This window comes from Falco rusticolus, chromosome 12 (genome assembly GCF_015220075.1).
Source record: "Falco rusticolus isolate bFalRus1 chromosome 12, bFalRus1.pri, whole genome shotgun sequence".
Lineage (NCBI taxonomy): Eukaryota > Metazoa > Chordata > Aves > Falconiformes > Falconidae > Falco > Falco rusticolus.
In genome coordinates, this window is record NC_051198.1 from 12,745,320 (window position 1) to 12,889,498 (window position 144,179).

General features: G+C 47.9%; 1 long non-coding RNA gene across 3 annotated transcripts; it reads right to left on the reverse strand.

Moving 5' to 3' along the window:
- Positions 1–13,922: 13,922 nt before the first annotated feature.
- On the reverse strand, positions 13,923–79,046 carry LOC119156201. Of its 3 annotated transcripts, XR_005107019.1 has the most exons (4): positions 78,992–79,046; positions 35,033–35,364; positions 30,197–30,350; positions 13,923–24,020 (listed from the first exon to the last, which is right to left on the reverse strand). It is a non-coding gene; the product is annotated as an uncharacterized LOC119156201 (long non-coding RNA). The 3 variants fall into 3 exon arrangements; XR_005107020.1 differs by lacking the exon at positions 35,033–35,364 and having other exon boundaries at positions 78,992–79,041; XR_005107018.1 differs by lacking the exon at positions 35,033–35,364 and having other exon boundaries at positions 78,933–79,035.
- Between the last annotated feature and the right edge of the window lie 65,133 nt (positions 79,047–144,179).

The following is a 144,179-nucleotide window of genomic DNA, read 5'->3' on the forward strand; positions in this document are numbered from 1 at the left end:
CAAGAATGGAGTTGAGGACATAAATACACCACTATGAGTAAGTGAAGACAATGGAGGAGAAGTGCTTATCTTACTAAGCAGAATTTAATCTATTTCCTTCAAACTAGGAAGACATACAGCTCTTTCAAGTCCTTAAGCTGGAAGGGGATGTAGCATGCCATGCCAGCAGGAATGCTCACTTCATCTACATGCAAGAGTTTTTCCTAACCTTGGTGACCACACAGCCCAGACCCAAAGTTCTCAGCAATAACACAAACGGAGGGAATTGTCAGTCATGGAAATGCTTCAACACATTCTGCGTTGCCCAGAAATGTAAAACACCATCTGGAATTAGTGTTGAATATTTTTGCTAATGACCTCATGATAGAATATTGAGAATGTTTATTAAATTTACAGATGACACCAGGCAGGGATTACTTGTGAGTCTGATAGAGGACAGGATTAGAATTCAAAATTATCTTGCCAAACTGGATGAACGCTCTGAAAAAGAAATAGAGTACAATTCAGTGGGGACACACACACACACAATGCACACATTTAGGCAGGAATAACCACCAGCATAAGCCCATAATGAGGAAAGAAAGCTTGCAGAAAAAGACAGTGAAAAACTCTGGTGGATCACAGAAGGAATTGTCAACTGTGTCATTCTTCTGTGAAAATGTTAACTATTATCCTGGGATACATGAGTGGGAATAAATCTTGGATGATACCTTCTACTCAACACTGGGAGGTCCTCAGGGGGAATACATGATTCAGTTTTGGGCACTGCACTTCTGAAAAGATATGGGGTGTTTGGAGGAAGGCAGGACAGAACAACATAATAGTGCAGAGGACTGGAAAAATGGGAATTGCAAAAGTTCACATGGAGGCTGTTTAACAGTGGAAGAGGCATGAAATGAAGTTCAGGGAAATAAAGCTTCCCACAGAGAAGAAGGAAATGACCTGTTCTCCCAGCCTGAGAGCTAAAAGACACAAATGCATCAGGAAACATGCAGATCAGGCATTACTAGCAAAACTTTCCTGATGGTCAGAAGAGTGACACACTGGAAAGAGCTTTCTGAGAAAGAGGTCTTCACCCTGGAAAGCCTTTAGACATGCACCTTTGTTTAAGGTGAATTGCAGGTACAGACAGCTTTGGGCAGCCCCTCCAAAAGGTCTGGCTAGCTGAATGTGAAATTCTGGCCTATGAACCACAGAGGTTAAGCCCCTATGTAAAACAAAGAAGCTTAAGGGAGTTATCCACTTGCATCCTGTCTTGAATCTAAGCAACCTTTGGGCATGCCCCTTCTTCAACAATCCTCGACATTGTTCCTACATGCTCAAAATGGGTATTCCCACTGCACTAGGAGCCTGTTCTCTGCCATCTGGGGATGTTTGACAATGTCTTGCTTGACAGCTCCTGAATGCTTGAGGTGTGCCTGGGTGGGAGATACCCCCTGGACTGCAGTTGACAAGGGCAGACCACAGCTTTCCTCTCTCTCCTTGAAATGCTGGTGTGAGCAGGGAGCAGGACAAGTGTGAGACACAGGGCAGCATCTCAGCACCTGCTTCCACCCATGCATACAGATACAGGCCCCTCATTTCACCCTCCTGACGCCTTCCTGTCTCCAGATGGATGGAACAAGCAGGGAGTCAGCACAGGATGTAGAGAAGCTTGTCCCCTGGTGCTAAGGGACCATCTTTTCCTGTGCCTCACCCAGCATGGAAGGCAATGAGGATCAGTAACGCTACCCTACCAGCCAGGCACACCACAGAAAAGGTCATGGTCTTCTGTGTTCTTGGGAGTCAAGGGAGCAAGCAGTAGCCTGATCACTTCTAATTGGATAAGACCTGGATTTACACCAGCCGTTAGAGCACTGGTGATGCAGAGATGGTGCCTCCCAAAGGGAGTTTAAATTTGCCTTTCTTCCATTTATTAGAAGTTATCACCTTTGCATCGGTTATGTTTGGCTTTCAATGATGTTCCAAGTAAGTAATTTTAAACTCCTGTGATTCACATGATCCCTGACTAATGGTGCCCACAATGGAAAATTCTAGGGGTTTCGTGATTAAAACCATATTTAGTGTTAGTAGTATCCATATATAGTAGGGACTGACAGGAATAAAGCAAGGAAAAGCAATACACTGGTAAAGATAGGAAATGAAGCCTCCAGAGTGAGACTTTTTCATATGACATTTAAAGGACATGCTAGAAATATTTTGGTGGGGAATCAAATACCAGTCTTCTCCACATTTAGGTTTGATGTTTGATCTTTCTTCTTGGTCAGGTTCTAGAGAGAAAAACCACACACACACTCCCAAAACATTTTCTGTTCACCTCCTGGTTTTGTACTTGGGGCTCCTCCGCCCCCTCCAGCGCCAGCCCCTCCCAGGTTCCACATCACCACGGGGTTATTAATCGGTTGTGATATCCACATGACCTCCAGTTTCAGCCCTCTTTGGTCCCTCTACTCCACTAGCTGAACTATTTCTAATTGGCTAATCAGCTTATCCGGTTTGGCCCTTGATACAAACCAGGTCTAGACATGATCTATTCCTGGGAGGCCCCTGGGTTCAAGGGGCCAATCTCACACCCTGTCCATCACTATTGTCAGCATGGTACCCTATCTCAAAGACATGCCAATGAACATTAGTGAGAGATTAAAATGACAGCCTTGGTTTTCTTACATGCCTTTTAATCATCGTAACATGCAGCCTAATGTTTCACTCTGTCTTCCTTTCCCTGCAAGAGCATGTTCTCAAGGAAAAAACCAGGAGGGATGAGAGCAGGTCAAAGACCACAGCAGGGTGAAAGCGGTGGAAAGGAATTAAAATGGAGGGTGGGGGAGGAGGAGGAGGCAAGAGACAAAACCCAAGTCAGAATCTGGCAGCCAGACGCAGAGCGACAAGGCTAGAATTTCAATTCCTTCATGTGGCTCCCACGGGCTGCCATAGGTACCGCTCACCGCTACACCAGCGTGCCACCAACACGTGCCAATGCCGCTGCCTACAGCGGGCTGCCCAGCATCCACAGCCACACACCGTGCTTTTCACAAATACCGCACATCTCAGCTTGCCTTGGGAAGAGCCTGGAGGCTTGGCTATTCTGAAAACCAAGCTGTCTCTCTTGAAGTGCCTGCATATGGATTTAGTAGCTGACTCTTAGACCTTTGGGTTTCTGAAAAAGTCTTAACCTGGTCACTTAGCTGTGACTTCATGCAATTATTGGCCATTTAGGCAAATGACAATCAGAGGGCTCCATGCAATAAGATCATGTCTGAATTCCTTCTTGGTCTCTCCGGCAGTGAATAGTTGGTGGCTCTTCATAAACAAAGCCCCATTCTCTGCAAAGATGTCTCAGTGTAAAAGGCAGATGCTCCTGTATGAATATCTGCTGCACAGGCAGGCATAAAGAAGGTCTCCCCATGCCCCAGTTGGGGAGCTGTGCGGCTGTGTTAACAGCATGCACAACCAAAGTTAATGACCTCACTTGTCCAAGACTTCCTTGTGCTTGGCCAGCTCTGAATGCAGACAGAGCAAGTTCACACCTGCCTGCAAAATGCCATATGGACATCATCTGTAGCAAACTTGTTCAGATGGTTCATTTCTAAGGGGCATTCAAACTTTTCCTAGATGTATGTGTATTTTTTCCTCTCACAGTCATGCTTTTACTGAAAATTTTAGCTAATGTCATATCAACTCCTTAGCTTTTCAACTCCTTGGTCCAAAACTATTTGGCTGGTGGGATGTGTGAATTCCTTTAGCCAACCAGTGGAGCATGTAATTGGCTCTACATGCACGAATGAATTACGCATATGTTTTGCTATGTGGCTTCAGCTGGTAACTAAAGATGAGAAGTTTCTAGCTAGAAAAGGAAACCAGTGAGAAAGTTAGGAAAGGCTGTAAAGCGGGCAGTGCACAGGATGTCTCTGGTTTTCCTTGCTCCTTTTCTGCTACATACCTGATTCTGCTTGCATCCTCATTTTTGTCCTGTGCTTTCTATGGGATACACGTTCCTCAGCAGATGCTGGGAGCATCCTGCAGGACTGTTTGCAGTGCCTCACACTCTGCTTTTACACAGCGTCAGGTTTGGGTGACAATTCCTGATCTGGTGAGGATTGTTTGTCCAGTTGCAGAGGTTAGCATGAGCCCTGCTCACTCATGCCACCCTGCCTCAGCAGGAGATGGAAGCAGAGCCTTGCAATCACACCAGGCCAGTTTATGGCGTTAGGAGGTATACAGCTCTGTGAGTGTGCTGTTGAGGCCATTACAATACACAGCCAAATGTGTTTGCTTGAGCACTTCACAGTTCAACTGCATCATGTACTTGCAGACAGAGTTTACTGCGAAGGCAGCTGGCTTAATGAACAGTTGTACCGCTTTGGTCCTTTTTGTCATCTGTTTAGCATTTCTTTAAGGATGCAAGCCTTAAAGCAGGTCAGAGTTGAGGAGAGTTTTATATTTGGCAGTCTTTTCTCAGTCTTCCTAAAAGTGCAGAAATCAGCTCATGTTGAGTTGGCCTTCTCTGAACAAGGGGAATGTAACCCTGCTGGTAGTGCCATAATATTATTTATATAGCAAGTTAAAGTACAGAGTTCAGAACTTTTTTTTTTTTGTTTTTACGTTTCTGGGTGGAAAAAAATGATTAGATTGTTTTGCATAAGCAGAATTTACCCTGTCCATTTCAATACTCGATTTTTGTAATGCACCCTGGCATGTCAGAGCTATTATTTCTTAATATAAATAATAACCTAGTACACAGACTCTCCCTCTGTTGAAATCCATCCTGCTCTTTAAAACAACACCATGCCCAGATGGAGTAGGATGGATAGAAAGTAATATCTTCAAAGAGAGGATCTTTTAGCAGACTATCAGATCTCACCCAGTTTCATGGTGAAAGTAAACCAGAAGTGGAGTGAATGCAAATGCTGTTGTCTTTTGCCAGCGGTTTGTACCAAACTGCTGCATCCAAGACCCAAACCAATGCTACCTGAAAGCAGAAGTCTTTGTGCCACCTCTCCGGTTGTTAGGCATCCAAACGAAAGCTATCCAGCCAGGCAGCATGGTCATCATCATCTCTCCCTCTGATATTGCAGACAAGGCCACACATTTTGCAGTCAGGGAAAGGCTGAACAGCAAGCATTTCAGCCTCTTACAGATGTGGTTAAATTATCTTAATGTATTTAAACAAAGTGCAATGTCAAAGTAGCATAAATACCATATTTCAGCAAAATGGCTGCTTCTCCAGTGTTCTGCTTGCTGATGCCAAATGAAATAATTCTCACTGTTTATTCACAAAATTCTCTCTTGCCCACTGAATTTTCATATCGCTGGGCTGGGCCAAATAATCAGTTTCCTTTTAAAATAGAAAAACCATTAGTGCATTCCAATAGGCTTTTCATGTTACACTAGAAATCCTTGGCAGTACAATGTGATTAGCCTATTTTGTGTTTAATTATTGCTGATTGGAGCCTACCTGTGGGGAAACTCTGAAAGGAATACAAACAGCCAGCCGTGCACACCAAGACATTTACAAAGCAGCTAAAGGAGGAAGCCTGGAAGGTATGGTAGCCATTTGGTTATATTAGTGCCATTTCTAGCTGTTTTAAACAAGATATCCTTTGTGTTAAGAAACACACCGGCACCACTTCAGAGATTAGTGGGCAGTTTCTTGTCAGTACTTGTGGACAATTCAATTGTCCGTTAGGGTGACATAAGACTAAAAGAGATATTTAGGGTTTTTTAATATCACCTTTAATTGAATGGTAATCTCTCCTCCTTAAAGTAACCTAGGTTTCTTGGGAAACTTAAAAGCTTCCTCGAATGTCAGGACATGGAGCAAAGAAATGACAGAGGCCCCCAAAAGTATAAATCTTCCTCCACTAGTCAAGTCTCTTCTGTAAATGAGTTAACTTTAAAAAAATCATATTACTAAGTATTTTATCAAAACAAACATTTAATCAAAGTGAAAGGAAGAGATACTAGTCCCCTTCTGGAATGGAATGGAGACTGCCAAGATGTGTTTTAATTTCTTAAGAAAACAAACTATGTCAAACACTGGGTTTTAAGCAAGCAGATGCTCATTTATCATTCGTTTTGTCTGTGCATGCACTTGGGATCCTGCCGAACACAAGTTTTGTGAAATGGAAATGACCATATGGCCAATACCTGAAAAATTAATTCAACATGCCCCACCTCCCGTGTGCATTTTCTTTTAATGGTGCTTTTCTCCTTCCTTTTTTTTTACAGCATTGGCCAGCTGAAACAGAACAACTGCCTTTGTGGGAGTCCGGTCCATAGCAGAGGCAATCCATGACCACTGGTGTATGCTACCAGCAGAGTGGGGATACATTGCAAAGGCTGTGCTTTCACAGCCCAACTTCTTTTAGAGGTTATCTCACCAAAAAAAGCTTCGCTACTGTTTTAACATTGGTCTTACTGTAGATTTCCGATTGGGCCTGTAGACCCTGCGAGAGGGCCCACAAGAAGTGGCCTGCAACCACCCCAGAGCCATGCAGGAGTGCTCTGGGCTGAGACCTGGGTGTGCAGCATGCCAGAGATGTCCAGGGGTGGCAGTGGTTCACCCACTGGTCCCCGAACACCTTGGGGTGGGAGGCTGGGAGGGTCTTGAAGAGCCACCAGCAGGATTAGGTTCAGCTGTGCTGACCAGTGAAAGAGTCTCTGCCCTGTAAATCTGCTGCCTAGGGAAGAGCGTGCTGGATTTGCTTTGGTAAATCTGCACATTTTCTATCTCAAGTGAAAATGAAAGGGTTGTGTCTCGTACCCCTTTCTCTGCTCAGTATTGCTTCCATTGAGCATGGACAATTGATCACCAGGTGTTGTGGGTACTCCTCATACATCACAAAACAGGTAAAGCTTGATGAATAAGGAAAATGCGAGCAAGCAAAATCGAGTAGCTTTATGAGCCCACATTCTCCTAATCTGCAGGTATGATTGCCACAGTTTCTGGAGACTTGCATAGTAAAGGCCGCTTCAATTTCAGGCTGGTTGGCTGAAAGCAAAATTAGTGCAAGTGCAATTATGACTTGGGTCCTGATGCAGAAAAAATACACATCCAGTTGAACCTACCAATAGCCACACAGTCACTGGAGACTGTAGCTTTCGCCTTCTTCATGAAGACCCAAGTTGCCATCGAGAACCTGAAACATCGCTCAGTAGCATCATTTATAGGTACCCACCTTGTCTTAGCCAGGACTGCTCTGCTTTATAGGGGTGTTTTCCAGGTCAGCAGAGTGTAAGCTTGTCCATCCCTGACCTGCCTCCCCTGCTGCATTGTTCCTCTGCCTCCTCTCTGCTAGTGGTCACAACTCACCAGAAAAGAGCTACTCTAAAGCTCTACAGGCAAGAAGTGATGCTGGCAGGCATTAGGGCTGAACATCATCAGTATGGTGCACTCTATACCACCACAGTGACTGGCACTTTTGACACCTCTTAAAGCCATACTTGAAACCATAGCATCCCAGAATGAACCTTTGCTGACCTGTGCTGATGCAGGCACGTTAAGTCTGCATACACAGCTAGCATTTTTGATGCTCTATATTATTAGATGCCACAACAGTAGTTAACAATAAATACCATGCACCCTGCATGTGACACAGCTGCTCACCTGGGCTTGAGCTCTGGGTTAAAAGCAGCAGGGATGACTGCAAGGAGAAAAGAACAGTGGCTGTGTTTCAGCTCTCCCCTTGCCTGCTTCCAGAGGAGGTGAGCTTCAGTTTCTGCACATCCAAGCGTCTGAAGCAATACCTGCTGTCTGGAATGTTACCAGTCTACCAGGGTAGTTACCAGACACTTGTCTTCTAAACAACATTGAAAACCCCCACTATGGCTGCCCATGAGGAAGTTGGTCATAAAACTAAGGAATAGAGGAATAGACTCTTTCAGTTGAAAGGAACCTACAACGATCATCTAGTCCAACTGCCTGACCAATTCAGGACTGACCTAGTTAAAGCATGTTATTAATGGCATTTTCCAAATGCTTCTTAAATGATATTGACCACCCCTCTAGGAAGCCTGTTCCAGTGTTTGACCACACTTTCAATAAAGAAATGCTTCCTAATGTCCAGTCTAAGCCTCCTTTGACATAACTTTGAACCATTCCCACACGTCCTATCACTGAATACCAGGAAGAAGAGGTCTGCATCTCCCTCTCCACTTCCCCTGTCAGGAAGCTATAGAGAGCAACAAGGTCACCCCCCAGCCTCTTTTTCTGCAAACTAGACCAGTCCTCACAGGACGTGCCTTCCAGCCCTTTCACCAGCTTTGTTGCCCTCCTCTGGATGTATTCAAGGACCTTCGCATCCTTCTGAAATCATCATGTCCAGAACTGCACACAGTATTCCAAGTGGGGCTGCACCAAAGCTGAATACAGTGGGATAACCACCCCTTTTGACCAGCTGGTGATGCTGTTTGATGCACCTCAGGATGCAGTTTGCCCTCTTGGCTGCCAGGGCACCCTGCTGACTCTGCTGACTGAGCCTGCTGTCGAGCAGATCCATTCTGCAGGGCTGCTCACCAACCACTCCTCTCCCAGTCTATGCTTGTGCCTGGCATTACTCCATCCTAGGGGCAGAATCCATCATTTTGACCTATTAAATTTCACCCTATTAATCATAGTCCAATGCTCCAATCTATTTAGATGCCTCTGCAAGCCCTCTTGTCCCTCAAGACAATCCCCACTTTGATATAATCAGCAAATTTGCTGATGGTGTGTATTGGTCCTAATAGTGTCCTCTGCAAATAAAGGCATACTTAGTTTCATTATGTTACTCTTTTTTTTTTTCTTTTTTCCTGTTTTTTTTTTTTTAGGTGTGAGTTTTACATTTGATCAACCATCGTAACTTTAGAAAGCAATTAATTTAGGTGTGGCCACATGTCACTTCTCAACAAATGCCTTTTGAACTGCTACCTTCTTTAAGGAAATTGGTCTTGTGCTGTGAATTATCTGCAAATCACATTCGTATATCCAATTTTTTTCTTTCTGGTGATACCATCTTAATATCAGCTCACTGATAGGGATGGGAAGTACAGCTTACCAACAGAAACTGTTTGGTGCCAATTGCTAGGAAACCTTTCCTAATACCTTCAGCTCAGTCTTGCCTTGCTTTCTGTGTTAGTTGGTTGTGTAACTGTCTACCCCACTCCTTAGAAAGGACTGGATTTTTCAGACCTGGGAAACAGGGGCTGGAGATGTCAAAACTGACAACCAAACCTCACCAACACTCATAGGAGGAAATCTAGATATACCCAAGGAAGAGCTCATTCACAGAAAAGCCAAGATGGATTTGTGAAGAAATATTTCAATAACATTAGCAAACATTGCTTGTTTCAAAAGTCAGTAGCAACTGCCTGGATAGATGGTAAATATTTATTTTAAATAAAAATTTATATTATAAATATTTCTATTAGTAAATAACTGCTCTCAGGCTCTATGTGGAAAAAAAATGGGGGCACCAAGCTTTGCACTATGATGCCACTGGTACAGGGAGGCTGTAAAGGTCAGAAGTGTCGCTTTGCCAGTGGACCAGCACACCTGTTCTGGGAACTTCAGTGTCCTTGTGCAGGACAGAACGTTCCTCAGGCGCAGTCAAGCACTTGACATCTGATGATCTCAAAGCACTTTGCAAAAGCAAGTGAGTTAATCTTTCACATCGCCTCAATATGGGGCTGGTCCATAGAGAAGTGCCCTGTTCAACAAAGCCATGAGCCAGCGACTGAGCTGAGAATAGGATCCAGGTTTTCTACTGGCTTCCTATCATCTTTTGTACGTGCCAGACCATACACTCTGCCGCAGCATCGTACCATTTCTCTCCAAAGGAAGAGGTGACTCCTATCTGCACTACTTTACATAAGCAAGTTACCAGACTTCGCTGCTGACGGGACATCTGTAGGATCATGTTACCTGCAGCCTCACGATCACACCCCAGCTCCAATCCTCTGATTGCCTGTATTGCTCGTAGCCTGGCTCACACCTAGGCTGAGACCATTGCAGGTCAGGGACATACAGGCACAAGAACACTACTGGCCAGGACTTGGATCCTGCCCCCATGGGCAACATGGGCCCTAGCAGGCTGAGCCATGCCAATGCATGAGTGCTCCAGCCCAGCAGTGTCACTGTAGCGCAGCAGTAAACCATAGGCTGAGATTCAACATGAGGATTCAGAGAAGGCCCAGGAGTGGAACCTGGCTCACCCGTTAATGTGTGCAGTTTGGCCATCTTCTGCTGTCATGCCTGGGAGTATTTCCTCAGGAAATTTTATTTTTCCTTATCTCATGATTTGGTGTTTGTTTGTTTAAGGTTCCTGAAACACAGTCCAAGCAGGTTGAACCTTGTGACTTGTGGCTGACTGAATACTGCTTTGCAAATAAATGTGCCATGACCACAAACCGAAAACAGTGGGCTTCAGTCCCAAGGAGATGTCCTTTTGCTCTCCCTGCAAGCCTAGTGGCTTGCCCAGTGGAGACCATGTCTGCACACATCCAAAGTCCTCTTCTGGAGAGACAAGCTGTCCTTGGATCTGACACCACAGCTGCCTGCTGGCCGCCAGCCTTTCACAGCTGCAACGTCATTGCCATGACACGAACGGTCCCCTGCCCTGCGGCTCAGCGAAAAGGAAAACATGAACTACAGGGAAGGATTTACTACTCTGTTTCAGTTGTCCTTTCTGGCAGCTGGTGGCATTCCCACCATGTCCCCTTGAAAGTCCTGATTGTTCTGGTCAGGCTCCCTTTGCGTTGATAATTCCATACACCAGCAGCACCTGTTATCCCGGTCTGCTTCTGCAGCGCTGGCTGCCTCGGGCTTGTACAGCGGGCACCTCCTGCCCCTGCCTGCCGTTGTGCCCCGCAGGGAGGGCACGTCGGATGTCTCAGCCGGTCGAGGAGCACATTCAGCATACCAGCTCGTGCTCTGTTCCCTGCACTGTTCCTGTGGCTGCATTTCAACTGCTTGATCAGAGGGCTGGAGCACCTCTCCTGTGAAGACAGGCTGAGAGAGGTGGGGTTGTTCAGCCTGGAGATGAGAAGGCTCTGAGGAGACCTTACTGCATCCTTCCAGTGCCTAAAGGGGGCTTATAAGAAATATGAGGACGGGCTTTTTAGCAGGGCCTGTAGTGACAGCACAAGGGATAATGGTTTTAAAGTAGAAGACATAGATTTAGATATTAGGGAGAATTTCTCTACGGTGAGGGTGGTGAGGCACTGGCACAGGTTGCCCAGAGAAGCTGTGGATGCCCCATCCCTGGCAGCGTTCAAGGCCAGGCTGGATGGGGCTTGCAGCAGCCTGGTCTAGTGGAAGCTGTCCCTGTCCATGGCAGGGGGAGTGGAACTGGATATCTTTAAGGTGCCTTCTAACCCAAACCAGTCTGTGATACCATGAACTCCGGGTACAGCCCATGACGTTTGCAATGCGTGGAGTCTCACTCTGCTGAAGGAGTGTCTCTTGTGATAAGCCAGGCAGATTAAGACAGCTGGCCACAGAGACCAGGACTGGTCTCCTTCAGAGACCTTCCCTTTGACACCTTCTGTGCAGCACTGCTCTTGTGCTGACCTCTGCCACCAGTGCCCCTGCACAGGAGGTCCACAGACCTTCCCGGCTGCATCGGCGTGATGTGAAGTCTCCCTCGGTGTTGCCATCACTGCTGCAGCCCAAGCCTCTCACTTCCTGGAGACAGGAAAGCGAGAGCGTAAGACAGGAAGATCAGGAGCCAGCAGTTTTAAACTGTCCCCTCCCTTGAATCTACCCAGCACTTTAGAGGAAATTTCTGTCTCAGGGTCTGTACTTATCTCATCTTCCCCTCCTAAATAACTCAGCAACAATTCCCAGCCTCTCAACAAGCGACAGAGGTGAGTGCAGATGTGTTTGCGCCTCCCAGGGTGCATGACCTGTCGATGCTGTGCTCGGGACCCTGTGTGCACCCTCCTGACTTGTGCTTCTCTTGGAGCAGCAGTGATGGTGAGGGACTGAGCTTGAGCTGACTGCTTCAGAGGTGTGTTTTACCCCCTGAGGATGTTAACACCCTGACAAATCAACAGTAGTAAAGATGCTCCATGCGCACTTCGGCTTCACAAGACTGTGGTCATGTTGCTGTTCTTGGAACAGATGATGAGACCCATTCTATATTTATTTATTTATTTATTTATTTTCAATAAACCATGACAGTGCATATATGTTCAATATAAGTGAATTATTATTATTCCTTTCCTAACACCTCATTCAGCCTATTTTTCAGAAGCCCTTTGGTATTTGTAAAGTTGGCTTCTCAGCCCCATTTGTCTGGTGCATGTTCTCTGTAGTGGGGGAATGCAAATCATCAGCACCAGAGAGGCCATAAACAAAATGCTTCAGGCAGCCCAGAAGTCCTTTGCTCTAACATCCACCCTGACAGCAAGTGTCATAGTCCTGTGAAAGGGTTATGCAGGGTTACCTTGCTGCAAGCTGATTCATTTTCTCACCTGGAGGCAAATATCTGGAGGATTTGTAGTTTCTGGCCTGAAAGGGAACTTGATGGTGTCTTGCGTCATGCAGTTTGATGGTTTGGAAAGTTTGTCTTTGTACAGACTACAGACCCTGATTAATGTGATGTTGTTGCTATGGTCATTGCCCTATCATGCGATGTTTTCTGTTTCTGCCTTTGCTGACAAGGCCCTTAGCACCAGTCTAAGGGCAACAAGTAATAACAGAGACGAACAGAGTCATAATGACCGTCCTCTGAGCAAACAATTGATATGCTAATGACGTCGGTGGGAACGCAGCTCATATCTACAAAGAGAGGGACTGGAGAATGGAAATAGGACAGGGCAAAGAACAGAGGGGATTAAAAAATCGATTTGAAGAAGACTCTTGTGGGATTTTGCCAAGGACCTAGAATAAGCTTTGTGGGGGAAAGGGAAGAATCCAGTGTGATTTTTGTACTGGGAGAAAGCCTGGTTTATCAGCTAAGCTAGCCGAGGAACTGACCCAAGCTCTATATTACCCCAGAATAGAGAGGACACTCAAGGAGAGGAATCTATGCAGAGCTCTTTTATTCGTATTTTATCTCCTGTGCACTGCTGGTACTGAGTAAAGAGATAAGTTGCTCCTGAATCCCATCTCAACCCCAAGGCACGTTACCTTTTCAAACTACCCACCACATGCTCTGAAGGCTTACAGAGGAGCACCAGATCTCCCAGGTACCTGTGGTCCTGAGGAGTGAGGTGCTTTGAAAGTAGTGGCTAGAACACAAAGCAGTTGTGTTTGAGACTCCACCTCTACACAGAACAGCAACCCAGAGCCAGTGTCCTACACATGTTTAGAGACAGATCATGGAGGAAAGGGAGCTGTGGTCTACCAATGTAGATAACGCAATGGGTTGGGGCCCTGGGGGAAGTTGTGTGAATGCCCAAAGAGGAGATCTGCTCTAGCCAAGTCACGGGCAGTAGCATTTCACACAATCATTCTTTTTTTATTTGTCCCCACAAATAATCTGTGACTGAACCAGCCATATTTTTTAGAAACAAAAATCTCCACTTCAAGCAAAGACTTAAAATAACAGAAAATGTGGAAGTCTCATGAGAATCTACTCCAGTGCTGACACCTTCACTATTAAAGGCTTATTTCTGCTCTTAATTTTTTGCACTTAAACTTCCACATTTCAGGGTAAAGAAGCTCTCTTTCTAGATACTCGCTTGTGCAGACACTTTTTAACTCTAATCAAGTTGTCTCTTAGCTGTCTCTTTGATCAGCTAAATAGATAGAGTTCCTTAAATCTCTCTCTGCAGGGTGCAATTTTCTCACCAAGAACCATTTTCATGCCATCTAGGATCTCAGCTGAACAAAGCTGAGGGAAGAACTTAGGCCAGACTGTGTTCTGAGAAAAGACTTAGGAGATGGATTTTGTTATCTGATTACATTTGGTGTTAATAAAAACTTGATTATACAACGATAAATTCTGCAGTCTTTATTGTTTTGCAATGACAAAAACTTGAGTCATCCATTGCACTTCTCTGTGAATTTCTTCCCTTTGAAATGATTATAACAAGCATGATTATATTACATCAATATAAATCTAACACCAATGTCCTGTCTTGGTTACAATATACTGATGCTTTATTCACAACATCATGAGTTTCTTTTTAGGCATTTTCAAAAGTATAAATCTCCCTTTCAGAGTTCTCAGTAGCAAAATTAGCATTTGCTTTTTGTCCCTGTGCTCACAATTTTTTCATGGTTGTCAGTCCAAGTATTTGGCCTTCAGAGCTTTCTGATGGGAAGCATAAATCAGGTATATAAAATCCAGTATATAAAAATGCAGATTCACTTATGTGCAAGAATTTTTTTCCTTTTTGCAGGTGTAGAAGGGGAACTGATTCTCTGTTTAAAAGTGTTGTCACTGCTCTTTCACTTCAGAAAACTTTGCAGCTTTACGTTACTACAGTGAGAAAATTGTTATTGGTCAGCTAAAGGCCAGTATATCATAACATGTTACTGTGTCTCCCATAGAAGAAATCATGATCTCATGTTGGAAAAGTTCTCTGGGGTATATTATTACTGGGACATGTCCTCTAAGAACAAGGGCAGAATCTCGTAATGGATATGGTGCCAGCACAATAGCACATGAGCTTACTCTGCTATCCCACATGCCTCTGCACCACTTCTCCTCCCACAGAAAGGTCAATGACAGAGAGGCGAGAGGATTTATGTACCCATCACCCTACCAAGAAACACTTTTAGCTAGGTTGGGCCTGAGCTGTAAACAGCCCCACTTATTTCAGCTAACCATTATCAAGGTCATAAAATGTCTCAAGACTTACGCAAACTTCATGCCAACTTGGCTGCAGCCCAGGTGCATCTGCTGTGAGAGCCTCCTGAGAACACTTGGGGAGCTGCGGGGGAACATGACGGCAAGCAGCATGCTGAGCTGAAGCCTGGAAGGGGTTTCTTTGGGAGGTTTTGTGTCCGGTTTCAGCAGTCCAGCTTTCTGTGGGATGAAAGCATGGCAAAAAGAAAGCACTGCGAGGAAGGTCTTACGGCCTCTTGAGTCCCTCTGTGCCTGTGAGTGGCATCTCCACGTCAATGGCTAGGGCATTCTGGTGTTTGGGATCACCTGAAAGTGCAGGTGTGTTGCTTTGGAAAACAGCAGAGGCTGTGGCGTTGTGCCAGTGGTCAGGATGGGGGAGTTTTGCAGTGCCACTGGTTTCCACATTCCCAACCAAGGTTTACCCAGTAATCCTCAAAAAATGGTTTATTGTGCAGGCTTTCTTTTGAGGGCAGTGGTCTTTCGTGCTTAGGAAGGTAACAGCTTGCTCCTTTCCCTTCACAAAGGCACAGACTGCAACGTTTAACAAGTAGTGGGGCTCGGCACTGCTTCCTTCCACCTTGCAGCACAGGGTGGGTGTGGGGGGAGGCTCAGCGGTGCAGCCTTGTGGGGACAAGGCAGGGATGGGCACAGGGTGGGCAGCCCCACTGCGAGGCACAGAGGCGATGCCAGCTGGGATGGAGCCGGAGGGGTGAGGAATGTTGGAGCCAGCAGTTCCAGGGTGCCTCTGCACAACCCCGGGGATGTCAGCTCTGACCAGGGTGCGCTGCAGCACGGGGGGACATGGGAAGCTCTCCCGGGGCCACAAAAGGGTTGTGCTCCAGCAACAGAAAAGCAATCAGGTTGCAGCAGCCTGGTGCTGTTGGTGACATGAAGAGATGCTTCCAGTTCCAGGGGACACCTTCTCGAAAGAGATTTTGTATGCTAATCCATCCTGCCCCCATCAACCAGGCCTGTGGCTGCTGAGCTGCCAAGTCCCCAGCAGCAGTAACCTCTGGTGCACTGACAAGAGGGAATAAAAGCCACCTTCCCCAGCCCCCCCTGGCTCTGGTGGGCTCTCCCCAGAGCCCCCTGCAGCCAGCCCCACAGCAAAAGCTGCTCCCCTCTCCGGGAGGGTGGTGCAGTCACTTGGTGAGGATGGTGGCCAGGTCCAGGCTCATTTGGAGCCCGGGCCACAGGTGGGTCACCCCAGCCTTTGGTGAGAAGGGACAGGGTTCCCTAGCCCATCACAGTGACTCTGGCAGCATGCTGTGCTGGCCAGCCTGTGAAGCGAAACTGGGCACACTGGTGACGGACAAGGCTCTTCTCCAAGGGATTACCGCTGCCTGAAATACAGGCGGCTCTCTGCTCCAAAGCTCAGTGAGCAGAAGAGGGTCTGTTCTCCCCCATGGTGATCTCTGAAGTCACCTTCACACTGCCTGTGACCCCTGGGGCTGGCACAAATATATTGCACTGGTTAAAGCAAACTCACGGTTTGCTCAGCAATGCCACAAAAGCCTCCTCTGCAAGCTGGGAAGAGCTGGAGTCTCTTCTCCAGTCTGGTCATGGACGTTTGTCCAACCTCTCTGCAAAGGGGATTATAAGAGCAGTAATACACAGGTCTTCTGTTGATAATCCTGCCCCATGGGGAATTTACCAGTAACCAAAGACTCAGGCGTATGAGCTCTGAAAGACAGACAAGTCAGGCCCCTGCTGCTTTGATTGGTTTTGCTGTCATATCTTAAGAGATAACTCCTTTAAATTACATGGCACCAACCAAGCAGTGTCCCGCCAAATAAAAAATAAATGTTGCAGCAAAATGTTCTTTGTCTAACTCTGCTAACAGGTTTGTCTCTCCCTAAGACAGCTGTTTTAAGAAAATGAATTTGGTTTTGCAGACAAATCATGTCTGTTCAGTAAATCTGTACCCTAATCAGGTGAGGTAAATGCCCAGAGACTAGTTATGGGGGCCGTATAAATACCTCCATAGATAGAGGCATCAGGAGATAAAATGCAAAGATATTTATTATTTTATGAGGCTCATTCCTTTCTCTAGGATCTAAGGAGACATGCTTCATTGAATGTCAGTAAAGTGCCTTTGATGTAGTGAAAAATCTACTAGTTTTGATAGGTTTGATCTTTCCCAAAATAACTCTATATTGAAGCATTGTCTGCGGTGCTGGTGACATTTAATGACATATTACCGAGTCTCAAGTGGCCATACATGGCTGTGAAACAGCGAGGGCTCTGTGTGGCTTACAGAGTCCCGTAACACTGGAGCTCTCCAGAAGTATTAAGTGTTCAGCACAAAGTCAAGGCACTGCGTAAATTCTACGCGTGTTTCATACCCAAGTGCTTTCTGCCATTTAGCTTTTTGGTGATCAAAGGATACTATTGCAGGTACCGGGCATATTTTCTGAACCACCTCTGCATATTTCAGAAGGTGTGCAGAACTCAGCATTTAAGCCCTCTGGGCTGCTGGGGCAGACAATGCTAACACACGGAGCAGGTGAGAACTGCCTTTGCCAGGGCTGGCCGTGGGAGCAGGCAGCCACCCAAGGTTTCACCGCCTCGGTGATGTCCTCAGAGCTGTAGGTGAGGGGGTAGCCCCGCTGCTTATTTTAGGCGGCACATAGACAGTTGCTTTCAGAGAAAGGCAGATTAGCTGCTGATCAGCAATCTGTCCTGCTTGTGCAGCAGTTTATGAATGGGAGGACAAAAGGACCATGCTGAAAGCACCCGTGAAGGGACATAGCTGGCAGGGGAGCTGGCTGGGGGGGTCTGCAATTCAGATAGGCAGAAATTGTCTCTCCAACAGACCTTTCTGCAAGAAGTGAGAAGAAGGTGACAAAACATCCAAAACCCTCAACAGTGCTTTCTGGTGAAAACATGCAGAGAAAGTTTGTTTCTTCTTAGACTTTTAATCGACCTTTATGAAAAGGTCTCAGAGGGAATAATATAAATTTTTAGTGTAGGAATGTTATAGTCCAATTATAATGTCTTGCTCTGGACCCTTTTGCCATGTCAGGGTCATTAGCTAACATTTAGTACTAGCCATTTCCCTAGGAATAGCAATGGTTAGTTTTCTGAAGTTCTTGCCTTTTGGTGGAGGGCATGTCAGAAGGCCAGCAACGACGGATGAGACATGGAGTGGTGGTGGTTTATTTCAGTCCTGCTCTTCACCCTCCCACCTATTCTTGGGTTAAAGAAAATGCTGATTATGGTTTTTTGGTTGTGTTTGTTTCAGTTGCCTGTCGCTGTTAATGACTGCAAAGCCCCACCCTGTCTATTAACGGGTCAGTGCCCAAACCATGCCCACTGTTAGAGCTGCATAGTTTAAACAGGTGCTCTTTCTAACACACGAGAAATACGAGCCGACTTTTTAAAGCCAAGCTGTCCCGCTCACAGCTTAGGAGCGGGTCTCGCTTTTGCGAGCTCTCTCAATGGCTGTGAATTTAAGTTATGCAAATCCTGAACAACTACTGTTTGGGAGGTGGTCCCTGGCTGACTCTGAAACAGCTGCTTCTGATGAAAGGTCCAGTAAATTCTCAGCTGATAAAGCTACCTGAATTTAAAGCAGCTAGCAGGCAGAGAAATGGCTATCTGCCATTGCACAGTGCAATATGTGAATGGATTTTTTTTTTCATTTCAACCCTTCACCCTAAGGCTGTATTTATAGGAGGAGAAGGGATGTCACACTCAGGTACACTGCCCAGTGTGGTATTGTGGTATTGTGGCAATAGCCTTCTGGTATTGTGGCAGGTGAGCGGCCATCCCGCATGCACTCCTACTGAAGGTTGGGGGTGAAATATGTTTAGAAAGCTCCAGCAATATGATGAGCAGTTGATCTTCACATCTGCTCGCTACCAAGGGAAGGAGGGAGGTGCAGCACTCAAGGGACTGGAGGAGCACTCAGGAGATGAGCCTTCCTTGGAGGGAGCCTGCTGGCCTTGCTTGGAAACAGCCCCGGTCCCTGGCTCCCAGGGATACTGCTTAGACCAATGGGAACAGTCCTGAGGAGATGACTCTGGGAGCTAAGGGCACAGAGCATGGGAATGAGACATGTGTCATCAGGTGGCACACACCTCATCCCTGGCCAGAGCAAAAATCCATCACTGCTCTCCGAGATAAAATGCATTTGCACTTGCTCTTTTTACTCGCATTGGTAGAGGAGAGGCCACAGGCAGTGGTTGCAAAACATCACCCTGAGAACCTCCCTGTGGTGGTACTGTTACTTAGAATCTGCCAAGGTGATGGGTGGAGGGACCGTGTGCCCTGGCATGCCCAGAAGCCCTTTAGATTTCTTATGCTTTCCTGACAAAGCACTACAAGACTCCCCCAAAGAAGGAAGACAAGCACTTTGCCCCTCCACAGCTGCCCCCAAATCAAGGCAGAAAGCTGTCTGCCCCAGCACCTGGGCAGCTCATCCAGAGGGATCAGGCATTTTGTGGGAGGCTAGGTGCTGACCCACGCAGATCCAAACTGAGTTACGGGGTGCTCTTCAGCTCAGGATAGCACAAGGTCCCCCCAGGACGGGGAGGAACAGAGGGCTGTGCTCTTTTGCAGCATCTTTTCTCCTTCACAGCCTGCAGACACCAGGATATAGGGCTGTAGGCAAGGCAAGGTAAGGAGAGGCTGGAGAAGAGAGCAGGGGACCGACCAGTGTACATGGGACACTGCTCCCCTGTGCTCCCAGGCACGCCTGCTGAAAACCGGCATGACCAAACCAGTCCTGCTGAGGAGCAAAATGGCATTGGGTACACAGATGTGCACAGCGCTGTGCAACGTGGCCAGTGACTCCAACACAGCCGGTTTCTACGCAGGTTTATGCCAGCTGGCAGAGCTGGCCTGGCTACGCCAGTGCAGGCAACTCAGGCAAGAGGTCTCAGGCGGGTGGGAGTTAAAGCAGGAGGTCTGTAGCTCAGCTGGCAGAGCCTTTTACCAATATTTGCCAGCTCACATCTGCCTGCAGGGCAGATGGGCAGGGAAACCAGGGTGACTTCTGAGCAGAAGGTGGGCAGCAGCATGACAGTGTCACACAGCAGCGGTCATGCAAGGTCTGTGCTTGGGATTAATGAGGGAGTGGGGCTTTTTCCAGAATTCATATTCAGCGTGCTGAGCTTAATCCACTGTTTTGCTCCGTTCTGTCTCAAGCACCACATCCCACCAGATGTGATGACTTTTCAAAGCCTTTTTCGGGGTGAGTTCTTTTTTTGTTTTGTGGGGGTTTTTTTCCAAAATACTGCTGAGGCAATGTAACACAGCCCAGCCTGCGTACGTGCTGCCCCATTCTGGAAAATGGAAAACAAAAGCTAAAAGAAGGTGGTTAACCTTTTCTAACTGTCGCAGCACAGGACTAGTTGCCAGGAGGAACTTGAGTGCTAATCCTACTTTACTCACCATGTGACCTTTGGGTAAGTTACCTAATTAACTTATCCTTCAGTCAGCGGAGCCTGTAAAGAGCAGGTGTTTCAGTGAAACTCAGGATTCCTGAGCCAACATGTGGCCTTAGGAAATAACCAAAGAATAAAACCTTCTGCACTTTTTTAAAGGTGGTGTTAATACAGAGAATTAAAACATTCTGCAGAAAGTTTAAACTGTCCCTCTAATTTTTTGGTGGGGCACATGATTGAGCCCAGGCGATTTAGTTGTAGAGATCATTCTGGATGGCATTTGTTATTTGTGGAGCAGTGATACAGTGTGATCTGGTCAAATTGTAACTGAATCCATTCTGTTCTGCTGGAATTAATTTCCTTCTGCTGGACATGTGTGGATCCTGATTTTCCCTGGCCACCTTGTGCTGTTTCTGCCAGCCGCACCCTCCAAATCCCACCATGGCTGCCCTCTGGAAGGAGGTGGGATTGCCCCTCTGTGTCCTTATGTCTGAAAGGAGTTTTCAGGCTGAATTAAAAACACTTGGTGCAAAGACGTATAGTTACACCCTGAAGCTTTTTCCCGTTCAGTTTCTCCTCCTTCCTGCATATGACTTTTTTATTGACTCACTTTAGCCATAGTCTAATCTCTTTTCTTCCTGAAATTATGCAGTATTAGGTACATAAACACTTCTTGGTTTTGCTGGAGTTTTCTGGTTGATGTGAAATTAGAAGATAGGAACCCATCCCCAGAGATCATCCTCTCTCTGGTGAAAGATCTTTCACCCTACATTGGAAAAGCACTTTACAGAACTATTCACTCCCTCTTTAGTATTTCATGTCAGAGAAAATGCCATTGTATCTCTGCTGTGGATTACAAACACATCATTTATTATTATCTGGCACTCAGGAGGCAAGCCTGCCTCCTGGGGTTGGTACCGCTTGTTTTCGTGGTTTGATCTCTCTCTCATTTAAAGAGGGAGGTTTTCAGGGAGAAGCTTTTGCAAAGCAGTCTTGCTACAATGGTCCAGTACAGTGTGTATTTAAATCTTCCCTTTTTATAATATGCTGTGGACTGGGCAGCTGAAATGCAGCCTTGGTTTGGATGAATGCATTCTGCAACCAGATTTCCAGAATCAGGTTTTGATCCCTTCTTATTCAAAAATGCCCATAACCATGAATGGTCTAATTGAAACCGGAGGCGCTTGCTGCAGACTAAGGAACAATTCAATGGGATTAAGGCAATGCCGAATCTGGGCTGTTGTGATTAAATTTTGCAAATATTAACTGAAAAATCTTGGCGCAGATCCTAACCAATATATATTTGAGCAGTTCCCCAGAAGAGAGTGAGCTGAGCCTTGCCTGAGGTGTAGCAGTGTGGCTGTTTTAACACGTCCTTCCATTGTCTTCACTTGACGGAAGCTAACGATTTTGGCTTATGAAGGGCAAGCTCTTGAGGGATGTTAAGGTTAGAGTTTGGAAAGAGCAATTTCCAAGGAAAAAAGTTTGCAACAGGACAATGAAACCAGACAGAAACCCTGCTGCCTTGAAAAATTGCTCTAGGAGTTAGAACCTTTCCCACAAACCCAGCGAGCTCCTTGGGGCACATCTGCACCATGCGATGAAGCACATTGCAAAGATCCCAGTGCTGGCCAGAGAGCTAGTGGGAGGACCAGGAGCAGAAGAGCTGTGTCATTGTGGTCCAGTGACCAAGCCTGTCTTCCCCGCTCAGAGGGCAATATGCCATGATCTCAAAAGGGAGCTCAGCTCCCTTCAGGCATTGTACTGTGCTGAATGTACAGACTAGTCTGGGGTTTGCTATGGGCTTATTGCAAATGCAGTATAGACGTACTAGCATATTCCCTCTCCCAAAGAATAAGCCTTGAGATGTAAAAGGGAAGAAGTTCCTTTTTTGAGACAACAGGAAAATGCCACTTGTCCCTGAATACCTTGCTAGCAGGGAGTTCACTATACCAGTCCTAGTGGTGTTTATTGGTGGTTTTTGTTGGGTTGGTTTTTTTTTTTTTTGGCTACAGCTGCCTATTACATTCCAGGATGAATCTGAGGTGCTGTTATTCATCTATAAAACTGCTGCTTCTCCGGGATATTGCCAGCCTAACCCAGGGCCAAATTTTACAGAGGTGCCACAGCTAGAGTGACTGGGTCATTCGTGCTGAGGATCTCCCAACTGTGAAACTACTCCCCTCTGTCCTTTGGCTTGGAGTAGCCTGTTGAATCGATCTGCACCCACTTGTGAGCATCAGGCTTCAAGAAGGACGTTGACCAACTGGAGAGAGTCCAGCAGGCAGGAATAAGAGTGATCAGAGGGCTAGAAAACATGAGCTATGAGGAAAGAGTGAAAGAGTTGGGTTTGTTTAGAGTAGGGAACTGAAGATGGGTACATGTGATAATACCCTTCAAGTATGTGAAAGACTACTGCAAGAAGGAAGGATAAGCTGTTCTTCATGTCTGCTGGGGACAGGAAAGGAACTAACGGGCTTAAAGTGCAATAAAGGGAATTCAGGTGAGATATTAAGAGGCATTCTCCAGTTGTGGACTTGTGCACCATTGGGATGGTTTGCTGTGTGAAAGTGCCGTTGTGGGAAGGCTTTAGCAGCAGCTAAGTAGCTTTAGCAGCAGACAACTGTCTCAAATCCAGCGTCTTCAGCACAGCTGATCATATCTGGAGGCTGGTGGAAGGGCAAGATGACCTTTAACAGTTTCTTCTAGCTCCATTTTCTACGATGTCTGTTATCGACGCAGAAAATCACAAAGCTGATTGTTAATTCTCTAGTGGGTGTTTTGTGACCAGGCCACTATCTGGTTTGAAAGACTGTTGTCTGATGGGAGAAGGGATTTAGAGAAGATGTCCATCCTGAAATTGTCCAGAAGAAAATCCCAAAGACACCACAGGGACTCCCCTTTAAAGGAATTACAGATGCAAACCAGCAAGTGTGAAGGGCAGGTCTCTCAGCTGATGTAAAGAATAGGGCTCCCTGCTGGACCAGTTGCCCTCGGCAGCATCCTGAACCACCATTCCAGTGGTGGCCAGTATGGTGGCTGTCGCACTGAGGTGCAACTGAGGTCCTTAATGTCCCAGAAGACAGAATCAGACACCTGAGTGCTTATGAGCAGCCAGAAGCAGCTTAAGAGTTTCTTTATGTAACTCAATAAAAGGGATAGAAACAAAAGCAAAACCTGATGCACACAACAATCCCTTCTTCTCCGGTTTCACAGGGAAGCAAGTTACAACACTGTCAAGTCAAAGATTAAATAAAAAGAAAAAGCCAAGGGCACGCTGCCATGCATATATTAGACCTGTGTAAAACAGTGGTGTGCACGCCCTCGCAGATATAAACACTGTGAGGTGAGCAGGGGTTTAAGACCTGACAAAGAAGCTACCTTTTCAGCAGGTTCATTGGGCCTGTGTTTTTAGCCCTCCCTTTTCTGTTATCCTGTTCATTTTTAATGAGGTAGCATTATGCAACCAGCGTTAGCCCGGAGAAGTGCCCCGCTGTGGGTCAGCGGGGAGGAGGGGGCGGCTGGATGGCAGCAGTGGCCTGGGGCTCCCCGGGCTGTGGCCGCCCCTGCTGCTGTTCCCCAGGGAGGTCGGAGCTCGGCTTTGCTGGAGCAAGCTGGGGATGGATGGAAATCCCCCGTGCAGCTAAGCCAGCGCAAGCACCACAGGCTGGTTTAGAATTAAAAGGCCTTTCTGACATCCCCACAGAGAGCAGCTCTGCCCTGTTTGCGAGTTCAGCTCCTTTCTGTTGCTCTTCTGCATCCTTTTGTCCTCATTTGTGACTCTTCTGTAATGTAGCTTTGGGATGTGTGCACCAGCCAAGGGGCAGTGAGCTCCTTTGACCTTCCACTTCATCTGCAACAGACAGGAATAATGATAAATGCTGATGAGGTGCAAGATTTGACAGTCATCTGGGAGTGCAGAGGCATGCAATTTCTAATTTCACCAAAATCTAGAAATGGGTGGTTATTTTTGTTATTCATCTGTGAAATATTGAAGGTCAACAATACATTTGAATTTCTGTAGCTTTCAAAAGTGCTTATTTTCCCATAAATTTGATAATTGCACGGATTTTTAAATCCATATTTTTCCTCTTGAAAAAATAAGAATGTGAAATTCTTAGTTTCAAATTAAACATTGTCGTTCAAGAACAATTTTATTTTTTATTACTGTTTGAAAAACTCATAATGTGGCTGTGGTGATCAAGGGAAATGGCAATTAAAAAATCTAGAATAAATGCCAGACATGAAGGCTATGGGAAAAAAAGGAAAATACTTTCAAAAATACTTCCGGAGGAACGGCTATGCCCTTAATTATTTGGCAAATGTTAGCCAGCTTAATAAAATGATGCACATTCTTGGTTCTGTCATTTCACCTAAAGGTAACTTTCCTCCAAGAAGAAATTTTCCATTGCAGAGGGAGGGATTTGGGGGCTATATACCAGGCCTCTTGAAAATTAAGAAATCTAACATGTGTCGTTTTCAAATGGTGGACATCAATCCTTGTGTGCTTCCCTGTGCACATCTGCAAACATACGGGTCTGCTCCCAAGATGGCAATTCCTGGGGAATTTTTTCTCCCTTCACCCCTCTCCTCAGGTACCTCAAGAGCTTTCCATGCTCGGAGGACCTGCAGTTGGTGCTCTCAGTCAGCAGCCCGACACTCAGGATATGCATGCGGTTTCTGGACATGCACTGAGGGAGGAGAAAGCTTTCCTGCTGGTGAGTCTCATGCTGGCACCAGGTCAGGGCTGGGACAACAACGCCATCAGATGCTTTAGACGTATTTGGTGAGACAGAGAGGTGCGTAGCCTGGGCAGCGGGATTGCAACCTTCATGTGTTGTCCAATTAAAAAAGTCAAATAATTTTGCTGATCACATTCAGTGTTTAGTTTTGCGATTGTGTTTCTGGGGGATCTTTGAGGTGGTGCCAAAGCATTCAGTGATTTTATTATTAGTGGCTATTCCTCCCAGCAAGACACAGACACCTAACTTCTCTGTGATCTCTCACAAATGCAGTTGATGCGACTACAGGTCATGTTGTGTGTGCCCACCTTGTTTCTAGGAGCATGGATCAGCTGGATCCCAGATGGCTGGGAACCGTGCATGCAGCGTGGGGTACAGCTGGTGCACGTGGGGCTCAGGCACTGCATAAGCACCTGGTTGCTCTTCCCACCACTGCCTGGGGCAAAGGTTACTGAGCCCAGCTTCACCCTCTGCTCCGTGCATGCAGGATGTATTCATGCTTTAAAATGCCGCTGAATGAAAGGTGTTTTATGAATATAGGGTATTAAACCTTTGTACAGCACTGTGGCTCGTATGTTTACTTTGGATCCTGAACACCCAGCCCCAGTTACTGGAGCAAATAATCTTTCAGTGCCTGTTGCCGCATGCACTGCAAACTGCTGCTACCCACACAGCTGCCTCATGAATCCGGCTCAGGGTTTCAGCCTCATCACAACGCTTCAGGTGCCAGTTGGAGGGACCTTTTCTTCTCTTATACAACTGCGTTTGGGTAAGGTTCTTTGTCTGGAGAAAATCCAGCAGGGGAATCCCAAGCCTGATCTTTCCCCGACTGCCATTCCTGCCAGCTGCGCACAGACTTCGCTGAGGCAAAACATCTTTTAAGGTTGTTGATTAATTCTGCCCAAATGAAAGTAGCTAAATCTGCAAACCTTGGCGCGAAGCACTGTTAACCCAGGACAGTGACAGGGGAGTGTAGCACTTAATGCAGTACAGAGCAAGCTGTGGGGCTGGTACACGGGTGAAGCATTCCGGCTGTTCTCATACCCGCTGAGACCAGTCAAACTGGAATACCCCAGTACAGAGCCCTGGCCTTTAGGTAAATGACAGGGCTGCAGTCCTCCAGGAGACCAAGTTGTCATGTGCCTCTGGCAGAGGTCAAGAGAAAGTGAGGCCAGCCCAGGCAGTAATATCAAAGGCACCCAAAATGGAAGGAAACATGATTAAATTGATTAAATGAGTCACGCCTACATGATCCTGTGCTGCAGAGGTAGGCAGAAAAGCCCACCCCTACCACTCTGAGCTGCAGATAGCAGCATCTGGTAAAAGGCTTCTTATAGATACCAAGATGCTGGTAGCTATGCTGTTTCCTGGAGAAAGGGTGGCATTTTTGCTTCACTAAGCGTGACAAAGCAAGAACGGTCAGTATTTGGCCTGTGCCCAAGTGTCAGGGTGTCTTAGAACTGCGATGTGCATGATGACTGCATTTTCATGAAACTCCTGAAATGGAGGAAGAACGAGTAAACCAGCAGGAAAACAGCAGACACAGGCTGAATTTGTGCGTATTTCCACAGGCAAGACTTACATCACTAAAGTAGCTGCAGCTTCTTTTAGAGCAGCCACAGAAGGACGGGATAACTGCACTTCTGAAAAAGATAAACAGCCTTAAAGTGGGTTTGACAGTGCTGCTGGAGGGCCTGTGGACCTGCTTATGAGGCTGCAAGAGCTTGATGTGCCGTGATGTCCTCACACTATTCAGGTGGAAGTGGAGGCTGACCACAGCTAAAGACAAGTGTTTCAAGGGCCACCAGACTAGACTCAGTGGCCTCACAAACAGGACACCAACTGCTACTGTTTGGGCTCTGGTTTTTGGCCTGCGTGTGTGACATGGGACAAGTCTTATTGCTCTCATGTGCCCTCTTCCTCATTTAGCCTTTCCTTCCTTGCTCATGCTCGCTGTAACTCTTCAGGCCAGGCACAGGCCATTACGAAGTGTTTGTACAAGGGTCCGTGTGCCCTTTGATGCCTCCAAGTATGCAGTTACCAGTTTAGCTTGCAATTATTTTTAAATCCTTGTAATAACACACAGAGCTGTTTCTTTCCACTCTCTCTTATTAACCAGTAAAAGTACTGAAAGTATTTCTGTTCTCCTCTGAAGATGACTGGGCAACCATTTCCAGCACAGTCACCTTTTCAGCTGCCAGAGGGACAGGGACATCTCCCCAAGGCTGATCCAGGGATTTCATCTCCCTAAAACTGTGGGCATGAACATGAAGGCTGTGTTCACCACCAGCTCTTGTGTCACTTTCCTAAATGTGACATAATCAGGAAAGGCTACCTTCTGGGGAGCAAGACCGATTTAAGGCAGGAGACCACTAGCTCAGCTAACACACCATTTACTAGTATTTGCCAGCTTACATCTGCCTACAAGGCTGGTGGGCAAGGGAAGCCCGTCTGGTGTCTCAAATGGCTTCCCTCAGGCCATGCCTTTGCTTCAGCCAGAAAGGAGACTGCCGCCCCAAAGATCCAACTCCTCCTGGCTAGCTAGCACATGCATGTGCCGTGAGCCAAACAAGCCTGGGTGAAGTCCCCAAGTAAAATAGGCAGCCCAGGACATCTATGGGGACTCCAACCGGCTAGATGACAGCTATCTCAGGTATGTCTAACCATGCTGCTCTTGCATTTCCCGGCTGCAGCCTGCATAGCTGGAGAGCTAATGCAGACGGAGAATCCGGCTCCCTCGCTCCCAAGTGTCCAAGGAATGACCCAGCCATCTGCAGGAATCATTACCGTCCTCCGCAAGAGGGGACAAGGTCAAACCAATTGAATGTTGTCTAAAGAGGATCTTGGGGAGGGAATGTTTTCATTACAACAGTTCATCTTTCTTTTCACAGTTCATCAGAAGCAGGCCTTCTGCATACACACGCAAGACAAATAGGGCTGAGGGGTGATGACGGATACTGTAGGCCCGCGGTGATTGGGATGACCCTCCACTCACACAGCTGATCAAAGGCAAGTAAAACAATCAGCCAGCCATCAGCAACAATGTAATATTAAACTCCCCAAACCACCTCATTAATTGAGTCTTTATGATCAAAATCTCCATACCAGATCTTTTAAGTTATACACTCTTAGACCTTGCTCTAAGATAGCAGGAAAGGACTTCGGAGGGAAATGGCTGTAAAAAATTATTAATAAAATAATGCCTCTTCCCTCTACCCCCCAAATCAATTGCTCTCTGTAAGGATACGCTTCTGTCTGATTTGCCCAGGCAGAGCTCAGAAAGCCAGGTGCCTCATGCGCAGCACTTGTCCCTGCCTAGTCTGCTGCAGACAGAAATCAGGGAACAGCAAAGCTGGCGTTTATGATGCCATCTTTATGTTGGGGAGACCCCTATGATGTCTCAGAACCCACCTCTGGGAACCTGCTGCTGGCCGTGCAATCTGAGCCAAAGCTCACTGAAGAAATGTTAGGCCCATGCAGGTGCAGTGCCAGTGCAGGAGGGGAGGAGAGATGGAGGGGACCAGGCATCCACCAGGAACACATCGATGTGGAGGGTGCCTGCACGGTTCAGCTAGGCCCTCAGAGAGTAAGGATTTCTGAGCCAGACTCCAGTCAAGAACGAGATGGGATGTGAAATGCAGATGTCCTGGAGGTGGAGCTGGAATTCACTCTATAGTCAAGGACATCTGACCTGTTGGAGCAGGTCCAGAGGAGGGCCATGAAAATGATCAAAGGGCTGGAACACCTCCCTTATGAAGGCAGGCTGAAAGAGTTGGGGTTGTTCAGCCTGGAGAAGAGAGGGGAGACCTTGTCATGGCCTTTCAGTACTTAAAGGAAGGTTGTAAGAAACATGGAGAAAGACAATTTACCAGGACCTGCAGTGACAGGACAAAGGGTAACAGTTTTAAACTGAAAGAAGGTGGATATAGATTGGATAAAAAGAAGCTCTTGAGGGTGAAATTAAAGGTCTCTTCCAACCCAAACCATTCTATGATTCTTTGATGTTCAGAAAATTTCTCCACCCCCTTAAATACCCATCTTTGTATGAGATGCTTCTTCTGGAAGCTTCTCTTTCCATTGATTAGAGGGATCTGAGAAACTGGCATAAACTAGCTGGATAAATGAGCAGAGATGAGACCCATCCTTTAGTGTTGTAGTAATTATTGTAAAGACATCAGACACCATAATGATGACAAATTGATAGACTTCTAATTCCTAGATGAAAACAACATTTTTGTTTTTCCTCTGCTTTCATCATTGGCTTAAGGCAATCTTAATTCTGTGCTAGATCTGAAAGGGGTGACTCAGCCCTACATCATGTGTTCCCACCCATCACCCGTGCACCTTGGTGATCATGCATTTGAGCAGCCAGACAGATCAGGGAATTCAGACAGATGAGGGAAATCTTCCCTTTTTTCCCATTTTGTGCTGGGTGAAGCATTTAGCTGGATCAGCCTGATGTGCTCAGTTTCCCGGATGCATGAACCCTATCTCTGGCACAAGGGAAGGGATGGGAACTTATGGACAGGGGCAAAACCGCTACACATTTTGGCAAAAGCTGGATGTAGATTGGCTCAGGGTGGTCATGAAACCACAACTAACTCACATGTGATCTGGTAACCCGGTGGTGAGAGATTCTCCATCTCATTACTGGTTTCCTGAGTCATGTGAGCAATGGTAATTGCCCTGCTATTCTTTTCCACTTCATTATAGAATCATCATTTAGGTTTGAAAAGAGTTTTAAGGTCATCAAGTCCAACTGTTGACCTAGCACTGCCAAGTCCACCACAATATAAACCAATACATTAACTGCAAAAGGTATTTAAGAAAAAAAAATCTGCAAATTAAGATCACATAAAATGAAACTGCTATGCAACACTAACAGTTTAGAGATAACATATCTTATGAAAGTTTAGCACTTAATTATGGAAAATAAAATAAGAAGCATGAAAATTATAACTGAACAATAGTCCCTTTAATACATTCACAGAAGAGAGTACTAAGAAATCTTTATCAATCCAGGGAAATGATATATGGGTCAACGTTTAAAAAAAAACCAACCAACCACAAGCAAACAGAAACAACAGGAAGCCCAAATCTTATTTTAAACATGACAGTTAAGCAGAGTTAAGCTTGCCATGCGTGAGTTCATCAAGCACCTGAAATTAAACCTGTCAAGGTGCTGCATGGCATTAAGCAGCCAACTTCAGCACTTGTAGTAGCACAGTCACATTTGCCAGTGCAAAGAAGGGAAGGCGGCTGAAGGGGAAGGAGTGAGGATCTTTACCTTGGAAGTTTGAGACAAAGGAGAACCAGAATTCCTGGAGCAGACTGCAGCTCGTGTAAAGACCTTTTGGACAGGCTAAGGATGTAAGCCTGTCCCTTCTGGTTGTATACCTTAGCAAATGGGATTGCATCCAGAATTGAAGAGGTTGCTCGCCCTGGAAACAGAATATTTTACTGTCTGAAAACAGTATGTGAATATTTACCCAAATGTCATGCCCTAAATTCTGGCGCCCTTAGAGGATCCAGATACATTTTCCAAGTGTCAGAACTAAAGAAAAATAGAGAGGGGAAGGGAAGGGAAGGGAAGGGAAGGGAAGGAAGGGGAAGGGAGGGGAAGGGAAGGGAAGGGAAGGGAAGGGAAGGGAGGGAAGGGAAGGGAAGGGAAGGGAAGGGAAGGGAAGGGAAGGGAAGGGAAGGGAAGGGAAGGAAGGGAAGGGAAGGAAGGGAAGGAAGGGAGGGAAGGGAAGGGTAGCAATTCAGGAGGACCCCCAAAGAGAAACCCAAAAACCTGTAGTTATGTTTTAATGTGTTAAAATATGTTAGTTAGTTAAATTTTCCAGGGCTGAGTTCCAAATCCCTCGCAGGTTTAGTAAAAGTAACAGTAGTCTAAAGCCTGGATCACCAAAAGCCCCCTTTATCTACTCTACACCTCTATCCACTTTCATAAACCACCCAATGTCTCAGTTGCTTTGACAGGTTTATACAGTCAGGTCACTCCTAAAACTAGTTTATTTAGACACCGTGCAGCACTATTTTTGTATTTTCCAGCTTCCCTGAATTGCTAAGTTAAGCACAGATCTGCTGCCTTGGGCAGTACACGCGCTAGGCATAGACCTTTGCTAGCAGATGAGCTGTACCTGGGGGTTTTTTAACGTGCATGTTACTATAGCAGCCAAGTCATGCACAGCCACCAAAGGCAGAATTTTTATAGCCAGATAGGACTCACCAATGAACACTGCAAAGCTTGTGGAGGTTGCAATTACATATGATGATCCATGAACTAAACTCCTGGTGGTATGAATGGAAGAGCTTTCTTTCATGAGCATTTGGTGAGGATCTGTTGCCATGTAGTTGAGGCTGGATTTGGTGACTACCCTGGCTGTGTTCCCTGCCTTTACACTGAGCAACCAGTGTCGGCCCAGAGCAAAGCAACATTGGGAGGAGGAGCTGAAGTCTAAAAGAAAAGAGCCCTCTAAAGCTTATCATTAGGGCTTCCTCAGGGATTTGGGTTTCAAGCAGACTGTCTGAGGGTTGGGTAAGTAAGACTAAAGAAACCCTGGACTGTGCATGCAAAAACAACACAATGGAAGCTTAAAGGCAGACAGCATGATGGAGGGGACAAATCATCCTCCACCAGCTTCTGGAGTAGTACAGTCTTTCCTGTGAATAGCCCATTGCTGAGGAAATGAGCTGTCCTAGAGGATTCGGTAACAGTGAACTGGGGTCTCCCCCTTGCCAAGTAGCCACAGACATAAGGGGTAGCCAAGACAGCATTTCTGGCTCAGTGGCTAGAACGTGGCGGGTGGTGGGGAGTCATCGCCTGAGGTATAAGCTCTGCTCCAGGGAGGAGTTCATTATTTTTGCAAATTTGAGCCACATCAGCAGGAGTCCTAGACAGCCACTCACCTCCGGGGTGAGTACGTGAGGGTGTGAGGCCAGATCTGGGAGGTGGCTAAGATGTTGGCTTAAGACAGCACTCACTCATCACTGTGCTGTACTTTCAGTTGACGTAAAGCTTTCTGATGACTACATTATATGTTATATATATATTATACATGCATTATATATATATTTATAACTGTTTTAACAACAAAACAAAGAAGCCAAAGTAGACACTTGTTTATAAGGAAACAAAAACGTTTGGAGATTATTTTTTTCTTTCATTTGGCTTCTGAACCACTAACTTCTGCAGTATTAAAGGCAGTGAACTAAGTCTGCTGTGGTAGTAAGTCATCCCCCTCTCTCTTCCAGTTGCATGGGTTCAGGAAAGGCAGCAAAGACTCTGACCTCGTAGTTCTGCGGAAACCAAAGCTGATGTTCTCCAGAATGACTACTGAACACATTGCCTCAGACTTGGCTTGGTTTTATCAGAGATGTTTGGGCTGTCTCCTACTTCCTGAAAAATCCCACTCAGAGAAGCTAGGTACCCGCAAGCCACATTTTGGCACAAAAAGAATGAATGATGAGTCATGGTTCTGGTAAAGGGAAAGATGTCTCCTCTCCATGGACAGGGATAAACGGGGATACTAGCAGCAAGGCGTGTGTCCAGCTACCTGCCTTCTCCTGATTGCTAAGGTACAGTCTGCAATAGGATCATGCATAGGCTCAGCTCTCTGAGCAGCTTGTGCCAGTGCTCCATCACCCTCAAGGTAAAGAAGTTCTTCCTCATATTCAGAAGGAACTTCTGTCTCAGTTTGTGCCCATTGCCCCTTGTCCTGCCACTGGGCACTACTAGAGAGTACTGAAAAGGAGTTCATACACTTTCCTCCACAGCATCAGGCACCACCCATGTCCCTTCCCTCCACTCCTTCCTCCTGGCCTCTTGACCTCTTGCACTGTCTTTCAGGATTTTTGCTTGCTGCCAGTTTTCACCCTGCCAGGAGAGGCAGGCTGTTCACCCTGTTGCATGCCCTTTCCCAACCGGCAGCTGGTTCCAGCTCTCTTCTTTCCATACCGGTTGTTGTCAGTCATCCCTTGCTATCACTTGCAGTGAAACTTTCTGGCTCTCTTGACTTGGTGTTGCTGTTCCTTTCTCCCCACCCTTAGCCATCCCCACCTTCCTTGCTGCCTTTTCCTTCTCTCTTTCTCCCTCTCCCCGAGCGTAGGGTGTAGAGGCCTGGCCAGGGTAATTGCAGGTGCCAGGTGGCTTCTAGCCCTGGTGAGCCTGCAGACTTGGGGCTGGAGCTGCTTGAGCTGAGCCCATGCACACCTGCAGAGGCACCTCCACCTGGCAGCACTCGCTGCCTGTGGGAAGGAGGGGGAGGTCTCCCTACCCACCTCGGGGTCCTCTTCCTGCACCCCAAGGGAGACGAGCATGACACTGAGTGTCTCCCCAGCCCCCTGGTCCAACAACAAGACCTCACAGGGCCCTTCTGCCTGCCTGCAGTGCCATGCTGAGGTTTGGTCTACAGCACTGATATCGGTTCCCTCATTACTACTTGCTGAAGTTGGGTTGGGAAAGTTGTCCCTATTTACCTCAAAACACTGAGTTACAGAGATATGAAGATTTTTGCATGCCAGTCTCTACTTTTTCATTGGTGCATGATAAGATGAACAGGGAAAATATTCCTTATTACCTCCTTCAGATCAAACATAAAAGCCCCCCCTTTGCCTACAGGATGCTGGATAAAGATGAGAGCTACTGCCTAGTGTGCTGGCCAAAATGGTCTCATTTTTTACACATTCTCCCCAAACTGCTGCCTTTTATTTATGTTTGGGTTTTAATTTGCCTGGGGCTGAGACCATCCATCAATTCTGTTTATATGGCACCAAGCACAAGGATCTTACTGAGTTAGTAAGGTCCTTAGGAACTGCCCAGGTACCATTGATGCTGACTTCACTGGCTGGTTTTATCAGAGTATATCAGTAAGCCAGGGCTGGAAGAGGAGGGACAGAACAGCCCATCACCCAGTCCTCCAAGCTGGGCCATTTTCCTGTCCCTTCTCCCTGCTGGCTATGGAAGGCATAATGTTATCTGCTGCAAGATGAAGGAAGTTTACACAGCCTAATTCTGCTGGTGCATATGCTGTGCAGGACTGAGAGTAGACGCCCTCTCAGGACTTGCTGTTCCCATTTCAGAGTAGGAGACACAATATCAAATACTAAGCAAAGAAAATAGACTCAGCCAGCGCATCTCAATGCAGACAACAGAATTCAAGCCACAGAGCTTGGTGCCTCCCACTAGGTATCTCCTAACCTGCTCTCATCTTGTCCTCTTTCATTTTTCTTTCTCTTTAATCTTTCTCTTATCATAGGCAGGAAAATATACCAAAGCAGAAGATGGACTCCTTCCAACTCTTGTCCCTGTCTGCTTTCATTCTGTGTTTTTTTCCTCCTCTCTCCCATTGAGATCATTTACCCATAGCCAAAACATGCAGTAGGTCCACATGGAAGCCCATTACAGATCGTGGCTCACCATGCACATTGTGATAGTCCTGGAAGAGTGTGGTGACATACACCGAGAGGTGAAGAGTTTATAATGGCCTGATCCAAAGCCCTGTAAGGTAAATGGCATCCTTTCCATTGGCTTCAAGGGGCTTCAGATCATGCTGTAAATAGTCCAGCAAGATACTGTACATGGATATGACAACTATTTATAGAACTTATGATAGATAAGATGCGTACTCACCATCTAAATCTAGCCACTGTGTCATCTGGGGAGAGACAGGACTGATGCTTAGTGGAATGAGATATATCAGTGACGATGAGGGACCATTGACTGACATGTCACCTGCTTCCCCAAAGCAGAAGCACCTGAGATCCTTCCCCATCTACTGCAAGTGCCCTTTGTAACTTGATAGCTTTGTTCTAAAGGAAAGTTGTCAAATATAGCAAAGTGATAACCTCATATTTATTATGTTCTTCTGCAGCAAACATCCCTAGAGCCTCTCATGGTGACCCCAGCCCTCTCAGAGGCCTGTAGTCTTGTATCTTCCTTTGACAGGATCTCTCTAACTGTGGCAAATGACCCCACAATCATTGAAAACCCATGCTTGGTTGTGTCAGTGCAAGTTAGTGTGGATGACCTTGGTAGCCAGGATTACGTGTGTCATACAGGTATGATTGCTATCATCAGTACCCAAGGTTACCAGATCTGACAACAGCAGAGTAGAGTTACCTGCATGTCACAGCCTATTCATATTCATATTCACATCTGTGAGTGCGCTCCTCACTGGCATTCATAAACATGTTTCTCCCTCTGAGCGGAACACAGTGTGCAGATGCTATCATGCAAATGAATTTTTTCAGACAAAGATGTTCTAACTTTTGATGTTGGAGGAGGGTGGTGTTTCATGTTATAGAGGGATTGCCAGGAGTGATCTGGTGCTTTAGAAATCTTCACATCAAAGTGCAGGTGGGAGCAGGTTGTCCATACTGTTGTCATTATGGTGGTTAATTGTTATGGTGGTGCCTCATGATAAATCAAGAATAGCCCCATTGTCTTCAGCACTGTATAAACACAGAGAGAGAGACTCAAAAAGTTTACAGTTCAAACCAAAAAAAAAAAAAAAAAAAAAGGCCTTGGATTGGTTGAAATGCTAGAGGTTTTAGCACAAAAACCTTGGAAGTGATACAGATAGCACTTGTGAATGGGTGGAGAGACCTACAGTAAAATCGTCAATGGATCACAAATCTACAGTCCTGTTTATTGTGAGGGTGAAGACTACAGGGGAAGGAAAGGGGAGTGAAAGAGAGGAGGTGGCCTATTTGACTGTGAATAGTTGGTGATGGTTTTACTCTCTCAAAAATTACACTGGTAGACATTCACTTTGGTTACGATCAGCACAGATTTTAAAGTCTATTTCCACATGCAAAATCTAGAGCCTTACTTAGTAAAATGCCAAGCAGTAAGAAGAGAGGTTAATCTAGCTTGTCTGAGACTTAGCATTGATCCCAAGATGCAGGAATGACATGGACGTTATACTAGGATTTGAGGAAAGGCACATGCAATTCCTCAGCCCCTGGCACAGAACAAGCAACAACTGTGGGGTGTAGAGGAGCTCTCCTTTCTTTGAAATCCCAGCTGGAATTTACAAGACTCAGCCAGTGCTTAAATGGATCTTCCATCCTATCCATCTGCCCGGCAGGCAGGCGGTGCTGACTGTTGTTGCTCAGGTCCTGGGTAGCAAGTCCCAGGTATCAATACCCAGAGGTCCATGTCAGTGTCAGTCCTCTTGACTGATGACTGCATCTTATCTCATTTCTTATTTCTAATAAGAAATTAAAACATCTTAATTTCAGGGATCTGCTCGTATCCGTTAGTATTCATGAAAATACTGGAGGGCATACTTATTGCTAATCTTCAGTAAGACTCCTATGCAAGTGCTCTGCTAAACAGAAATTTCTGGTCCCTGGACAATACAGAGAGCCATGGTGGGGACCATAGAAAAAGAGGGTGTACAGACATCAGCTATCCCTCACTGATGGTAGCACTGGCCTACATGCATTTGGGGTTCTTCCATCCTGAAGAATGCAGTCACTCCTGTCTGCATATGAACTGTCATGGACTGATAGGGTAGACATGTTTGTTCGTCATACCCTTGAGCTTTTGAGGCTTTCTAGTCATTCTGTGCTTCTATTTTTCTGTTGACTTAGTTATATAAACTTCCTCTATATAGAAGAGTAAGTATGTCTTTTGTGCTGTAGCCCTGAGATCCTCTGCAAGGCATTCTGCACTGACTGCAAATGATCTCAGACACCATGACCCTGTAGCGACCACCCAACTGCAGTTGTCTGAAGAGGTCTCAGGCCTTGAGAACAGCCACATGAATTGCAACCTCAACTGGTCATTGTTTCTGAAAGTTTAGACTGGCAAAGTTTATACCGAAACTTTTACTTAAAACTTTTTTAGGGTTTTTTGGGGGGACCCTGAAGAAAAGCTACTTTGATTGCAAAGCAAATTTTTCTGGGGTTGCATTGCAATTTTCAGTGCCTAGCTCCTAAAAAAATGCAATTGCATTTGGCTTTCAACAACTGGAAACCAAAAAAATATTTTTGTTTGACATAATCCTCCGAAGTCTGACATGGATTTCTTCTGGAAATGTTAGGTCTGCCCACAAAAATGTGCCAGTTTTGGTGTCTTCTGTTGTTATTTAATTAGAATTCTGGACTAACTTTGCTCACTTGTTTTTTTATGATCCTTCCTCTGGCTGATTTTTTTTTTCTGCAGTTAAAATGCACACATCCAGTAAAGTTCCAAACTCTTCTGCAGTGACTGACCATGTAGCAGAAGCAAATGTGCTCCTCTCCACGTATGGGACATGGGATCCCTTCTCCTCCTGTCACCTGTGCAGAAGCAGTTGCTGTGCCTCTCATTTCTTCCAGTTATTCATGGTTTCAAAAGCTTCTGTAATGAATGCTCATGTTCCACGTGCCTCTACAAGGGTGAGTGTTTTCTTGATGGGTTTCCATGTGTCTTTTTTGCTGTGAGACCAACAGCATTAATCTATTTGAGTAGCTTGTTACAAAAATATCATAAGCCACTAGTGCATCTGGTTTAGATATTGACTTAACACCAAGCTGGAAAATGACAGCATATGATTTGTACCTCCCAGACACATAATATTGGTGACAGGTATTTGTATTTGGTTACACTCTTTTTATTGATTAATTTTCTGTTGGTCAATTAGAAATTGTCCAGTAACCTAAGCATGTTTGAAATGCTAAGCCAGCGTGGGATTTCCATCAGTGTCATTCCCTAGGAGGTTGTAAGAATTCAGGTTACCGTGTCCTGAGGTCGGAGCACTTTCAAAACCAAGCAAAACCAAGCCAGCTCAATTCTGAACTTCTGGAGTTGTTTCCCAGCCTGTGTCTCACACCTTCCTTGATTGTAGATAAATTCTTCTGTCTTATCTGCTTTCTAGAAACTTTCCCCGACATGAAAAGCCATGGAGTGTTAGTGAACACTGATTTATGGTGCATTAGCACATGCAGCATATGTTTCTCTAACTCTGGAGAAAGTTTGGCTCTGCAGAGCTTGGAAAAGGTCTTTAAAAGCCCAAGGCAGAGTGTTGTACATATCAGCATGTGCTCTCTGTGGGTGAAATTCAGCTCTCTGTAGTGAGATACTGCAATGCTGAGGTAGTTGTTAAATTCTGTTCAAACTCCAAGATGTGTTTCATCCTTTAGCCCTTATTGATATATTAGAGAGCAGATCTGAAGTCATGTACCTTGGCATTGGTTTGGTATTGGGACTAAATCAACATCAGCTTTGATTGCTCCATATCACTCTGTATATTACCCTGCTCTGAATGCTATGCCAGGGGATTAATCACCGACAACAAAGAATTAACTACATGTCAAACTTATAAAAGGAGGAGTTTTAAGAATCCATCTCTTTATCCACCTTTGTGAAAACAAAGCAATGGCAGACATACAAATAATCAGAACACCCAAGGGGGGAGGAGAGGTGGAGAACAAGCTTCCAGTGAGACAACACGCCAAAAAGGTTACCTTAAAAGCTTCTTGATGATGGAGCTTACTGTGTTTACGAAGGATGTGACAGGACGCGCTCGCATGTAATAGCAGGGGATTGGAACTGTCAGCCAGGGACAGCCCTTACGGCCCTTTTCCTATCACGAGCTGACTGAGGCATTGCAATTAAACTCAGCACAACAGCTGTAAATAGGGTGAGCTGTAAAAATACAGTCAGGTGCAACTCTATCAATGAAACAATAACAGCAGCCAGCGTAGTGTGAAGAAAGCAGGGAGCAGAATAGACAATTGCTGCACAATAAGAGAAAGGAAGCCAGCAGGCCAGTTTCTGGACACAGAACAGTATCTTGTGATGTATTGTGTTGGGAAATCAATCGTTCCATGAAGATTAATTCTTGTCAAAGAAAAAGAAAAAGATCATTTTGAGTTCAAATGTCTGTTGTCTCAGCTAGGTTTGCAGTGCCTTTCCAAGAGCTGAAATGATCGCAGCTGAAAGGGCTGCGTACAAGATCAAATAAAAGATAAAAAGACAGATTTGTCTCCAGTGAAAGGTCAGTGAAATTTGTCACACAATTAAAACTACTTTATTTCTTTAGAAATCCATTGAAACCAGCCTCTCTAATTCTGTGTTATTTCCAGCCTGCTCACCATTTCCTCTCCTCTTTATACTACTAGAATGACTCTTCTGCCTTCCAGACTGATCTTCGCTGAAGTTTATATTCATCTAATTAAATACTGCATCATGCAGCTTTAGCACTAAAAAAAAATCAGCCCATCTGCTTTTTTCCCTCTCAATGAGAAGTGTCCTCAGGGAAGATCACACGTCTATGTCGTGACGGGTGGGGGTAGGCAGTAAATCCCATCCATGATGAAAGTCATGTTCTGTATTTTCTCTTTTTAGTCTTAATAATAGCTGTACACACATTTCCCTTTTGTTACGCTTCCATCTTGAGAACTCTCCAGACCTTAGAAACACCAGGGTCAGGACTGAAGCTGTTCTGGAGTTTGACTGATGGCAAATTTATGAGGATGGAACTTGCTACCTGACTGGTGACTAGCTCGTCACTGCCACTGAGGACATGATGTGTTGCCTTTTCCTTTGGTCCTTTTCCACCATTTGCCTTTCCCTCTTGCAGCCTCAATGCAAATGAAGCCAATAGAGGGGCTGGACTCTGGCTGCCTCCCGGTTTGTGAGCCTCATCTGCTGCTGTGTCAATGACACCCGATGCTGGAAGCTGTGGCTGCTGTCTTCTACTAGCACCTTGACTCTGCACCATGGGTGTCGAAGCACAGGCTTTGCCTGGAATAGCTCAGCAGAATGTGGAGTGGCATGAAATGGGCTCCTGAGGCCCCCACCGCTGGCAGACCTGGTCCATCAGTCAGCAGGAAGAGCTGAGGGCAGGATGGGCACAGGTAGGCGGAGAGCTCCAGCTCGAGCCAGGCTGGAGGAAAGCCTGCTCACCTCCCCAGTGGTGGCAGGGGTAACAGGGAGCAGAGTTCACAAATGTCCCTTTAAATAGTCAGTTGAGTACCTACCTGATTCTGCAGAACCACCTCCAGTGTGGCTGGTCCATGACAGACCACAAGCATCTAATACTTCTTGAGACCTTCTATGGCAACAGAAAGAGCAGAGTTGTTTTCTGCTTCCTGGTGAAATAACGCAGAGTTTGGGTGATGCAGATACAATACCCCTCATGTGCATAGAAGCATGAGGGAGAGGGGGGCTAGACGAGCTACCAAGAGACCTGGTGAGTGAGAATGAAATGCCAGGTAAGGGGGACAAACCCAGAGCAGAGAACCAGATCTGAGGACAGAGTGCTACCTTCCACTTAATGAGGGGTATCTCTGATTTTTATGATCAACACTCACCGATTAAGCAGAGGAATTCACCTGCCAAGGGGTTCAGAGAACAATGTCTCCTCCTCAAGAACCTACAATGAAAGGAAGGTCTTGCATGTAGAGATGACCTGTCCATCAGGCTGACTAGATTTCTGACTGGACCAGAGAGAAGGTGCTTTTTGTTCTCTCTGATTTGTCCTCTGCTAACATCTGCTTCAGGTTCTTGTTAAAACAAGACCAGCCTCTTGAAGTGCAGCACACGCTTTGTCCTGTTTAGTTTTGCAATGTTTTGTTTGGCTGTTAGCAACTTGTTCAGCAGAAGAAACAATACTTCCTTAGTCCATGCTCTAAGAAATCCTCTCCTGTAACAGCAAGGAGCTAACAAAGCCCACCCCACCCACCAGACACCAATAGGAAGAAAATAGCCAAACACACAACCCTTCTGACAAAATGTTATGAGAAGTCCACTTGAGAGGAGCTGTGTAGGAGGTTCCTGGGATCAGTTTATTGAAGAATAAGGGGCAGAAAATGTCTGCTGCATTAGGGAAAAGTAATTGTCCATGTGGTCCAATACCAAAGCTAATGATAGTGGATGCTTGAAGGGAAGGTGCAAACCCCGTCCTAATTCACCTAAATACTACAGCAGTAGGGATAACTTACTCTGCCCCTTTCGTGGCTGATTAGCTTGTGCCCTGAAGCTGGGCATTGATAGTGCTTGTGATTCCATCCTGGCTAGCCTGGGCTTTGAAGCCATGTGTATTGCTAGTGTTATGTATTGTAACTGCAGATGTTGTTATTCATGCTTTATTAAGACATGCTCCATTCCCTGAGTTACAGCATGGGTAAATTTAATCCCATGTCTATCACAGTTCAGTCTAAACTGTTTGCCTCGATAACATTCTGCAACATAGAGCCCTCTATCTTCTACATTGCCAGAAAAAGTATTTCCTTTTATCCTTATTCAGGTCTATTTTCTTATAATAAAGAGAGTCTCTTGGTTGTTTTATTGGAAAGGCAAGTAGCAGTGCCGGCTGGAGTCAGCTGCGTTACTGTGTGCTCCTGCTTGCTCTCCTCATGTTCTCATATGGGTTTAATTGCCCTGACAATATTTTCTCCTTATATCAAAGTTCTTCCTTCACAGCTCCTGCATTTTTGCAGCTCTCTGGATAGGCATATTGTATTGCCACATCCCAGTTCTCTTAGGAGCAAGGTGATCTGCTGTCCAGACCACCAAGCCTTTCATATGGGAGGTCTGAGAGCCCTGCACTGACTTAGCTGTTGCCTTGTATCCCATCATGAACTACCTGTTTGTCTTCCACCACCTGCTGCAGCTGGTTATGACTTCGCCTCTTTGAGGACAGAGCCCATCCTTTACTAAGCGTATGTCCCACACTCAGCCCTGTGGAGCAGCACATCATGGATCCCGCAGCACAGGCTGAGTGGATTTCCTCACCCATATAACACAGGCAAAGACAGCTCTATAATAGGCAGCACATCCTCTTCACATAAGAAAAACCACTAGCAAATACAATAGAATGAGGGAGAAGCTTGCTGAATGAAGTTGCATTTTATTTAATATCAATGATGCTGGCACCAATGCGAACAACATTTTCTTCATTAAGTTCTAAGCACTTCCAATTGTGTCTCACTCTATTTTCCTGGTCAGTTTTTTATAACCAACAATTACCCTCTTTCAAAAAGGAGATTGAATGATTCCTTCCCAGATATATGGAACTAATTCTGCAAGTGTGTGCTCATGAATAGACCTGAACAATTATTATTTTTCCAGAGAATAATACATTCTCTGGAAATGTGGTTTTAGTTGTCCTGAAACTATTCACATTATAGTACTGTATTTCCTGAATGACGCTAGCTGGGGAGGGAAAAAAAAAAATGGCAATTAGCTTCACAAATCTGCAAGAGGAGGTAGCGCTTCTCAAATTGTACCGCTATGTCTAGTCTGAAGAGTGTAGGATACCCAGGTCAAACTCCCGGCCAGCAAGGGAAAATGCAGCCCTGCCTTTTGGCTGCCTGGAGCATGGCTGTGGGCAGCAGGACACAGAGGACATCCCCCACCTGCCCCGGGGTGTGAGAGTGGCTCTCAGTCTCCCCTCTCCTGTTGGGTTCTTCTGACACAAAGCTCATAATCCTTCCCAAGAGGAAGGGGACCTGTGCATCCCATCTCCTAGGACAGTACTGTAATTTGACAGGAGGGAGAAGGGTGTCTTCTGGCCCAATCAGTATTTAAACAATAATATCTTCTAGCAGGAAAGGCAGAGCGGTGGAGAGCAGCCTGGCCCAGAACCCCTTAGAGACTGGGACTCCTGGGTGAGTGGGTGTCAGACACCCATGCTCAGGGCAGCTGCTTGACTCCAGGCAGGGACTTCAGCCTAATCCAGCCTTGTACCAGGCTCCAGGGCCTTTGGAGATGGGTATCTCTTATTGCCCTCTCTATAACAGATAAAGGACTGTGATGGCAGCAACTGCTCCTTCCTTATGCAGTTGCATAACCCACCCCCTCTTTGCCTTTGTTCACATGTGTCCATAGCTAAGCATTTCATTTTGGATCACATGGAACATTTTGTGTCAATTGAAAACAATAAGACTGATCCCCTTCCTCCGCCTGTGAGTTAAACCCCCAAAAATCTACATTTGTTTTTCTCTGAATCTAAATGATTTTCCAGTGAGGCTGCCAAGTTAAAAATCATTTCTTCATGCAGCTCCAGAGATGAAACAAATGCATCCTCTCCCATATCTACCTGATTCCCAATAAGAAACAGGGCAAGAGGCCCCCAAAACAGCACAGCTCAGCTTAGCAGGAAAAGCTGTTGCCTATGTCTGCACAGTAGGCATGAAGCAGAATTTCAGGTATGTTGGAGCAGACAATGTGTGGCCTTTTGGAGCAGGACTTTGTTGCAGAATCCAAGGGGCCTGACTGATTTCATAGTCACTACAGCTGGGAAGATGGAGATGATGTGGGACTAGATTGAGAAATGAGGATTTACAGGAAAGGCAGCACCTCTTTCCTCTTGCTGTGCTGAACTGCAGTAGGAGATCCCAACGCCATCCCCACTTTCTCCTTCCACCACAGTGACATAAGATCCCTAAAGAGCCACTTCTGAGTGCAGTTCATTAAGTTTACTCCCCAGTTCTTTTGATCAGGCATATAAGGGATGCTGCCCTCCTCTGTGAAGCTGCTGGACTATGCCATCCTGAGGTTTTTATTATACCTTTTGGTTAGCAGATGCAATCTTTGCAATCAGAAGCCATTTTTACTTTTTAGAGCAGGGCCGCACTTTGCAGATGAGGACGACTGTGAAAGCAATGCATTACACCGGCTGAAGGGATAAATAATGCTCTAAACCAGAGGGCAGTTACAATTACCTTCACTGTTCTAATCAACGCCCCCGATGTGGGATACCAAAACAGAGCAAACTGAGCACAGAATTCAGCGTGTCCCTGAACTCAAGGCTGCATGACAGGGGCAGCATAGAAATGTCTCGATTATTTTTCATGAGCTGGCAAATCTCAGACCCACCCTCAGAGGAAGACTGGCCTTAAAGGCAGGAAGATGCAGTGGGACGCACTGTTCTGCATGACTCCAAAGGGAGTCAATGATATTCCTCCTTTTATGTGGCACACTGTCATGTGAAATCTCCAGTGGAGACAATAAAAACTTAGAGAGTGGGACACAGCTTGTTTTGGTGGGCTTCCCATGGGTCAGCCAAACGCTGATGGGCAGAAGCCACTGGAGAGTGAGGATGAGTGGGAGTACTCTTCTTTGACAGTGTTGGTGGAGCTCTGACCCCATCGCTGAATGGGAGAGCTTGGAAATAATCTTGTTCCATTGACATGGCTCAGAGGGATTATCTACTCCTTGACCTTACAGCCCTATGGCTGATGAGCTTACCAGGTGCTTTATCTAGCCCCAGCTGACACTGCCAAGGGGTTTTGTCAGATCTGCCCCTGTTGAGGAGAATACCGTCGGATGGATTCTCCATGCCCACTCTGTTTTGTAAATGACCTGGACAATGAGGCTTTCACACCAGGCAATGTGGTTTTCAGGCTGAGAGTCAGGGCAAGAGGACTGAATCGACCCACACTCATGGCCTGATCTGGTGTCCAACAGCAGCATGGATCTCAGCAGCTGAAAGGAGAGCTGAACCTTCCAATGGTTCTATATAACGACTATAACGACATATAAGGGATCTAAACATAAGCAAATGTAACGGCCATTCAGGTTTAAATGCAGGGCTCCTGAACAGAGATGTGGCTGTAGTCAATCCAGTTCTAACGTCCATCATCAGTGCTTCCAAAGCAAAGGATGAGCTGCCACAGCAGCTGAAAAATGAGCACTGGCCACACTAAACCACCTACCATGCTAACTTAAGAAGCTTTCCTGAAGGTCTGAGGTATACAGCTCTGAAAGTGAATTTGCCTGTGTCCGTGTTGTCAGCAGAAACTATCCCTAGGCCAAAGAAAAGGTAGATGTGAACACACACTAGCTAACTTCTCCAATTTCAGTGTAGTTCAGGCAAAACATTGTCTTAACCTCATGTACACATCAATAATAACAGTAAATAACTATGATACACCCAGTCTTGCCAAACCACAGGCAATTTTCTTCCTTATAATTCATCACAGCAGCGGGTCCATTCTCCTTCCCATATTGCACTCCCAGTGGAGAAGGGGACCATATTCCCTGGCCAGAGTGGACTTAGACCATGATTCAAGATATATCCAAAGCCTGTTGCTGTATGGGAGTAACACATGCCTGTACGTATTGCATCTGCGTAGCCACTGTTTCCCTTTGATTGCCGCGGGTGTGATTTAATCCCAACAAGTTACTTCAGTTTTTTAACGCACCCTTCAGCCACAAAGGCAACTCCTAACCCTGCTGGCGAATCCTGGCAAAAGTGGTTTTTAACACGGAAGGGTTGCACAGTTATTGCTTTCGTTACAGTACATGCAGTGCTGGCAGCGCGTTGTGCTGAACAGGCAGCCCCAGAGCCTGAAGTCCTCTTTATCTCCAGGAGTGCTACAACATGAGGAGGGGCAGCATTTGCTTCCACTACAGCGACCTGTCAAGTTGCCTCAGCCTCGGCTCAGCAGGGTCACTTCCAGGAACAAGGAGATAATTCAGCCATTATGACCCCGTCTGGCTCCCCGTTCTTTGATAAGCCTCCTAACAAAGGTACCTATTAGTGCCAAGTGTGATGGGGGGTTTGCAAGGCAGGCACCCAGGAGCTGAGCCGAGGTGGGGAGCACCAGTGGGGTGGCCACTGGCACAGCGCTGGGAGGTGCATCCCCTTGGCGCTCACCAGCACAGGGCTGAGGGGTGATTTCTGGGGAAAACCCCACGGTGGCTGGGGGAGCACGGAGGGGTCCAACTGCAGGCATTTTTCCTTCAGGCTGGTACTGAGCTCCCGCTCTCATATTGTGTCTGAGACACATCATTTCAGATAAAAATCAGGCTCAGAGCACTTTGCTGTCACAAAGGGTCCCACAGAATATTTATGGCCTGTTTCAGGAAAGAATAAGATGGTAGCTCTTACATCCTCGCCACATGTCCCTCTCATCTCTCTAAATCTCCTCTGTGCTGTTTTATTTGGATAACGCGGCATTCACAACGTGCTTTCCATTATTATATGCTTCTGTCCAGCTGTTCAGTGTCAGGCTTTGCTTCAGGCTTCTTTTCTCTCCAGGCGTGTGTCTTTCTTTGCACATTTGATTCACTGATGTGCAGCGTATGCTCCAGGGCAGCTCTCTTTCATGGGCAAGCACTGGACTAATAGATGATCTCAGGAATGATCAAATCAATTCATTAACCTTCTGAATAAAGTTCTCTATTGATACAGCCCCTCTTATCAGGGAAGCCTTGGGTATTATTTATCCCACAAAGTGGAAACGCTGCTCTCCCCCTCTCCCACCCTGCCAAGGTTATGGCCTTACGTCAGCCCCTGCTGTGATGACCTTGAGGGTACTAACCCTTTAGAAGTGCTGGGCTTTTTCCCTGTCGGGGCGTGCATGGGCACAGCTCCCACACTGCGTGGTGATCTGCACGTCTCGCTGCTGTACGTAGACAGGGCTCTTAGCATATATTTGCATGTGGGTTATTGGTCTTCTCTCGCTGTAGCATCAGCAAGATGTTTGGCATCAGAGCAGCCTTAGTTCAGTGATTATCGGTGAGTGGGCTTGCAAGCCTGTGGCTGGAAAGGTTTGCGTTTGTCAATCAGAGGGAGCTGGAAACAGGTTGCCCAAAGAGGTTAGGGAGTTTCCATCCATCACGGGAGATGTTTAAGAAAAAACTGGATGTGTCCCTGAACTACCTGCTCTAGCTGACCCTGCTGTGAGCAGGTGGGCTGGACTAGCTGATCTCCAGAGGTGCCTGCTGAACTCAGCCGCGCTGCAGATGTGTGCTTCTGTGACCTTGCTGAGTGTGCTTTCAGGTGAGGAGAATGACAGGCAGCAGGACAAAGGGAATTTAGGGGACTAGGAAGGGCAAACCAGCCCCAGCTCAGGAGTGAATCTCCCACTGTTTCCTCCAGAAAACACATCCTCTGGAAAGAAGAGACTACAGTGCGGAGCCAGAAAGCCTAAGGCAATGTTCTTGTGAGGCTGGGGACACGTATGTTTGCAACCCAGCCCTGTCTGCCCACCTCTCCCCTTCAAACCTGCCAGCTTAATACCTCACAAAAGGCTACAGATTTCTCCCTTCTCTTATTGTAATTACTTGGATTAGCACCGAATCATCTTTTTCAGCTGTAAAATGTGAGAGACACACAAGGTTTTGTTCTGTGCCTATATGTTCTTCTATTTATTCAGTACAGGAAGCCCATTAGCTAGATCATCATTCACCATGGTCTTTCTTCTTCCTATTACTCTAATGATCTCCAAATGTCATTTTGAATGATTTGGTCGTAGTTGCCAGTTGTAAGGCTCCTGGAAAGTTCTTGGCACTTTTCAACTAGCAAAAGCTAGCAGTGTCCCAGTTTCCCCTTTATCCTTCTGAATAAAGAAAGAGTGTGTATCACAGCTTTCTTTTCCGGACAGGTTTGCCTCCCCACTCCCAAGGTCTGTGTGGTTGTTCAGGGAGGGCAGACCCATTCTCATAGCTGCTTTCTGGGGTATGAATGAGAACAATTTTATTTTGGGGTGATATTTTCATAAAGAAGAATCTTTCTCTGTTTTCTTGTTTGTTTTTCTTTATCCTTGCCATAATTTTAGCATGAAAAAGGAAGTTGGTCTGCCCAGATGGAAATGGATTTCACTGAAGCAAGCCATTTTTATGGTGCAAAAGGTAACATTAGCCAGCTTTTACCTGCTACATTTTCATGGAAATTTCTTCAGGAAATTACATTTCTCCAGTTTGTTTTGCTATGGAAAGCTACTGGTAGCAGCTGTCAAAGAAAATTGCAAGTACCCACAAATATTGTCATTTTCAAAGACAAATATTTGCAGAGCATAAAGTAAAGGCATGGAGTTAAGCCATCCCTTTGGAAGAGTTCCCGTTGGCTAAGGTACTGCTGCTGGTGAAGTGTCACTACTCACACCTTTTCTTTGTGTCGTGGCACACCTAATTCTCCTTCCTTCACATTATTGTTACTATAGTAACTGCAGTCCCAAAACAAGTGCAAGGCCCTACCCGCTATGGATTGTACAAATGGGGGTAAGCTCACTTTTTACCAACTCTTATACTTCTATTCACTTCCCCTTGGATTATCACCTGGGGTATGTTTGAGGTCATGTTTCATTTCCTCTCTGAGTTGTTTTTTTCTTTGAAATAACGAGTTACAGCCCACCCACTCCCAAACCAAGTAGTATTTGCCTGAGGTTTCAGTGTTCATCAGCTGCCATTCGAGCTAGAGCAGCCCTCTCCCTTCCACACCCCCACACCCCCCAGACCTTTAAATAAAGTGATCCTTGAGCAAGCACCTGGTTTCAGCACCTACAAATGGGAAGTATTGCAGAAGCCGACAGTATGTTGTGGCAAGCTGATCACCTAACATCAGGCATCGGGTTTGTCAGTGTCCTACAGGAGCTCAGCCAGCTGACATCCCTGAACACATCCAAACCCCTTGGTACCTCAGTCCGCCATCCCACATGAACACAGCCTCCAAGGCAAATCAGCAAAGTTAGCAGGGATTTTCTCAGTTGCTTTAAGAGCTGTACAGTCTATATGGTGATGGATTCAAGCAGCTGGTGGATATAAGCTCACTAAAGGCCCACCATAAAGTCCCTCACAACTGTCCATAACTGAAATTTATGATCATGGTGTAAGAAGACAAAGATCCATCTTGTATCAAGGCTCGTGTGAATGCGGGAGGGAGAGAGATCTGGGAAAGCAGGAGGAGAGAAACTTCTATGTCAGTGTTCTGCAGGACAGCTGTGTAATATCCCCTCTGAGAGCTGCAAAAGTCCTTAATGAGCCTGCCTGCTTTCTCCTGGGCAGCCATCAGGACCCTGCCAAGACAGAACACAGGCTGTGTGTCTTGGATCTGAGGGATGATTTTTTTTTAATCCAGCTACCATGGTCGCACATGCTTTTACTGTGGTACAGTGTAAGTACACAAGCTCTGGGCGGGAATTTGTCCAGGAACACAAGGTGGAAACCCTCAGTGTTTCTGAGAAGATATGCAGGGGTTATCATCATATGAGGGACACTTCCTTCAGTGTTGTCACGGTAAGGATAACATACAACTGTAAACACCATAGGCTAAACATCTCTGCATGAAATTAAAGGGCTGTGCATTATCTCATGAAGGACAGCTGAGAAATTCAGCTGGGTTGGCAAAGATTGGCATTCAAATTATGAGCTCCAGCCTTAATCCTCCCTTTCAGACAAGCAGCTGAAGTCTTTCAGGATGGTACTGGAATCCAAAAACATAAGAAAGATAAAACTGTGCCTGAAGAAAGTGCAATTTCTGGCTGCTGCAATGCTTGTGAACTGCCATCCACAACAAAGGTAGAGAGCACAGAACTGATGGAGCACCTGGAGGTGATGGTGTCATGGTTTCAAGGGTACCATTAACATACACAGATGAAGATGCTTTGTGTAGGAGAGAGATTGCCAGAAGTGGGGTTGGAGAAAGAGACTCCTTACAGCCTAAAGGGCATCTGAAAGACAGTGTCACCAGCTGGCCTGAAATAACTGTGCCCCATGGCAGTTTCCATGGTAGGAGCATTGGGGTGAGGATGGTCTCTGTTTATGGAGTAGCATTGACAGGAGGCCACATCTTTAGAAGGATAGTCCCTCTGAGGTCTTAGCTGAAGCTGGGGCCAGTTGTGACTGCTAAATTCTCCAGCTTACTACCCACGCAGACACTTCAGAATATGTTAACACCTTCAACCCTTTCACCAGCACCATGACAAGCAATCCCATCTTTGCAGAGCAGGAACATGTGGCAAGTCTAGCCACTCTAAGAAGAATTGTTCAGCTTCTCCATTAGAACTACAATTACTTTTCTTCCTGCTAGTGTGGGAAAGGGACACTTTTGTCCTAGGACTTATGGGAAAACCCTGGTAAACAACAACACTTTAATAAGAGAAAACACCTTTGGCAGTGCTGGGGCATTTGCTATAGCAGGATTTGCTGTTAGCCTAGTAAGATTAAAAGGGATCAGACGTGTTATGTGAGTAAGAACTCAACATAAACTTGAAAGTTCTTTAGTGCTTTAGTCCTCCTGCCTCAGGTGTAAGTCTGCTGGGGTCCACAAAGACATCCTTCGATTACTCCTGTCACTAATCCTACAAATTGCAGTGACATCTAAGTGTGGGCAGGAAGCTAGTGATGCTTCTGGGCTGGCTGCTGCCAGGCACAGGGATGCCAGCCAACAGCTGCATAGACTACGGGCTTCCTCCAGGCTAGTCATCCCTGTGATTTCCAAGTGGACCAGACCTTGTGGATCCCAAATGAGTCTGTGCAGGGAGGCATCATTCCTCCTCCCTTCTGCGAGCTGGCTGCAGGCACGTCTGCCCTGCTGTGATATGCACGTTTCAGATTGTCTGACCTTCTGCGGTCTGGTTGTTTTGGCTGTGCAGCCTTGGTTTATATTTGGCCTGGGCTGGCTTTTGCTTTGCAGATCAGGTGGGAGGGTTTAACATTGTCTTTCTGGGGATTTGGGGATTTCTTCTCGCTCGCTCTCCCTCTCTCTTATTTCTCAATGATTTCTCCATCTGGGTCAGGTTGATCTGTGTGGGATCCTGGCAGTGTACCAGGGTGTAGCATAAGCAGTGCTTGTAACGTTGGTTGCCTTGTATGCTCAGCTGTTGGGCTGCTCGGGAGCCCGAAAACCTTTTACAAAACAGCAGATCTGTCCCCATTGAGCACACTTACAGCAAGTGAAATGAATACAAAGCTCACCACAGACTGATACCCTCCAGGTTTCTCTTAGTCAGAAAATGTAGCAGGATATATCCAGCCACACTGCAGCTTTCTCACACCCATAGGAGATCAGCACCAATTAGGCTATGCCACTTCTTTCTACAGGTTATTTTGCATTAGCTGAACTTTGTAGACGTGAATCCATCCTCAGTCACACACAGAGGTCAAAGTTATCTTTGCAAAGTCTGCCCAGCCCTGATTTGCCCCCCTGCCCCACTTTCTAGCAATTCTGCTTTGCTGGATTATGGCCTCTTGTAGACCTAACACTCCCACCAGCAGTGCTGGTGATCCAGCAGAGCAGCAGGGGCAGCTGGGAAATTGCATGAAGACTGCTCAGTTCCTCTTGGCCACTTCCCAGGGCTGTCCTCAGGAGCAGGCTTCACAGGGTGAGCACCTAAGTTAAGAAACATTTTTCCTTGGGACACTCCCATCAATTCCTGTGTGCCGTTGCCTGCTCCCTTCCTCAGTGGGGAAGCCAGCATGAGTGCTCTGCTCCTGCAGATCCCCCAGGAGCTTCACCAAAGCATCCATGAAATAGCCAAGGCAGCAACAGAGATAGTGTCTGTAGAGAGGTGAAGAACAAGGTCAGCAGAGAAGTGGCTCTGTGTCTTGCAGCAAGAAGCTCCCCATGTTAATTTGATGCTTGTGCCCAAGGAGAGCCAGAGGGTGCAAGGGGTAGCGTGCTAAGCCTGCCTTTCCCAAAGGTTAAGCAGACACAGGACAGAGCTTGCCAGGCGCTCCACACATGTAAAAGCCAGTTTCTAATTTCAGATATTTTCTAATGGCCACTGTACTCTGGGGAACACAGCCCCGGTAGAAGGCATGAGCCAAGTGTGGAGTCCTCCTGCCACGCAGCCCCGTGGCTCCATCCCCAGCAGAGAAAAGGGATATTGCGGTGGCCAGGAGCACCATGCCAGGGAGGATGCAGCCTGGCCAGGGCACAGCAGGCAGCCTGCATCCAGCAGCATGCCCTCTCCAGGGCACCTATGGATGTGGTCAGAAGGGAATAGTGCAGCAGGAGCTCTCTGCACACCTCTGTGACAGTTTCCACCTTGCATCTCAGCCTTTCTAGCTACATCCTTAATGTGCAAGAAGACAGTGTGCAGGGAGCGGGGTCCCAGCAGCCCCAGGAACAGGTGACATTACATCGGGCTGGCTGCAGCAGCATTGTTGGACAGGCAGCAGCATCGTGTGGCTTTCACTCTCCCGCCGGCTTAGAGCTCTTCCGGTTTAGAAGCAAACGCTCTAAGCTGGGCTATGCTTCTCTGTTCCTCTGACACCCGAAACCCAGCGTTAGATTTATCAAGCTCGCAAGGCAGCCTCGTGAGATGTTTGCCAGGACATGAGGCTAATAATTTAATCAGGTGAATTCAGATGGGGTCCTGCAGCGGCTCGGGTTGCGTTATATAACGGGATCTGCAGGAGGCTGCTGGGCGATAGGGTGGATGCTGCACAGCCTTCTCCAGGATGGCCATTAAAGAGAAAGTCTGCCTCTGTTTTGTACCCTGTCCAATGTCATGAAGTTTCACAAGGGGAGAAATGCATCTTCCTTTCCATAAAACTGTGGCTGGGCTTTGAAAACTGAAATGGGTTATTTTTCTAACAGAAAACCTTGTGCAGTGGCTGCCTTCTTCTAAAGCAACAGCCAGAAACCAGTGCAATTCAGAGACTGCACACAGGTTTCCATCCAGTTTTCGAGCGGGTTTAGCAATCCAGCCAGCTGATCCTACTGAAGCACTTCGCCCCATAGACCTGCATGGACAGCAAAGTCTGTCAGCGCAGGCTATCGGGGGCCTGGGACAGGTGAGGGGGTGCTGGGTGACAACTGCTGCTCTCATCAGGTGGAATACAAGGTCTCCTGGGCCTGCTGGCGGGTTATATCTCTGTATCACATGCTTGCTTCCCTGTCATTCCTCTGTTTGCTCAGTATCTGCACAACACTCATCGCGCTCATGCCCTGCACAGCACCAGCCGTGTAACTGAAGCGATGGCTGCAACGTGTGACCAAAGGCAGCATCATGCACAGGACATGAAAGTATGAAAGATTTAAAAACTTTGGGGCGAGATCATGCTTCAGGAGGCAGCGCACAGCCTTGTTTTCAACAGACCAAGCATCAGGTGGAGAAGGACCGGTGCATGGGAATCACAGTCTTTTGGACCATTTGGGCCCTACCCATCCTTCCCTTCCTCGCAAGTGCCCCCACTAGCACCCCACCAGTCGTGTTGAATCACAGACCCAGCAGCCCTCGGAGATGAGTCAATCTCTAGGTGGGAATCCAGGGCTTGCACTTAGGTTCACACTGTTATTTTAGTTTGTGGTGTTTGCTTCTCATTACGGTAAGCTCCCAGGAATGTCAGCACCAAAATAGCACAGAATCACAAGGTTACCTGCTGAAGAATGAAGTAAACAAGAGGGATATTCTTTCTCTCTGCTTCTCTCTTTTTTTTTTTTTTTTTTCCCTAAAAGGAGGCATTTTGAGTACCTGTACTGAACTCCAGGGTGGAAATTTCAGGTTTGAAGTTTAAGTGCATCCAGGCACATGAGGCGGTTTGGGCAGGCCTGGCCTAACCCCCACTGGGAGATGTGCAGCCAAGGTGCCATAGGTCAGCAGTGGCTGTGGAGATGCCGCTCCTGCTGGCCCAGCCTTGCTGGCCGTGAAGGTGAGGCTCTGCCGCGTCTGGAGAACACCAGTGCCCTGGCAGGCATCAGCCCACCCCTACCTGGGCACTGGGACTGATGCTTCAGGATGATCCAGCAGAGGACAAGGGCCCTTTGGTGGAAGCTCCACATTAGCGATGTTGTCCCAGAGGAGTGATGAGCAGAAGCAGCTCTGGAGCTTTACCTGCAGCAGAAAGCCCCTGGCCCTCTCTCAGAGGCAAAAATGAGCAAATACAGCCTCTTTCCAGAAACACACTGAGGTCTCCCGGGATACCGGTGCACAGTCCAGGAGGGACTCAGAGCTGCACTTCTCTGTATTGACTCCATGAGAAATGAGAGCAGGGGGGAAAAAAAAATAAATCAGCACCTGGCAGACAGACAGGGGCTAGGAGTGACTTCCCTGTTTCTAGGAAGGCAGCACAGATGGTGGGAAATATTTCACCCATGCAGTGGCAGTGGTGCTAACCTGGCACTAGGGTGGCTGGGGTCCGGTTCCCTCCTCTCCCCCAGGCTCCCTGCATGACCTTGAATGTAGGGCTTGCATAGAGCCAGCCTTGGTGCCCTGACTGCAAACAGCTTCCACCTGCAAGAGGACAAGTGCATTACAGACCAGAAGGGTCTTTGGTGACTTGGGGACCCCATTAGTATGCAGAGGGACAAGCACCCTCCTCAGAGCCACAGCGGGATGCAGGAGGTCAGGGTAGAGCCACCACCTCTGCTGCTGGCTCTCTGTGTGACTTGGAAAAGACGTTGCTTGGCCCCTGTTTCAGAAAGGGCACTTGGGAGGGAGGGTCGCACAGAAGTCTATGTGCCTTGGCTCTCTGTCTGCAAATTAACAGCTTGGGCTGCCAGGCTGGGGATTGCATTATGTTCCCACTTTGCCCAGAGGATGCCTGGGGCAGCAGCCGGGACAAGCAGTGTGAGTCCCTTCAGAACAGAAACCCTCACACGGCTGAAGGGGACTGCTGAGGCAAATAACACTTTCCAGTATTAGCTTCTGTCTTTGTCTCTCCTTCCACTTTTTCAAAAAGAAATAAATATACGCAAGACTGATGGGGAAAAAAAAACCAAAACAACAACCTCCTCTCAAAACCCAAATAGCCTGTGTACAGCAGAAGTTAAAATGGCAGTTTTAGCTGCTGTACCTGGCTGGGATGTGGTGGTTCTGTGGGATCACCCATATGCCGGATAGTTAAGATAAGGCAGCAGTTGTGGCCCTTTATCCCTGTCTGGTATACCAACAAAATGATAAAAAAAGCCACAGCAGTTTGACTGGCCACCCTGAGCGTATGGCTCTGGGCTCCTTGATGAACTATTGTGACAAAACTGTGAAGACTCCGCAAGTGAGGACCTGCAGTGGCAGCTCTTCCTTTATCAGCAGGGAGGGACAAGCACGTGGGGCACTGCTGTGGGAAGATGTGCAATGGGAATTGCCTGTCTGTTCTGAGGGCAGGGATGAAGCATGGAATGATGAGAAAGGTGAAGTAGAAAATAAAGTCCAGAAATGCAGCCTTGACCCTTCCTCTTCCTAACCCTCAGCAGAGAAACCTGTGGGGAGCAAAGGCACACCACCTTCGGACGTGTTTGCCCTCTGCATCACACTAAAATCTTTGCTGGAGTTGGAAATAAACCTGCTGCTGGACTGGGCAGGGAGGGGATCACTGGTGCTTGATTTAGGCCTGCCTGACACTGGATTCTTTCCCTCCACCCCTTACCATGCTCAGACCTGAACATATTTTGGAAAGAAGACATCTGCTTCAAAACAGTGACAATCACCGTACTTGACTGGAGGCAACCGAAAGGTGGAGGCAGCTAACAGATGGGTGGAACACAAGGGAACAGTAAAATGGTCAAGGTTAGTGAAAGGAGCAGCAGCCCCAGCAGACGCCACCTGCCCGAGCAATTGCCAGGCACCGTCAGGGTTATGTTTTTCTGTTAAATGTTACAGGGACTTCCCGTGGGAGGGGGGTGACGCATATCAGTGATGCTCATGGGCCCAAACCAGCCAATTCACAACCCAGCATTTTTGTGCCTGCAATTATGCGGGAGGATGGAGATGACTCATGAGATACTGCAGGACACAATATAGCAGATGTCCTGGACAAGAGTGCTGCAGGGAGATGCAGCTACCAGCAAAAGCCAGGCAGGATATTTCAGAGTGACCCAGCTTTGAAAGGAGGAAGGTGTAGTTTCAGCTGGAAGGGCTGGGGACCTCACAGCTGGGCAGGGAGGGAAAGGAAAAGCTTGGCGTGGGCTTCAGGATCTGCTGAAGAAACACATCCTGTCACACCAGCTGAGTCCTGGGCTGCTACAGCTGTGCGGTCCTTGGTGCCTGGTCAAAAGTGAGCGTGGGAACAGGCACCGACCAAGGGAAGGGGCTCCGTCACCTCGGCACAGACAGATCTGATGCTGGAGGGGGCAGTCAGTGGAAATGAAAGCTGTCATGTTACAGTCACAAACTATTTACAGATAGTTGTGGGGCCCTTTGGGAGACACAGTGAGTTTGCACCTTGCATAAGGAAACAGCCCTTGCAAAAAAGGTACCTGTAAACTGATGGCTGAACTCTGTGGAGAAGCCCCTTAAAAATACTGTGGGTGGTCCTGAATTGCTTTAGAGAGAAGCAGAAAACCACAGTAGATGGGGCAGGATGGAGAGGTGGTGTGTGCAGGGAAGATGGAGAGGAAACCAGTGACAGTGACGGTGGGAAAGGAGCAGAGTTGCCTGTTGAAGTTTGTTTTATACACAGCCTATTGCTGCTTCAAGGAAGTCCATTGCAGCACTGGGATGAAAGCAGAACAGAGATGCTCACATCCATTTTAACCACTTCCTCTCCCTTTCAGCTGAATAGCTGAGCTCAGAAGATGCCATAAAGGTCTCTCTGCAACAGGACACCCATGCAAGTGACATGGAAATATGCTGCTCCTCTTCTTCAACAGGCCATTCTTCTTGTGTTTTGTTCCCTCAGTGGCAAGAGGTGGAAGGATTTCAGAGGTGCCGCAGAAGGAGTGACTGGGTGCTGGTACGTGTCACCAAGAAGTGCTTCCACAGTCCTCTGCCACAAAAAAGTCTGGAGCCTCCTTCCAATTTTGCTCCATGAGGAAGAAACACTGAACCAAATCCTCTTTGATGACTCTGTTCAGCAGGTCCATGGCCTTTGGGATGCCTGGGAACATGGGATGCTATCAGCCTGGGGCTTCCTAGCTGCAAGGCAGCTTCAGTGGCTTCAGACATTATCCGGTAGCATCTGTTTCCACATCCTTTCCTTCACAGATGGTGCTGCTGCAGGAATCCCAGAGTTCAAACTAACACCCAGCTGCTGGATGTGCCTGTGCAAGGCCAGGACAGCCACAGCCAGGCAAAACAGAGCAAGGTCTCCTTTATGACAGTATATAAAAGCAAGGAATGTGTTTATGGAGGTCAGGAAGGGCTGGCTCAGAGCTTGAGATATTCTTCAAGGGGACAAGAGCCAGCTGCTATGGGAAGCAACCTCCATCTTGGTTCCCAGTTGCATGTCAAATACAACAGCAACCACTAAACAACAGTTGATAATGCTTACAGCAGTAATAGCCTTGAGACATTGTACAAATGGTCACTCAGTTACCTATCTGCAGGAAAATCCGCCTGGGAAACATATTTTTGCCAAGTTGATGATATTTGGTCTATGTTGAAATTTTTCTTTCCTGTTTTAGGATCTAATTCTTCCTTCTTTGGCAAGTCACCACATGATTTCCAGGTGGGCAGGAGAGAGAAACTTGATAGAGATACTAATATTTTAGTCTAAAGTGGTTATTATCATTGCCAAACACCTGAAGCTCTCCATAATTACTTTTTTTGTCTCAGTCTTGGACAACCTTAGCACAGCTTCAAGCTTTTGCCTGGAGTCAGGGTTTAAAGGTCAAAGACAAGCTTTGCAATAATCTTGAGAATGAACCTATGCAACGCTGGATTTCACATTAAAATTCCCCTTATTTGCTTCATACATACATCAGCTTTATATGCCTTGTAAGACTGTAGCGCATTCAGAAAGCCCTCTAAGATCCCGAGGAGAGCAAAGTGGAGGTATTATCAGCAGAGAGCAAAGAGCAGAGCTCTGTAAGCAGATGTCACGCTGAGCAAGAGGTTTTAAATAGTTTCTTCTGAGACAACTTTGGCTCCTTCTGTTACACAGTTTTACTCAAGTGTTCAACAAATTATCTCATGAAGGAAGCAAATACTGCAAGAACAATATACCTTGCATGTCTTGCAGGGGTTGAAAACCACGGCAAGGGAAGAGCAGCCTCAGCTCCCTAGACAAGTTAAACAGAAAGGAAAGGCACAGAGAGGGAAATCCTCTCTGACTTTGTTATGGAAATGTGATACAGTTTGACATTTTAATTGCAATTCTCCCCTTATTATCTGGCATACATTCATAGTGCCCAAGATGTTGTTTAGTGAATCCAGCTGCCTCCTCCACTCCGTTTGAAGTCCGGTGACTCCGCGTGATAGGGGAGTGTGAGAGTCAATGTGATTTGTGTATGAGGAAACATAAATATGTCACAGGAGTTTAGTCTTATAGGCCTGCAGAGTTTATACTCACAAAATCTGTTGTGCCCTTGTTTACACACTCAGATCCAAAGGCCTGACACACCCTCGCTCTAGTTAAAAACTTTCATCATTTCTGTCTTCTTTGTAATGAGGCCATTGCAAAGCATGTGGATGATGTTTGACCACAGTTTAATATATCCAGGAAAACGTGCTCTCAAATGTTAAGAAGAGCTTTAATCGAAGTTGATTCTTTGTCATTAGCTGAGATTAGCACACACAAGGTTCTGCTGCCACATGTACAAACTCCTAGGCATGGGCCTCCCCATGCGCTGAAAATGCATCCATAAAAAAAAAAAAGAAAAAGGAAGGTTTGCAGATAATGAATGTGTGTGCACCCTTGAGTATAGACACCTGAGTACAGAGATGTAGTTGTGCTTAAGCACCGAGCAACGTGTCTGCTCTTCCCACAGCTGACTTTTGCCAGCCAGAATTGTTGAGATAAACTCATCTCTTTGGTGCTGTTCTTCTCCACTGCTGCCAGCCACAGGGGAAGGCTTGGCATAAAACGGATGTGCGCTTTTATGTAGCAGAGGAATAGAAAGATTTACCATGGGACATATTTAAAAACAAACCATAGGAAGCACATAGGTCTGAATTAAGGGAAGAGACTTAAGGGAGCATGCTATTAGAAGTAGGTGTCCTAGCCTCTGAGAGTCTCCCTTAAATCCGAGGTGGCAAAATCTGTGCACCTGAAAGTGACAGATGGTAATAGCCTCCCTTTGGATATGATGCTCTTTGACAGAAGCAACTTTCTGAGTAAAAGATCGAGCCTTACTCAATTTCAGAGTTCAGCTGCCTCTCTGAAGGCACTAAGCTTGCACTGTGCTCTCCTTGGAGCTAGAAAAAAATGATTTTGTACTTGAATAAACTACCTACCTAAGGCTACTACAAAAAGGCTTGCTGACCTTCCTAACTCCAGGTTCAGGCCTTTCTCCAGCACTGGGAGAGCACGGAAGAGCGTTGGCAGGACATACTTGAAAAGTCTGGCTAGAGCTGAGACCTCTGTTACTGGAGCTTTATGTAGAGGAGTCATCCGGGGAACATCCAGTTCTGCATCGTCTCACTCTAAATCGAGGGCTGAGCCTTTAAAGCTCTCATGCTAACCTTTACTTCTGTAGCCCTGATGAGTGAGATGGGGTGATCGGGATCCATAAGTGAGTCACAGTTTGAGGAACAGGAGTCAAAGTAACATTCTGTTCTGGATGCTTAGATAGAAACCTTTACAAGTAGTAAGACTACATGGGAAGTGTCAGCTGACTGCAGGACCAAATCCCTGCAGCTTTGCCTTCTCGGCCACATAAAAGATGGCTCTGCCACTGAACATCCCAAAATTACTCTTAAACTGTGTGCAGTTATTGAAAAGCAGATTTAGGAAAAGCACAAAAAGGGAACTTACATGGGCGGCTCCTGATTTCCAGGGGATCTGAACACATGGTTTCACATAGCCATCTTTCCTGCTCCATTTCACATGAAAGTAAGGTTCTTCTCAGTTGGAAACTAGGAATATTGGGTATTGCTTGGGTATAGTACCTAACAACACCATATGATGGTCATGGGGGTTGGGTACAAGGGCAGATTGGTCTTCTCATTATTTCTTTAACATTCACTCATCAATTAACTGCAAAGTGGCACGACCTCCACTACATGAATATAGGCTCCCAGTTGCACAATAATTGCAGATGAATGCAATAGAAATTGCATGCTTTGTGCTAGTAGCTGCCATGTCCTAGTCACCAGTACATAGCATCGCACTTCTCCACCCAGCGGCCAGCCGAGCTAGGGAGATGGCCATGGTGGGAGGTGGAGAATAAGCAGGTGTGGGTAAAGTAACCCTTAGGGAGCACTTCAGAGGGGCTCTCAAGGTTTTATCCCATCTGTCATGGCTCAGTGAGACACAGTAACCTCATTGCCCAGCAATTTATTTCTAACTTTATTTCTTCCTTAAGACCAGAGTCTTGGCACAGAGAGCTGTTCAGTGGCCAATGCCAAGCTGAAGCCAGTGGTTTAGTGATAAGGGAACATGGAAATGAAGCCAATACTTATTTTTGTCTCTGAAGCATGCGCCTGACCCTGTAGCAGAGCTCTGTCAGGGCTTACTCGTCCTTACTCCGAATGCCCAAATCATGTGAAAGTGGGAGGCCATTCGGGAACTCTTTGCAGAGTGGAAGCTCCTCTGGAGGGCTTCCCTCTCCCCCGCCTTCCCCCTTTTGTTTGAAGAAAGCTGCTCCCTGACATGCCCAGACCATGAACTCAGTTGGCACTTGAGTCAGCTAGAAACCAGGCAGCTTACAAACCTCTCCTCTCCTAGCAGATCCTGCTGGGAAATTGCTCTTGTCCCAGGAGCAAGCTCAGGGAACGAAATGCAAAGCTGTGCATTTGCACCTGATTAGGTGGGAAGAGCCCCCCATGCCTTAGATGGCCTTACATCTGGTTCTGTCAGCAGAAATACTGCCTCCCTAGCCACTGAATCAAGGAGCTTGGGATTATAAAAGGTGCAGTGTCCACCTGATAATGATTTGCTTTTTCCATTTCTTCACTTGCTCCCTTGCTTTAATTGTGGAGCTCAGAAGTGGAACTGATTGTAATGGCTTTGTGAGCTCCAAGACGTCAGCTGAGCCACAGCACCTAGCCATGCCCAGGCTCCTCGCCCACAGCAAGTAAGGCATTATGTGCATTGGGTGGCAGAGGTGAAACCTGCACCCTTTACCTCATATCTGTGAGGTGCTCACACACAAAATCCATTCTTCTGGCCCAGCTGACACATGGCAGTCTCCAGTGACAGACCATATGTCTGAGCCTCCAGAGCTGATTTAGGCCATTCTAATGACTGATGTGTTCAGGACAGAGGCAAACATCCTTTTGTGGTCCTAAACAGAGCCAGCAAAGATATTACGCAGCCCAGCTGCCAGTCACTGCCTGCTGGCTGACAGTTACTCTCTGTGAGCTCTCCCTCACCTGTTTCAGTGCAAGCCGGCTTTAGCAGTAGGTTAAGCTAAAACAGATTACTTTGTCCTTCCTCAGCTGAGGAACACTGCACCAGCAGAGTTGTGGGATTCATATGAACTGCAGCAGAAGCACGGTTGCAAGTGGGTGTTGAGTGCAAACTTCCTAAAACTTTTCCCAGTCACTTGCAAAGTGAGAGTGCCTCTTTGCTCTCAGTGGCAAAGATCATTTAGTCCACTGCATTGACTGGGTCGTTTACCTAAACCGCAGGATCCTGCCTGGTTACCCTATACGAGAGGTGGGCATACTCTGCATGCATTGGGAGTTGGCTTATGAAGCTATGTTGGGAACACTGCAGGAGAAGTGGGTTTCTGCAGCCAGATACTGACATTGAATAGCTCTACTCCTTTTTGGAGCCCACTAGTGAGAGCCTTTAACCATCCCTTCCTACTTATCCCTGCCTAACATCACTAGCATCGCTGACACTCTCCCTCTCCTCCTGCCCCCATCTCGCCTTATCTGATCACCTAACCTCTCCAAAATTAGCAGTGCTATGTTTAGCCTGCTCTGGCACTCTGACCACTGCTGTGGGTGCTGGGTCGGTCTCACAGGGAGCCTACAAATTTCCACTGCTATTGGAGAGAGGAGTGTTTTCAAAACTGCTGACACAAGATCCCAGTGAGTGAACTAAACCAAGAAGCCAGAGCCTGTGAAATGTTCTTAATATAGCTAGAGTGAATAGCTCCCATCTTGTATTACCGAAGCCTCACAGTCATGTGTCCCAGCAGCCCTGTACCCCTGACAGGCAGGAAGGCAGGAGCGTGAGGTCATTTCCAACAGCTCTGTTTCTGTGATGTCATCACGGGAAAGATGAGCAACTACTCATTTTAGGCATGGGAAGTCAGAGGAAAGGGCAGGCACAGGAGTTAAGCTTTCCTTTCTGCTTCCCTGTGAGCCAAACATAGTTTTGGAGGTTACAGGGGGGTCATTTTCCTCCCCTTTCTTCCTTCTTGGAGGCCACTGTAGCCCTATCACTGGGAGCTTTTTAAGTGCTGGACTGAGGCAGCTTTGCTCCAGCCTTACCGGAGTATGAAAGAGCCATCTACAGGTGATGGAAGATAAGGCGGCGCAGCTCTACCTTCTGTCATCAGTGACAGGGCGAGATGCTAACTGGAGGTCGTGGCCTTCTCCCCTGCATTACACCTCCTCCCCAGGGTCACAGCCACCCCTTGCCCGGGGCACCCATGCGTTATGCGAATGGACCCAACTCCTCCCAGCTCGCAGTCGCTGACTTCAAGCCAGGGAACCACCAGCCAAGCTTTCTGGGGAGGATGGTGGTCCCTAGGGTGGTGAACCATGTGGACAGGGCAAGAGGGAACATGCCACTAGCAAGTCACCACGGCTGGAGGGCCCCTTGGAGACACCCTGGAGCAGCCTTTGAGACTCCTCCAGTGAGGCAGTGGGGGGTCAGATCTGTGTGGCCAGGAGACTGGATTTGTCAGAGTGAGAAAGGGACCATCACGTCCCACTCATCAGCCTTCAGCTCCAGCTAGACTTGGGACTATGCTCCAGAGAGCTTTGCTGGCTGCCTGCAGCAGCCTGCATAACCATCACACCAACGCACCAGGGCGGGCAGAGCCCAGCCGGCTGCTGGAGGAGACACAGTGGTCATGCACAGGCTGCTAAGGAGGGCGAGCCTTGCGCTGGGAAGAGAGGGCTCCAGATGGACAGCGGTGATTGCAAAACATTTGGAAAAAAATGAAAACTTCTCATCAGAAAGGCTGGTGTGAGTTGCTGTAGCAGACAGGAGGATGTCTAGCCTGGAAAGCCAGTTCCACTCAGCAGTCCTTGAGAGATTTCATGTAACTCTATAAACTTTTTATACATCTGCTTTTTCCATCCACTGCTAACATAATAGTTCTTTCTTTCTCCCCCTTGGGCATTCCTACATGGACCAATGCTCACAAGAGACAGAAGGAGAGCTCTGGGCATACTCAGCCCCTAAAATACACAGATCCCTAGAAAGGCATCTGGTCTTTCTTTACCACAGATAATTTCCTACCTCCTTTTTTTTACTTTCTTTCTTTTCACCCATTTGCCTCCAAGATCTCCTCTTTCTCTTTGTTTCATCCAGGACCTCCTCCCACCACCCCCACCGTTCCCCTGTCCTCTTCCATTTGTTTCCTACACATTACTCTGATTGAACCTGGCTCTGGCTTGTGAGCGCTATAGCCCCCATGGGCTCTGTCTGACTGACACATGACATATTTTAAAGAGTGTGGACTTAGCCCCGGCGAGGTGAAAGAGCAGTAGTCAGCATGTATGAACTGTGCAGCACAATAGAAAATACAGCTTTTAATTAAAACTGGTATTTCAGGACCTCTGCTGGTGGCAGCCTTGCTGAAATATGACATCGCTGAAGCCCCGCAGATTGTAGTGTGACCCCCATCTCCAGGAGCTGCAGCTCCCAACATCAGCACCAGCACTTGGAGTGATGGGAAGTGCTCTGTGTAATGGCTAAATACCCAGCCTGGGCTGAAAGCACTTCCATAGCAGGTTGGCAAGTGCTTTGTAGCCTGGACTAACAGACCTGTGTGGCAAAGTGCAGGTCACAGCTATGGCGCTGCTTTGCACATCATTTCCAAGAACACCCATGTTAAAATTATGTGAAATTCAAACTCTGTCAGATTTTGTCCCTGTTGTCACTTACATAAGTGGGACTAGACCCCAGTAGGCTGGGAGCAAGGTCTTCCAGCACCTACCCTGTTTATGTGGCATAGGGCAGAACCTCTTCTTACATCTTGTTCTGCCAATACTTCATTACATTTATTCCTTTAATTTATTGCACCTGCTGCTGACTCCCCGAGGCGCTCTCCTGAGGACTGCCCCATGGCTACCCCAGCAGGATGCAGAACCCCAGTTCTCAGTTTGCCCCACAGCCCCTTGAAACTATCACCATGGCTGCAGGGGAGCACAGCAGGGTTTCACATCCCCTGCCCCAGGCACAGGCAAGCCTCAGTTAGCTCCTTGTTAAGCTACAGCCTCCCCCGTGATACCTGGGGCAAGTCACTTTGCAAAGGCAAACAGGACCTCCTCGATCTTGGTGTCTGTAAACCCAATTAACAGCACTGCCTTATTTCATGAGGTACCACGGTGGAAGCAGACATGCCCTACAGACAACTCGCAGGACCAGGATGGCATCTCGGAGAGAGAGCAGCAGCAGGCTGGGCTCGTTATGAATAATTCTCTTAAAATGGAAGCAGTGCTGCCCACCTGTCCCTGAATACCTTACCTCCCTGCCACAAGCAGAAAGGGCATGGAGGACCTCAGGTCGCCCAGTTTGGTTCCTGTGCACCCAGTGCCCTCGTGTAAGGAAACAGCTGAGCTCCCAGAGAGCTGTGCTAGCTTGACACAGCACTTCTTATTCCCTTCTGTCCCACCTCACCCAGATCATGACCCGTGTTCAAGGCATGACTTGGAACTGAGTACCTTACAACCCCCGAAGTCACAACGTTACCTTCTCCTAGATTTTCAAGCAAAAGAATATCTGCTCCACGAGTGGGTTGTGAGGTCGAGGAAGGGATTTCCCACCAAAGGTGAAGTGAATAGGCCCTCTGTCTCTCAGGGTGCATCTGTCAGAGGCCAATCCATACATTAGCATTTAGACTTTATAGCACATCAGAGGGAGAAGAAAAACTAGGGTTTATGACAGAATAAAATATAGTTTATTAGCCCCACCTGAAAGCTGGTGCCCAGAGCCATAGTTCATTTGGTAAAGAGTAGGGGTTTTGAAGTTTATAGTATTAGGGTGAGTTACGGGGAACAACCCCATAATTTGGACCCAGCAACACCTCCACCTACCAGCAGAGGAAACAAACAGCAGAGATGAGCTGCCAGCAACCCTCCTGACCCTCCTTCACCAGCACTGCCCTCCCTGGGGCACTGGGGCTCCTCGGTGCCAGGCCCTGGGGCATGAACACGGCCCTCCAGGTGGGAAGAGGAACCAGAGGTGAGCAAAGGTAGCCAGTCTCCCTCTGTAGGGTGCCTTGGAGGGCTGGCAAGGAAAAAGAAGGAGGACCAACAAGTCCCCAGGCTCCTGTTGGCTGCTGACTCAACATGGGACAGAAGTTTCAAGGTAGGAGCTGAAAATCTTGTTTGTATTTGCTGGGGAATAATGTTTTCTGCAGCTCTGGAGGCGGGGGCATTAGTGAATGTTGCAGGCACGTAACAGAGGTAAGACCAGGGGACTTCTATTTAGCTGCAGATTTCTTCAGTGGAGACCCTTGAGAGGTTCCCCAGGCTGTGTAAGGAAGAGAACTACAGATCACAGACAACTGATCATCTTCCCACTCTTGCCCTTGCTGAGGCCCATTTAAGGAGGACCATCCCCAGAGGAGGAAGAGGAGCTGCACCTGATGTTGCCCCTCAGCACCTGTCCTGCAGGAGATGCACAGGGGTACTTCAGGTCTCAGCAGAGCTCACTGAGGAAGCAGGGACAAACCTACTCCAAGGGACTTATGTCCTTTTGATCCACAGGTCTAGGCCTTTTGTACACCAGCAAGCGTAGAGTTAAGACTGCAGCCCAGATGAAATCCAAACATTTGCAAGTGTGGGAATTCCCAAGGAGAGCAACCAAACTACCTTCACTCTTTCCTCACAGCAGTGCTTCTACACAGCCTGCAGCCGAGTCTGCCTTGGCCAGCTGCAACAGAGTTTAATCTTATCAGTGACCATAAAAACTCAAATTCCTCTTAGCAGAATTGCTGATGGGGACGGTAGTGCCAAGCCTGGCTTCATCACAGTCTTGGACAGTCAACAGAGGGGAAAAATGCTATATCACAAATTCCTGAATCACACATTCCTATATCACCCCTCGCTCTCTGCAGGGAGAACGAGACCATCGGCAACCTGGCACATTGCAGGGTGGAGCAGGATCGAAAATGTTTTTTCCCTCCGTCACTTAGGGGTAGAGTTTTTATGTTACTGAAGTTAAAGAGGTAACGCTTCCTGCAGGCTCATCTGAAGCACTGCAAAGGCACTCTGCCCTGGCAGCGGGTGTGCTTGGCCACAGGTGGGTCTCACAGCTCCTCAGCATGGCTTTGCCAGGAGGGTGAGGGAAGACTGCATCCCTGTGGACAGGAGCTCCAGGCAAAGGTGTGCTTCTCCCTGCAAGGTGCATTGAGCTCAGCAAGGGTGATGTACACAAATGGGAATGGCTTGGCATTTTGATGCTAAGAAAGCAATGCCTCATGTGCTCCTCTCCCATCTGTGCTGTCTTCCGTGTGTGTGTGCAGGTGCTGACGCTGAGGAGCAATAGGCGGGACCCAGTCTCAGGCAATGGGGCTGGGACCTGGGTTACACCTCAGTGGCTAGTTTTGGTGTTATTGTTGAGCAAAAAGGTGTAGATGAGGTTCTGCCTCCCACATTCTGTCACTTGGAGCTGTGAGGCCCATCCCTCAGGTGCTTGGATATCCTGCAGGAGGTGCTGAGAATGACCACCTCCACTAGCACCACAGTAACAATGACTGGGTCCTCTCCAGCCTTACCATCCATTCTTCACCACCCCCACCACCCCCAAACTTCCCACATGCATGGGCCTTCAATGACAAGGTCAGTTTTCCTGAGCTGCACTCAGCTGTCTCCCCTTTGTACACCTGCAACCATCGCCATCCTTTCTGCTGTCCTGGGTTCATCCCATCACCTCTCTATTGGTCTTGTCTTGAGGTACTTGAGGTACTCCCGCCAGGACCCTACCAGCTATGTCCAGCCCCTCCACACTTTCAGAAGGCACAACCATCTCTATGTTTCCGTTGCCTCTTCCATATGGTGCATTTGTTCTCTCCTCTCAGCCCATTCACTCGCATGTGTTTCCCTCTCAGTGCACACCAGTGGTCTTTACACATACACTTCTCGTGCAGGGCTGTGAGACAGTCTGAGCTCTGCTCCAGCTCAGTCTGGTCTCTACGGGAGATGCCTCACCCAAGAGAGGAGGCTTCTCCTCTGCTCTGGAGCATATGGCTCCTCTTGCAGTCCATAGGGGAGACCCTCAGGACACCCAAGGATAAAGCACCCATGTGCCGAAGACCTGGAGTGACCGTGCAATGCAGACACGCTTTGATGCCCTCTGAGAACTGGTCTGTAAGCAGTGCTCCTGGCTCTCCAAGGTCTCACTGCTGATGCTGATAGGAAGTCACCCTGCTTATACAGGGGAGGCTGGTGGAAATACTTGGCATGCACTTCAACTGTTGATAAGGCTAGACTATCTGCCAATACACATTGTGCCTCTCCCTCTGTCTGACTTGGAGTAGTCTACAGTTCTCATCACCATCGTATGTCAACACCTGTGCCTTCTGGCTCCTTCCACTTGCCTCACCCTTTGTACATCTTGGATTAGAGCTGCTCAGCACAGGGGTTGGCCAAGACCCCAGTGCTCAGGTCCTGCGATATCTGGCTGTTTTGGGAACTGAACCGTGGAGAATATCACAGAGGCACACAGTACTGCTGGCAACTGCATTCAAACATAAGACTTCACTTGCAGAAGTGTACATCTTGTGTCGGGCAGAGGGAGACAATGGGTGTCCTTCCTCCTACTGTTGCATGCTTGGAGGTGACAGACAGCCATCCTAATTAGGGGCTACAGAGATGACGCTTCCATGGAGAACAAGTTTTATTTATGAGCCAGATTAGTAGGCATTAATTGCTTTCTCTCCTGGTTTCTGCTCAGAAAGGTACAGTAATCACAGGAACATTTTTGACATTGTTGACATAGCTTCCCAGCCCTCCTGCTGAGAAACAGGGACTCTTGCATACTTCAAAAGGGCTTAAAGGCTCGGGTTGTGCCACCACAGTAGTAGTGCCGATCTAGGACTGGGGTGGGGGGAATTTGCATTAGAAGGATTAAATACCAGGGCTATTGTGGAATTTTAAACTGATGTTTTCCGGCTGACCACAGGCCCAGAGCTTGTGTGTGGCATGTTTGAGCCTCAAAAGTGCTCTTGATCCTCTGATCTTTTATTTCATAACATTTCTCTCCACTCCCTCCCTTCAAATGTATTTTGCTTTTCTTTTGGCTGCCGAGCCGACACACATTAGCGAAAGGAACAAGTTGGGTTGACAGTACTGGGAGCAGTATGAAGCTCAGGAAAGCTTTCTTTGCATGTATTGGAAACACTGAGTGTCAGTGTCTGGATTACTGTTGTAGTGCTGGGCCCCGGAATAACAACAAAGTTAAGACAAGCTCCATTGTGACCCAAGCGCCCTGTGAGGCTTTGCCATAGTCCTGCACAAACACTATGGGCTGTTCTTACATCAAATTACCTTCTGAGACATGGCTCTTGCTTGTGGGTCATATAAAACCCTCCTGGCTTTCATAGCTTGATGTTAAATGAGACGTTTCTTGCAGCTACGTCAACATAATGGGGTCTCTGCTGAGACAATCTGTTTCCAAACATGAGTCCACGATATTCCTGGCACTTCTCAAGTACCTCACTCTGCAGGAAGAGATTGATCCTGTGAGGATGCTCAGCCCCTCACACAACTGGCTCAGTCATGTTCCTGTGCCAGCCTGCCATCCAGCTGTCATTAGACACAGGCTCAGGCTGCACACAGATTTCCTGCTGTGGTAGCAAATGGCTTCTTATTAGGTCCTGCAGCCAACTCTGGGTTAGCTCTCAGAGTAGCCACCCCCCTGCACAGCATTGTGTAAGAAAAACATGGTTCTTGGCAGGGAAAGATGTCTGGGGCTGGGGTTTTGGGGTGGGTTTTTTGGGGTTTTTTTGCTCGGCACAGAGGTGAATACCCAGCCTTCCAACATGACGCTGCCATGTGCAGCATCCCAAAGTCATAAGAGACTTGCCTTGGCTTGTCTTTGAGGCAGACTTTGGAACCTGGAAAGGGCCAGTCTTGGCCCTTAGCATGCAGCATTGTGGTTCAGTGTCTGAGCAGGGTCTGGAAGAGAGGCACATGCCCCTGCAGACTGGGAGCACTTGGTGAGTACCACTTCTGCTCCCCCCAGTGCCACAGCCAGCAAGCATCCCTCCACAGTGGGGGCTGTGACAGCTCCATGAAAGCAGGGTCCCACAGCCTGCTCCCAACTCTCCCTTAAATCTGGCTGCCACCTCAGAGCACAGCCCTGTGGTTTACAGGGCACAGGCACCCTCTCTAAGCAGAACCATTCTCTTTCCACTGTGATGTGGCCCTTTACGGCCAAAGGTCTCAATCAGTGCCAGCTGAAATTGCTGAGGACCTAATACATAAATATATCTGTTCCTGTTCTTTCTAAAATCACTCTTGATAGCATTTCTAGTAGTTATTATAATGCAGTGAAGACTTGGCAACTCATCAAAGCTAACATTTTTCCTTAGTCTGATGCAGCAAAGTAATAAAGAGAAGCCACTAAAGATCTTGGACCAGTAACACAGCGAGGCAGCAAGGGGAGTTAAACTTTTTCCCTACAACCATGACTCAGCTTTACAGCCCATGCCCTGCAGTGTAGTTTCCCCGAAGTGATGGTTGTACCACAGCCAGCTACCCTCTACCACATCTGCTCACGCATCCAGAGATGAGTCCTCCATGGGAAGCTGAGAGCACTGTCATGGAAGCAGCAGCAGCTAGAGGCTTCACGAGCAGATGTGCTCTCATCTGCATTTGACAGATGCCTGTTAATTATTTATACAGCATGAGAGGTGTACTTGATGCTAGACAAACAGCAAGCAAGACCAGCCTCTTTCCCCAAGGAGCTTTCCATGCAGATTATGCAGATACCAACAGGCAAGGCAGGATCAGGCATGAAGGAGGGAGCCAACCATGCCATGAAGGAGGATGGTGATGAAAGTAGAGACAAAAGGTGCAAGCCATTTAGAGGAATTTGAAGGAGATGATTTGACGAAGGGAAGAGAAACTGTTTTCCACGCACGGGAAAACAAAACAGAAAAAGGCAGCAGGGATGTCAGAAATACCAGGGAGTAATGAGTAGGCATACCAGCTTGGGGCTTAAAACTGGCACAGCTCCTGCCCTGGCCACCATATCTTGCTTGTGCAATAAGGCTGTAGGAAGCTGGGAGTGAGCAGTCTTGAGACGGAGTAGAAGGGGCTGCCATAAATTGGGCTTTTGCAATATGCACGGCTGTGCAATACATTCTGGATGTGTGGCATGAAAAGATAAGCTGGAGCTGGGGAAGTACAGGCATGCCAAGATCTATGCTGGGCTGTCTGTACAGACCTATGTGGTCCTGGACACTTGGAACCACTTTGTCTCGTAGTAGTGTTGATCAGACCCCTGTGTCATCCCTCCATGCAGGGAGCAGAGCAGGAAAGCACCAGATATACTACAAGGGGGGCATAAACTCACCCCTACCTCCTCACAAAAGACACAACCCGCAGTCCAGCCTCCTTCACTCTTGTGGCTGCAGACTGTAAGGAGAAGACTTGCTAACAAAAAGGGGGCCTTTAAATCAATAGGCAGCCCAATGGCTTTTTGATTCACAGCACCCTGGTTCAATATCCTGCTGGAACAAGGATAAGTCCTCCATTTGATGGTGTACTTAGTCAGACGCCTTTTTGGAATCCTGCACTGACCACATCAGACCATGCAATTTCTCTGCTCCTTGCCAGGATGCACTTACACATTGGCTGCTTTAATAGTTGAGGTGGCACTTTTATTTTAAGCACTTCTTTTCAATGGCTTCTGCAACCTTCTGAAACCATTTGGAGTTGGGTTTTTTTTTTGCCCCTGGGCTGAAATTTCTCACGCTCACACTCAGCCCTGGGTGATGAAAGTTTGACGATAATCTGCTGTTGCCAGTGTCCCAACTCAACAAAGTGGTGATTTTGGGCTGGAACAACTGGAACTCCCTGATACACTGATTGGAGGAGGCACGGAACAAATTGCGCCTCCTCATTTACTCCACACACTCTAATTTGTGGATTCCTGGGTGTCTTTCACCACCGCCTCAGCACCCAGGCAGCATCCGGAGTCCAGAACACCCTCCCTGCTTCAGTCCGTGCTACCTGCTGATCCCACACTCATGAGGTCCTGCTATATGGCTTACTCACGCAGGTCACTTCATTTAAGAGACATTAGCAAAGTGGTTGATATTATTAATGAGAAGCAAAATCAAACGGAGCCTGCAGGCTTAGCAAGCCAAGTCATTGCAGGGTCACACTGCTTGTCATTAACTTTTTTTCCCTTTGGCACAAACCTTGCTAACGTATAGCTCCTGATTTTGCAGAGTGCCCATTCTTTTCCCGGTATGCCCCCCCCTGACTTCTAACACACAGTACACAGAGTTTTGCTTTCAAATCCCATAGGACAAATGGGCCTATTCACAGGATTAAGCACTGCCCAGTGTGGTTTCCAGAGCTAGCTTGACTGCAGCACAAGATCTGGGGCTCTTGATGTCAGCTGGCCTCCCCTGGGTGTGGGGAAGTGAGCTACTTCTGTGTAGGTTCTTATGGCTCTTCTTCTCTCCTTTGAACCCTGACTTTTAGGATCCCTTGGCCTCACCTTTTCCATTCCCCTACACGTGCTAGTGCCAGGAGACCCCTTCAACAACACCTTCCCCTCCCTGCAGCTAAGCCCTTGGCAACATGATCCCAGCTGAGAACCTCATCTCTTTACCCCACTGGCAGCTCAAGATCACTCAAGGGTGACATCTGAGCCCACATCCTACCTTACACGGCCCCTGTGTGCCCTGCAACTGTTGGAAAGAGCCCTGCTGGAGAGCTCTATGAAAGGCAACACCAGGCAGTGCAGAGGACTTTATCTCCTTTCACCCCATGAAGATCCCAGCTGAGCAGATACCTCAACCTGAATGTCTGTGAAGGGCGGGAGGAAAAGGTTAAAAGCCTTGAACCCCTTGAAAGTCATGAAATAGCCTGAAAGCGAAAGCATCTGGTGTTGGCCAAACATTACGGGGGCACAGCAGGGAAAAGTATCCAAAACCAGACTTAAGTCAGAAGGTCAGAGCACATCGATGGTCCTCTTATCCCCCCTTGGCACCCTCCACCCCCTGGAGCACCCATTGTGGGGCCTGCTGGGAAGCAAGCCGGTTCTGCAAAGGGCAGGCTATTAACTTGGAATCAAAAGGAGCATTCAGGCGGCCAGCAGGTCTGGCAGGAGGGAGGGCCGGGGGGAGCACAGTGCCCCATCCTCCCCTGCTACTGGAGGCCAGCCGGTTCAGCTGGGGAAGGGGGGAATAAAACGTCTCCAGTGTCGGCCGGTGAGGCTTGCTTTCCCTTTATAGCAGCCCTGATCGCTGAGCGAGAGACACTGCAGGGAGAGCTGAGTTAGAGGGGTGAGGGGGGGGGCAAATGCTGGCTGGCAAAGTCAATAGTAATTTAACACCCCGCTGACATTTTTGGTTGGCAACAAGATAGATATTTAAATCATAGCCCTCTCTCTATATACCCTTCCTCCCCACCAAAAATAAATAAATAAACCCAGCAGCCCCGGTTTTGGCCTGCCAAGAACTTGGAGCATTTGCTGTGCACTCCCTGAGCCTCACGTTGGGCACCGTCAGCTGAGCCTTCCCTTGACAACAGGGATGCTCGCTCCCCTCCTGCTTTTGGAGGGCCGCTGAGGACCAGGTGTCGCAGGGCTGGCCGCAGCAGCTGGCTGGGACCCGAGCGTGTGTCCCTGGGTTGCTGTGCAACCGGAGGCACAAGGCGCAGCGCGGCGGTGCATACGTGCCGTTTCGCCCATGCGACAGCCAGCTCATACCAGCCTCTCTGACCCCTGGCAAGGCACGCACCAGCCCCAGCTGGGCTGGCCGCCCTTCTGGGGGGAGCAGGAGAAGGCAGGACTTTGGGAAGAGAGTGGGGAAGATGGGGAGGGAGGGGGAAAAGATAAAAAGGTCTTTGTGTGTCTCAAGCAGTGCCATTAAAGAGCAGCCAGGATCTGACACTAAAGCCTTTTCCACTTGAAAATGATGCCTGAAAACAGGCGCAAGTCTTACAACCTGCCTGGTTTCTGCAGGTTACAGAGTCGTTGCTCCTCAGCCCTCAAGCCTGCAAGCTTCTTTTTATGAACTTGTTCAGACCCTGGAAGAAATGGAGCTCATTGCAGAGCCATCTCCTGCTTGGTGGGAATCGCCCCAAATCCCCAGGTCTCATGTTCTGCCTGCCTACCCCACTGCAGAGGACAGAGGATGAGCTCCAGCCTCTCCCTTACCCCCTTTCTCTCAAAGGAGTGCCTTCTCCTCGCACATGGGACTGCAAGACAGCTCTTTCCCCAGGGTGGCTCTCTGTCAGACTTTACAGCTCTGGTTTCTGTTTGCACCCTCTGTCCACGGGTCCTAATCCACAAGGCAATGAATTCAGTGGAAAAACATCCATCAGCTGCAAGGGCTGATGAATATGCCTGATAGCAATTAGGATCTAATTTGTCTAGTCTTATTATTCACATATGAGTCCTGAGATTGAGACTCCCAGTAGTAAATGGAAATTTTTCTCCCTCCCTGCACCTGGGTTTCAGTGGTTTTGATCAAACTAAAAAGCCCACCTTGCACCTCTACAGCTGCAGCCCCTGCCTGCCACCACTGGGCTGGATGCAGCAGAGAAAAGCACTGTCTTTGCGAAGGGGGAAGCAAGAAGGGGAGATAGCTTGGAAGAACACATGCAAGTTATGAATATGCAGTGGAGATTTATCCCCAGAGCCTTTCCAACGGGATGACCTCCAGGTGAGCAGCAGGAAGAAGATGCCAATAGAGTTGTCAGCAAGAAACTTTTGCTAACATCTGTGGCAAGGTCTGTGACTGCCGTAGAGCTGGCAGGGACTGAGGTACTGCCCATCAGCCCGCTTTCCCTGTAAGTGTGCTGGCCATTTGTCTGAAAAGCTGCGGAGAGAAAAAAGGGAGGTGCAAAGAACTAAGTGATGCCCCGTATAACTATAGTATCAGCTCACCCTGGTCTCCTTTGCACATCGGCATGGCTGATGGGGAGCTCAGGGCAGGACTGCACATCCAAGAGCCTTTAAGTTAAGGCTATAGACCAAAAAATGCCTGAAGGCTAACCTGCTGCCAAATGCAGGTGCTGACTGTGAATGTTAGGGCTAAAGCTGCTGCTTTAGAGTAGATTCTGACCTATTCCCTCCCTTATAGTGCAGCAGCAGGAGAGCTGCCTAGTGCAGCCCAGCCTTTCAAATGTTGGTGCCTGAAAGTAGGTTCCAAAATATGTGTGGAGCAACCCTTTTCAGAAGCTCAGTGCATGTGGATGAATAACATCAGATGTCCTCTGAGCTATTGAAAACATTTTCCAGCTGCATAACTCTGGGGTTTGGAGCCAAATTTGAGGTGAGGAGGATGGAAGAGTTTGGTTTCACTTGTTAGCAAGTGCTCCAGTTCATACCCAGTGGAGAAAAGGGACTAGCAAAATTAAGGACAGCTACAGCAGAAGACAATAGAGACAGAAAATTGGTCTGTTAGCAGATTTCCACCCATTCTTTTTGTAAGCCCATAAATAAATATGTCTCTAATGCCACTGTTTGTTTTTATTCTTCCTGAAAATGCTCCTCCTATTATTTTTACCTCATCCCTTGACTCTCTTTGTAATCCCTCTAGTACATTCTTTTCTTAAAGGAAATCTAGTCTGAACTGAAGAAAGCTCATGCTCCACAGCCACGCAGTAAGACATTCAACACACCTCTGTTAGGGCCTGGAGTACAGTGGGTTATGGCATGCGGCTATTGGTTGTGCCACTGACTGAATGGAAACAGGAATGACTATAGGACTGTGCTTCCTTCTGTCCATCAGGCGTGTCTTACTGTCGGGAATGGTAGACAACAGGTACTAGAAAATGTTCTTTTTTCTCAGTGACCATCTAAAATTGAGCAGTCTTTTCTTCCTGTATAATTCTTAGTTTATATTCACCTGCATTCAGGGCCAAGGGGATGTTTGGGGATGCTGAGCTTTATACACTGTTGGGCTTTGCCATATAGCCTGAATAGACCCCATGTGCTGCTGAGTGGACAAACCTGGATGATGGAAGCAGTGGCTGTAAGAAGAGGTAGACTATGAGTGTGCAAGGCTGTACACAGATGAGTGCTGCCCCCAGATCAGCTAATGATCTCGGATGTTCCCATCAGAGACAGCCTCTCGCTCCATGTGTCTCTGGGAGCTGGCTTTATGAACCAAAACCAGCCCAGGATCTTTGCCTGCAGTTCCAAAATAGTCCCTTTCTTGCCTCTCTCCTTCCAGCTCCCTCCCTATAACCAACACCTCCCCAGCACCAGCAGGATGGTGGAACTCCCAAGGGTGTGGCGGTGGCAGGGAAATCCCAGACATCTGGAGACTATCTATTGCAGGGGAGGAGGATGAATGCCCGTCTTCCCATGAGAACTCAGGAGTTGTGAGCAGAGGAACCACCCAGCCTGTCTAGGGACAAGACTACTGTCTTCCAAGTCCCTTCAACATTCAAGCAAATGTTGCTCAAGGACCCCAGTGGGCTGGCTTTTACAAGACATCCTCATGATGTTCTTCAGGCATCAACAGAAACCTGTCATTTGGCCTAAACGAGAATGAAAGAATTTGAACCTCCCAGGCCTTTAACCTTCTTAGTCCTGGCTGGTCAATGTACCAACAGGTACTGACTGGTATTTGAACTCTCATTTCTTTACAGGGAGTTTCACTGGCAGGGAGGAGACATCCTCATGGCAGAGGACTCGTGGGGGTTCTGAACTTGGTGTTTTCTGAGTTATTCTCCTGCGAACAAACTCCCAGAGGAGAAGGTGACACAAAATCAATTGCACAGATCAATACCTGTACTGATGTATTTCCTGGTGACAGGCCAGATGGCCAGTTGAAGGTAAACAAAATCTGAACAAAGTCTGGGCACAGCAAGAGGTTCCAGATGGGAACCAGAAGTTCAGAGCTCATCAGAACCATCTCCATGCACACATTACAGGCACCAACCAAACACTAATAAATGATTAACAGAGCTGTTGTACATTAGCCTCAGCTTTTGGTTCCCTCTCACTATTTCTGGATAATTAAAAAAAAAAAAAAAAAAAAAAAAAAAAAAGCAGATGATAGGGAATTCTGCATTTGGATAAATTAATTAGATATTCAGCTCTCTGTGGACCTCATACAATCCTAAGAACCCTGTTTGCCCTCCCCAAATGCCTCAGACCACAGATTAGCCATTTCAGTTGAAGGCTGCTCGAAGGCAGTTCCCTTTGGAGTCCATCCAAAGCCTTAAGCATCCAACTCTTCCATGAGGCCCTAGAGTAATGCAGCAACCCCTTTCTTCCTTCTGTGAACTGAATGATCTTTATCTTCAGTCAGTTCTTTAAACAATGGGAGATACGAGACCTGGGGATGGAATCTTTTGCTTATAATGAAGAGCTGATACAAGAAAATCACGTGGGTTTATTGCCTCCTTCAGACCCTCCTCCCACACTTCCACTTTCCCTTCACTTTCTGTGTCTTTAACCTGTGAGCAGTCTGGACATCCACCTGCCACTGCTGCCTCTTGGTCCATTTTCTGTGCCTGCAGTGCTACAGCACTGTAATACCAGAAATATCCTTTCTTTCCGGGGTACCACTCGCTCTTTTGCACTCAATGGTACAGTCACACTGCAAGGCCTGTGATGGGCTGAAGGGGAGGAAGGCTTATCCCTTGGACACCTTCCATCTGTTTTGTCAGGCACCAGCCCTAGCTTTCAGTAATGGCCTGAAACTGATGGGACTCTGATATCCAGCTATGACTGGGTATAGCACAAGTGGGCAGACGTATCTGGAGCTGAAATCAGTCTTGCTCCTCCTATTCCAGCCGGGGTCTTCATAGCCTCCCCTTGAGCATGGGCATCTAGATCTAGAGAAGAGCACTGGTCTAGGCCCCTGGGAGCAAGAGTGAGGAGGGCACCAGAGGGGACTGTCCCCTGGGAGCACTGCAGAGCACAGCAGGTCTGCACCAGACAGCTTCCTTCTCATTCTCTGACCTTCAGTTCCCCCATTCAATAATTTTATTCATTATACAACAGCAGGATTAGACAGTGCCTGCTGGTTGGCACGCTCCGATGGGCATTAATACCTGCTGGCACAGAAGCAGGCACATGCCAGTACTCCTGTGTGCTAATGAAAAGGCACCATTTCCACTTCCATTTCAGCACACACTGAGGTTTCCTGAGAGCCAGCATTGATCATTGTGTCCAGGAGAACATGTGCTGCCTTACATCTCCAGGAGTCCTGCTGCTTAGGGCAATGGTTGCCATCAGAGAGCTGGATGATGTCAAACTGGACCCTTACTAAATTATCATGGGGCCAGGGCTTGTCAGCACTGTGTCACTCAATGGAGACTTCCAGCGGCATGTTGTCTTCATGTACACTGGGGCTATCCCGGCATCCCTTGGTGAATAGAGTGAAAAGCTGCACCAGGGCAGGCTCGATGGTGCAGCTACTCACTACTTTTGGGTTCCCACTGGGATGTTTGCTTTAAAATTCCACGGTTTGCTTTTCCCCAAGTTCTGCAAAAGCTTCTTTGTCAAAAGAGGCTGGAGCAGTTCACCTGCCACCCTCTAGGAACTCCTCTATCACCATGACTCCTTTTGGGTCCTCTGCCATCCTGTTGAACCCTCGAGAGGTGGTGGTGATGGAAAGCTGAGAGAAGTGGGAGGTAGGATTTCCCTGGCCGACTTGTATATAGCCCTGCCACAGTGCCCTCACCCAGAGGAACTGGCCTTGGGGACTAACCTCCAGGCAGAGCAGTGAATAATGTTTGACTTGGAAGGAGGACAGATGGAAGGAGCTGTCACAGAAATGTTGAACAAGCTACAGAAGAGAGATATCCTGAACTCCCAGTTCTACAACCCAACAGCAAGAAGACACCCCACAATGCTGCACGTGAGCTTACTATTGTCTTATCAGATTAGCTGGAACTCACTGTCTCAGGGTGCTACAGGGCACAAGAGCTAAGCGAGATATTTTTTTTTAAGAAACAGATAGTATTTATAATGGTCTCCAAATTTTGTGTTGGAATAGTAACTATCTAAAACATGTCAGACTTCCAAAAGAAAAATGTCCTTTATTGCTTCTGATAAAAAGATTCCAAGGCCACGGTGCTGAGAAGGAATTTGCCCTCAAGCTTGCTTAGTCCAGAACCAACCACTGCAGAGTATCTTGCAAGATTTCTCTGGAGGAACTGATAATAATCGCATTTGGACTCAGAATGGATGTCAGAGCTTTGGAGCCATTAGGCTGATTCAGACGTCTGCTATGACCAGAATGGACAGCATGTGTCCACCTGATCCATGAATATTTATATTTGTGACCTAGCTGTGATGTGTGGGGAAATAAAACCTTTGAAAGAGTGGGGTACTAAGTGCAGAAATGGCCATGGTAGGTACTAGCACGGAGGGATTCGTATCCTGCAGGTGACAGATCTGATGTTGTATGGGAAACCGAATTTAAAGCAATGCTCCAGGACTATTAGCAGCATCCTGGCACTGCTGCAGTTCAGTGTGCCACACAGCAGGTCATTTGAAGCTTTTGTGAGTAGGACCATCCACACACACATGCTTGGTGATGACCTCCCACCCCCAGAAGGTTTGAGGGCATGAAGACTTGCTGCCCAGCTCTTTGGGTGTGGGAACTTTGTTTCTGTTCCACACATGCAGCTCTGCAATTCAGGCCCTGCAAACAATAGTTTGGACACTCCAAGAGCAGCGAGCAGGCAAGGGGTGTGACTGGAGCGGCTCTATTCCCAGAAGCCAGGCCAATTCTCTGATGGGAGCTCAACCGGCATCTCTGCTCAGTGTCCAGGAAAGTGGTTTTGGCAGCCTTTCTGTAGATGGTTCCAGTTCAGGAGAAACTGCTGGTAGATTTGGGACAGGCAGCATGCAGATCGCAGCTGCATGCAGCCAACAGCACAGAAAACCTTCGCCAGAGACACTCGTCCAGCATGCTTGATTTTGACTTTTTTTTCACTGTATTGCATTGTTCTTGGGTGCCAACACCTTTCACTCCCCTCTGCCCGAGCAGCCCTTTATTACCAAACCATGCCACAACTCCTCTCTACCCAAACTTTTCTTTGCTTCCCTACTCCTTCCCCCACAAAAGGATTCCTCTTTCTCCTCTGCTTCAGACTCATATGTCCCCGAGAAAACACCCTAATCAGAGTGTTTCCTAAGTACAGTGAATATAGGAAATCGTTCTGCTTAAACAAAAAGGCCTGCTACTAACCTGCATGAGACAAACATCCTCTCCTTAAATTCTTTGGGACAGGCACCATTTCATCCTACCTCTCAGAGAGATCCCCAGCACAAAGCCTCTGTGTGCAGCTCAGTTGCAGTTAACAAACAGGAACTATGAACTGAGCTTGCAAGGGGTGAAATGGTAAAACTGACCTTACTGGAATAAGTTCATTCCCCTTTGCAATTATCTGGTGACAGACTTCACCTCAGGCTGAATAAATATAGTAATTCAGTTTCCAGAGCTCCAGTTACTATTTCATAAATGGTGCTCAGTTGTGACTTGGCCCAGCTTCAAACAGGGATGGGTAGGTTAGCTCTGATTGATTTGTTCTTTAAGTAAAAATTAGAGCTGGTACAATGCCAGGATAGCAGTCCCCATGTAGGGAATGCTGTCTCTGAAACAGGGAATGTGGCTTTGGACCTCGAGCTGGGCTCTGACACCAACTCAGCAGGTGATCTTCAGAAAATGACCATTCTTCAGGTTTCAGTTTCCTGAAAGCAAAGGCGGGTATCACAACACAGCACCACAGGAGCGACATGAGCTTCTTCACCTTTCTTGTGTCCAGTATAGAGTCTTGTACCATTTAGGGTCCACTTCAGGTGGGATTTCTTTCTGTGGAGCACTTCCTAAAATCACTGTCCTCAAGTGCTCATGAGCATTGCTTTGATGGAGAGCACCATAGATATCTAGCTACTAAGCAATCCTCTGATGGAACAAAGCTTTCCCTGCTTTGTTTGGACCAGACAGGACAAAAACTATGAAACACGTCAGCAGAGGCCTAGGGATTATAGAAAACATGTTTGAAATAAGTCAGAAATGAGCCTTCATACTTCAGTGAACATTTGTTCCTGGAACATAAGTCAACACTGACACAAACATGGGGGTTTTAACCCTGTCTCCAATGAGATTCCAAAAAACAGTGACTGACAACACCTCTGCGCAGCAGCATACGTCCAAAGCTGTGGAGACTGAGGACAGGAAAGAGGTACTGGTGGAACCAGGGCTGGAAAAGCTCTGGACCAGCTAAGAGGTCCACCAAACTCAGGCAGGAGGCCAGATGACAGCTGTGAAAGGCACAGGATTGGAAGAATGGTGGAGATGTTCTAGATCTGGACAGAAGGGGAGCAGCAGCAGAGCTGCATGTGAGGCAACGTGGACCAACATGGGTGGACCGACATGGGAAGGGATGTTGTCACTCTGTCACTGTCAGGTCAGTCACTGGCCTGCAGCCAGGCAGCACTGCAAATGGCCTTGCACCACTGTTGGAATGGAATGGAAAGACAAGACAGCATAGACAAGGTTGTGAAACCCACCACAGATACATGCAAGGAGCATGGACACCTTTAGGTCATTAAGGGAATGAGATATTAAGGTGAGGCTTCACACTCCCAGACTTCATGGAGCAGAGCCCCCTCCCCATGGCATCCCTCAGCATGCACAAAACTGTGCTGGTGCACTGTTCAGCCCCGCTGACGGTGATGCAAGGGCACAGTGCAGTATTTCTGCAGCCCTCGGAGCTGTGTGCAGTTCAACAGCAGCTCTGGGGAGAGCAGCAGCTCTGCGGTCTCTCCATGACAGCCTGCTTTGCATGGGGCTGGCACCTGTGGTGCAGGTGACAGCACAGGAGGACACGGCTGGTGTTTAGCCCTCATGATGGGGAAGCATGTGCTCTGCCTGAAGGGTGGCCAGCCTTCTGCTTCCGCAGAGGGAAGAAATGAAATGGATTGTGTGAAGGAGACACAAATGTTAGAAATTATCTATATAATCCTGTCTGGAGAAGTTTACTGTAAATAACACGATGTGTGCACCACACTGCTTTTGGCACAGCTGATTTATTTTTTTTTTAAAGCATGTTTATTGTTGATAAAAGTCCAGAGACACTGACACAATCTCAAAGTTATCCAGAGAGACTCAAAATATCCCATGGTTGGCAACATGAAACAAAAGCTTTGATGTACCAAGGATGCCTCAGCACCAGCAGAGCTGCAATTCCTGGGTTACGGCATCCCACAGGACAACCCACCCATAACTGCCACTGAGCTTCCACACAGTCCCAGCAGGCGGGATCTGAGGTAGCCCTGCATGGGACAGCCTCAGCACGGAGACAGCCACTGCTTGTCCATGTCCCCAGGGGACTGGGAACATCATCATCCCCATGGGGTCCAAGGTCCCCTTGGTTGGAAGGGCTTCAGCAGGGGACCCTGCTGAGCACCAGGACACGTGCCTGCAGGCCTGGCGCCACGGGCAGCCACTGAGAGGCCTTGGAAGCCAACCTCAGAAACCCTCAGGACTACATTTGGCTCTCAAGATGCCACTTATGTGACCCTTCCCTAGCCAGCTGGCTCGCAAGCCAGCCTCTTCTGCAGTTTCAGTTGCTACACAAAGCTGTTCACAGCAGCCTGGGCGCAGACACGGGCCAGAGCTTATATGGAAGGGAGGACAGGTAGGGAGACCCTACCAGAAAAGCAGAAAAGCCAAAACAAATTAAAAATGTACCCATGATGGCAAGCAGCAAGAGCTCAAGGTTCATTTTCTCCAGTTCAACATGGTCAGCCTTGGATTGCTTATGTAGGCTTTGGTCCAGCACAGACCTGGGCCTCCAGCTAATCCCACCCTTGGGGTCTCAGGGCAACAGAGAACATCAGCTCCCAAAGAGAGGTTCCATAATTCCTTCCATAGATTTTTTTTTTTTTGCCCTTGTGGCTTGGAACCTCAATGTAAGACACTTTAAATAGGTCTGATTTTTTTTTTTCAGCCAATGTTGAAAACCCAGTCCCTAGATGGGTGGGCACTGAAAATCCCAAGTAAATTATGAAAATCCCAACCTAAATAAATAACCAGTTAATACTTACAATATCAAAGTACGGCAATGAAGGAGAAGAACCTGACAGCTAGTATCATAGAATCAGAATCATCTAGGTTGGAAAAGACCTTTAAGATTATCAAACCCCTGCTCAGTGCAATTGCATTGGGAACAAGGTTTGGGAAACCCCATTCCCACCTGTGACAGGATCCCTCTTGCAGATGCAGTGCTGGCAGTCATCACCACCCTAGCTGCAGCACCCCAGCCTCGTCCTGGTGTCCTGCACAGAGGTGAGCTTTGCTCATGGCAAATGTCTCTCACAGACTGTCAAACCCAAACATGAGTTGTGCTGTTGCCGGAGGTCAAGGGAGGTAAAGACTTTACATGAATATGCTGGAAACAGAAAACAAACACAAACACAAAAATCCCCAGCAAGAAAGGACAAGCCAATCTTAACAAGCAATTCCGTTACCCGTAAATAAAAAGAAGGCAATCACAACATGCCTTAAGCTTGGGGGAGCCAAAAGCTGTCTCTTGTCTGTGGGTGACTGATGGCTTTCCAGCACCAACTTGCCTGGTGTCGTTTGTCACCTGCGAGGGGTAAGCTGCTCCTGAAGGCTCCTCTGTGCTGGTGTGTGTGCGTGCATGCATGCAACTCACGGAATTTCAGCAAAGACGCGTAAGAGGATTGTAGTCCTGGTTCAGCTAAAGACTTAGGATTCTGCATAATGTGTTAAGAAGAGCTTAATGCAATCCTACTACTCTGCCACAGAAACCCTGAACAGCGGCCTGTCTGTTCTCACCTTTCCCCATCTGCTAGCCAGCTGTGCAAAAGCTGGCTTGCCCCAGGACTCTTTAAAGGAGCAGGTGCATAGGCAGAGGTTGGGATTCTGCGCCTGTCTTCTCATGGGAGCAGTTTTTTGTGTTCACTACAGTAAAAAGACACTGTGCTGGACACCTGATGCAAAACTCTTACAATGTGGAGACTTTGCATTTTTGCATAATCTGGAGGCCTCTGGGAGGTGCGTCACAAGAAAGGAGGCTTCACAAAAGGTCTTCAAGAAAGGAGCTCTGAAAAGGGATCAGAGAGATGGAAAAGAGCAGTTTCATGTCTCAGAGGCAGGAAATAGTCTGAAAGTGAGGAACGCAGCCCTTGGCCAAAATTATATTATCCAGGAGGACATGCACTATTGCAGAGCAAGTTATCATGGCTAAGGCAACATCGGTGGTGTGCACTTGAGATGAGACCAGCTGGCTGAGAATTAGAGCAAGGATGGCAAAGAGTAGGGAAAAAGGGAACAGAAAGGCAAGATACTTGTAAATCAAACCTGAATATCAGTCAATAGTGAGGTCAAAAGGCTGGGTGAGGGTGTTTCCTGCTACTCAGTTGCTGGGAAAGTTTTGGGTTTTGGCAGCTAAACTGGTCACACGCATCCTTATTCTGAACTTCTCCATGTCCTTGTGTCCCATCTGCAAAACAAAGTTATTGTGAAATACTTTTTCCTAGCTTCTGCCTAGATTCTATTCAAGTTACAATTGCTCTGTGCCATGGACAGTCTTGTTGCATGCTTAGGCACAGTGCATAACTCCTCTGGAGGCTCCAGTCACTACAGGAGATAGTGATCTCTATGCAGATTAGAATTTCCCAAAGTTGGCACACTGACCAGGATACTAGCACAATGCAGACTGGGAAAAAAATAAAGGAAGAAAATGTATTAAAACCTGATTGGCTCCCAGATAGTGAAAAACAACAGTTTCATCTGAATGTGGGTGAGGCAGGGGAAGGAAATGGACTGGAATGTGGGCTATTCCCTATTCTGGAAGACAGCAGAATGCTGGGACGTCATTTCCATGCTCCATATGCTGGACAGTATCTGGGTAGAAAACTAGAAAAGTGAAACAGCAGTCAGAGCAGATCTCCGATACAAAGTGATCTCTGTTGTTCATAATCAGGCAACAATCAGGTGATGCATGTTATAATGTCTGTCCTAGATGAATATGGCAGACCAGTCCATATACACAAGCTTTATGTATTTATGAGGCTGTATTCTGGAAAGCAGCGAGTCTGGGGAGCTCTGACGGGTTACACAGACACTTCAGTGGAAGTTGACTCCAGGCAGAACAAGAATGCCTAACTTATTTCTCCTGGTAGTTAGTTAAGGAGATACACAGTAGAAGAAAGAACATGATTTTCCCACTGGCATGGCATCGACAAAACATTTACCAGATGACTACATTCAAGAGGGAAGCAGAATGACTGGGAAAGGTTCAGAAATGAGCTATAGGAATGATATAGAATCTTTAAGATGCTCTCTAGCATGAGAAACTCTTCAGGATCCTATTTAGTTTATCAGAAGAAAGTTAGGGACACTATGATGTTTTAACGATCTACTAAGCAAAAATATGTCCAAAAGCAGGAAGGCCTATTACTGCACAAAATAAATCCTAAAAAGTTCAGTCCAGAAGATGGAAGCCATAAAATTCAAACTGGAAGTAAGATGCAAGGGTTTTTTTCAAGATTTGAGGAAAGGGATAATTGAAAGCATTTCCTGAGGGAAGTGGTGAAATTGCCATCACTTGGACTCTTTACATCCAGTCTGGGATGACTGCTAAAGTACGTGGTCTAGTTTACCAGAATGTTTTGGATTTGATAAGTAGTGGGGAAGAACAAAGTGTCTGGACTGCCAGCTGGCCAGACAGAGTTCTGTATGTTGGGTTTTGCAAGTGATGTGACGAGATCAGCCACTGCGGTCCTTGTGGCTGTAGCAGTAAGATCTCGTAATGCATTTTCCATCTGTGATTTTGAAAATTGCTTTCATAAACAGCCAGTGAGGTGGGCTGACCTGCTGTGACTGTGACCAGAGAGTCTCCTTCCTCAATGCCTGATCAAAGCTAAAATCTTTGGTGGCAGTGCCTAATGACCACAGTCCTTCTGAGGAGACAGATAATGAGAAATGACCATGATGGGATTTTTCCACTATGTTCAAGCTGCCTAATGTTTGGCATGCAGGCAATGCTGGAACCAGAGCTGGAGTCTCAATGGAGTTTTCCTTACATCTGCTGGCACCGATTTCATCATCCATGTGCAATCTTCTCTAGAAGTCTGTGCACAGGGTGAGATGGAAGCACTGATCTTTTGTATGCCTCGAGACAATGACTCAGCTCTTACACTGCATTTTACTGGGGCCAGCACTAGGTGTAGAAAATTAAATGTATAAACAATAACTATCATCACTTTCAGGGTGTGCCTATTGAAGAGTCAGTCCAATCAGGAAACTTCAAGGAGACAAGAAGATCTTATGGTTAGGCAATAGTAATGGAGAACACCATACCTGGCTTCAACTCTGAGCTGTGCTATTAATGCTTTTTGACCCCGTGCATGGTCTCCTCCATGCCTGGACTTTCGTAGCAATAAGAAGAATTATACTTCCTGGCTCCCACCCATTGCTTTACAGATTCCCAAGTGCAGGAGCTTCCTATATGCTTGTGCACTACCTGGCAAAGAAAAGTACATTTTGAGCTTCCGGATTATTTTTTAAAAAATGTCTAATAATAACTCCCACATCTGCTGAACATAGTCACAATTTAGGAAGCAAAATATGTTGCCTTAGGTGAGATTTCAGGGGAATCAGAAAGACTGTATTGATGATTCCTAAACAGTTTATTTTCTTCCCTATCATCCCTTTCCAATAATGCCAAAGATAGATAGTTTCCCCAATCTGTTCTGTAGTCCGTTAGATCATATGGTTTTAAACCAGCCCAGCTCTCAGACTGCTGTCCACTAAAGACAACTTCTTTCTTCTCTCTTCACCACTTCTCTCTCCCAACATCTTCCATTATTCCCTGGTTGTGTCACTTTGGTAAGTATGTGAGTCCCTCCTGCTCCACCGTTATTTTGTTTGATTTTGTTCTGTGTTCAAGCAGAACCTTGCTACAAGGCTATAGAAATCATTGGGAGCTTTTCCATTCATTTCCATGAGCTCTTGGCCCAAGTTCACTCAAATCTTCAGCTTACTTGTCTTATCCTTAGTGCTGAGAGCTCGTTTACTATTGCTGGCAGGCCTGGAGACCGGTCAGTCATTCCATAATGCAATTGCCTAGGAACTACACATTCTAAAACGTTTGCTTAGAAGCCGGTGGGAGTGAAAAATAGCAGTGGGATGAGATTGGGGAAGGAGAGTAATATTGGTGTTCAAAACCCCCTTTGCCTAATGCTCATGAAAAAACAGTTCACTAGAACATTTACAGGAGCAAGGAACACCACGTCTCACATGCTGGGAAGAGAATGGCATAAACTGCTTCTGGAGAAGAGATTGAGGTTCAGCGAAAGATTTTGGGAAGTGAGTCACAACTTGTTAGTGAATTCTTTCAGGTTTCAGAGAGGATAGAAATATTCCACCGTAAATCAGTAGAAAGTTACAAAAATATCTATGAAATGCTTAAAATACCCTGAAGGAATCTAGTACTTGCCAATTCCCAAAGCTGTGCAGTCCTGCATGATGACATGGAGAAAGGAAATGCTCTTGTTCCCTAAGCAAATGTGGACTGTAAGTAGCACAGCACTCTCTTTGGGATGCTGATGTACAAAGAGAATTCAGGAGAGCAGAGGTGACCTTTCAGGATGAGGAGGGCAGTCCCAGCCAAGCTGAGTTTATGTCTGGACCCAAGTCAGAAAATTCAGCACAGGCCCCCAGGCAGTGTCTGAGTCCATGAGAGAGAAATCTGGGCTACAGAGAATAGTCTGTCAGTGCGTGGGCAAGGGAGACCATTCTTTAGCATCTCGTCACAACCTCTAGATCAACTTTACAAATCAGGGAGTGCTCTAGAGCCTTTCCAACAAATGGTGAGTAAAAGCAAGTGTAGTTCCCAGGATCTCTAGGGAAAGCTCCTTTATGCCTTCTCATCCTGTCTTGGAGATCTCAGCGTACTCCAGTATTTCTTAAACATCCAGTCTAGTTATAGAGGGTGCAATGAGAAAGATCTCAGTTTTGCTTACCAGGAGAAAGTTCTTCCCTTATCTCCGTGCTGAAGCTCTTTGCTGGGGGTAGAGAGCAGTTTACAAACACACAAGGTAGACTGTTGAGAGCTCGCCTCTTAGCACTCCTGCTCTCAGGGTCTTGGGAAGCCAGGCTCTGCAGCACACAGGTTTCACTCTGGGTATTACCGCTGTATTCCAACACAGCCAACTGATTCCGATTCAGCAGTGGTGACCTCCAGAAACAGAGGGAGTGCCCATCCATCTCCAGATGGGTGCTGAATAGAAAAATGAAAGTAACCAAATAAAAATCCCTGGAAACGGAGATGGTGACAGCAAAAAAAATGGAAAGTAACTTTGTTACTCATCAGGTTATTACCTTTGGAAAGGAAACCACATAATTGAATATTCCTCTGGACCATTCATCTTAGTTCTTCTAACTTGATATCAATAGCTGCCAGGTGGTGCCTGCACAGGCCAGTCAAATCAGATTATGTTATCATAGTTCTCCAGTCATCGCCAAGAGCAGGATCATGATCATGACAAGGAAATCTAGTTATTCAGGTACATGTTACCTTATTAAAAGTTTGAGCAAAGTACATTGAGCTGTTATAATGGGATTAGAGTTTGAGTTGTGTTCCCAGGGTTGCCATGACTCTGTGCTTTTGGTGCTTTGCTGTGGGTCTTGGAAAGCGCAGCTCCACTCTGGCCAACCACAAATAATACAGACCATCATCCCAGAGGAGTGGGCACCAGCATGGACTGTGGCCAAGAGTATGAAGCTTGTGGAGAATATTTTTATCTAGGTACAAATGCCTGAGGCAGAGACTGAAGGACCCCATATGAGAGAGGTGTGGAAGGTTCCCAACATCAGCTCACACTAAGCAAAGCAGCAATCAAGCAAAGCTGGAAGAAATGGCTTTGTTAAACGTTCTAGAGTCTCAACACCCAGTCCCAGCCTTTTGCTCCAGTATTAATAGATGTCCCTCCAGTTATCTGGTCTTTTCTCTTTAGTCTCCTGTCCCAATAGGGTATGAAGAGGTCTGAAAGGTTTCCTCTCCAGCTGACAGGAGTTCTCAGGGGTTGCCCTCCTCCACATTCTCAGTGAATAGAAAACCACATTGCGATAGGCACTAAAAGGTGTTTCTCAGATGCAGACAGTGAAGGACAAAAGCTAAGGCAAGCAGGTGGAGCCGACTGCAATGAACATCAACTTCTTGAGCCACTTCTACAGACAAATACGTTTCTTGCTCCAGAGCCACCAACACAGCATTTTTTAACACTGCCAAAGTTATTTTAATAAAACTCCTATGAAGGTGAGTTTCTCTGTCTGGGATCTACTCTTATATTTCAGCAACACACCTGCTTATCCAGGAAATGTTATTAGTGATGACCCATGGACAAACGGGCCGGATTCTCCCCAAAATCTTGTCTCAGTGGGACTTGCAGGATGCAGGACTCTCAGTGAGTCCTGAGTGTGTCTGAAGCCATGTGTCTTGTATTTAAAACTTTGCACTTCAGTTATTCAGGTCCCACCAGCCTTCAGATGGTCACTCTTTATCTTTCAGTACTGTGACTGGTGCACAGCTAGCACAGGAGGCATTTCTAGCAACATTTCTTCTCTATTCCTGTGCCTGGAATAACACTGACATTTTGGGACCACTTACTAGTCCCTGTTCTTAATGTCCTGACAAGGATTCAAAAGTACCTTGTCAAAACTGACAAGGGGTAGTTGCTGCCCCCTCAGAGAATGGCCAAAGCTGACACGTCTCCACAGACACTTGCCCAGGAGGGTTTATGGCACGAGGTTCAGCCCTTTCCTGTCATCACTGCAACTCTAAACTCTGGTGGCCGGACCAGCCCAGATGTGTGCCTTCTGGCCATTCCCAGCTTTTGGTGGTATATACCTCACTGAACGGGTAGGAATAAACAGTCTTAACACTTGCCAAACCCCCCACATTTTCTTATGTGACTGCTGAGTAAGGAAATGCTGACAGAACTGCAGTGGCCTGGCAGAGAACAGAAGACATCCCTGCCCATTCCCTATTTCACTAATATACAGGACATTTTCTCCTAACCTGCCGCTCCACAGCAAACAGAAGTGCGACATGCACTGTGGCAGGAGACTGCTCGCTTCTGCATCCACACCTGAATGAAGCCAAACTCCTAATGTGCATCTGCAAAGTGTTCTTGTACCCGGGATTAACTCCTGGAGAACAGTTACACACTTTAAACCTTCAGCTGTTATAAAGCCTTTTTCACACACTCTCTTGCTGCATTGTTCCACAAACTTGTCATGTGCTCAGGGATAAATCCCTTGATGTAGAGATTCCACCACCCCCCACCCACCCCCAATTATTTTAACATATTTTGTAATCAGTCAGCATTTTTGCTTTGTAAATGTAGATTTTAGATCACAATGTGATGAGAACGACCATGCATTCATGAAATGCATTGATTTCTATTATGGGTTAAATGGGTACAAACATACAGTGCAGATTTGCCCTTAGGAGAGGATTCCCCACATCCCCCCCCCCCCCCCCCCCCCGGGACCCAATGACTCAGACAGGGAGAAAGGAGGTGAGGAGCCTCCCTGCTCTGGGGTCTTGGCATCTGTCCAGGCTCTGCCCATCCTCTCCCAAGGGATCCACTCCCCAGAGGTGAGTGGTGGAAGGAGCAGGGCAGTGGTGGGGTCCTGTGGAGACAGCTAGAGGGTGAAATGGTTAGGTCTGAAGTGACAGGCAAGCCTCCTGCTGGTGCTCTGCACAGGGGGCCAGCCACAGCAAGCTGCTTTGTATGAAATCCTGGCCCCGCTCGCAGACTGCCATGTGTCCAAGAAAATCCTCTTTTTTTCTCATCCTCTCTCTCTCCACAAAGAAATTCTTCCACAGAATTTCTTAGAATCTGAGGACGTTGGCCGTTTAGCTGAGATTTCTGGCTGCAGCACAATTATAATTGGTCTCTCATGGACAGGCTCAGCATGGAGGCCAAAAAACTGCAAGGGTTATTAATGACTAAGTTCCCTTCTACTTCCTAATGGCCAGACAGGCAGGAAAGTTAGAGGGGAAGACTTGGGGCCTAGCCACTCCTCTCCTCTCATATGCGCTGTCCTGGTGCCCCAGCACCTTCGCACAGACTTGGAGCCATCCACAGCCTGGACAACAGACAGCATGGAGAGCTGCTGGAGGCAGGTCAGGGGTCCAGAAGCCTTTCTGGTGTTCAGAGAACATTTTGGGAGCCTTCTCCCCACAGCTGAAGAGCACATCAGGGTGAAGTTAGCTGCAGCCTTTCCAGAGGTAACTGCTTTGCCACAGCAAGATTGGAAGGATAAAGAGACCCAGCTGGAGTGGCAGACTGAGACATGCAGAAAATCACAGGTCCTTCCCCCTCCTCCCCTCAAATAAAAAGAGCATCTCAGGAGAGGTTTGAATTGAGTGAGAAACATATTATTATGATTATTACATCCCCATTTGACAACAATCACATGGCACAGTGCCAGCTGGCACCAGGAAACCAGTGCTGCTTCTCCTTCATTGCCTGATGAACATCGTGACAAGAAATCAGCCCTTGTTAGGTGGAGAACTGAAGAACGGCAGAGGAGAGGCCAAAAACACCTCCTTGAACAATCACTATCGAGTAAACAGAGCTGCACTTGGGAAACACATATATTAAACATATCTTCCCTGAGGTTTTGGGGGAGGCAAGCTCTGTGCAGGGGTCCTGAAGGTCACCATGTTCACACTTGGGCATATTTCTGTGGTGTCAAACAGGCTAGTGGCAGCTAAGAGGAGAGTCCATGATGCCTTCATTTTGCAGGGGAAGATAAAAGTCCACGAAGCTGAGAATTTAGGGACACATGCCAACATAGCAGCCTGGGTAAATTTGAACTGGCACTCCATGCTGATCACGGCTGTGCTCGGCCTTTGATAAGGGGTTGTCTCACAAGAGCTCCTAGCAATCTAGTGTCATTCCAGAAAGCCACTCTCTTATCAAAGGTCATGTCAGAAATCTGGAGATGAGGAAGGGAAACAGGCCCAATATGTAGATGTCATAGGACATTGTTTATTCATGTTAATGCTCCTGAAATCATACCTCCCACTGGCAGAACAACTGTATGGAAGCATTGGGAAAAATTGCTGTTTGTTCATCAGCAAAATCATGCATGTCAGCATGCTGCTGTGGTTGAGCAATTTTGCACTGAGGTTTGTACAGGGGAGCTAGCACTAGAGGTTTGGGAGAAGTGGATTTTAGGAGAACAAGCGCCATATCCATCTCTCTGAACATGAACCACTTGTACCTACAAGACAATGTAAAGGAACCGTCGCCACAGCACAGTTATTAGCTTTGTCCAAATGAGCATCTTTTCCCTGTCAGTCTGTTAGGCCAAGATGTTCACTTCTGGTAAATAAACACTGATTTTCTCCAAGCAACACTTGCATCAACCTACCTGAGTGAGTCAGGACAAGAACTGGGCTGTGCAATCGCTGCCTGGTTTGATAAATGAGACAACTGTTGCATTCTTGTCCAACCCTGTCTCACAAGGGCTCTTTAGGCATGAAAGTTTGGCTTCTCCTCCCTAGAAATAATTGCCCAACTATTGTCTCTCCCATGACATGGGTGGCCCTGCAGTGAAGGTCCTACATTCGGTCCTGTTTCTGCTGCAGTTTTTCTGTGACCTTTGCCAAATCCCCGAAATTCTGTTACATCTGAGACCACTTCAGCTTCACTGAAACAGCCTGGGGCTCAGCTGAAGCTCCATGAGTCTCCTTGGACAAAGTCCACCAGCTGCTGTCTCCTGAGCAGGCTCATCCCCACAGTCCTCCCTGAGATGACAGCAAACCAAGCAGTGTGCTGGAAGTGCCATGGCCCTTGTGATATACATGCAGTCGAAACCACAGAGACCAAGGATAAGTCCACACCTTTTTTTCTAGTCTGCAGTTTTCAGTGGGCTAGGACAGGCTCTTGTACAGCACTGTTTCTCCTCCTGTCCTTCCTTCCACATGCTACTGATCCAGAAGAGTACAAAGGCTCTATGAAATGCAAAGTAAATGGAAGCAAAAGAGATCTCTGATGAATATTGAAAGGGATCTGTCAGCAAAACCCTTTTAGAGGCCAGTTCTGCCTCCATCTCCCTCCCTGGGCCAAGCATCCTCTTTTAAGAGAGCTGCATGACAGCTATATATATCAGGCCTAAGATCACAGCATAGCTGTTCCACAAAACATGAAAGTGAGAGGAAAAGGAGAGGGTAACAGCTAATATTCTCCATCAACCTGTCCTCCTATGCTTTAGCAAAACTGCCACTGTGATCATGGAAGGGAATGAGGGAGGCAGTGCGATCTGCCATCATCCACCCTGTGCCCTATGTTAAGATTTAGATTGAGCTGTCAGTGGCCACAGGCAGCTGGTGAGACAGCTGGAGCTCTCTCCCTTGATCTATTTTAGCTTTACTTGCTCCTCTCTTCCCTAGTTGCATTTTCCTTATGTCATTTTGAATTATTACAAATGAAATGGCCTTGGTGATGGGTTTGCATTGATCTTGGGATCTGATTGCGTTGATGTTACTCTTAATTTCTTCCTCAGAGAAAAGATGGTTTTGCACATGGATGGGGAATCATTTGTTTAGGCAAGACATTCAGCCAAGGTCCAGCTGAGCTAAACATGATTTTTATCAGGATGTATGTGATGGCTAGGGACTGAATGAAAGATGACTTGGGAGTTATGCAAGGTTGTCCAAAACTGGCACACGCTGAAGCCCTGTCTTCAAGAAGCATGATATCCTGCACTGTGTCCCACTGAGGTGGGCTATGCAGGGAAAGAGAGGGGCTGGACAAAAGGCCAGCCTGCAAACACGCAATTGTGGCACTCTCCACTTGGAGCAGGAATGGCTGGTATGAACAGCTGGTTATCGTAGCCCGTGTCCCAGCTTCCCTGTCTGCAGTCAAGTGTGCTACATTCACTGGCAGTTTGGCCCCTGTGACTATGGGAGAGAAGCCCAGGCTTTCTGAATGATCAGTGCTTTCTGGGTACATCAGAGGTTTGGAGGATGGGGCCAGAAGATGGAAGTGTAGGACCTTGCTTATTCAACCCCCAGTTTATCACCTCTGTTGAGCCCACACCAAAGCAGCCCCTTCCTGTCCTGCCTATGCCTGTACTTCTTTCCTGCTCTGCTAAGTTTCTGGTTCCTCCACAAAAAACACTTTGTCCCTGGGACCCCTAGACACTAATCCTCTTAGCAAAGGCACACCACGCCACCCCACAACCCCAAAGTGCTCTCCACCTCAGGGAAAAACTCATGTACTGAGAGTGCCTGTTTGATCCCTTTGTCTCAGAAGGCCTTTACACCCAAAGATCTCCTCTTGCGCTACTGGTACCCTATAAATACTCATCAATTACAGAACTTAGTGGTTTGTCACATGTTTTGCCTACTAAACCACAACTAGAAAATATTTACCCTGAGTGATGGTTTTTTTTTTTTTTCCCTGACCGTACTTTGTAGTATCAGGCTTCAATATACATCCAGCTCAAACTTGAGCTGAAGAATGTGTCGCTGCTAATGTATAACCAGGGAGTGTGAAGCTGCGTGTGAGAACAGCACACACTACCAGTGTGAGAACAAGCAGCAAGCACATACAGCAGCCTCATTGTGCTGCTGCAGAGCATTGTTTAACGTGCTTTTTGCAGGACTGTATCTGGAGACCTCAAGTTGAAGCTAGGTCCATATGCAGCTGCCTGCTCATTCCAGGGCCAAGCACATCATGAAGGAACTTAAGACTCTCCCCTTCTAGGTGTTTGGGTTTAATCTGCACCATTCAAAGTTGCCTAAGATCTGATTAATACCAAACCTGCCTCTTACCCCATACCATGCTGTATGGAGTCTGTCTGGGAGGGCATTTAACAGAGAGCCCCCTACATCTATGGACCTGGCATCAGAACTTGCTTCTCCCTTGGTGGGCTGAAGCTGGATTTGCTAAGCCTGCTGTTGGCCCCATCCCACTCCTCTCACATGCAAAACTTTTGCTGTGTGATGAGCTGAGAGACACTGGGGCAAGGGGTAAGCAGCTTCCAGGATGACTGTATTGGTGTATTATCACGCACACAAAAGGCGCTTCCTACATTAAATAATTGCAAAGGTACAACGTGTAGTCATTTAGTGGGAAGCACTTCTGCAGTCCCACAAAGAGCATGCATGGGAACCCACTGCACCCCCTGGCACCAGTTAAAATCACCAAGGCTTAACAAACTGGCACCCGCTCTCAGCGGGCAAACGTGGTTCAAATAAAATTCCCCTGGATCAGCTGAGGCACTCCAGTTTGGGGACGGGCTCGGTGGTGCAAGGCCCATGTGGGCGAGCAGCTTTCACAGCAGCACTGCTGCAAACCATGCAGAGGATCACCCAGGCAGGAGAGACTGAGTGGGCCAGGCCAGAGCTGTCCCCCACAGCCACAGCAACCGCCTCAGATGCACTACGTGCTTCCACCCACCACGGGAACATTTCCTAATACCCTCCGACAAACCCAACATGCTGCTGAAGGAGAACAGAGTTTGCCTGAAGCTAGAGTGCCCAAATCCAAAATACGTGCCACAGCCAGCGTGTGTGAGGCCAGGCAGAGGCAGGGAGACTTTGCACGGTGTATCCAGAACAACCAGATGGGACAGTTTTTGTGCAGAGCAACCGAAGCCTGATGGCAGACCAAGGCAGCCACGGGTGAGACAAGCCCTCACATAAGAGGAATGCAGTGTGAGGAACTATCTCAGGGTGCTGGGTGAGGGTCTTAGAGGAAATGAGAATGAATTTTGTGGTTCAGATGGTCCTAGGAGGTGTCTTGGGAAGCAGGCAGACTGGGAACACTCTCTGCATCCCACCTGATACTAGAAAAGAGATGTCTTGCTATATACACATGACCACCATTGAGCTGGAGTAGTCCTGCTGTCTGCTCTATTCGCTCTGGCTACATACTGTCCAGGGCCAGCTCTGCAGAGACTAGGGCCTATGATGTGGCCCAACATTTGACAAATTACCCAGAACAGGAGGAGCTCAGCCAGCTTCTCACCTCCCCATACTGCAGTTTTTGGAGCTCTGAAGCAGGTCAAGCTGAGGCGGGATGTACCCTGCGGTGCCCAAGGGCCTAGACAGCAGCCGTGCTGGTGACTGTGGTGTCCACATGGGAGACTGGATTGCTCAGAAGAACTTATGTATGCCATGAATCCAGCTATGGTATCACAGAATGATACCACTGGGACTCTGGAGGCTTGGCTTCTGTCCCTGGCTCCGCCATGGCCTTCACAGGGTGATGCTGGGCAAGTCACATCCCTCATCTCTGTCTCCACCTGGGGAAATATTGCTCCCTTGAGTTAGCAGGAGGATAATGTGGACAAATCTTTGAGCTCCAGGGCTGGAGGGTCCTTGCAGGCTCAGGCAGACAGTAGATGAGAATGTCAACTTTGCCTGACACAACACTGGTGTGTGATATCAAAGATGACATCATGGGATATGAACAAGCATTTACTCTCTGAAAGACAAAATACCAGAAGCATGTGTAACCATTTGCCTTTCATGCCAACATATTTTCCTTATGTAAAGAGAGGCCCTGGCGGCCCTAAGGAGGCTGAGAGATGCCCATGCTCCTCTGGGAAGGAGGAACTATCAGGCAAGGATGCCAGTGTACCTGCCTGGGTAAATTTGTGCATGCACTTCACATTACAATAGGCTTCAGTATCTGATAACAGAGACCTGCTGGAGTCTGGCATGAAGACAGAAGGAATCAAAGGTCATGCCATGAATTCCAGTTATGCTGACAGGCATCTACAGCCAGAGGAAGGAGCTCAAGGACAGGAACTGTAAACTGGTAGGGAAGGCTGGAAAACAGAAACTGATTCGGGGATGACAAGTATGGGTAATTTTGGAGCCCAGCTGGACAATTCTGTGCATATCTTTGCCACGGGACATAGGAAGATGTTTTCCCTGACAGAGTTACCTGTGAACACTGCCATTACTGGTTAAACAGAGTAAATACACTCCAATAAATTTATTAAACAGCTGGCACATGTCTCTCCAGAGGCCTCTCCCTGATGGAGAAGCTGATTCAGAATACAAATGGGCTGATCGGCATATAGGTAGAGTTGCAAACATGCAGTGTGTACTTTGCACTAGAGGAACAGCCTGCACACGAAAAACAGCTGAGAATATATGTTGACATAGCACAAGTTGCTCTGCCTGCTGCCTGCTTTTGCCTCACCATCCATTGCACACTGCAAGTCAGTCTGTTGCTACCATTTGCCTTGTGCCTTACGCTTAGCAGATGCCTGGGTGGCACAGTGCTCTGTGGTGTACACCAATATCTGAATGAGTTCACACAAAGACTAAGACTCTGCAGCTGTGCAGAGCTGGCTTGGCAACCCCTACACAGCACAGCTCTGTATCGGGTTGGCTGCACACTTCTGGAGGCAGGAAGAGGTTAATTGGTTTGGTCTTCCCATAGAGCCTAATATAAATGGAGCTTTAGGATGGCTTGGGGTGAATAGAATAGAATAGAATAGAATAGAATAGAATAGAATAGAATAGAATAGAATAGAACACAACACAACACAACACAGCACAACACAACAGAAATGAAGGATGGGGAAGGAGAAGAAAAACTCCTAGCAAGTGACTGACACTGCCAGTTGCATCACAATATATTGTTAACCTCATATATTTCTCCTTCAAGGAGATGATTCCACTGTTTTCACATTCTTCTCCAGCCTCAGACTAGGTGTGCTCGCTCTGCCTTTACTTTTCAAATCATGACTTCTATTTGGGTTCATCTGTTCCATGGCTGCTGATTTTTGCCTCTGCACAGGTACTGACAAGGGCTTTGCTAACATTGTCTAAAGCAAATTTTGAGCCAGGAAAGATCTGGTCAACAGACAGGAGGTTGAAAGAGAGGTACAGCATAGGCAGGGACACCACAATCAGCTAGCACACATTATCATCAGAGCATTTTGTTTCTCCACTCCTCTGCTGAGAATGCTACAAGCACACTCGTTAGTGACACACGTCAGGCAGCAACAAAGGCTACTAGCAAGGAATCGCACTAGGCATCGGTTTTTAGCAACGGAACAGTCACCAATCTGGACCACTAAAAGCTTACTCCAGATTCCTGGCAAACTGGTGGGGAAAATCTCATTGAGTTCAGGGAGGTTTGGCTGCAGCTTCACAGAGAGCAGCTGAAACTGAAACTTCAGATGCATAAAACTCCACCCATGTGGCAACTACACGGAAACTGGACTAAAACAGATAGATTTTGAGCCTCAGTGAACAGATTAAATCACCCATTTAAATTAGCAAGCAGGAGAGATTAATTGTAAATATTAAATCAAAATTTCTTTTCCATTATCCTTTTTAATTATTTTCCCTAAAGAAAGGTTGATACTCATCAGGCTGTAACTAGTAAGACTCTATTAACTGAAAAGCACATACAACTTGTTTATTAACTTTGGTACTTACTGTTACCAGCAGACAGTTTTATCTACACATATTTACTTACAGCTTTTCATGCTTTTATTAGGTCTTGATTATTACACTTTTCTATGCTGGAAAATGGTGAATTATGCATTTTTAATTTGTTAGAGGATGACTTTTTCTTTAGAATTGATTCATATCAGGCTGCACTTAGAATGAAAAGTTGAATCCACTAAAAATGTCTAAAAACAGTTTTATTGAACTCTTAGTTTATTTCTTAAATAAACCACCTTAACTTCAAAACAGAAAAGAAAAAGTAATACTAAACAAAGGAAGTTGTATCAGTGGCTAGTGGGTTAAACAGGCTGTTCCAGGACATCATATACCTCAATATTGTAGATCTGCTGGATCTTGTCCTCTCATCCTCATTTTCCTCATATATCAGAGCAGAAAAACAAGCTTGTCTGCTTTTTCCAAACCTCATTCAGTTTCTCAACTTTGAATGAGCAAGTCATTGAATCTAAGTTGTTGAATAAACCAAAATGGAAAAAATAGTCCTCTTCTACTCATGGAAGCACTACTGCTCTCAAAAGTGGATTTAGTAGTTACCAAGCTTTGGTTCCAGGTGCTTAGGCAGTGGTTTTGTTCAACTTTCTGTAATGTTTTGGCACGAAGCATGTGTAACTTGATATTTAAAACAAAACATGACAAAAAGTAGCTTTTTATCAAATATCCTAAGCTTCGTTCCTAATACAGTTGACCATTGTTCCACATTTAATTTGAAATAGCTCTATTTCAAAAGAGAGAAAATGTATTTAACTTATTTTTAAAAAAAATATTAAAAGTCTGTAATTGATATTGTATATTGTCTGTGATGGATGTTGAGAACGGTATAGGCCTTGCCTTCCCTGCCCAGTGACCAGACTAAGCTGCCACTAGGAGACTGTGTGTGGTTTCAGCATCACAAATCATTGCCCCAGAGTCAAAGTTTCCAGCTGGGTATTGCAGGCTCCCCCCAGGATGCACAGAGCTGTCAGGACAGGCATGCCTCCCCATTCCTTTTATCCTCCTCTACCCACCCCTGTTTTTCCTGTTACAATCACTGGGGAAGTCTTTCTGTACTGTTCCATGACTGGAGAAAGAACCTAGAAAATATGAACAGAGCATAAATCAATGCTGAAATGCCTGCTTGGATTAGCAAGGCATCTGAAACAACAGGTTGAAGTTCTTCCACCCTGGCCCCTCTGCCCATCCCCAGGCAGGACATCTAATCCTGTGGGAAAGGGGCAGCCTCTCCCTGTGGGACACTGTAGAAAAGGTTGACACACGCTGTCCTACAAGGTTGTAATACTGTTCTGTTTTATTGCCAGTTGGCATTAATTAGCTCACTACTGTCCGCTTTCTGAATTGTCTCGACCAAGGAGTCTCTGTTAGTGATTTATACTTGGCACTTCACTGTAACTCAGCTTGAGTGAGACTTTTTTCTTTTTCTTGCCAACTTCACTGAAGTGTCTCACCTTCCTGCTTCTGCTTCTCTTTATAGTAAATGCCATGGGAGACACAAATGGAGAATCTTTGTGCCAGTAGCCTGTCTGCTACTCTTCCATCCCAGTGCTCAGTACGTTTTCCTGCCTGGTGGCAACAAACATGTCACCACGAAGAGGAATTGCTTTGGGGTCAGATTCTCCTAACCTCCAGCTTCACTGGCTTCAGTGAGATGAATCTGTGTTATGCCAGCTGAGGATCTGTTCCTTCAGGAAAACAAGGTCCATCAGAAAGACTGCACAGGAAGGAAAAACAGGGTTTCTTAAAAGGTTAGCTAACACTGCTTTAGCTAAAGCTCACCACAGCCCAATTTCTAGAGGCTTATGGCACGTAAATCTTGGATTAACTCGATATTCAGTAGAGCTTTGCAGTCCACTCCTAAGACTTTCCAGTTCAGTGTGAAGAATTGGGCCTCTCATGAGCCTTTTTTCAAGTGTTTCCCCAAAGCTCTGGATATCCTTCTCCACTGCAGGATTTGCAGGAGACGCATTATGACCTGGACACTAATCTGCTCCTCTGCTACAGCGTGTGGGGAAGGGAATCTCAGATGGCCCCCTATGGCATTTCATCCTTATTTCCTCCCTAGGATAATGTGGTAGAGACAACAATGTGCAGCCATTTCAGCCCAGACCCCAGTATTTAACAACTAGAAACTTTCTGGTGTAAAGTCTTCAAAGATTTCTTTCAGTGGAAGAACACATCCTAACTCCTAAGTTAACTCAAGCAGATGAGGCAGCATGGAAAACCACTGCTGTCAGTCATTGCTCTCCAGAAGCTATATCCATCTCAGGAACCATGACCAAGAGAAAGCCAGAATCTCAGTCTGTTAAGGGACAATGGTGCTCACATTTTTAGTTTCTATGTTCACTCTCTTAATTTGTTTTAATGCCTGAGAGGTCTTCTATTTGCAACTCAGTGTAAGCTTCTGGCTAGAAGAAACCATTAACCATGTCTGACTGCCTTCAAGCAGGGCAGAAACAGAAAGGCATGGAAGGAAGATTAAGATCAAATCCCCAAACATAAAAGGAAATTTAAAGCAAAAAAATTGAGAAGTGGAATAGCACGCTTCATCTCTATCATTGATAAAATATTTTGCAATCCTGGAAAACTTAATAGCTTCTTTGACATAATCTTTATGACCTTAAAGGCGTGATAAGGAAGGTAATAAAAAACTGTTTCTGAAAGGTTATACGTTTTCCTAGTCAACTCAGTTTTTCCTTCTCACCTCCAAGGCTAACATTCAAAAGCAAGCTTGGCACATATGGGCTGTGTCGGAACTTGGAAGCTGTTTATTTAGCTTCTCCCAAGATACTACCTATGCAACCTTGCAGAGCAGGGCAAGAAAGGGAGCCCTGTGGAGTGGCAACGGCGTCTGAAAAGTGGAGGGTGCATAACTCAAACTGCTCAAGTTTATTAAAACAAAATAGGTCAGTGGAGTTGCCCAGAGGGTTACGTAAGGCGGAAAGTAGCACTCCACAGGAGAGGAGAAGGGAGCCTGTTAAAAGGCAAAGCCACTCCAGTTTGTTTATGGCCGGAGATAACTGCCTTGTGGTGTATCTGTTCTCCATAGCTGACAGAGTAAATCGCACTCTTTTTATCTCCACAGCAGATGAGAATTTGGACTGGGTTTTTGTTTTGTGAGCTGCAGGTTAAACCAACGGGGCTGTTATTTATTATTATGACTAGCATTATTATTTTGTTCCTGTGATCCCTGCATTTCAGTCTCTATGTAAGGAATTTCATCACTCACCAACAGTTTGCTTGAAGGGAATTTTAGGGATCATAATGACAGTAAGGATAAAAGCTTGATCCACCTGAAAAGGGTATGTAAGAAAGGTGGGTTGGCAGTTGCATATACAAGGGAAATGGGCAAATGTGCTTCGGTATCCTGCAGAGCAAAGCTGGGAGCTGACACTCTCACTCTGGCCCTGCGATCAGCACAAAGGCTGAGACAACATCTGGGAACATGGAAGTCCCCCATGCTCTGCTGATGCACCTGTCCCAGCACCCCAACCTCCCCCTGTTCTGCCTGCTCCTCCTGTGCCAGAAATCCAGCTTTGTATCTTAAACACTGCCCGCTCTGTCCTGGCTCCCCAGCCCTTGGCATAGGTGGGGCAGGAAAGGCCTGCCTTGCAGAGATGCCAGGCACCCTGCAGGTCTCATATCTCAGTGAGGGTACCCTCAGTTTTGGGTACCCAAACCCCAAGCTACTAGTGGCAGTATTCATCCTTCAAAACTGGAAGCCTGTTTTCATGCCTCCTCCTTGGCTCCTGTGAAACATTGTTCCCTCCTTTCTGCAACTTCAGCTCAGTGGCAGGGCAGAGCAGCTTATATTAAGAGCTCTCCCCAAAAACGGGCAGAACCCAGGCCTCACCAAAGATCACAAGACCAGAGAACACCTGATACCAAAGAAAGCACAAACACTATTTTTCATGTTTCCAGGTCTGTAAGAAGAAATGAGAGCTCTTTGCTTGTATTCAGTTTGTCTGACCCAACACCTGTCACCCACTGAATGGACCATGATCTAGGAAGCTTCCCAGCAGCTCCAGGAACAGGTTCCTGGGAGGAAACACAGACCACATCCCATTGAGCCATTTGCTGAGAGCTGGTCAGAGAAACAAAGGAGCTTTTTTTTCTTCCATGGGAAAACGCTGAATCATCAAAGCCCACATTTTTCATAGGGGCACACCAGTTTTCATGACATTTCCATGAAAAAAGTCTCTCTGATGCAGGATAGAAAGCATAAGGTTATTTTTATTTTGGGGGAGGGCAGAGCTGAAGGAGACAGATGGGAAAAAAGAGGCTACAACCATGTTCAATCTACTTGCCAAGCAATGTGAGAGCCAGTTCAAGTTTTTCTCTGCCTGATCCAGAACCAGGGCTGGATCTGCTCGGCTGTGTGCTCTGAGCAAACACCTGTGTGCTAGAGAATAGCTGGAGGGTATGGGGGGAGGGAAGGTACAATTTTTGCAAGACATGTTTGAAAAGGCCTGGGTTCATCCCATGTCAGAAAAGCAGTTCTGGCACTGTGCAAACATCTGTACATGAGGAGTCTGCTCTCCCAGCCAAATCAATGGTTTGCATTCTCCAATACCTCATCGGCATCCTTCCAGCTCACCAAACAGCAGTAGCATCTGTGGCCACTGTGACATCAGGGTCATATCCCAACAAGGACAAAATGCCCTGGGATAAGACGTGAGCTCTCTCCTCCAGTCAGAGCACCACTTCCTTTCTTTCTTGCGTAGAAACTTTCCTTTTTATCAGCCAACCTCTGTCACAGCAGTGTGGAGCAGGCTCTCAGCTGCAAGAGTGCTGGCTTGCTACGTGCTACGCTGATTTACCCCAGTGAAGGATCTGGGCCTCTGGAGCACAGCAAGAATGCTCCCACCCCAGCACTCAGCGTTTTCTGGAACAAGCCCACAGAAGCACTGCAAGTTTTTATCCTGACCTGCCCTAAATGCATCAAGCTGCTGCTGCAGTATGCATCTAGCACACAAACGCTGCTCTTTAGGGCCACTCTTTTCCCCCGACAGGTCTGGCCCTGTCTTGTAGGCCCTTGTTGCTGGCTGATACATGTTTTCTTTTGGAACACGGCTGCCTTTGTTCAGCTGGCTCTGCTCTTTTCCAGGGATCATCCACAGCCCCTGCAACTCTCACTCTGAGCTCTCTTCCTTTCTGGTGCCCCTGGAAGTGTGGCCTTTTCTGGTTCATTTACACCAAAGCTCAATCCAAAAGGGACCTGATGTGTATTTTTTTTCAGTGGGACAGGCTTTGGCAAAGCAGAAATCCTCCTCTGGTGTGGCAGGTCTGTTCCCCTAACAGGTAGCCATTTCCATGACTAGTACGGATATTCATTCCTACTCGCGTGTGACTGGGAGCCTTAATTCCTGGGAGGGAAGAGCACAGCGTGACTTGTATGGTCTACAGTCTTACAGGCCTTTGAAACTGCATTTTCTAGTCCTTCAGCTTCAAGCTGGCTCCAAGAGGCCAAAATTTAAAGCAGGTCTGTGCTCTAGTCAGTAACTGATGTAATTACGCTCACTTGTTACAAGGGGAAGCTTTCACAAGAGGGGGAGGCGGTGGCCCCACGCCAGGAGGTGTGTCCCTGATGACAAGCTGCGGAGCCAATCACAGCCCCGAAAGATCATCACATTCATACCAAAAAGAAAAGAAACCGCCCCAGGGTATTTATATTGAGGAAGGAGAAGAAAAAAAAAAAAAAAAAAGAAAAAAAAAAGAGTTGGCAAAGAAAGAGAAAGAGACTGAGAACCTGCAACTTTGTTAACTAACTCTGCAGCTGAATTCAAAAAGGCCAGGCTGGTCCCCCTACAAATCTTGCTTCCCATCCCCTCCCCTCTCTCAAAGCATCTCTGGAAATCTGTCTGTAAGCTTGAGTGAAGAGTTCAGCTGTTTGGAGTGGTCCTTCTCTCCTCCTGGCAGGCAACCTCGTAAGCTGCTGCCTGCAGGGCTGCCTAACCCTGGCCTGAGCAGAGCCAGTCCTCGGATGGGCGGAGGGCGAGCCCCAGCAGCAGGGTGGGCAGCGGTGCCCTGGCAGCGATCTCTCTGCGGGACCGACCGGGAGCCCCGATGATTAATAATTACCTTCGCAGCACCCAGCACACCAGAGTGGGCTCCCAGCTCCCTGTATCTATGTTAAACAGCTGGGGAAAGAGGAGGCAGGTTTAGCTTTAACCAAGGGGTAAACGGTCAGCATTTGCAAATGCTGAACCACCAAAAACCAGCCAGCCACAGGTTATTTATTCCACTTACACAAGAGGACTGTGCGGTCCAAAGGATGAGGGGGCCCATAGCAGCCTAGAATGCCTGTTCTCTGCCACCGGCCTGCTGGATGAACAGGGGAAAAAACACTTCCCCTCCCTGAGCTGTGTTTCTTTCCTGCCCGCCCTTTCTGCTGCCTTTTTCTGTTTGGACTGCCTGTTCCCTGAGTACAGACTGTCTCTGACCGCGTTTGTGTGGAGCCTTGCACAATGGGGCTGTAATCTAACCTCAGCGTGAACATACTGCCATTAATAATAATAAAAATGCCCATCACACCCTACTGCGGCTGCGGGCAGGGGACGAGCAGCACCGGACCCTCTCCCGCCAGGGGCCTGTAGGCCGGGGTCCCCCGGGCAGCCGGCAGCCCCCTCTCCCCTCTCCTCTGCGGCCCCGGCTGCTGGGGGAAGGCGGCAGCGGCCCTGTGCCTTGCGCGGGGGGGGCGGTGGGGAAAAGAGGGTCCCTTCCTCGCCCGGGGAAACTCCGCAGCCGGCCTCCCAGGCCGACGGCGCTGAGGCGGCCCCGGGCCCAGCCGCCGCCCCGCACAGTCAGGCTGGGCCGGGGCCTGGGCCGGGCCGGGCCGGGGCGGGCGAGGCGCGGGGCTGCCCTGCCACCTGCCGGCCGCAGGGGCTCCGTGCGAGGCCGGCTGGGGGTGAGGAGCTGCCGGAGAGCCCACGGGCCTGCGTGGGAGACACCCCCCCGGCAGCGACCCCACACCCGCCAGCCCGGCCCGGAGCCGGGGGAGGAGGCGGGCCCGCCGCGGAGGCCGGCAGCGCTCGGCACGGCCCGGGAAGGGGAGCCCGGCCTGCCCTGCCTGCGCGCCCGGCTGGGCCGCCGTGTAGGGCCTCACCCTCCGTGGCCTGGGCCAGGGCCCCAGGGCCGCCGGGGATCTTCCCAGCCCTAAGCCGCAGGGGCTGCAGAGCTGTCCGCTGAGGGCCGAGGCACCGGGCAAGCGGTCGCCTGGAAGGGGCATCGCCCACCTCCCAGGGCAGAGGCGGCGGAGGGGGAAGGCTGATTTTTCCTCTGCAGTGTTGGTAGTGCTGTGTTGTCCGCCCTGGCTCTTTGTTCCCTCTCCTCCCCACCTACTGTACAATCGTCTGACTGTTTCAGGCATGCACAGCTCTGGCCACTCAGCCCCTCCCCTTGCAAAAAACACGAGACCAAAGAAACTCCTCTCCCATCCGCATCCGATGAAAGATGGGGAGGAGACCTTTCCCATGCAGTACTGGGCTTTCCGTGGGATTTCTCTATGGGGCTGGAGTATCTCTCTGGCTCCAATCCAGGCAATGGTTTTGTGTTGCCAACTGACTGTTCTCTGGTGGCCACGCTGTGTGGTCATCTTGGGCTGGGCAACAGGGCTCCTGCTGAAACACTGAAAGACTTTGGGGTGGGGATGGGGGAGAGCAGAATGAGCACTTCCAGGTGGGGGCTTTCAGTCCAGCTGGAGGCCCTGGGGGGCTAATCGAAGAGCCCTCTTTGCCAGGGGTGATGGCCTCATGGGAAATAGGTGGGCTGACTCTAGAGGTGCCCATCTTGTAGCAGTTCAGGAGAGAGCCCATGTTGCAGGGCAGCCATGCCAGACATCAGGCTTGCTGTCACAGCCACTTGTCTTTTGCTGAAGGTGGTTTTCTGACCACCACCTCTCTCTCCTACTCTGCAGTCCCTTCTCTCCCTTCCCACCAGACTTTCAAGCTGCCTCCCTTTAGCATCACTCCCCCCTTCTCCTCACCCTAAGACTATAGCTCATTCCCCTTCTCACTAAAGACCACCCATTGCCATGGTAACATTGCCTCTTACAAAGTTGTCAAGCAGACACAAAGATATGTTTCTCTCCTGCTTTACAGCCCTCCTCCCCTCCATCCCAGTTAATAGGCCGGGACTTTGCTTGAAGGGAGGAGGTGGAGGGCTTTTGCATTTCATTTTCATTGTGGAGGGAGAGGTTATTTCAACCCCTTTGCTCTGCAAGTGCTGAAGCCTGTGGCCACCGGAGGGAAAGAGCTGTCATTCATGGACCACCTGAAAGCTCTTGAAGGCAATGGTGCCACAGGCAGATGCAGTAGTACAGATGTCGGTAACACTGGCCCTGCACAGGGGAAGAGCACCTGCCAGTTAGAGGGGACAGGCTCATGGAAGACTTAAAAGAGGAGAATTAAGACCTGCATTTGCTCTTGTATGAACAGAAAATATCTCTACTGTGATTCTGTTCTGATGCTGCCTCCCCCAGCAGCTCTGGTTCTCTTCCCAAAATGGTTTCTTCAGCTCATGGAGATGTAGCTAACTGGCCTGTCTCCAGGACTGCTGGTACCCCTTTCTGCCACAGCTACACCACAAATAGTGTTGGTACTACTTACACAGCAGTACCAGTGCTGTCTAATTTAATATTACCCTGGATACACCCATGGTTCACTGCAGCTGTGGCTATGACTGCACCATAGACAACAGCTTCTACTCAGCAATCTCCTGCTGACTTTTACTTCCCTTCCCTTCTCTCTTATATGCATCTTCCTCTCCTCTTTTGATGGATCTGCCTTTGCAACTCCGAATAAAACCTGTCCTTCTTCCTCCTCTTCCTCATGGCTTTTCTGCTCTTTCACTTTGGCCGTGATGTTCTTTCCACTTGAAACCAGTGAAGGATCTCCCACATCTCCTTGTCTGTTTGTCAGTCTGGTCCCTCCCAAATTATCATTTTTATTGTATAGTTCCATACCAGCCTATCACATCTTCTTTTACCTTCCTTTACGTACTCCCCAAGTCTTCATCTCTTCCACACACTGCCCTCCCCTGAGTTACTTTACTACCATCACCACTGAACTTTCTGCCCTGACCAGTCTCTGCATCACCCCTCCAACGTATTTGTCTAGAGGTGGGTTTGTAGTCACCATGCAAAGCCTGAGGTCGCTCTGCTGGTGTCAGGTACTGTGACTTGCCACATGCTACTGTAGTGCATCTGTGTTGGGCTTTTGTGCCACAGCTGTACAGCAGAGCTCAGTGTGAACTTCAGGAGCTGTTTGCAAATGTGCTGCTGAAACTGCTGACTGCCCGAAAGCGGGAGTACATTTACAGCACCTGAAAATTGACTTTGAACATTGATATTCAAAGCAAAGGTGTTAAAATAAAATTAAAACAGGTAGCTGGCCTAAAGGAGAAAAAGGAATTGTATCAAGAATTTTTATGCTTTGGCAACCCTGAGAGACAGAATGGCATATTAAGGAAAGGAATTTTACCTCCTGATATCTTTTGCAACAAATGGGAGAATCTGAGAGGAAACTAGAACTGGTGCCATTAAAATGAAGAGAAGCAATAGAAACTGTTCCTGATATACATACTTGGACACATCCCAATATAAGATTTCAATAAAATAAACATGTTGGCAATTTCAGGTTTTAATTATCTTTGACAAAGTCCAGTGACAAAGTCCCTCTGACCGACTGCAAATTTTGCATTCTCCTAGGCATAATGAGAATTAGGAGGAAAATTACGGTAAAAGAGGCTCTAGCAACAATGGACTTTCCCAGAGGCTGAGAAAAGTCCACAGAGAAGATTTGCCAAGCCAGAAGTGTGAAGGCACCCCTGACCCCGCTGCTCTCATCCCTATGTGTTCCTTCCCCAGCGAGGAAAACTGTAAACTCAGCAACACCCATGACAATCAGCAGGGTCAAATCCAAACATGAATTTTGTTTGCAAGTCAGAGCTTGGTCTAAATCCTTCTACGGTCCACCCATGTTCCAGCCATTGTTCTAGTCCAAACATTTACCAGGGCTCTGCTCTAGTCTTCTGGTTATTCTCATCGTTCTTTTCTCTAACTTTTCTTTCCATTTCAATTTTTCCTGGAGATCTTGCCAACACTCCACCGCACTATGTCAGGAGCATCCACTCCATGCTAATTTTACAGTCATGATCCTTTCATTACTGTCTGGTCTCCTTCACTCTGGCATGAAGGCTGGAGCCCTGGCCTTCCTGCAAAACTCAGGCATTGCTGTGCCAGTTCACCTCTACCAGGAAGCACCCCTGCCATGGGATCTTATCGGAATACCATGCCTTTAGGTGCCGAGTTCTAGTAAGTACCTTCTACCCTCCCTGTAGTCACTGGATGAACATACACCTCTACAAAAAGTGAGACAGACCTTAGGTGACCTGGATTTTTCTCTGGATGTTAATCTGTCTCTACTGATTCTAAAGGAAAACCAAGGCCTTATGAGTTCCCTCATCCTGTGTTGTGGGATTAATTCAAGTCTTTCTGGACAGTGTGTTATTTTCTCATTGTATCTTTTCTTCCTAATAGTAGATAGGCCACAATCTCATGAGAAAAGCCTCCCAAGGAACAGGATACCTTTTTTCTCCATCAATATGCCATTGTTTGGCTGTCTAGCATAGCTAGAGTTCAGATAGCTGCTGTTCTCCCAGGGCAGTAAGTCTTGCTGTGTTCAGCTATAGCTACAGATTTTTAGGCAGGACATCCTGGTCCTGTATTTAATCCAGGTGGGTTCTGTTCCTCCACTCCCCAGCTATAGATTCCTTGGAGTGATCCATATTGCCCCAAACTCCTAGAATACCTCTTACGTGCACGTAAGAACAAGCCTACATCAGCCTGGATGTCACAGGCCTCTTCATCAGCTGGGACGAACCAGTGTATTTCCAGTGCCTCCAGAGACGATGTGCCTCCAGTTAAGGAGTCAGTCCCCTTGAGGCAATGCCATAGCACAGATCTCCTGGGCTGCTTGGAAGGATCACAGTGTCTCTTGGGCTGCCACCTTCATTTCTGATTCCTTGTGAAATTGTTACAGTTGGAGGGAAACTGCTGTTATGAAAAGGCACATACTACCCACAATAGTCTTTCTAGCTTTGACCAGCTTGTCCTATCCTGTGTTGCTCCTCCAAGTTCCCAGCCATGACAAGACACTTTGGCCCCTTCCCTCAGCCTTTTCAGAGCTACCTGGGAACATGCAGAGCTGCTGCATAAGCACCAGCATAAAACATGCAGCCATTGCTAAGCAAAAAAAGTCTGTCATGCTCTGCAGGAGGGAAACCATTCATCTTGTGTGTGGTGGCACCCCCAAGCATGGAGAGGCTGCACATCCAGCACAGGAAAACTTGTTCAGAAGCGCAGTGTTTAAAGGCCAGTGACTTCTGATCCTTTCCCCTATCACCTCTTCCTATCCTGTATCACTGACGTCCACAGAGCCTCTCCTCTCTACCTTTCCTCCTCCTATTATGCGCAGAGCAGCAAAAGGCAGTGGACTGTCCAAGAGTTAATTCAGTAAATTGATCCTCCAGGTTAGGTCAGATTATACCTGCTTGTTAAGCATAATTTTTATTGGCTTGTAAAATAATCATTTGTCTTTTTCTGATCTAATTGGCAGGTGCATCTCTGAGCAGCATGAAAAGATTTCAAGGTCAGGATGTGATACTGCTTCTTCTGTTCTCCTCTTCACACTGAAAGAGGCCAAAAGATCTTGTCTGTTCCTAGCCATAATATCTTCAAATACCTAATTAGAAATTATATAGCAAATGGAGACTTTTCTGGACATGTGCAGAAGAGCAAGAGCAACAGAACAAGTTGTAGCAAGAGAAAACATAATTAGATATTAGGAAACATTTTTTCACAACGAGGGTCAAACACTGGAACATGCTGTCCAGAGATTGTGTAATGTCCAGCCTTGGAGATCTTCATAGCTTTACTGAACAAAGCCCTAAGCAACTTGATCTAGCTCTGAAGGTGTATCTAACATAAAGATTGGCCATGCTTTGAGCAAAGGCTTGGACCAGATAACCTCCAGAGATGACTTCTAACCTGAATTATTGTACTAGTTACGAATCTGTAATTGCAGAAGCCAGCTGTGCTTCCCTTTGTTACAATCTCCTATGCATTATTAGGCACTATTAGCCTCATTAGGGAAGCCCAGGTGACTCTCAGCAAAACTGAAGCTTAAGAGACTGCTCTGACAGTCTCCATTGCGCACTCTCAAACCACCTGAACAGCCCAGAGCAGAGAGTGGCAGAGCCTGGACTGACACCATGTGCTACACAGGGAAGCACCATGTGGATCATGCTGCCCATGCAGGCTTGTCTCTTCAAAGGCATGACAGTACCACCCCTGGCTCCATGGTACTCATTCCCCTGGATGATGATGTTCCCCAGCCATAGCAGGAAGCCTGCTAGAAAGCAGAATGAAATTGCTGAGTTTACACAAATATATCAATTCCTGTCCCCCTTCTATGGCAGAACACTTGCAAAGTGTTTAGGTAACATCCTTTCCTGGTGGACTCTGGTGGCAGTGTAGTGTTGTAGATATGCCTAGATGCTCCTACTCACAGGGAAGAAATAGTTAACACATGGGACACCAGGTCTTAGAGCCGCCCCAACTCCCAGAATTATTTTGGAGGGACACTCCCCAATGGTCAGAAAGGAGAGGCAAAAGACAAAGGCTAAGAGCCCCATAAATGTCTGCTAGACGTGTAGAAAATCCCTCTAGGGTTGCTCTTTGCTGCTGCCTAAATCTACTCCTCTTTCTTACTCCTCCTACTCTTAAAAAAGCAGCCAGATCACCCCAGAGAGTGATGATGGCCTACATCCCAATGTGCCTAGGTTTTGGAATCTCTCAGGATCACTTTTTGCTTGGGCTGCCATGTTGCAGAAAGAAATTGCTGCCCTCTCTCCAGTGTCTCCAGAGCATATGCCTCTGGGAGCAATGGTAGGAGGGCCAGGAGAGGCAAGGAGTGATGGAGGCTTGAGAGGTGCCTTTGCTGTAGGAAGCAACTACCATTTGGGATTTGGGCATGGACTGTTTCATGCAGATGAACACCTATAGATGTATTTATACGTACATCCCATTTCCCAGCCATAAGCATGCACTATGTTTCCCCACCATGCCCAGCGTCCTCCTGGAAATTGTGCCACTGAGCAAGCAGTACAGCCCCAAATTGACTCACGTTGGCAACTGGTAGAGGGACAGAAACACCTAGCTGGCTTTCTCCACAGAAATTGCTATTCAGCCACGGACTTCTCAACCTGATCGCCAGGGAGATTTATAAAACACCTTCAGAAGATGAGCTGGGAGATAAAATTCACAATCCCTCTGGGTGGTAAAACTCACGGACACAGTAAATACATCGGTTTATAACACAGTATTGCTTATTCCTCACTATTTCTCATGCCTCACCCTTTCACAGGTGCTAACCACCCTTTTCTCAAATTGCCCAGTTGATTACCAAAGCCAAACTAAACTCAAAACATTTGTTCTCAGCCAGTGCTTAGGAGGAGCTTGCTGTTTGTGATTCAAAATTGAAGGAGGCTTTTGTGCCTGAAAGTTTTCCCAGTTTTTTCGAATTATGTCATTTAATCAAAAGGAATTGCCCTTCCCTACAAGCCTTACCTGCTTCATAGCTCTTAGGGCTTGCAGCAGTGTTAATGCTAGCACCATGGAGGAGCTGTGCTCGCCAGAGGAGCCAACATGACGCATCTGCTGAAGAAGGCAGATGAGTGAAGAAAACCGTAAATTCATGACAAGGGTCAAAACTGTAACTCAGGCAGAGATGCAGGCACAGGTGACTAGGGCAAAGGAACTGTGTGCACATCGTATAATTTGGGAAAACATGTACCCTATACTGGGAAGTGCTTCAGAAACAAGGGCCCTTAGCCTTTTCCATCCAGTTCTCCCCCAACTGAACTGATTGTGATGGGAAAAGATGACACAAATGGCCAGAAAAAAGGAAAGGATCTCTTAGATCCTGTGAGGATGCAGAATAATAAAGACCAGCTGAAAGTGGTGCCACAAGAGATCTGAGGTAGCATTACAGGACCTGGGTGAGATAAATGAGCTGACTGGGTTGGTAGTGCTGTGGGATACAATCTATTTAGGTGTGACAGAGATTGGAGCAGGGATGATACTTCCCATTCAGGGTTTTCCACACACCGTGTCACGCCATCAGGTACTAATGGGACGTTTAACAGCTAGAGTGAGATGAGCACACGCACACACACACATATATAATAAAGCAGGAGAAAAATCAGAGCTGGCGTCTGCTGTGAGCATGCACCTCTGAAAAAAGAAATCAATAAATTCCTGCCTAGTCACACAACCCTAATGGCAAGGTCCCAGTGCTTGGTAGTCATGGAGGATTTTAATTACAGTTCCCACATGTCTGCTGGGAAATGCACAATGATAAACACCAGCCAGCAGGGACTTTCTCAAAGAGCTTCAATACCATTTTCTGATTCAAAGCACTGGAGAGACGTGTTAGGCTGATAGCTCAGTAAACCAGTAATGGGATATGGAGCCTTTCACCTCGAGGTCACCTTCTAGTGACCCATGGTTATTGCCATCTGATTGCTGTTGCCTGTGTGAAATGAGGTGAGGAGCTTGGACCAGTTCCTCATGGCCAAGTGCCTCTATTGCACAAAACCCACCGTTGTGCTGCAATTGGTGCTAATTGGCCTCCCTGGTTGCCAGACTCCACGGAAGGACAAGGCACCCTAGCTCCCTGCTCCCTCCTGGGGGGCATCCCTGTCAAGGCATCAGCCCAGGGCCCCCGGGGCTGGAGCTGGAGCTTGGATGGTTGGGTGGGCTGGAGCTCTGTGAGGATCCTTTCCTGGTGGGGAAGGCTGCCTGGGAGGAGGGCGATCCCTTGGTGCAGGGAAGGATTAGGAAGGGCCGTCTCCTTTAAGAAAGGGAGAAGCCCCCCTTTCAGCAGCTCTCCCAGCTGACGAACAATGGCATGCCACCTCCTCGATTGCACAGAAATGATAATCAGACGTTCTGCAAACAGGAGAGAAAGAGAGCTGCTCCCTGCCCTCCCGCCCCCCCATCGCCCCCCCATCGCATGACTTGTGTCACAGGAGAAGAGGTGGCAGATGGGTCGTCAGGGCTGCATTGGCTTTTTAACCCCTTCTTCCCCCTCCCAGCCAGCTCCCAGAGGGGTGTGTAGGGGGACGGGCAAAGGGAGGAAGCCCTGGTCCAGAGGCTGGTTTTGCCATGGTGAGGAGTCCAAGCTGTTTGCATGGAGGCCCATGCTGCACTATGTCAGTGTCACAGTGTTACACCGGTTGCTTGTTTAAAAGCTGAGCTGTTTGGATCCATCCCATCTCAGTCAGCAGCTCTTCCAAGCTCCCACATCCAGACAGGGGAGATGTATCCGAAAGGGATGTGGGGAGTCGGCACATCACAGAGGGATGGAAAAAACCAGGATGAAAACACCTTTCTGTCCAGGGGCTCCATCTGCTTGACTTTATGGGCTTTATTCACACAGGATGGCGGGGAAAAACTCCCTCTCTCCCCCTCCACTTCAGCACCAGCTGCCAGCTTTTGCTTAGCCAAGTAAACTTCACCGGCCCAACCCCTGCGAGGCAGTGCTACCCCTGGTGCAGGGGCAAAGCCTGTATGACTCCTCAGGGTCTTTTGCCACCCGTTTTCTTCCAGGATGCTCTGAACTCCAGCAACTTGAGGAATGGCTGCAGGAGGATGCACCTACGCAGTACCTGCCTTTCTTTGTGGCTTCCATTTTCCAGCTGTCAAAATCAAAGAGCCTGGAATTCCAAGCTGAGCTCTGCTATGGATTATTACATTGCTTCAGTCCAATCCCATTACCCCTGGTCTACAGGGACTTGGAGTTATGCCACTGTTTATTAACAGGCTTTATTAATGTTAGAAACAATAGTTCCTGGCACAAAGGTTAAGGGGGAATTGGGGCATCTTCAATGAATTCTGCGGCATTTCCAGCATTCTTTGGGAGTGTGGTATTGTTGTTCTGTTGTGTCAGATTTATTATGTGCGTGCTGCTTGTACTCGATCCCTTTGGCTCGTTTTAAAAGGCCATACCACGAAAAGGGACACTGCTCAGGAGTAGGCCACGTGTGCTGTTAGTGCAACGTGTTTTGCTCCTGGAGGTGTGTTCGGTATGTCACCATGAGCCATGGTTTCACCATGCCAGTGCCATCCAGAGCTGCACAACTTTACTGTTGCATTTGCAACTGCCTGGCAGCCTCCCCACTAGTCTAGCCTTGTCCCCTCAGCTCTGCCCTGGGCCTTGCTCCTGCCCCACAGTCCCTGCTATGCCCTTCTTCCAGCTCTGCCAAAGCCCTTTTCTCTCCATTGCTATAATTTTATTCATTTGCAAATTCTTAATCTTTACGAAATTAATGCACTGCAGTGGTGCTGTCCTTTGTGCCACCTTCCACAAGAAATACCTGACTGACACTGAATAAAATGTAGCCATGTCAAGTGTCTGCTTAGAAGCAGAAACTCAGTAGCACAGGGTAGGGGTCAGCAATCTTTGAAGGGCCACATGCTGCATTGTAGTTCCCTATCCTAAGTTACTGTGAGCATGCAGTTAATCAGTGGCATCTTGCCCTCTGTGGGAAGCAGCAGGTGCCCAGCCTCAGCTAAATGTTGAAATAAGGAGAAGCTGGAAGCCCTGATTTCTCATGGAAACAAGTTTAGAGTGCAGCCAACAAAGTTTGCTGCTCGCTGTGTTTGACAGCCTGCCAACAGGCTGCCCCTGATGCCTCCCACCTGGAAAGGGCTTTTTTGCTCACCCACCCTTCACTTTTCCTTTCCACACCTGATGCTGTCATGCAATGCTGTAGACTGAAAAGCTGTTCCAGTCCGGACAGGAGGGACCAGAAAGATTTTGCTATGATCCAGGACTCAAAGGCAGTGTCTGCCCATACAAGATATGTAACTTTTCCTCCTCCATGCTCAGCTTCCCAGAGGTCCACACGTAGAATTCAGGAAGGCAGAGGCTCTTCTTCATCATCCTTAAAAGTTCCTAGATCTAAGCCAGTACAATCCTGATGCAGTGAGCAATGCAATGAAGTTAAAAGCCATGGGTTTTCCAGAACCCCACCCAACTATCCATTTAACACGCCAATGGCATTCCTTCCCTTGTAAAAACAGACTTTGCCAGTGTTCCAGAATCCAGAAAAGACCTGTAGATTCAGGGGTTCCACTAGAACCATCTGACCTCTGCAGGAATCTCCGTGGACCTCCATGGCCCCTGGACTGTGCTCTGAATGAGCCAGAGTCTGTGCTTAAGGAAAATATGGTGCTCTGTCTGCTCTTGCATTCGGGAAAGAGCCTATCTGGATTGACAAAATCTTGAGACAGTAGCTCCAGCTGCATGTAGGGTTTTCAATCCATTTTCTGCTCATGCAGCTTCTTCGTGACAACTGCAAGTCCCCATCAGACCATGCCGTGCCTTGAATCAGAGCTAGAGTCAGGCTTGGCTGCCTCGAGACACCACAGGGCTGCTGCAGGGCACGAGGCCAGGCTGGAAGGCAGCTCAGACAGCACAGCGCCGAGGGGTCAGGAGCAGACCCAGGGGCTTGCCAAAGGAGCGGGGTGTGCTGGGCACAGCCCACGGTAGTGCCAGGCTTGCAGGAGAGGAGAAAGTACAGAGGCTTTCCCCAGGCTGCAGGTCTGGTTGATGGTGATGCTGGAGCAGCCCGAGCTGTGCAGCAGCGCGGGAAAGCCTCACTATTGTTCTCTGGTGACAAAAAGAGCCCGTGAAACAGATATGCCGAGAGCCGGGCTCTTCGGGACACAGATCGCTCCATAGATTTAAGCTGATCAGTGACATTCACTGCCTCCCACCCTCCTCCCCATCCTGGGGTACATGTGTTTCAAAGGACAATTACATTTGTATTTTACAAAATACACTGCTCGTAAGAGGAGAGGAAGCCACCACGCTCCCTGCCCCCACTCCTCTGGGCCCCCATTAAGTCTGTTTGCCTGCGATTTCTTCCAACTGACAGAGCCAGTCTGTTAGCAGTTAAGTTAAACAGAGCTTGTCCTGTAATAACCCCGTTAGGGCTGCTAATTGGTACCAGCACCTACTCTCTGCCTCCTCCTTGCCGCTGGCAGGGCCTGGCTCTGCAACTCTCCTGCAGGTCAGTGAGAAAAGGGATGTCACCTGCTGGCCTTTGCTCTGGTATGGGGACCTTCTTGTCAGGGCACAGGTGGCGGTGGCAGGGGGAGGCGAGCAAGGACAGGAAGGAGCTTTGCCAGAGAAAGTAATGACCACGTCCCTGGATGTGCTCTCTGTTCCCTGCTGCTGTAATTGAAGACAGCAGTTGCTCTGCCTGGTCTGGCCACAAAGTCATCCTAATCCTCTCCTTATGACATCACAGTGTGTTGCTCTGGAAACAATGATGACATCCCAGCATCACCACAGCAACATATGGCTTAACAGCAGGGAAGGCAGACAAGGTACCACATGAGACGGACAAAGCTATACAGTGTTGTCTGACTATTAGACCTTTGCAAGGTCCCATGAGGTGCCCACTTTCCTGGAGATGCAGTTATCGCTGCTACCAAAATAGATAACCTCAAGGTTATCTAACAACACACAGCCCTCACACAGCACCATGCACTAGGAACAATTCAATTTAAGCAACAGGTGAAAATAAAGAATCTGGGAAGGACTGCATTAGCAGTGCTGCTCAGTCCCTTGAAGAACCCAGATGACAGGGCCATTTCCATAGATAAAGTCAGAGAAGGTTTGTTGTTTGGTGCTCATAGTACCTGGGTTCAAATCCTTTGGATGACCTATGGGAGTACCACACTATTTCACTTCCATGAGAAACTGTATTTTAAGTTACTCAAGATAATTTTAGGCATTACTTTTCAGTCTCCTGCACAAAATAAGCAGAACGATTTTTGCAGTCATTTGCCTCTCAAAGAACATACTTGCTCATCTGCTCAGGGATCAGCAACACCCACTATTTGTGAGAAGCCACCCCACTAACACACACCAAACTTCAGGTATTTGCTGTCAAGTCACAGGACAAACCAAAAAACACCCACAAAAAAAAGAGCTGACGGAATTATTTCATTGATTAAATCAACAAACAAACACAAGGAGAGTGCAACTTCATAGTGAGCGCAGTTCAAGGAAAAGAATGAGAAGGCTGCATCTGACAGGCTGCTCATTGTGAAACATTTGTGCCACTCCTATTATCATTACTCACTTCTTGTACATTTCTGAAGCAGTTAACTCATTAATCCTCACAGGACCCATGGGACAAGTCATTACCCATTAAGGGAAAGCCCTGGTTGCCAAACGTTTTGGCTGCGAGGAGGCTGCTGAAGAAAAAGATGCTTTGAACTGTTTAGAGGTAGGGCTTTGCTGGGGTGGCACAAGATCTTAGGAGTTCTTCTCATTTTGGCTGCATCCAGGGTCAATTCGGTCCACCTGCTGCTCAGCGAGGCCTCCCTGCAGTATGGGAGTGCTTCCAGGTGCTAAAGGAACAATCTGTGCCTGCATCCTTCTCTGAAAGCCTTAGGTGTGATCCTGAGGGAATGGTCTCAGACCCCAAACACACAGAGGAGTATCTGTGAGGCCTGATGCTGAGCCCAGTAACTTTTGGGAATGACAGGAGCACAGGGTCTTTATCCTGAATCCTGCCACATCTTTGTGTTGGCTCCCAAGGGGAGCAATCCGAAGAGCATCCTCATGCACAGCCGCTCTGCACCGCGGGGAGCCTGCACACCCCTTGACTCCACAGAGCCGATGAGGGATGCAGCATGCTTTTCCCCACCAACTTTATTAAAAGGCTGGGCTCCAAGATCCCACCCTGCACACACTCTTGGGAGGAAAAAGAAATTTTTCTGTTCACTGCCCAAGTGCCAAGGAGTGTGTTTATGCAGCCCTCTCTGCAAGGACAGTGTTTGGTGCTGTTCACCACGCCACCCTCGTCCCCATTAGGCAGGGCTCCAAGCTTCCCCAGCTCCTGGCTCCTCGGTCCTGGAGCTATCCATGGTTTGTGCAACATGCCCAGTTCTCATGGTCTTGCTCAATGCAAACATCTGACTTCATGCATGGTTCCTGCTCCAGCACTGTAGCATCTAAATCATCCCGTACACGTCACACAATTGTTCAGCTCAGACCAAGTGGCCCCAGTTTTCTCCCAGCTGTGAAAGGATAATAATGATCCCTCTGTGCAGCTCAGTGGTGTGGGGACACTGCTCTGGAGGTGGCTGCATTTTTGTATCACAGTGCATTTGAGATGTGTGCTGGGATCCTTAGGAATGACAGACACCACAACTGTGGAGAAGGTAAATTATCTGTTGCAATAACTTAACCAACTTCTTAATGTAAGGAATTTTAGGAATCTCTGCTCAAGGGAGAAAGCTCAGAAATGGGAGATGCACCCTGGAGCTCCAGGGATTAGAAGAGAAACTTGATTAGTTTAGGAGCTGGCAAAGCCATGGTGGTGTGAGAAACTGTTCAGGAGAGTCCCAGCCAACTGCAGTATCTCCACACAGAAGTAGCCAACAGCCTCTGTGGTTGGACCAGAGGGAAAACAGCAGTCTGGGCTGGGTACGAAGCCTAAAGCTTTCGGATCTGAGGAGCAGAAGCTATACAACCAACACTTTCCGTGTCTCTGAGCTGGTGGAGTGGTTTTAGGCGACCTTGATGTGAAAGAGCAGTGAGAACCTGCAAGCCAAACGGTTCTCATTAGTGGTTAAATTTCTTGGTGTGAGGGATAAAAGCACAGAAAGAGCTAAAGCAGCTCCCAGTGTTTGGGTGGAGGGGAGGGGAATGCCTACAGAGGATCACCCTTTCCCTAGGCAGTGACTCCAGAGCTTGGCACAGCCCTGACTCCAGAGCTTAGCATGACCCTGCAGCAGGGAAAAAGAGAACTGCAAGCCCTTTGCTGACCTTGACGGTAAGTATAAGTCTGTTCCCACCCAAAAAAAGAAGGTTAGAGATGGGGATAGAGAAAGACCTGGCAAAATGAGAAGGTCTGTGGGAGAGGACTGCTGCAGCAACCTGTAGGTGCAGTAGATTAGGTGCACAGCAGTGGGAGAGCATCAACATGGGCTGGAGACAGGGGATTTGAAACGAGAGCAAATGCATATGCCAGAGCATCTCTCATAGGGGTCTCCTGGTTTTCTGAAGATTCTTTAGGGAAGCTGATATCCCTAGGCTTAGAGCTGAAATAACAGCAGATGACATCCCAGTGCTGTTTCCAGACCTCTTCTTTTAGGTATATGGCTCAGAATTGAATATAAATAGCTGGGAAGCATTTAAAAAAAAAACAACAAACAACCATAGAAAACCCCTTGCTCCCATTTTCTGCCATTTTAAGAGCCATCAGGCTGCCATCAAGTCAGTGGAGCAGTACTGCAGGTCTCCTACCAGTCCTGCAAACTGGCAGCCATTGGCTGAGCTTTCACAGTTGAAGGACCAGCATTAAAAGACAGTACTCTGGAAAGTGGTCCCAGGGCTGAGGCCTGAGCTGATGAAGGATTGTGTCTTCCTCCCAACAGCCAAATGGTGATGTAGCAAACCTTCATTGCATCCCCCTCCTCATATGTTTGGAGCAGCTGCAAAACAACTGGCCACACTGACCTTCCAAACAATAGTTAAGAGTCCTCTGAAATATGTAAGAAGGGACTCTGTGTTTCTTGGTGCCCTTGCATCCAGCTGTTTGCATGCTTAGGGTAGATCCACTGCTTTGGGACCCATCCACCTGAAGACTTCACTGTGTGGTTTTGTTTCCACTTCTGAATGCTCAGATTTTTGGAAGGCAAGGTGGCAGCCCCCAGAAATGAGGGCTAGTCCTTCCAACCACAGCAGGCTGGCCCTGTTTAAGTCCTGCTTGCAGCTGTGAGACGTGACAGACTGTAAATCTGAGGGCTGGAGTGGGAGAACAGCTGGGTGGCCATTAGAGATGGCAGGGGGAGAGCTGTCAAGGACACTGCCTGGCTTTTGATCAGTCCTAGGAACTGGCAATGTTCAGCAGACACTAATCCACTCTTTTGGCAATTCCTGGCAATCAGCTTCCCTCAACAGCTGGAGGGAAAAAAGTTACTTGATCACAAACCTGAAGCTGCTGGTGTGAAACATAGCTGTAGTTTGTTTCTGAATTGCTTTAAAGTACAAAAGAGGAAGGTAGAGGAGGGAAATATAAATAAACACACCCCAAATATTCACTCTACACAATAAAAGCTCTCCATTAACTCACGTTCCATCTTCAAACAGATTATTTGCCTTTGGGTTTTCTGCTTTTTTAAGTTTGCAGTTTCACATGATTTGGAGAAGGGATTCTAGTCTCTTAAGATCACCATTAAGACAGGCATGAGGTCTCACCATGTGCTTGTGGCTCCTTCTGCTGGAGGCTCCACCAGCCTGTTAGATAGCTTTGCGTTTGTTTGCAACCTTCCCGTACAGAGAGATGGAGTATTATTCCCTTTATACAGATGAGGAACCTGAGAGCCTCAGCTGGTGCTGTAGAGCTATGTCTGGGAACTGGATCCAGATCCAACGATCCCAAATGCCTTAGCTGTAAAAGTCTCATTGTGAAACCCTTTGTTCAAGTTGCATGGTGCTGTTTCTGGATTTGATGGACCACCCTGGAGCACATGTTCTCCCCTCAACCCAAAAGTGAATCTATCACTGAATTACTGTCAGGGCACCAACCCTATTCACTTGCTGGGGTTACAAAACTTCCTACAGAAATGCTCGTCAGCTGCAGAGAAAATAATGCCCAGTTAAAATTTAATTAATGGTTGGGGGAAAAAAATCCTCTGGTGATTGACCATTTGTATCACAGCTGTCCCCGGGTAAGAGAAACTAGGGACATGCCATGCCGCATATTTGGAACAGAAGTCAGTCAAAGATTTATTGTTCAGGCAGGTTCCCACTGGAGGAAGTGCTCTGCGTTCCCTGGCCTGTGTGATGTGAATGGAGGCACAAGTAAGGTGGCCTTCCCAACATCATGCTTCAAATCCAGATAATTCGAGTGCAAAAGTAAAAACTCCTGAGCCCTGTTCCAGCACCTGACCTGTGGGGCAGTCCTGCTCCTCTGATTTCTCTAGGCTTTTAAATTTGAGCAAACGTCCAGCACAAGCTAAAAGTCCAAGGGAAACCTCTCTCACAGGTAGCCACAACCAAGTTCTGTAGATCCAGACACCAGTGTCACAAGAAGATGCAGAAATGTTCTCTACCACTGCTCTCTACCAGGGTACATGTCTCTGTCCTTGATCCTAAATGCACAGGCTGACTTTTAATTAGCAGCGTATGTCCCAGAAGACTGGCAAGCTGTGTCTGAATTTGCCTCTATCTTAATTGCATCGGGAAGTTGCCTTCTGGGGCTGATCAGCTCTGAGCCTCTTGGCATGCCTCATGCTAACGAAGTGAGGCTGCAGCCAGCACTTCCTCCCAGGCGCCCACCAGGCTCTTACTCACGGGTCTCTGAGCAGCATGTGCTGCAGGCGATGCCTTACTGGAGTACCAAGCTGGTCCAGGGTTCTGCTGTGGGAGAATGGGATGCTGCACTGAGCCACCCTGGTGCCACCAAGGAGGGGTGTTACAAAGAGGGTTTGGCCGCAGGGGGACAGGGAACAGTGGGAAATGGTGACAGAAAAGATGGGAGATTTATGCAGGTGGCATCCACAGGGTAAAGCTCAGATTGGTTTTGCCATAGGGAAATTCTACTTGTATTATTTCAAATTATCTTGATTCCAGTTCAGATTCTGTGTGGGTGGAGGTGTATGTAAATATGAACGTGAGCACATGTACAACAGAGCAAAGCCAGCCAGCCACCTCTACAACTATCTGGCTTCCACTGCACTTGCTCTGGCTCCACTAGGCCAGAAACTGATGTGACCCGGCTGATGAGCAGCTACGATTTGTCAGTGCAGCTCATTTTGCCACCCCTCATGCTGGCTGGGAATGCAAAATGGGGATCTGCAGGGCCAGGGGCTAGAGCACATCCCTTGCCCGCCCACCCCCTTGCTCCCGGAGGGAAAACAGGCTCCGCCAAAGCCCCGACTCACACCAGCCCCACTCGCCTCTCCATTTTCAGGGCTTGGTGTGTTTCTTCTCCCTTTCTAATTTCCCTGGGCTCTCTCTGGGAGGGAATGTGGCCAGGCTTGCTTCCTCTTATAAAGCAGATGTGAGATTTGGGATTGCAGCTCCCAGAGAGCTGGGTTATGTTTTCCTGTGCCAGAGCCTGCCTCTGTGGTGGCCTTGATGTTGCAGGACACAGTGAGTTCAAAATGGAAGGGAGGTACTGCTGAAGAGCCCATCTTCCTTGCTACACTGGGTGGCCTGAACCTCCTGACAGCTTTAATTTAGGAAGCTGGCTGTGGCTCTCTACATACTGCATCTGCCTGTTGGTTTGGCTGAGCTATGAGTACATCCCCTTCACTCTACCTTCCCATGTGATAGTCTATTCGGGGTCACAGAGTGCCCCTGCCACCATGGGAATCATGCATCCCCAAGCTGCCCTCCTCCACTTGCCCTTTTCCTCTCCTTTTGCAGCCTAGAGAGCATCCCAGGGAAGCTCCCAAGGGCTGGGAGCCTGCCAGCAACAGAACGATGGCACCCCTGCCTGCAGGAGCCTCAGAGGCAGAGGGCGATGTCCAGGGGCCTTCCCCCTGCCCACATCCCAGGCAGGTGGGAGAAAGCAGGTCTGCAGCTCTCCAGCCGGTCCTTAGCACACGTGAGCAGCCCTACTCCCCTTTCTCTAGCCTGGCTCCTCGGACACAAGTGTGCAACAGGAGCAGAACAGGGTTCATGTATGGGAGAGGCTGAGCTGGAACACGCACTGGGGCTAAGACAGCCTCTGGCTTTACCTTCTTGGTGATTGCTTTTCTTTATCTAGCATCTTCTCCTGGGTAGCAGATTAATCCTAGAACTTGCCTTTCTTCTCATTAAATACCATTACCCAGACTCTACACATCTAGGTGCTAACAAACTAAACAAGGTGAAGGAAGGACTAGGAGCATATATTGTGATACTAACGTATGTCACAGCTTACACAGCAGATAACTTCTGTTTGCCAAAAAGGTACTGGTAAATGGGTCCCAGAGGATATTTCTCTCTACAAGAACAGTATTTGACACCAGCTGCCACTGCAGAGAGGGAAAAAGCCCACATCCTTACTCCTGGGTGTCCTGCCACATGGTGTAGGCGACAGACTTTGCCTTCCTGCGGCAGCCCTCCAGCACAGCGATTTGCCTCACTCGGGGGACTGGATACACCTTGTGCTTCCTCGGCTTCTTTTGAAGCTCTTCTATGGCCAGACCGTGTTTAAAGAAAAGAAACGCATTCGTTCTGCCAAACCAAAGGGTTCCACATTTGATTGTAAGTTTTGGGAAGAGACATAACGTGGCTTTTTTCTCTGCCATGGCCAGCTAGAGCTTGATTCATACACTTCCCACCAAGGGCGGTGCGGCCTTTCAGAACAGACAGCTTTCTTAAGCTATCTTTTTTGGTTTGGTTTGTGTGGTTTTTGGGGTGGGTTTCACATTTCATTGTTAGATTTGGGAGCTGTGTGGTTGCTGTCAAAACTGCCAGGCATGTTTCACAGGCCCCTTTCCTTGCACACCTCAGCTAAGAGTAGTTTTATAGGCGGGGTTTTTTTCAGTTGCTCAGGGGCTGAGAGAATGCCTGTGAAATAGGGCAAAACTTGATCAAGAATGAATTTCTCTGGAGGGAAGAGGGAACCACAGACGCCTGCCCTTCTATTCCTGTTTACCTTTGCTTTCAGGAGGTCAATTGAATTGTGGGCATAAACTTACATTGCGGTTTGCAAACTGATACTCACCAGAAGAGTGTTCTGGCGTCACAGGGCATTTTGTGTGTCGGTTTCTTCTTTCCAAGCTCTTTTAAGGCTTGGTAATAACTTGCAACACATGTATCACAGAAACATTATTTACACAATACTTTCACAGCATCACAATTTAAATTACTTGGCAGAATTGCTGTGAAGATGTCCCTTACGCGATGATGGACAACAAGCCATTTCAAACTTGGACTTTCCCCGTTTTTTCTGTACGGTATAGCTTCAGGATCTCTTCATCAGCACCGATTGAAAGATTCATTGTCTTCAATTCTGTGTACAATGAGAAAGGGGTGGGGGGACATTTTGCACAGTGTACGTTTGCTTGGCCTCTCTATCCCCTCAGCTGTGGTCCCCCCTTTCACAAGGTACATGACCGCCCCGTGGAACTCATTGCCAGGATATCATGGAAAACAACTACTCAGTGACTCCAACAACACAGCAGACAACAAGAAGCCTCTGTCAAGAGAGCCCTCTGTCAAGGCCCAGGTTTTATGCTTTAGTTGCTGTTGAAGTCAGGAGGATGAACTAGGTGTGCTTTTGATCCAACCCAGTATAGCACTTAGTTCAAATTTACACTGGCTGGGAGCCAAGCCTTGTTTCTAATATAGTGTGTTCTGCAATCCTTGGTCTCATTCCCAGTGCTGTCCCCCCCCATCCCACAAAGGTTAGTGAGTTTGTATCTCGAGGGACAGGGAGGGTTGCTTTCTGGCTGCAGTCACATTTGTACCGTCAGGCATTGCCCAAGCCTGCTTCTGAGATCTTACTCAAAGAATCACTTTCAGTTACTTCCAAGAAAGAAAGTGCTTTGGTCCAGCTGACCTTACCAGATATCTAGGAGTGACATTTGACCAGCTCTCTATCCACGGAGTGTGATGGCTTTCTCATTTTCTCATCATTTTCTGGGTTTTCTTTTATCCAGTTAAATGGGCATTGGGCTCTAACACAGCCTCTCTCAGGCTCTCCCATCCCACTGCTTCGGTCCCGACACAGAACCAAAGAGCTGTTCACTCAGGCCCACATGTCAGGAGGAGCTTTTCTTTGCTAGACTGGCCTAGGAGAGAAGAGTCAGTAGACTCAAGAGCTTTACGGCAAGAAGTAATGGGATATACCCTGTTTTTCAAATCCACTTCATAAAGCCCTGAAGTCAAAGACAGTGGCTGGTGGACTTGGTCAGGTGGGATTGTCTGGGGCTGTTGGAATTTCTGTCCACCCATCATCCAAATCCGTGCTTGTTGCATTTGTTGGCGAATTTTTATTTTTAGCATCTTGAGATCCCTTGCACCATACAACACTCCCAAATTTCCCTGATCTGGAGCTTGACACTCTCTCACCCAGACACAGTCATACTTACCCTTTATTCCACCTTCTTCCCTGGCAAGGGTGTCTCACTGGGCAGCAGCGCTTCTTCATTGCCACGTGCTGGTTTCTTTAATGATCTAGACATGAAGATGTACAATAATACAAGAAGGATGTGTAATGAGATAAGGAAGATGTATAATGAGATAAAAGGGATGCAGTAGCAAATGCCTGCTGGACAAGAAGGGACATGAGGAAGCCTGGGGAGACACTCCTCAGTGGCTCAGCAAAGAGGGATCCCCATGGCAGCAGAAATCCCAGGATGGTGAAAACAATAGAGGCAGTCTGGAACCCTTCTCTGACCCATGGGCTTTATGGGGCTCTCAGTGATCTGTAGCAATGCTCAGGGAGGAGGCTGGTGCTGTGGCCATGGAGTAAAATGGCCTGGGAAAGCGTACTGCTGAGGTCCCAACACCTTTATATCAGCCGCCATGCAGCCTGTGCCGCAGGTCTGCTTGCCCATCACCTGGGAAACAGGGCAGTGAGTGCCACTGTGGGCTAACTCTTATCTGGCGAGACCCTGAAAGTTCTGGGATCCATTGCCTGAGAAAGAAGAGCAAGGGGGTCATCAACACGAGTGTGCCAATGGTCTCAAAGGGGACAGCTGGGAACACCAACCCTTTCCCTCATAACCACAAAAGCGGTGGAGGAAAAGAAATAAAGGGTGGGGAATTCCAGTGGAATAACACACATTTTATCACCAGCCGTGAACTTACCAGTACTCAGAAGAGGCCTGGGTAGCTAGAAGGCACAGGGCCTTTGCAAATAGCAAGAAGTTATGCAATTTTTCTTCCCATTCTTGTTGCTGGTTTCTAAGAGTTGGCCTGGGGAGTTCAGTGAGTTTCCCTCTCAGGGGATGAGGAAGTGCTGTCTGACTTCAGTTAGCTCTGTGCCATCAGGCCAACTTCTATAATTTTGAAGGCAGTCAGTAAGGCTCAGGAACGTTGTAAATAATGACCATGTGTGTCAGAAGGGATATGAGTTACCCTGCCCCACGGCCTGTCTTTGGCCACTCACTGACTGAGCTGCATAGCTGGAATGGATGCCTATGACAGAGGGCGAAGAGCAGAGATGTGTTTACTCCACACTTGCCCCCTCCAAGCCATGGCATCTTTCCTAGGAGCACTGGTTCTGGCCGCTGTTGAACGTGGGATGTAAGGAGGTGACTGGTGGGACACATCTTGTGCACATTCCCAGTGGTCCTCTTTCTTTTTCTTCTCTGGTGCTGCAAGCACAGTTGCAGGCTTTGGCTCATACATCCTCCGTGACCTTCCAAGCTTTACCGTCTGCAGCAGCTGAAGAGAAACCTGGAGCATCCTGCATGTGATTGCCTGATTCCACTAGCTACAAGCCTGGGGGCAACCTGGCTGTCATGGTGACAGTCTGGAGTACCACCTGGACCTTCAGGGTGTAGGAAGAGGGTTTGGTAGTGGCAGAGAGATTTGAGAGATGACTGCCTGCTCCAGAATCACTAAGGACTGTGTGTTGACCCAGCCTGGTGGGGTCAACAGCTATAGGGACTGCTCAGGGTTGTCATAGCCCACCTGTCTGGGGACTCCAGCGATGCTGAAAGCTGGCACTTTGATTTATTAATCAAGCACTATTGTCTTGTGGCTTTCTCTTAGCTGTAGTTGTAGCCTGTCTAGTCATTAGCAGCTCCAGGCTGTCACACAACCAGAGGGAAGACAGCTCATCACCCGTCAAATGCTGGGCTTATTTGCATGTGTTCAGTTTTTATACAATTTTTTAAAGTGCAAACAGATGTCACAAGATTTTTATCTCCATTACCTTCGTATGGTTTTTATCCCCATTAAACTTGCAAAGAAAAACTACATGCAACCAAGTTTTCAGTCCAGCAACTGCAAGAAGCCCCATGAGACAGAACAGCCCAAAGCCAGGTAGCTTGGTTACGCAAAAAGCCTAAATACTCCGGGACTGAAGTGTACAGACTGGGAGTCTTAACAACTCAGGCCGATCCAAGCTAAAGAAAACTGTCTTCCTTTTTTGTATGCTTTTCTTTCATTTACAGCTCAGCCTGTCTTTGTATGAAATTCCCTCCTCTCTCTTCTGGTGATCTGCTTGCCTTCAATGAATGTTGTGCCTGCCCAAAATAATGTCTCTTCAGATTAGCCCCTGAGGTTGGGAAGGGCTGTTGTCCATGTGCTACAGGCAAATGGGCTGGGGCAACAGGAGCTGACTTGACGGGCTCCCCCTCAGGCATCCAAGAGGTGGTGGTGAGTCTGGCTCTCCAGGCAACATGTCCAGCCTTTGCTAGCTGCTAGACAGCCCAGAAGTAGAGGATTTCAAGTGGACTGGAGGGTTTTGTAAGGATAAGCATGGGAGGCACAGGAAGGGAGTTACAGCGTTGCAACACTGTCATTGAAAGCTAGGCTTCAACAACTCTGCTGCTCCCAACAGACTTCACTTACCCGAGCTCACGTCTCAGAGCAGCAGCTGCAGCTTTACAGAAGACCATACTGGTGTTCCTCTTCCAATGAAAATACCCTCAGGTCTGCTTGGAAGTTGGAATTGAGCAAATCTTCCTTTAAGCTGCTTTATATTGCATCTAGTTCAAGCATCAGCAAGAAATTCATCTGCATTGCTGCATTACCGTGCCAGCAACCAGGAACTGCAGCAGCATCCAAAGGTGATGTCTGATCTCCCTACCCACGTCATCAACTTGCACAACACCATAAAATCGTACTGTGCCACGACTCACAAGGGGGCAAAAGAGTCAGATCTCTTCGCTGGTCTGCCCAGGTGCCGGGCACTATTCATACAACATTGCTTTTTATAGGCTTTGACTGAGCGGCTCACAGAGCCTGCTACAAAGGGGACAAGGCAGATTCTGCCATGAAGCACTCAGCATGTAAGGAGACAAAAGAGTGATGGGATCAGAGAGGAAACAAAAGGAAAGCTTTTTTTTTCAAGATCACAGAACAGGTCAGCAGCATTAGGTAACACAATGCTGAACTAAATACCCAAGTGCAGGTGCTTCCTTCTGTAGATAATCTAGTCTACTTGAGCAGGTTTTGTTAAGGAGATATTTAGGGACATCTTCGCTGCTTTGATTTGCGCTCACAGGCACATCAAACATGTTGCAGCTGTGTATCGTTGGAGGTGAAATAAGCAACTGACAGTGTAGAATGGGGCAATCTGTCAAACTCATAAACCCCTTTTTTGGGGTCCTATTTCTAGGAATAAAAGAAATACTTGTGCGATCACATGAACTGCTAAACATTCTCGCATCGTTATGCTGTTAACTCCCTTCTGTACCAGACGGGAAGGGCCATTAGACCTTTTTCCAATCTGATTTTTGATAAGACTCTTTAAGACCCCTGTAAATCTTGTCAGAAAAGGTATTTGGCATTAAAAAAAATGCTTAGGTGGGAGACCTGGAATGCAGGGTGGTGTTCTATGGAAAAAGCCTGCCCTTGCTTCCTGGAGCAGTCAGTCCATGTGGTACTACTACATCTGCCAAGGCAATTCCAGAAGAGATCACCCTGTTGCCCAGTTTCCAAAGCAAACTTCAATTAAAAAAAAAAAAATCCTTTTCTTCTATTTTTCATTCCGCTAAAATATTGAGCTGGAATATTGTGAAGGGTTGCATGGATTTTGCTCTGGTTATTTGCAGAGCTGTTTCACATCAGGTTCATTGTTTCATTGATAGAAATATAAATCACAGCCCAGCCAGCAGGAAAGGTGAGACAGCTAGGATGGCAGGAATCCATTGTTTCAAGCCATTTTCTCAGAAAGCTTTTTCTATTTCTTTTTCCGACATAAGTTTTTTCTATATTTTTTTCCCAAAATATAATGAACTTAATCAGATATTTTTACTTTTTTTTTTAAAGGAAGGAGCCCAGAGATAGGCTGCAGCCCCTCCCAAGCGCCTTTCTGTCTGGGAGAAATCTCAGTCCCAAATATTGAATGTTCCAGTTTGGCACGCTGAACAACACACAAATATCAGCTGTGGTACAAGTGAAATGCTTTAGTGAATCACTGGACAGAGCTTGAAGCTACTAACAGTTCGGTCGCATCCTATTGTTACGTTAGCAGCCCTGTTAAAAAAACAGCTTGAAACTTATCCAGTGTAAAAAAATGTAATAAACTAATTTAGTGCAGACCTCCTAAGAGTAACAAAACACACCCTAAACCTCCTCTTTAAGATCAGCTGTATCATTTTTATAAACAAGTAGTCATAACTGGCCTTTTTAAGGGTCCAGAATTTGAATCCTGGGTAGAGAACCACTTAAAAAAGGAAAACTCACTGGGCTTTCTCTATCTACACTTTATACTCAATTCACTTAGCTGTCCAGGTTTTTCTGTGAGCAGAGGCATGCCCCATCAGGTAGGACCACTTTCATCGTTTCACCGCAAGGCTCTCCCCACTTTCCAGACATAGAGATTCCTGGGGAGAAAAGGCATCTTTGCAACCATTCGGGAGATCGTGCCAGGATGCGGACCTGTGCCTCCTGCTGAGCAGTGGCATCACTGCCAGGATGCAGACCTGTGCCTCCTGCTGAGCAGTGGCATCACGGTACCGTCTTCTCTAACATGAGAAAATATCTACTCAGGCAAAAACAGGTGGACTACGCTCCCTCCACAAAGGGGTGCAAAACACACGTGTTCAAAAATCCAGAACAAGTCTTTATCATGGACTCCACATGAAAGAGAAGCAGTTTCTGGTTTAGAGCTTGCTGTCCAAACAACCCAATATGAAATGAAAGAAACTGCCCTTTTCAGAAAGGCAGTGGCAACGTGTATGATAAATTTTTGAATTTGAGGGCTATGTAGTTCATAACACAGACCAAAACACCTCCCCACGAAGCAGGGGCTCAGTTATATCCATACTTTACAGAACCTTGTGCTGTGTTAGCAGGTAAAGTGAATTTAAATAAGGGAGGGGCACGGTTGGTGGCTGCTTGAGGCTATAACACACTGCTTAAACTTGCACATATGTAAGGAAATAGAAGCCTACTGAAGAAAATGCAAAGCTGACACAGCAAGGTGGCTGCAGTCTTGGCTCATGTACCCAGTGGAAGCTGATCTGCAGTAGGGACATCCGCAAAGAAGTGGAGAATGAAGTGAGATTCAGTGGCACATGAATGTCTTTTCATACATGGCTTGTTCAATCCATTTATTCTCTGTTGGCTGGTGTCATATCTCCCCAGAAGCTTCAGGGCTCTTCTCTGCCCCAGGGTTTCAGTGGTTCCAGCTGCAGAATCACCAGCCAGCTGCGGCTGCAGGCCTGCGATCAATGGCACCATCTGTGTCCCAGCCAAACTCCTCCAAACGCATGGCAAGTCTCTTCATCAAACAGCCTCCCTTTTGGACTGACGTAACGTCAGTTTTCTCATGCCTGTCTCTGCCTACCCAGCCAGGGGCCAACCTGCCACAGCAGAACAGGGGCTGCCCTAGCTGGCATCTGGGACAACCTCCACAGCTGGCATGCAATGGGTGGTGGCTCAAGCAAAGCCAGTGAAAATATCGTGGTTCGCACCATGGGGAGAGACCCAGCCCTGTTATTCTCAAGCTCTGTCCCTCACTTTATCTGTGTTCCACCTCTTCACATCTCACCATTTCTTCAACCTCCACCATGGCGAAAGCCCCCCCCGGCTGGCCTGTGCCCTCGCAAACAGCTCACGTCAGCAGCACCCTGGCCACAGTCTATACTTTTCAGTCAAATATTTTTTTTTTGTTTTATTAAAATACTCACAGTAAATACATTAATTGGGAAGACAGAGCAAGTAGGAAACATGAGGTGGGATGGAGTGATTTGACCAGCTGTAAATAGCAGATAGAATAAACAGACAACTGCAAATTGTGGGCTGCAAGGCTGGGCTTAGCATGGCGGCAGCACCTGCTACTGGGAGACTTTCACCGGTTTATTTGTTTGCTTTTAAAATAAAAGCTGTTTACAATTGTAAACTCCATGTTGACAGATACGCCGATTTCTGGGAAAACATTACCACTTAATGATCACTTGCAGGTGTTTCTCCTACCTGCTGTGCAGCACTTGCCCCACTCCACGTGCCAGAGGCAAGGTAGGGCTTTTGGCATGGACTCCCCTTGCCCCAGACCCTTGCTATGTGCTGGCAGCCTGAGCAGCTGCCTGCAGATTAGCAGGATGGGTCACAGCACAAATTAGCTGAGCTTATGGGAGGCTTAGGGCATTTCACAGAAATGAAGGGTTTGGGAACAGGCAGCACAGTTATAGATGAGGGAAGCGCAGGGAGGGCTCTGCCCTCAGGAGCACACAAGAAGGGTCCCCGAAAGGCCTGTCTAGGGAAACATGCACTGATGCAATGGATGAGCCTCTGAAGCATTTCTGAGCAGGGGATAGAAAGGATGCCAAGGCAGAGGCTTGTCCTGAGATGGCCACAGAGCCATCACAGAAAGGCTTCCCAGGCAGCAGGGACGGTGCCCCTGAGCAGCCTAGCACAGGCTGCTGGAAGCGCTTACGGGGTCCAGAGGCTCAAGCATTTTTTTTTCCCAGGAGGTGGTCACAGACAGGAGGGATCGCCCAGTACAGCTCTCACAGTGGCTGGCGCCAGGTCGATGTGTGTGAGCAACAGGCATGTTCCTGCAGACACTGACTGCAGTGACTTCTCCTGGCCTCAGGCCTCCACTCAAAGACCGCTGCCTGTGGCTGCTTCCATGCAGACCAAGCCTGCTTTCCCGCAGGTCATAAAAGGATGCGTGCCTCTCTCAGCCCCGAAAATCAATTTGGAAGGTGACTGCACTCACCACCACCCTGGGACATTCCCTACGGGGGAGCTGTTTGGGTGAACGGTGTATTTTTCAGTCAAGCCTCTGCCTGAATGAAGAAAGGGCAGGAATTCTTACCCTGACTAATGCTCTGCCATGCATCACCAGCAGCTGAATTTCAACCATCGCTGCAGTTGAGCTCAGTACCTTGTTTTTATCTCCCAGCAAATCAGCCTGTCTGGACACAAAGCCGTTAAGAGATGGGGAGCCCCAGACCCCTCCCGCTCTGTTTCGATGTGTGCCAGCACCCCCTGTGCAATGTGACTCATTTCTTATTTACATTTGCCTGGCTTTAAATTGCAATCCCTGCAGCTTGTTACACCTCTCTCTGCTAGATTAAAGAGCCCTAAAATGTCACCCTTTCAGTGTTATCATCTGCCCTCTGCTATTATTGCCTCCCAGTAAATAAAAGGGACTTCCCAGTCATTATTTTATGCCCCACAATCACAGTGCTTTCTCAGATCAATTAGTTTTCACTCCTCTTATCTGCATTCAAGCCTCACCTCCCTTTCAGTGTTTCCATTGCCTGCTCAGGGACCTTTCCTATGTCTCCTCTGACCTCTGGGAGAGGAGCCAAGCTGACTCAAAAGGGGGGCTTGGTGAGAGGACATCCGATCTGTTTACGGACCAGCCGACCTAATGTTGAACATGGCCAAAGCTTTTGTGCATGTCTGAGCTTCTCACTGTGCATCCTGGGAAGATAACATGATTGCTTGCTTGCCTGTGAAGTTACATCCCCTTTAGCACAATCCGCTTGTACAAGACATGTCAGTTTGCGTGACTTGGTACTTATGCATAAGGACTTTCATCTTCTATCTTGTGCCCAATTACCTTTCAACAGGATACTCTTAACTAAAACCATTTTACTTTGTACAGTCTCCCTTTCTTTCACAAAGTACATAAAAACATCAGGGAAAAAACCTTTCTGCAAACAACTGCAAAAACTAACTTGCCTGGGGATGTTCATTGGATTATTTCCCTCTCTCTGCTAAATCAGTATTTTTTCATTTTTGCAAGAACCCATCCAATTCCCCAATAACTACTTGATAATACATAGGAACCAGAAATTAATCCTAAGAGAGTCAGGCCAATTTCACTGTCCAGCTTCAGAAAAGTTTTAAATCTAAGCTATCAAGAATGCTTAGTTAAAAGGACATTGGAAGCCACTGAAGGCCAGTTTAGACTACATGCCAGCTAAATGTCTTTTAAGGGCTGGTAGGAAACTGTGTTCAGCTTTTAAATACAGCTTTTCAATCCTCTGGTATGGTTTTATAATGTAGAGGCAGCATCGCTGTTCCCCAAAATATCCTAACCACATCATGTTAGAAAAGGAGCTTTACTACTTCGCTTTGTTTCCTAGCTACCGACAATTTTTTTAGCTTAGTAGTAGAGATGAGCAGTGAAATTTGGCACTGACTGAGATTTCATAAAAGCCTTCAGAAAACCTCATACCTCCATATATATGTATACATCTGTAACAATTACAGTTGCTCGCATAGTTACTCTTTTCAGAAATGTTTGAATTACTAACCTTCACCCTGGACATCCACTCATTCCTGTCCTGCAGCACCCCCAGCCCAGCCCCGACCAGCCCAGCTCTGCCCCACAGCCGCCTCCATCCCAGCCCCAGCTCCCCAGCTCTGCCCTACACCCCTTTCCCACCCCAGCCCCATCTGCTGTCGGAATACTCTCTCTTCTTTCCTCTCACCCTTTCCAGCTCTACCAGTCCCTTTACATTCATCACATTAAAGAAAACATTTCATGGTCATCTCTTTTATCTCCTTCAGTGAACAGTTAATCAGAAAAAATGCTTTCATGTTGCTAAATCAGGGCCAGTGGGCAAAGCCAGGCTGACAAGAGACATTTTCCTCTGCCACTAACCTGGGCTAAATAGTATTAATTACAGAGGCTGGGCTTTGATTGCTGGAGTGTGGTGGGGCTGGCGAGAAGTCTTTTCTCCCCCTCCACTCCCTTAACCCGCAGACCCGCACTGCACTTCCCTTACCTGCCTGCCCTTTGCCAGCATCCCGGTCCCATGTCACAGCACAACTGCAAGTTGGATCCCCCAAGTCTTCGACTGGGCTGCCCAGGCAGCATCTCTGGGAGAGTCCTTCCCCATGCCTGTCCAACCAAGGTGATGCTTTTTTCAGGGCAGGGATTGCTTCTAAGTGTTTCAGAGCACCTGAAAGAAGGGCTGGGAGGCAACTAGAGAGATATCACCCCATCCAGTGTTTCTCAGCCTGTGGTCTGTGGGTCACAAGTGGTCTGTCAGATGTCAAAGGGACTGCAAAATGGTAGCATACAATTTTGGGGGACAGACATCAATCCTCACATATGCTAGAAAAGGAGAAAAGGCAACTGCCAATGGGAATAGAAGGCAAGGTGAGGGCCATGTGCTACAACTCAGCCCTCTGTGGGGAGGTCCAAAGGCATATATTGCTCTTTCAAAGAAAGAAAGGTCAAGAAACACCAGGCCAGTGTAGCCCTGCAGAGATGAGTGGTCCCTATCTCTGTGCATCTCCACAGACATTATGAAGGAAATGATGGGAGCTGGATGTGGCTCGAAGGCTTCACTTGAGCCTGGTGCTGTGCCCCGTCTGTGTTGGCAATAGCATCCCCCAGGTCTCCCAGGTGGCAAGGGTGACAACCTCATATCACACCCCAGTGAACAGCTGGTTAGAAATTCTGCTGAGCTGGCTTTCTACAAATTATCAAAACAAGCTGAATCCTCAGACAGATGAATCACGCCCGAAACATGGCTGCTCTTTGAAGGCAGAATGCCACTAACTGCTTTCCCCATCCCTCTCCGAGCTGAGCAGGAGTTTACAAAAGTGACCACAGGAGGAATTTGCACGGCGGTCACTCTCTGTTTCAGAGACCTTCCCTCGGGATGGGTGGCACGGGTCAAGCTGTGGTTTAAGCCAATTAAGGTGACTGTCCCTGGTGACCCATGGTGACAAGCTCTGCTCCTACACAGCTGGTGGGCAGCATGGTGGGAGCACAGCACTCCAGGCAACAGGCACCTCCAGACTCACTACAAAACTCAGCTGAAGCAGCCAGTCAGGTCAAGATTTTTAGATGTTTTTTTCTTTGTTTTTGAGCTTTTGCTGCTGTATATCCAGACCTGTTTCTCCAGCCAGCACCCCAGCATGGTTACAGCTGGCATACCCTTGGTGTGAGCTCTGTGCCCTTTGCAAGTCAGGGTCCCCTACTCCCATCCTATGGTACTGTAGGCCCCAGGTCCTTCCTCCTGCTCCATGCTGCAGCTGGTTTCCACAGGCTCACCCTGCCTCCCAAGCCGATGCTTTGCTTTGCTCTACCCTGCACAAGCACGGAGAAAAGCAGAAGCGCTGGATCTGCTCCATTTTGCCCAGTCCACACTTTGACCTTCTACGTGCTCTTCCCAAGGACACACGGACCTGGCCTTCCCAGACAGCAACAACAGGTTGGTTGCCAGGGCAAATCAGCACAGGGCCCTGGAGGTCTGCTGGCATGGCCTGACCGCTTAGCCCCATTTGCTCTGAAGACCAAAGAACTGAAGAACTGGGAAAAAACCTAGGGTGGCCAGGGCCCAGCAACCAAAGTCAGCTAAACCTTGGTATACAAGCAGCTTGCATGGACCCAGCTGCTCAAGGCAGGTTTACTCCAAGTTCTTTGGGAACAGGGCCCTTTGGACTACCTGGATCTCTAGGACAAAAGACCTCAGACTTGACAAAAGCTTCCTTCACACTTTCAAATTAAAGTGCAGCACTTACAGGGTGAAATATGCAAGTAACCAAACCAGGTAGTTGTCCCCACGCTAATCTTTTTGATATTCAAATGTCTTTTAAACTGACAGTGCTGTATTTACAGGATACCGTGCAGCAGTTACGTGTGCAGTGCCCTGGAAGAGCTGTTGAGGCAGGAATTGGCACACGGATGGCTAGGAGGGCAGTACAGAGCCTGGGGGATGAGCACATTCTCAGCCAACACGCAGTAGTGAAGAAAGCCAAGGCCTGAGTTGCCATTGCTGAGTTGAGAGTTAACAGCCTCTTGATACGAATGACAGTCAGAGCCCTTGTTGCAGCACACTTCAGACCACAAACAATGCGGTTGCATCTTTTTATATTAGCTTCAAATATTTAGGGCTGTCTTCATTGCCAGAAAGATGCAAAAGTTTCCTTCTTTCTTTTTTTTTCCTCCTTTTTACAGTGAAAATGTAGAAGATAAGAGTGGCTGGCCTGGATCAAATTAAGTCTCCATCTAGCCCAGTGTTTTCTGGCGGGCTGGTTTTGGTTGCTTCTGAGAAAAAGGCAAGAAAATTTGCAGCAGTGGAATAACATGCTTGCCAAAAAAGTTTCTCCCTTAGAAGTTGCCTCTCTTGCTTAGAAGTCATCTTCTGCCTTGAGGCGGGATGGTTTATGTCCAAAGCTACTTGATTTGACTTTGTTCTTTGTTTGTTTTCAATTCTTCAGGCTGTCACTGTGAATAATGGGTCTTTGGTGCTGGAACACAATTCTCGGACAAATATTGGCTTTGATGGTAAATTCCAGAGCTGATGAATTGCAAAATAAATCCTACCTCCATTGAGTGGGTGGCTGGTGTCTTTGGGGAAGGGACAGGGTACTGGTACAGCACCTCCCTGTCACACCACGGAAGGTCACAATTCCTCGCTGAAGTTCTGCATGTGGACAGCCAGGCCATCCTCCAGCGTGAGCAATGAGCCAGGCCTGCCTGAAGCTCTCCTGAGCTCCACACTTGGGAATCTGCTGCCACATGGTGGCATCCACTCTCTCTTCCTGGCCCTAGGAATCCCTCCTTGGCTTCTAAGAGGTAGCACGTGTGGGAAGAACACTTCTGAGCTCTGCATTGTGACTACTCCACCAAGTTTCCAGGGACCGGTTCTGGGTTTCCAAGAGCATTGTTTCCTATTTAGAGCTACACGAAAGCATCATGGATGCTGGGAAAAATTCTGAGAGGCTCTCAGGTGCTTTGAGGCCAGTGAGTAGGATTTGTAAATGAAAGACCTTTACCAAACGTGATGGCACTGGAAGTATTTTCACAAAGCAGACCAAGGTCTGCATCTGTCTGCCTGCCTTTCTGCTCTGCAGCAGTTGCAAGGGCAGCACCAGGCAGGAAAGGAAACTATTGAGGTCGTTCCTGTTCCTGACAGAAACTGAAAAGCAGAAAGGCAGTTGTCACAAAAGCTGGTGGAGATCATCAGTCTCTCTGGCTGTGTGCAGCACTGTGAGTTTTCAACGTTGTATTTCACTTCTTGAGGCCACAGGTCGCTTTGTCCTGCGTCAGGCAGCTGTGCGCGGCTCAGAGGATGCATTTACAAGGCAGCTGCTCAGAAGAAGGCTGGCTGCTTCCTTCCGGATGGGTGGTGGCACCTGTGGGTAGAAAAGCCATGGGAAGTGCCCTGGGGCCACCTTTGCTTTGGAGACTGTGAGCCAGAATGCTCAGAGCCTGCCGTTCCCACTGTGCTGCTGTGTACAGTGCTGGAGACGGCAGCTTTAGTCAGCGGGCTCGCCTGGCTGGGAAATGCAAGGAACCATCCAGGTGAAGAGGAAGGGTGGCAGGGCAGTGGACCCGCTCAACGGGTAACCAGGGTAGGGCCACTTGGTTTTCAAAGGTCTGTGGGGAACCTGGCCCAAACGAACAATGCCCAGAGACTGGAGACAGAAGGACTGATGTCTGGAGTTGACAGTATTCCTGCTGTCCTCCACATCAAGACAAAGTTAAAGTCCATCCAGAAGCAGCTCCTGGATGCAGGAAAAATACATATTCTGCAGGGATGGCAAGTTACCATGGACCTTCTTCCCATCCCATCACAGCCCACACTCAGTGGTAAAAGCTGCATCTCTTCCCTCTTCCAGCTTTGCCCCCACTGTGGTCCCCTGGCAGTGAGAATAACGCAGGGCAACATGCTAAGCTCTGCCTGGGGGGAGTAACACAGGATAGGAACGGTGACATTGGGAGTGGTAAGGCACAAGAATAAGGATGGGGAGGTGTGACCCCCAGGGACCTGGGCGAGAGACAGTCCAAGAAGCAGAAAGAAGAGGGGAAAAGGAGTAAGGGTGCTGTGGGCAACACATCAGGAAACTCTGTGCTGTGGTGAGATCTCTGTCTTGGCAGGACACTGCTGCCCACAGGCACTTAGTACTCAGGCTTGCAGAGCGGGGACTGGAGAGGGCCAAGGGGACATCTTCATGACACATAACAGAGCTGCCTCATCTCCTGCCTCTGCTGTTCCTCAGCTGCCTGAGCTGTAGGGGAGGAAAGGGTGGCCAAGGAAGGGGATTTTGTAAATGCTGGGACAAAATAAGCAACAAAGCTCTTACAAGCTCAGCCACTGTCATTCCATATGATTTGGTGTCCTGTGGCAGTACGTGCAGTTAGGAGGGAGGCTTTGAGATCATCAGCATCCAGCTGTTGAGCGTGTAGGACCCCAGGAAAAGCCCTGGGTCCATGCCATGGCCTGTGTGGCTGTGAGCAAGCCCACTCATCCTCGGCTGTACCTCTCTTCCTCTCCTAATGGAGATTGGCTAACCTCTGCCCCAGATCATCTCTCTTCGTTGCTGTTCTCTGCCCTTGCTTGCTGCATCTTGTTTCATGCAAAAGGATGTGTAGGGCAGAGGCCACGTCTGTGCCTTGGGGGGGTCCTGCTCTGCCTGGGAGACCTCAGATATTGGGGTAACTGGCCTAGGTAATTAACAGCAGTGGAAGGTGCTGGAGAAGTGCTAGGGTTGATTACATGTGCCACAGCAGAGGCTCTGGGTGAACACATCAAAGGAGGGCTCCCTTTCATCTCACTGCTCCGAGGAGACAGCTCTGAAGCATCTCTTCCAAGGACAATATGGGGGAGAACTCTAATAACCTTACAGTGTGGAGCCCTGCCAGTGCTCCCAGAGGCCACTCCGGCGGCAGCTAAAGGGGCGTCTTCTCCGCTTCCACCCTAATTGCCCTTAATTGGCTCCTGCCTGCTGGCAGCAAAATGGCAAGGGCTCTCCAAGGATCACTGCGCTGGAGTGACAATGTCTGGAGAAGGATTGCCTGCCCCTGCCTTGCCCCACCTCCCTCCCACTCTCCCCCACCCACAAGAGAAATACAATAACTTTCCCAATTATGAGAGTTTTCTGTCTGTGTAAGACTTTTTCTTTCCAGGGCCTGCTCCCCGCTTCGCTGGAGGGGGCTTTCCAGGCAGCTGGGGCAGGGCAGTGGTGCAGGGTCTGTGTCCTGAACCTGGAGGGGTGTGTGCATGGTGGCACTAGGCTGAGGGGCATGTGTGAGCGTTGTCCCTCCATACAGTGCTGAGACCATCTTGCCCAAGAGCATGTCTCGGTGCAATGAGCCCTGCTGCCCTGCTGCTTGCCAGGGCTGCCTCTGCAGGTGACCAGACCTTTGAGGTCCCCCATGCCCAGCCAGCATCCCAGGGGATTCACCCCAAAAAATCCACTTTCTCTAGGGAGATGTGCCACAGTCCTGGGGCAGCCAGGCAAGAATGGGGCTGCATCCCAATGTGATCTCCTGGCTATGACCCACACCGTTATCCAGGGGGTGTGGAAGGGAGGCAGGGAGGGCTCCTCTCTGCCCCTGCTCCGTGTCCCAGTGCTGGGTGAGGGCACGTGGAGCAGAGGGCCCCTGCTGCCCCCCTTCCCCAGGAAGGGTTCTCCAGGACACACTGGCCCTCAGCACATCTGGCTCTGGTTTCCTGTGGCAGACCTCCCTGCGCTTTCCCCTCTCTGCCTGACACCCGCACAAGCCGTTCCTTTGTGTCAACAGGAGGGTGGGAAGCCGCAACACGAAAAGCACCTTGTAGCCCCCACCAGGCACGTCCCCGCTGGGCTGTCTCCCCGCTCCTGCTCCCAGCCAGGACAAACCCTTGCTGCAGCAGCAAAATATAGCCAAGCATCTTCCCAGTCCCTCGTGGTTACCCGCATCCCGGCCAGGGCCAGCCTCCACAGGCAGCGGGCATCACGTGAGCAGCATGCTCAGCAGCAAGCTGGCGGGGGCATGGGAAGGCAAACACAGCACAACTCCAATTCTGATGGAGGGAGCTGCGAAGCCTTTCCCACTGAGGTTATTTTTAAACTGTTTATCAAAGGCTTGCTGCTCTTGGCAGTGGAGTGGCAGGTTATTTTTGGATGCCTGCTTCACCTCTCCACAGAGATGGGCTGTCATAGGCTCATCCCTTCTTGTGCCTGGCACCCTCAGACCTCCCGTGGTCTCTGAGGTTTGCCCTGCTAAGGTCACCACTGCATGCTTACTCACATGCAGAGGGACTTTTTAAGCAGGAGGTCTGAGCTCAGACACAGCCTTATAATTAGTCCTTATTTGCAAAATTCATCCTTTCCTGCTATCGGTGGCGATGCAGCTGCTTGGGTGTGGGCAAAACACATGCTTTCACCTCCTATTGTCCTTCAGGATGGTGAAATTTGTCCTCACCTAAGCCTGGCACCCCGGAGCTTTGCATTCAAGTGAGGTCTCTGCTACTGGCTTCCCATTTGCTGCTGTCATGTCACTTTGCCTGTCTCAAAGAGCAAGGCCATATTTCCCTACTCCACTGTGTTCCTGGGACAAGTAATTGGGGCAGGCTGACTGAAAACTCAGCTGTTCTCACATGGCCTCCTCTCTGTGGATAGGTGAAGGACATGACAAGTTTCACTGAAGTGCAATGTTGGGAAAGGTGTTCTGGTAAGGTGGAGCGGAAAGCAAGTGCAGGGAGACAACAGGGGTGCATGGAAGTGCAGCAGCTGTATGTTGGAGTCAGTGAAAATGCAGACTAAAATGGCAATGCAAAGCAAGCCATCAGACTCTGAGGTTAATAATAGGCTGCCTCAATCTTGACTGTGTAGAAAAAACCCAGTCCTTAAAAGAAGCTTACTGGCACAGTGCTTGGCCCTGACATAGTTATCCACAGAAGCTCAAACAAATCACTGGCCTCAATACCGACCTGTAGCCAGAAGCATGGCTTGAGATACTCTGGGCTCACATAAAGAAATCAGCACTGTTTACACTGCCCTTGCAGCACCAGGGGAAGAGTCTTGGAGAAGTTTCCCAAGAACATCAAGAAATTCAAGGATCTTCTTTTGCTAACAAAGCACAAATCTGCTGAAGGAAGATTTTCTGCATTCAGATATGATTTTGGAGACCCCAAGGTATGTGCAGGCCAGGTGAATCTCCACCAGGAATGAGGACAGAAGAAAGCCAGTGCTGGCATGTGCAAGATTTTGGACTCAGAGAAGATGCACATGTCTTTTCTTACAGGAAGCAGCTGAATGAAAAGGTGAAAACCACTTACCTTCCAAACTGGCAGGGCTGGCTAGATGTTCTTCAAGCTATACAAGCATAAGCAACTGTAGTCTCCACCCCTAAGAGTTAATGGATAGATATCTCTGAAATGAAAGACTGGTGGGAATCTATGAGCCCCATCAACACAGGCACAGGAGAAAATGAGGGGGAGCCCGTTGTCATCTATGGCAACCACCCAGTCATCCCTGTGACCTGGTGCTGGTCACCATCTCCGTGGACAAGACATAGCTGGAGGAGCTGGTAATGCTGGGGGTGGCACATCAACAGCAAAGAGCTCAGGAAAATCCTCAGGGTAAAGAACCAAGGGGTAAATGCCAAAGGGGAAACATGGGTGAGGGAAGGGAGATGCACCTCCACGTTGAAGACACATAGCTAAATCCAACAGCACCCACAAGTGCTGGTGTGCATGTAAGACTACTGTGCCAGCACAAGGCAATGTGTCTGGGGAAACACAGTCATTCAGATTTCTAAGCAATTTAGGATCAAAATGGGCAGGGTCACTAACCAGCTTCTGCAGACATTCACCTGGGGAGGTGACCACAGCATGTCGCTGGCTGCAGGAGCCAGCACAGTAAACGTGGCCAGGACAAAGCTGCTGGGGAGGACATGCTCATGGAGTGAGCCCCTGAGGCTGCTGGCAGAAGAAAGTGATTCTTGCATGAGGTCTTGCTGAGGAAAGTTGCCCCCTAACATCTGTGGGCATGTGGATGTGAGCAGACATTCCAGTGGTGAGTAAAGGTTATGCCATGTGGCACAGACAGGCACGTTCACCATGAGAGGGTCCAAAGGAAAAATTGAGCCCTTGGCCTTTCCTCTTACTAATGGGGAGGGAGTCACTATGAACAGTAGGATGATTGGGAAGTCTAGGGCAGTGATCATGAGAACCTGGAGCCTGCCTGGATGAGGGATGAGTTCAGTGTTCCCAGTCAGAGACTCAAGAGGACAGACATTTTGGAAGGGAGAAAAAAGGGGAAAAAAAAAAAGAGAGGGGAAAGAGGGAAAAAAGTAGTGTCAAATGTGCTGTGGCTGTGAGCAGGATTTACAGGTTAATAAAGCAAAAGTCATCCTTTCACTCTATAGATCCCACTCAAACCTGGTGTCAGAGCCCACCTGGTTGCCTTCTGCCCTGGGCCACCTACCGAAAAGAACAAAATGCATCAGAGTGCTTTGCACAGCACTGTGGCTAAGGGTCTGCCATAGGACCTTTGCCCTTCTGGAGGCGTGACAATACAGGAGTAGGCTTCCCTGACATCAGGAACCTCAGACTGGAAAATCTCTGTGTTAGAAAGCTTGGGGAGAGAGGATTTTGTGCAAGCTGGAAAAGAGCCAGGGATATGAAGAAAGAGTGGGGAGATGGACATCATCTTAGACCTCACAGGGAACACTAACAAACATGAATGCAAGCAAGCCCTGCACACTGCTGCTGACCAGAAGGGTGCTGGTATCACCCTTTTTATCCTCCATCCGTCCTTTAAGCTGTCCCCAGCAGACAACATACAGGCTCTGCAATCTTCATCTGACAGTGTTTCTGCCACAGAGCTCCTTGTCACCAGCCACCGCTGCATTTTGTACAGCCTCCTGATGGGCTCACCACCTACCCCAAAGCCTGGGCCAGGCCACCCAGCCCTGTGTGTCACAGCAGGACCCTGAGGTGACACAGGGAAGGAGGAGAAGCGATGGCTTTGTCCATGCTGGGAGAGGACCTGGAGTCCCAGCCCCACCTGGCAGTAGTACCCCTGTGCTTTGGGCAGCGGGAGCAGGGACCAAGACGCAATCCCAGGCAGAGCAGCTGCTCAGAGAGCGATGACTCCCCGTGGGGGACACGCTCCCCGCCTGGCACAGAGACAGTCCTCTCCTCCTTTGTGGCATGAAACAAAGAGCGGAGGGAGGGAAGGAAGTGACTTCTCTGGAAGCAGTTGCAGTGGCGGGATGAGCACCCATCTCTTTCCAGACAGGCAGAGCAGTGATGTCCCCAGCACTTCTCCCGTCCCCTCTTGCCTCACATTCACTGCTGGCATCCCCTCTTTCTCCCCGCCCCTTGCCTTCTGCAAGTGGGAGAGAGGAAAAAAAGAAGCGAGGCGGGGGTGGGGGAGAGAGAAAGAGAGGGAGGAAGCAGATCCTGGGCACTGGCTGGCAGGCAGACAAGGAGCGCGGCACAGGCGGCCGCTGCCAGGGCCTTCTGGGCTGCGGGACACGTACGTGCGGTCAGCAACGTGCGAGCCCCTGTGTGCCGGGGCGGGAGGCGCGGGCCGCTGTGCCAAGGGCCGCGCTGGCAGCCGGCGCCCGTCAGCTGAGGCTCCCTGCACGCAGCCCCCATCAGCTGGCAGGCAGCGGGGCAGGTGACTGGCGACTGACTGCTCATCCCCGGCCCCCCCCCACGGCGCCCAGCCAGCCCTGGTGGGGGCTGCACCTGCCCCAAGGGCAGCACGTGCCACCACGTACATCCCTGGCAGCCCCTCCAGCCCCGCCGCCGGCTGGTGCCATCCAGGTGACCGCAAGTTTCCAAGCGGGCAGGTGTGCTTTTCTATCATGCCAGCCTGAGCCCACTTTTGACCTAAGAAAGAAATTGTGACCTCCTCTGTCCCCGGGCCACACGCCTCCTCCCGCTGGCCTGCGGGCGATGCCACACTGAGGGTCACACTGCTGCTGCTCCCTCTGCCTCTGTCAGCAGTTTCAGAGCAGTTCCCAGCCCAGCACAGCTCCCGCACCCTTGAGTCCAAAGAGCTCCCTCCCTCTGCTCAAACCCCTGCAGCCTGGCCGTGCTCCTGCATCCCTCTTCCGGAGCATCCTGCCCTGCTCCCACTTCTCAGCCACTGATTCAGGAGTGAAAATAGGTCTCGTGCACACCCCACTCAAAAATGTCTCCACAAGTGCACCCCAAATCCATATTCCACACTCAGGTACAATTTCCCTTGACTCCTATCAAATTCACAAAGGGGAAGGGAAGGGAAGGGAAGGGAAGGGAAGGGAAGGGAAGGGAAGGGAAGGGAAGGGAAGGGAAGGGAAGGGAAGGGAAGGGAAGGGAAGGGAAGGGAAGGGAAGGGAAGGGAAGGGAAGGGAAGGGAAGGGAAGGGAAGGGAAGGGAAGGGAAGGGAAGGGAAGGGAAGGGAAGGGAAGGGGAAGACACAGTGAAGCATTTTATAATATGTGATTTCTTCATGTGCACTTCTGTGCATTATGTCATAGGCCAGCTGGGAGTTAACTAAGTCTTTGTTACCTTCTCATCTCCTGAAAATGAATGAGGTTTCCAGCTGTTTTGGAGACCAGCAAGCAGTCTCCAGAGCCTGAGGTGTGCTGAACCCATGAGTCAGCAGCTGTCGGCAACAGTTACACACACGTGGGTGACACCGCTGGGTAGGAAAGTCCCTGTAATATCAGGCACTGGACAATAGGCACGTAGTAACTTGGCTACTCAAATCCATCCTTGGCACAACTAAGAATATATCAACACCACAACCAAGGTGTCCCTAGATCCTGGAGACCATGTACTACTTCAGCCCTCTGGGGAGGTAGTAGCAGCACAGCTATGCAGGGATAGGACCCACAGCAGCCTCTGTGGGTCACAGCTCTCATGCCAGTGGCTGTCAGCTGCATTGCACTGCCATTTGCACCTGCATTTGCTCAGATGAGGCAGATTTAATGACATCCTTCATTCACCCCATCCTGCAAACCGCTTTCGCAGTGCTCGGCGAGGAAGGGTAAGC